This window comes from Mustelus asterias, chromosome 3 (assembly GCF_964213995.1).
Source record: "Mustelus asterias chromosome 3, sMusAst1.hap1.1, whole genome shotgun sequence".
NCBI lineage: Eukaryota > Metazoa > Chordata > Chondrichthyes > Carcharhiniformes > Triakidae > Mustelus > Mustelus asterias.
The window spans coordinates 154,297,327-154,413,152 of record NC_135803.1 but is presented as its reverse complement, the minus strand read 5'-3'; the positions used below and the strand labels follow the sequence as shown (position 1 = coordinate 154,413,152).

The 115,826-nt window shown below is 46.6% G+C and overlaps 2 protein-coding genes across 7 annotated transcripts in view; both read left to right on the top strand.

Moving 5' to 3' along the window:
* Positions 1-11,296: 11,296 nt before the first annotated feature.
* Positions 11,297-90,843, top strand: tpra1 (transmembrane protein, adipocyte asscociated 1). Of its 2 annotated transcripts, none has more exons than XM_078209970.1 (11): positions 11,297-11,466; positions 33,166-33,386; positions 49,732-49,864; positions 61,745-61,831; positions 63,540-63,612; positions 68,346-68,425; positions 70,757-70,867; positions 82,714-82,774; positions 84,991-85,093; positions 88,306-88,386; positions 90,373-90,843. In XM_078209970.1, exons 2-11 carry the CDS (start codon positions 33,178-33,180, stop codon positions 90,593-90,595), a joined length of 1,161 nt encoding a protein of 386 aa, XP_078066096.1. In that variant the 5' UTR covers positions 11,297-11,466; positions 33,166-33,177; the 3' UTR covers positions 90,596-90,843. The 2 variants fall into 2 exon arrangements, with proteins under 2 accessions (XP_078066096.1, XP_078066097.1); XM_078209971.1 differs by lacking the exon at positions 11,297-11,466 and adding an exon at positions 30,285-30,371.
* Positions 90,844-100,213: 9,370 nt separating this feature from the next.
* LOC144491738 (MICOS complex subunit mic25-like) overlaps positions 100,214-115,826 on the top strand; it is a 438,118-nt gene continuing 422,505 nt past the window's right edge. For 3 of the 5 annotated variants that reach the window (XR_013497493.1, XM_078209976.1, XM_078209979.1), the window contains exons 1-2: positions 100,271-100,443; positions 108,905-108,980. Coding sequence is in view for 4 of the 5 variants with exons in the window: in XM_078209976.1 (XP_078066102.1) it covers positions 100,363-100,443; positions 108,905-108,980 (157 nt within the window). In the remaining variant the exon portion in view is untranslated. Of the gene's footprint in view, positions 100,444-108,904; positions 108,981-115,826 lie in introns of all 5 variants that reach the window. The other 2 variants (XM_078209978.1, XM_078209977.1) reach the window with 2 other exon arrangements.

Sequence of the window (115,826 nt, the reverse complement as noted above, 5' to 3'; positions counted from 1 at the left end):
TCCTCTGTTTAGCACCCCCCCTTGATCAAACTAGTGGTCACGTCTGATATTGCCTTTGCCAAAATGTTGCCTTTTTGTCAGATTATGTCTTTGTGAAGGTTATTTTATTTTTTGTCTTTTACTAGATAAATGTAAATCATCAAGATGTTGCCAGACACTTTAAAGATAAATAATTCATTTTGAAAAGTAATTATTGTAAGCGTAGCTAGTTTATACTTGGAAGATCCTTCAACCAGTAATTAATGAATACCCATTATTTTTATGGGGATTGGCAAAAGAACTAAAAGCAATTTACGGATTTTTTTATTCATTGTGAGTTGTTGGGATCTGGAATGCACTCATCAGAGTGTGGTGGTGGCAGATTCGATGTGCTTTTAAAAGATAGTTAGATAAGCACATGAAGACCAAAAAAACTTGCAGGGCAAGGGTAAAGTGTGAGGAAGTGAGACAAGCTCTTGCAGTGAGCCAGCACATTGGATGGGCTGAATGGCACCATTCAGTGCTATAACCATTCTGTGACTTGGAGATGACAGTGGCATCAACTGATAGCTGAACAGCTGGACCAGAATTAATCACGAACTGATGTTTTAAGTTTAGCTGATGAACAACTAGGACCAAGAAGGGAGCTGGACCTTTTCTGTTTGCAATCTATTCATTCCACGGGTTGCACTTTCACCTCTGAGTCAGAAGGTTGTGAATTCAAGTCCCACTTCAGAGACTTGACAAAGGCTGGCACTCCCAGTGCAATGTTGAGGGAGTGCTGCACTGGTGGAGGTGCCATTCTCTGGGTGAGATTTTAAATTGAGACCCCTTCTGCCCTCAGGTCAATGTAAAAGATCCCATGGCACACTTCCAAACAGCCGAGTGATCCGGCCAATATTTATCCAACATCTCAAATGTATTATTTGATTATCTATTTGTAGACTCTTGCTGTAAGCGTCAATCTTAAAGGGATCTTGCAGTGCAACAAGCTGGCCAGCAGAGGTTAGAGGAAACACTGCCCAAGTATCTTTTTTAATGATACTTCTTCAGAGGAACCATTGGGGGGATGGGAGGGTCAGTCCTGGGGAACCTCAAGTGCTTGTCCATAGCTTTAGTCGTCTTACCTAAGGAAAGATATACTTGCCTTCAAGGAGTGCAACAGAGGTTAACTCGATTGATCTATAGAATGATGGGGCTGTCCTACCTAGACAAAGTGACAAGAATGGGCCCATGTTGTCTGGCATTTAGAAAAATTGAGGTAATCTGATTGAAATATGGAAAAATTCTTAGCTTCACAGTGCAGCTTGGCAGGACAACTGTTGAGAGGCAGGTTTCACCACACACCCTGGACATTCTCTCTTCCACCTTCCGTTGGGAAAAAGATACAAAAGTCTGAGGTCATGTACCAACTGACTTGAGAACAGCTTCTTCCCTGCTGCTGTCAGACTTTTGAATGGACTTACCTTGCATTAAGCTGATCTTTCTCTACACCCTAGCTATCTCTGTAACACTACATTCTGCACTCTCTCCTTTCCTTCTGTGTATAGCGTGCGAGAAATAATACTTTTCACTGTATGTTAATATATGTGACAATAAATCAAATCAAATTCCCTAGTTTGAGAGTTTGGAACTTGAGGTGACAGTCTCAGAACAAAAAGTTTACCATTTAGGACTGAGATGAGAAATTTCTTCACTCAGGTTCTGAATCTGAGGAAGTCTCTACCCCAAAGCCTGTGGATGTCAGCCATTGACCATATTGAAGATCAAGGATGACAGATTTTTACAGCAGGACTAGAACAAATTTGTGTGGGATAGAACGGGAAAAGTTGGATGACCAGCAATGCTCATAATGATGGCTGAGCAGACTCGATGGGCCAAATGGCTCAACTCCTGCTCCTATTTTCTATGTTTCTAAAATGGAGTTGATATAGAAGATCAGCCTGGTGAACAATCTCATGGACTCCTGTTTCGCACATTCTTACTGTACTTTCCTGAGTGACTGGTTGATGAGTTTCATCAGTGGAAGGTTGGAAACCGACCACAGCAAATATGTCAAAGGATGACTACAAGTGGAGAAAGAAAATTGAAGTTGACACCAAGTAAAGGGAAAATTTGAATGAATCTTCTATTGGACTAGATTCAATTTCATCATGTTTATAATTTTTGGACTATATACAAAATATATATATGATGTGGCTTCTTTCAAAAAATGATGTGGTTTTGTGAGCCAGTTTATTAGTTGATAGCAGTCAAGTGAGCTTTGTGTGGCTGTTTAGCAATATTGTTGGACATGTGAGGAATCTTGTGTTTCTTCTGAGCTTTCATTAAGATTGGAATTCAAGGCTGGAATTCTCCCATCCATCCTGCCCGCCACTGGAGTTTTAGCGGGTGGGTTGTGGAGAATGTGAAACACCATTAACGGTTGGATGGGAATTTCCAGCTTTTAGACCAGTGCAGCCGAAGATTTCCACCCCAAGTTGCAGACTTTGATACCTGCTTGATATAGGGATGATTAGCCAGAATTGAAGAAAAAGTCGCAGTATTAAAACGCACAAATTAATGGAAGAAATAAATTGGAATATACCTTATTCCCCTGTCTGCATCAATGGTGATGAAGTGGAAATGGTCGAGAACTTCAAGTTTCTAGGTGTCCAGATCACCGACAAACTGTCCTGGTCCCTCCACATCGACCCTATAGTTAAGAAAGCCCAATGCTGCTGCTTTCTCAGAAGACTAAGGGAATTCAGCATGTCCGCTATGACTCTCATCAATTTCTACAGATGCATCAGAGAAAGCATCCTTTCCGGATGTATCACAGCTTGGTATGGCTCCTGCTCTGACCAAAACCGCAAGAAACTACAAAGGTTTGTGAACGTAGCCCAGTCCATCACTCAAGCCAGCCTCCCATCCATTGACACTGTCTATACTTCCCGCTGCCTCAACAAAGCAGCATTAAGGACTCCACGCACCCTAGACATACTCTCTTCCACCTTCTTCATCGGGAAAAAGATACAAAAGTCTGAGGTCACGTACCAACTGACTCAAGAACAGCTTATTCCCTGCTGCCATCAGACTTTTGAATGGACTTACCATATATCAAGTTGATCTTTCTCTTCATCCTATCTGTACTGCCACACTATATTCTGCACCCTCTCTCTTCCTCCTCCCCTATGCGCTGTATGAACATTATGCTTTGCGCAAGAATAGCATGCAAGAATAAATACTTTTCACTGCATCCCAATACGTGACAATAATAAATCAAATCAATATTTATGCTTTAATGTAAGATGCTATATCTAACTTACTTTTGAGTCATCCTATATTAAGACAACTGACATAACATGAATCCAAAGGATATTTTGTTCAGCTGCATGAAGGCGAGAGAACCCCAACAGGGAAGTGATCATGATCTGATTGCATGGGAGAGAGAGAAATGCCTAAGGGGCTAAATGGCCTCCTCCACCTCCGACATAATGTTTAATGTTCATTGGAACCCACCAAATGTGCCGCTTACTTGTGATTAATAAATGAATGACCATGCAACATTTTACTCCCCTTGCAACCAGATTACAAGGTCTTGTAGCTTTCCTTACAGTGGAATATTTGTCTATTTTACAGAAGAGGGGTGGGGAAAATTGAAGAGGCTGATATATAAATGGGAAATTGTGAGAGCCGTACAGAGAGGGGGGAAAAAAAGAGAAACAAAGAACAGGAAATAATTAGAGGACAGAAGAGGAGAGGATTGATTGTGGATAGTATCATAACTGGAGAAGTGCTGGCCCTACACCTAACCATTCCCATTCTTTCTGCCCATACTGGGGCGGGGAAGGAAAATGTCGCAATGTGGTTTTCATTTGATAGAGAGCTGTAAAGGAAAGGGAGTCTGGCAAGTCTGAAACCTCTTTGATGACTTCAGGACATCCCAAAGTGATAATTCTACAGCCAATTAAGCACTTTTGAAGTGTAGTCGCTATTATAATGCAGCAAATGCCATGGCCAATTTTCGAACAACAATGTAATAATGACTAGATAATCCCTTTCAGTGATTTTGATTCTGGGATAAATATTTGCCAGGATAGCACCCTACTCCTTTTCAAAATGTTACGACGGTGATCTTTTACCAGAGTGAGCAAGTCCAACAAACTGGATAAAGGACAAACAGGTAAGGAAGGTTTATATTCCAAGTTAGTCAACACAGAATCACCTCCCGAGCAAAGGTTAACTAGCATGTGGTTTGGAAGTGAGGTGGGATTAACAGAAGGATTCACAGGGTGGTTGGTTACCTACAAATTCTGTGTTTAAAATCAATGATGTGGAGATGCCGGCGTTGGACTGGGGTAAGCACAGTAAGAAGTCTCACAACACCAGGTTAAAGTCCAACAGGTTTATTTGGTAGCACAATCTGGTTGCTACCAAATTAGCTTGTTGGACTTTAACCTGGTGTTGCGAGACTTCTTACTTTAAAATCAATCCCAGTGACTTACAGCAGTGCAGTCTCCAAGTGTGGCTGTCTGGAGCATTACCCAGTTTAAGTTTATTTATTAGTGTCACAAGAAGACTTATATTAACACTGCAATGAAGTTACTGTGAAAACCCCCTAGTTGCCACACTCCAGCGCCTGTTTGGGTACACTGAGGAAGAATTTAGCATAGCCAATGCACCTAACCAGCACATCTTTCGGACTGTGGGAGGAAACTGGAGCACCCGGAGGAAACCCACACAGACAGTGGCCTGGCCCAAGCCGGGAATCAAACCCGGGTCCCTGGTGCTGTGAAGCAGCAGTGCTAACCACTGTGCCACTCCAATCACCTCAATTGTGGCGAGTGTCACTGTATGCTGGACAGCTAGAGGATGGAGTGTTTGCTTTCAAATGTTGCCACAAGTCCTGCCCTGCCTCCAGCTCATCAAGACCATAAGAGATAGGACGAGAATTAGGCCATTTGACCCATCGAGTCTACTCTGCCAATCAATCATGGCTGATACGTTTCTCTACCCCATTCTCCTGCCTCTTCCCCGTAATCTTTGATCCCCTCACCAATCAAGAACCTATCTATCTTGGTCTTAAATACACTCAATGACCCGGCCTCCACAGCCTTCTGTGGCAATGAATTCCACAGATTCACCACCTTCTGGCTGAAGAAATTACTCCTCACCTCAGTTCTAAAGGGTGAGGCTGCGACCTCAGATCCTTATCTCTCCTACTAATGGAAGCTTCTTCCCCACGTCCACTCTATCAATGGCTCATATGATGGTGTCAATGGACATTTTGAAGATTTGACAGACTTCACAACCCAACTAATCCTTTGATGAGGATAAACTTTGAGACCAGCTGTCTTTTTCAATCAAAGCATGTAGCTTTTGTCCCCATCCCCTTCTGTGTGATAATACTTGGTATAACAATTATATCACCGTATAACCTAAACAGAAATACAATATCACCATTTTATTATCTGCCGTTGGATGAAGCCTAGCTTCAATCACAAAGAGTTTTTTGACTCTTGAAGACTTTTTTCCACGACAGATAGTACTTCAAGCAGGCGTGACGCATCTTTGGAATTTTCTAATCCAGCGAGGTGCAGAAACGCTTTCCGAGAATGGTTCCAGGGATTCCAGTTCAGATTGGAGAAGCTGGCGATGTTCTCCTTGGAGAAGAGAAGACAATTAATAGAAGTGCTGGAAATCATAAAGAGCTTAGATAGTCATACGTCAAAAGATGTGAAAATAAATTAAAACTATACACATCAAAACTTCATTTTCTCTTGCTTTCTGAATTGTCTGCTTCTGAAGGAAAAAGTGGGCGCTGCAGATCACACGACTCACAAGATTGGCCGTCTGTTCTGGAAGCTTCCAACAGAGATTACAAAAACAAAAGTGTTCCACTTTCATCCTTGTGGAATCTCGCACCCCATTCTAAGGCCACATTATACTCACAAAACTAGCAGGCTGACAGTGAAATTGGCCCCCCAGCCAGGGTGATAACGAAGACAGAGACATTGAAACTCATTATACCTGAAGAGGTGTCAACAGCCACAATTTCACTTCGAAAGGAAACAGTGGATTTTGGCCAGAAACACAGAAACTACTTGTGAAACTGCAATTATTTCATCAATGGGGCCACATCACGTGAGCCCTTGCTTCTCGCCACTTTGATAGTTTTAATGTTTCATTTCTATGAAGTGGAGATGCTGGCGTTGGACTGGGGTGGGCACATAAGAAGAACTTCTTACTGTCACATTTCTAGCCTCAGATCAGTCTGCTGATTACTTCCGACTCGAAAAGAATAACAAGACTCCTGGCTAGCCAAGCAGCTGCCCACCATCCCTCAACTCCTCAAAGCCTATTTTATTTTAAAAGCATTCTCATTCTTTTTCCAGGATTATTGTGCTGCTGTCTCCAACCAGAAACTCATCTGAGTTCAACTCGGCCACAAAAGAATCACCCTCAGAGCATTGACTTTCTGGAATCTGGAAATCTCAAGAACTAATATTAATTTCTGTGGTTCTTTTACTGTTGTTGTCCATAGTTATAAAAAAAATCATCCTCTTCTATCCCCTTATTGTATGTGTGTGCGTGTGTGTGCGCACAAGACATTGTGAATATTCCTCTCCCCTGCCCACAACCTCCCCTCAATTTGAATGTGAAATAAACTAACCTTCTGAGTTACTTGGCTGCGCGTCACTTATGAAATTGGACCACGCACTGAGAGTTTGGGAAAAATACACCAAAGCCTCCTTCAAAAATACCTCTGCTTACGGATGGTGAGAGGATAAAGAAGTTCAGTTTGTCTCTGTCCCGTCTGTAACAATGGAGTAGGTAGAGTTAAACCGTTCACATTGGCAGTCGGATCAAGAACCAGAGACGCGATTGAAGGCGAGTGACAAAAGAACCAAAAGTAACATGGGGAAAAAAATATTCTTGTAGCAAGTGGTTAGGATCTAGAATGTACTGTCTGAGAGTGTGGTGGAGACAGATTCACACAGCGAGTGGTTAGGATCTGGAATGCACTGTCTGAGAGTGTGGTGGAGACAGATTCACACAGCGAGTGGTTAGGATCTGGAATGCACTGTCTGAGAGTGTGGTGGAGACAGATTCACACAGCGAGTGGTTAGGATCTGGAATGCACTGTGTGAGAGTGTGGTGGAGACAGATTCAGTCATGGCTTTCAAAAGGGAATTGGATAAACACCCAAAGGAGAAAAAATTGCAAGACTATGGAATAAACTTGGGGGAGAAAGCTAGCTAAATTTCTCTTACATATATCTGGTATAAAATCCCTACTGTGCAGAACAAAGCCATTCAGCCCATCGAGCCGGCACCAACATCGAGCCTGCACCAACAACAATCCCACCCAAGCCCTATCCCCCGTAACCCCACATATTTACCCTGCTCGTTCGCCTGACTCTAATGTGGTGCTGCAACCAATTGGTTAGCATAACTCCTCCAAACCAGCTCATCCGTGGTCTGTACAGTGTAGGACAATTGCAGCCGATATCCACTTCTCCCCAGACGTGTAATTACTGGCTAGAAGGAACATCTCTTTCTGGAAAGTCCTCATCTTTGCGCTCTCTGCTCATCTATCCCTCTTAGTTCCACTCAACCATCTCTCAGATCTTCTCCGGCCACAGCAAGTCGAACATAGTTCTCAATTTTCGGTTGAACATCAACAAAGCCAGCGAGCACTGTGTTCATAGCATATCCCTACAGTGCAGGAGGCCATTCAGCCCATTGAGTCTGTACTGACTCTCCGGCAGAGCATCCCATCCAGACCCTTGCCCGGAATCCCATGTACTTACCCTCTTAATGCCCCTAACCTACACACCTTGGGACAATTTAGCATGGCCAATCAACCTAACTGCACATCTTTGGACTGTGGTAGGAAACCGGAGCACCCGGAGGAAACCCACGCAGACATGGGGAGAACGTGCAAACTCCACACAGACAGTGACCCAAGGCCGGAATTGAACCCAGGTCCCTGGTGCCTTGAGGCAGCAGTGCTAACCCCTGTGCCACCGTCCCGCACAGTGGACCAAGTGGCCTCCTACTGTGCTATAACAATTCTATGATTCTTTTAGATATATGGATGTGGAGGAAAAGTAGAGATGAGGTTCAAAATCGGTCATAATTTTAAAGAATGGGATAGCAGACTGGAAGGGCTGTACTGCTTACTCCAGTTCCTATATTTTATGCTTTTTTACATTGAAGGTATAAGGCTCCAAATGTATTATATCTCCAGTCTGAGAAACATTAGCAGTTTAACACTAATGATCCCCAAGCTAACATTGATGGAAGATCATATGCAATGCTTTACCTTTTAATACTTTTCACACAGTTGTAATTTTGAACTTTCGGGATGTTAGCAAACACAAAATAGACAAGGAAAAAAATAACTATTATGTTTTTATTTCCCCAAATCCGAATGAGTGGATTTAAATGGCTAAATATGTTGGCAGGTGTGGCTATCATCCTCCTCACAGTTACAAATTAAATTGTATTTTACCCCAGAAGAAACACTGGTCATAAACAAAATAGATGGAGACAAGGCCACAAGTGAATCAATATTAATTTTGTTGATTTGCACTTTTGAATATTAAAACAATGCATTCTCGTGCCAGCCTGTGACCTCACAGTTATATCTGCTTCACTTCCCTTTCTAAACTGCTATTTTAAAAATCTATTTCCATTTACACTTGCCCATGAGTCGCACAAATTTAATCAAACTCAGCTACAAATCATTAATGTATTCTGATTTTCGGAGTATTGACTAAACTGCAATGATTAACCCTTAGATTGCTGATAGTGACCTAAGGCTGGGATTGAACCCAGGTCCCTGGCGCTGTGAGGCAACAGGGCTAACCTCTGTGCCACCGTGCTGCTCAGTGGACCAAGTGGCCTCCCATTGTGCTGTAACAATTCTATGATTCTTTTGGATATATGGATGCGGAGGAAAAGTAGAGATGAGGTAAAAAAATCAGTCATAACTTTAAAGAATGCAGAAGGAGGCCATTCAGCCCATCGAGTCTGCACCCACAGTCCGACAGACCATCCCGCCCAGGTGATAACCCCGTAACCCCATATATTTACCGCACTAATCCCCCCCTAACCTACACATCTTGGGACAATAAGAGGCAATCTAGCATAGCCAATCCACCTAACTTGCACATCTTTGGACTGTGGGAGGAAACCAGAGCACCCGGAGGTAATCCACGCAGACACGGGGAGAATGTGCAAACTCCACACAGACAGTGACTCAAGCCAGGAATTGAATCCAAGTCCCTGGAGCTGTGAGGCAGCAGTGCTAATCACTGTGCCACCGTGCGTGCATCTATATATAAAAATAGGCCATTCGGCCCAGTTAGTTTGTACTTGTCTTTCTGTTCCAATGAGCCTCCTCCCACTATCCTTCATCCAGCCGAGGAGTGGTCTGGAATCTCCAGGAATTGAAAATCAATTCCAGGACACTGCTGTGTGCAACCTTGGACAACAGTCATCGGGCCATTCAAAGAGTTTTGTTTTGTCACTTTCTTTGAACATTTCTCTTTACCAGATATAACAGTATTGAAAACAAAGTAAAGTTTATTTATGAGTCACAAGTAGGTTTACATTCACATTGTAATGAAGTCACTGTGAAAATCCCCTGGTTGCCACACTCCGGTGCCTGTTCGGGTACACTGAGGGAGAATTTAGCATAGCCAATGCACCCTAACCAGCATGTCTTTCGGACTGTGGGAGGAAATCGGAGCACCCGGAGGAAACCCACGCAGACACAGGGAGAACGTGCAAACTCCACACAGACAGTGACCCGAGACCGGGAATTGAACCCAGGTCCCTGGCGCTGTGAGGCAGCAGTGCTAACCACTGTGCCACCCAAAGGGGTGGAATGTTGACAGTCAAACATTATCCAATTGAGTAATGAGACTTTGGGCTTTCAATTAGTATGGGAAGGCAGAGCATCACAAGAATGTCTGTGTTGGCTGACTAATGGCTGGAGTGTGCAGACAAATCATGTGATGAAACCTCCAGAGTTGGCACCCCTAATCCCGCCCTTTCTTTCTGTTCATTTCACCCCTGTGTACTTATCTAACTTCTCCTTAAATACATCGGCACTATTTGCTTCAATTGTTCCCGATCGCAGCAAGTTTCACATTCTCACCACTGGGTCATTTGGGTGAGGTGTTAAATTGAGGTAATAATAGAAAATGCCAGAAAAACTCAACAGTTTTGGCGGAAAGACAATAGAATCATAGAATCCCTACAGAGCAGAAAGAGACCATTTGGCCCATTGAGTCTTCACCAACAACAATCCCACCCAGCCCCTATCCCTGTAACCCCACATATTTATCCTACTAATCTCCCTGACACTAAGGGGAAATTTAGCCAATCCACCCAACCTGCCCATATTTGGACTGTGGGAGGAAACTGGAGCACCCGGAGGAAACCCACGCAGACACGAGGAGAACGTGCAGACTCCACACAGACAGTGACCCGAGGCCGGAATCGAACCCGGGTCCCTGGCGCTGTGAGTCCACAGTGCTAACCCTATTGGATTAAAAAAGTTGACTCCGTTTCTCTCTCCACCGTAGCTGCCAGACCTGCTGAGTTTTCCCAGCACTTTCTCCAATATTCAGACCCCCAGCATCTGCACTATTTTTAAAATCTTATTTTAATGTTAAACCGAGGCCCTGTCTGCCCTCACAGGTGGGCCAAAGAGACCCCGTGATGCTATTTTGGAGAACAGGGGAATTGTCCCAGCTATCCTGGGCCAATATTTATCCCTCACCAAGACATCACTTGTCTGGTAATTATAACATTTGTGGAAGGTCGGCTGTGTGCAAATTGGTTGTTGTGTTTCCTGCATCAGAACAATTACTACAAACAAAATGATTTAATTTACTGTCAAGTGCCTCGAGATATCATGAGGGAGTGAAAGGTGCTATGTGTGGGTTAGGGTGAATCGTGGGGTAAATACGTGGGGTATTCCACAAAGGTGGGTCGGTGCAGGTGCGATGGGTCGAATAGCCTCCTTCTGCACTGCAAGGATTCTATGAACGTTAATGTAAGAATTGTTTGTCTATTTTGAAGACTGTGTGTGTGTGTGTGTTAATGGCAGGAGTGGGACTAATTGCATTGCTCTTCCGACGAGCTGGTATATGCACGATGGGCCGAAGGGATTCCTTCAGTGCTGCACGATTCAACGAGTCACCTCCCCCCCCCCCCCCCGTTTCGTCGGGGATGTGGCTGTGTAGTTTAGAGACAGTGCCCGAAATTTGGATGGGGGTGGGAGGAGAAGGAGGAAGGGCCCAACCAGCAGGAAACCGCTCTTGTGCCGAGTCGATGTGGAAGGAGCCTGTAGTCAGGTGATTTGCTGACCCTGTGCAAGTCCATAAAGCAGCCCCAGAGAGTGGAGCGAGATGGAAAAGGCAGAGATATGTTTGTCCTGAGGTGTGGGAACGACCTGCTAATTCCATTCTAATCCCCCTGGAAAGCTGTAAGTAGCGATCAGTTTCTGTGCTGATTGTATCACGTTGAAATTGACACATTGTTTAGTTGCTACAGTCTGTTTCTGCTACATTGTATCCATTCTGACTGGGATTCCCCCCCATTTACACAGAGAGCTATTAGATTAAGTGCATCTTATTTTGACTGTGGGAGTGAAGATTGCGCTTGTCTCCCTTCCAGCTCTGGAAAGCGAAGGTTTTTGTTTTGTTTTAAAAAAGGGGAAGTATCGACCTTTTGGGAGATTTTTGGCCTAGACGCGAAATTGAAAGCAAAACAGAAACGGACGCATCAAATCGCATGGTTGTGGGAGGAAGGTTAGTGTTAGATTGCCAGGGGAGGGAGGCACTTGTGTTGCTGCTTTTGCCTTCAACCTCCGTTCAGTTGAAGGTGGATCAACCAAGGCGAGTAATGTGAGCCTGCAACCCAATGTTACTGATACTTTGTGATCATTAAAGATTGATGGGTTAGGGTGTATTATTATAAGACAATGCTGTATTTTGGTGTTTGTTTTTTGGTGATCAGAACACCGATTTGTGCTTTACGCAAATGTAAGTGAGGATTTCAGCTTGTGGAGGTTCTAAAATTGATGTGTGAGTGTATGTATGAGGGGGTGGCATGGTGACACAGCGGCTAGCACTGCTGCCTAACAGTGTCAGGAACCTGGGTTCCTTGCTTGAGATCACTGTCTGTGTGGAGTTTGCACATTCTCCCCGTGTCTGTGTGGGTTTCCTCCGGGTGCTCCGGTTTCCTCCCACAGTCCAAAGATTTTAAAGTTTATTTATTAGTCACAAGTAAGGCTTACATCAACTCTGCAATGAAGTTACTGTGAAATTTCCCTAGTCGTCACACCCCGCCACCTGTTCAGGTCAATGCACCTAACTAGCACGTCTTTCGGACTGTGGGAGGAAACCGGAGCACCCGGAGGAAACCCACGCAGCCAACGTGTAAACTCCACACAGACAGTGGCCCCAGCTGGGAATCGAACCTGGGACCCTGGCACTGTGAGGCAGCAGTGCTAACCACTGTGCCACCGTGCTGCCCAAGATGTGCAGGTTAGGTGGATTGGCCATGTTCAAAATTGCCCTTTAGTGTCAGAGGGATTAGCTGGGTTAAATGCATGGGGATAGGGCCTGGATGGGATTGTGTTGGGTGCAGGTTCAATGGGCCAAGTAGCCTCCTTCTGCACTGTAGGATTCTCTATGTATATGTTTGTAATGTGTCGGCACATTTAGACATAATTCCTATTTATATGATGCTCATTACGTCGAAAAATATCTTGGGTTACTTCACACTCTCTCAAGGAATCATGTCCTGCGTTGGTGACCATGGACCATTGGTATTGGTCCATGGTTATGCTTGGCAAGGTGCTGCAGTGGTTCGCTATTGCCTTCTGCACAGAGGTCACAGCCTCAGTGAAGGAACGCTCCTTTAAAACTGAGATGAGGAGGAATTTCTTCAGCCAGAGAGTGGTGAATCTACGGAACTCATTGTCACAGAGGGCTGTGGAGGCCAGGTCATTGAGTGTCTTCAAGACAGAGATAGATAGGTTCTTGATCAATAAGGGGATCAAGGGTTATGGTGAGAAGGCAGGAGAATGGGGATGAGAATCATATCAGCCATGATTGAATGGTGGAGCAGACGCGGTGGGTTGAATGGCCTAATTCTGCTCCTCTATCTTACAGGTTGTTAATCAACCTGTGTCCACATTATGAACACTCCTTCTGTGGCCATCAAGTTCTGGGGTGAGACTTGACCCCAGAGCTTCTGGCTCAGAGGCAGAGACACTTACTCACTGATCCCATGTCTATTAATGTCATGGGTGGATATGTCGATGAATAGGGGGAATTCCAGTGGGAACAACTTGGGAGCAAGGAGAAAATCCACTGCCTGCTCCGTTGTGGTTATTGACCAATAAGTCAAGCCTATCCCAATATGTTGGCCAGCGGAGGAGAGTTGTTGGAAAGGAATGGTGTGGACAATCCCATTAAAGGCTGTAGAGAATGATAATGTGCCATTATCACACGGGATGTTACTTGTGACTTTTTATCTGGCTGATTTAGTGATTGTGTCGGCATGAAATACTAAGTCAGGAGTTGCAAACACAAATTGCAAGAAAGATGAATGTAGATTTGGGAGATGTCACGTGTTTAAGGACTTTGGAGGAGGGAATTTTCATAGAATCCCGACAGTGCAGAAGGAGGCTATTTGGCCCATCGAGTCTGCACCCACCGCAATCCCACCCAGGCCCTAGTCCCGTAACCCCACATATTTACCCCACTTATCCCCTGACACTAAGAAGCAATTTAGCATGGCCAATCAATCTAACCCGCACATCTTTGGGCTGTGGGAGGAAACCGAAGCACCCGGAGGAAACCCACGCAGACACGAGGAGAACATGCAAACTCCACACAGACAGTAACCCAAGCCGGGAATTGAACCCGGGTCCCTGGCGCTGTGAGGCAGCAGTGCTAACCACTGTGCTACCGTGCTGCTCCTCCCTTTTGAAAGGGAAGGGGACAATACCTGGGAGAAATCTGACGGGGGCTTAGAATGGAAGTTGGGTGGTCCATTCTTCCACCCAATGGCATCAAGGGAAACAGGGGTGTGTCTCGTGGACAGATTAGTTGGGAGAGGGTAGGAGGGAAATGAGAATTCAGGGCTTGAGCGCGAAGAGCCTGGGATGGGGGAGGTTTGGTTTGCTGGGACGGGGATCAGCAGTAGAGGCAGTTGATGGATGGTCTCCATCTCAATGACAAAATAATCAATGCGCTCCTCTAGCTGGTTGGTGAGGACAAAGAGGGCTGATGAGAGCCATTTAAGAAGTTAGTTGGTAATATAAATATAATATAAATATATAAATATAAAGAGGGATTAACTTGTCTCTCCAGGCCACTGTACTTGTGGAATGCTGGGCAAGTGAGATATTGGGCAAGTGAGGTCCGTAGTCTCTGAATCGACTGAACAGATTGTGGTGATGAATAACTGAGCCAGATGCGCTGAGGTTAGTGCTTCTTGGATTGGAGTGAGCAAAGATGGTTGGACAAAGGAAAGTGGAAATGAGCTAAGGCTTTTCTGTGGGCAAGGCCATCATAGATAGAGGCGCGGGAGTGATTGAGCAAATCAACAACTGTAGAAGTATTGTGGCAAAAGGTGAGCCCAAGACTTGGTAGTTTAAAATAGGAAAGCATGGTTGTAAGTGACTTGGTATAGCTTTCCTGAAGTGGAATAGAAGGATGTGAGTGATGAGGGCTACAAGGAAGTGGTCTAAGATGGCATGACGGGCAGAGAGGCCACAGAAGACAGTCAGGTGAAAGGGATGGCAGTTAGAGTCATAGAGGTTTACAGTATGGAAACAGGCCCTTCGGCCCAACTTGTTCATGCTGCCCTTTTAACCACTAAGCTGGTCCCAATTGCCTGCGTTTTGCCCATATTCCTCCATACCCATCTTACCCATGTAATTATAATAATATGGCTTTGAGCGATAGAATGTGTGCAGGGGGAGCTGAGATTGAAGTTGAAATCCCCGAGGATGGCCTGACACTCACTGTGGAGAATAAGAGATATTTTGGAAAGTAGCTTGGGGGTGAAGGTTAAGGATCAGCAAGCAATCCAGATTTTCCAGGAGCGACAAGAGGGGTTGAACTTTAGTCCGTGCTCAAAGGAAGAGAAAGCGCCCAGGCAGAGAGATCAGGGAATCTGAAACCAGAAGAGAAAATGCTGGAAAATCTCAGCAGGTCTGGCAGCACCTGTAAGGAGAGAAAAGAGCTGGCGTTTCGAGTCCAGATGACCCTTTGTCAAAGCTAAAAGGCATAGGAAATGGGAGATATTTATACATGATGTGGAGATGCCGGCGTTGGACTGGCGTGAACACAGGAAGAAGTCTCACAACACCAGGTTAAAGTCCAACAGGCTTATTTGGTAGCAAATGGTATATGGTATTTGCTACCAAATAAACCTGTTGGACTTTAACCTGGTGTTGTGAGACTTCTTCCTTCAGATATTTATACTGCAGGGGGAGGGAATGAAAGATCAGGAAATGTGGTGGTGATAACCATACCACCACTGTATGGTTCCAACATTGCCTAAGCAGCTGGGGAAACTTTGCAAAGTGGTCCAATGTGGCCATGCAAGTCAAATGGCTAACTGGATGGACCAGGCAGAGACACGGTGGATGTCCAGTTCCAGTGTCTGACGAAGAAGTCTCACTCCTGCTGAGACTGTGATGACTCCTCTGGCGTACATGAATACACAAACACTGGGTGCAGGAAGAATGGGAGCACAGCTGTGATGGTCTCCACAGCTGGATAGCCCAGTGACACTCATTTCATTGCCTCACCTGTCATAAGTGACCAGTCGTGGAGTGATTCTGGGAAATGTACTGCAGAATTGGTGCTTGCCTTGGAGGGAGGTGGTCTACAAGCGACAGCAGAGAATGTTTGGGTGTGTGATGAATTAACAGTGACATTTTTGTTTGTTTATATTTGGCATCAGAGTAGATTGCAGATGTCTGCAATTGTCTTTAATCAATTAATGGAAAATCACGTCAGCATCATAATTTGACAGCAACAGACCAATAACCAGGTTCAGGTTAATGTCCTGTGTCTCTGTTCAATGTTACAGTTTCACTGCCTTAGCTTCTTCCAGTTCATAATCCTTTGACCATCACCGATTTTAATCGCTCCACTATTAATGGCTGTTCCTTCAGTTGTCATAGAACTATAGAACCGTACAATGCAGAAGGAGGACATTCGTACTGTCAAGATTGCCCAGACTCTCTGAAAGAGCATTGCACCCAGGCCCATCCCTCCCCGCTTCCCCTAATCGTATGCATTTACCATGGCCAATCCACCTAACCTACACATCTTTGGACACTAAGGGGCAATTTAACATGGCCGATCAACCTAATCCGTACATCTCTGGAGTATGGGAGTAAACCGGAGCACCCGGAGGAAACCTACGCAGATACGGGGCGAATGTGCAAACTCCACGCAGACAGTGACCCGAGGCTGGAGTTGAACCCGGGTCGCTGGCACTGTGAGGCAACAGTGCTAACCACTGTGACATCGTGTATACACCAGTTGCCTAGGTCCCAAGCTCTTGGATTTCTACCTCTCTACCTCGCTTTCCCCTTTAAGACATTCTTTGACCAAGCTTTTGGTCATCCAACATAATATCTCCTTCTGGCTTGGCATCATATTTGGTCTTATAATGCTCATGTGAAGCACCTTGCAATGCTTTATTACATCATAAAGTGCTATATAAATAGAAGTTGTTGATATAATGCAGTAATTTTCAGTATTGCTATCTCACAGCCAAATCGGGTTCTGCTGATTGTGGGGAAGACCAGAGTGAGGGACCATGACTATAGGGTCGTCACTTATAAATCTAATAGAGAATTCAGAGGGCACACACTTATCCAATGAGTGGTTAGAATGTGGAACCTGTTACCTTGAGGTATATTTGCATTGAATAGTATTATTGCATTTAAGTGAAAGCTCAATAAGCACACAAGGGCAAAATGAAGAATCACAGAATTCTACAGTGCAGAAGGAGGCTGTTTGGCCCATTGAGTCTGCACCAACCACAATCCCACCCAGGTCCTATCCCCATAACCCCATGCATTTACCCTAGCTAATCCCCCTGACATAAGGTGCAATTTTAGCGTGGCCAATGCACCTAACCAGCAGGTCTTTCGGACTATGGGAGGAAACCCGCACCGACACGGGGAGAACATGCAGACTTGCACAGACAGTGACCCAAGCCGGGAATCGAACCTGGGTCTCTGGCGCTGTGAGGCAGCAGTGCTAACCACAGTGCCACCATGCCGCACCCCCCTCCCCAACCCCACTTCAGAGAATCATAGGATCCCTACAGTGCAGAAGGAGGCCATTCGGCCCATCGAGTCTGCACCGGCCACAATGCCACCCAGGTCCTATTCCTGTAACCCCACATATTTACCCTGCTAATCCCCCTGACACGAGGGTCAATTTAGCATGGCCAATCAATCTAACCCGCACATCTTTGGAGTGCGGGAGGAAACCGGAGCACCCGGAGGAAACCCACCCAATTCATGATCATCTGATCCTTCAAAGTTTTGGGTAAATGGGTTATATTTATCCTCTCATTTCTTGTTCACTGATTTGTTTTGATTATTATTGTCTCCTGTATTGGTTCTGGTTCGTCCTGTTTGAATTTTATAACCCTGGGAAGTTAAGAAAGTGCAACAAAACCAAATATGGTGGATAAACCCTGAAAGAACAAACTTCAGCTTATATCGCACCTTTCGTGGCCTACGATGCACCAGAGAATGGGCTTTACAGCCAATTAAATACAGTGGAGCCCCGTTTTAACGTGATGGTTGGGGTCCATAAAATGTGATCGCGAATGTTATCGGGGTCGCGCTAATTCGCTAAACCGGAAACAGTAAAAAAAAAAGGGTCTGTCGCGCGATCGCATAATATCCGATTTCGCGCTAAATCGGGGCGCGTAAAATCGGGGCTCCACTGTATTTCCAAAGTGTAGCCAGGCTGTAATGTTGCGAAGAGCAGCAACCAATCAGCGCACAGCAAGTTCCCAAAAATAACAATATGATAATGACCAGATAATCTGTTTCTTTGAAGTGAAAGTTCAAAGAAACAGAGGCAAGGTACTAACATGGATTGACGATTGGCTGTCAGACAGAAGGCAGAGAGTTGGGATAAAAGGTTCTTTCTCAGAATGGCAACCGGTGACAAGTGGTGTCCCGCAGGGTTCAGTGTTGGGGCCACAGCTGTTCTCTTTATATATTAACGATCTAGATGACGGGACGGGGGGCATTCTGGCCAAGTTTGCCGATGATACAAAGATAGGTGGAGGGGCAGGTAGTATTGAGGAGGTGGGGAGGCTGCAGAAAGATTTAGACAGTTTAGGAGAGTGGTCCAAGAAGTGGCTGATGAAATTCAACGTGGGCAAGTGCGAGGTCTTGCACTTTGGAAAAAAGAATAGAGGCATGGACTATTTTCTAAACGGTGACAAAATTCATAATGCTAAAGTGCAAAGGGATTTGGGAGTCCTAGTCCAGGATTCTCTAAAGGTAAACTTGCAGGTTGAGTCCGTAATTAAGAAAGCAAATGTAATGTTGTCATTTATCTCAAGAGGCTTGGAATACAAAAGCAGGGATGTACTTCTGAGGCTTTATAAAGCACTGGTTAGGCCCCATTTGGAGTACTGTGAGCAATTTTGGGCCCCACACCTCAGGAAGGACATACTGGCACTGGAGCGGGTCCAGCGGAGATTCACACGGATGATTCCAGGAATGGTAGGCCTGACATACGATGAACGTCTGAGGATCGTGGGATTATATTCATTGGAGTTTAGGAGGTTGAGGGGAGATCTAATAGAAACTTACAAGATAATGAACGGCTTAGATAGGATGGACGTAGGGAAGTTGTTTCCATTAGCAGGGGAGACTAGGACGCGGGGGCACAGCCTTAGAATAAAAGGGAGTCACTTTAGAACAGAGATGAGGAGAAATTTCTTCAGCCAGAGAGTGGTAGGTCTGTGGAATTCATTGCCACAGAGGGCTGTGGAGGCCGAGACGTTGAACGTCTTCAAGACAGAAATTGATAAATTCTTGATTTCTCGAGGAATTAAGGGCTATGGGGAGAGAGCGGGTAAATGGAGTTGAAATCAACCATGATTGAATGGTGGAGTGGACTCGATGGGCCGAATGGCCTTACTTCCGCTCCTATGTCCTATGTCCTATGTCTTATGGTCTTAATCCATCACGCAAACCAGCCTCCCATCCATTGACTCTGTCTACACTTCCCGCTGCCTCGGCAAAGCAGCCAGTGTAATTTAGGACCCCACGCACCCCAGATACAAAAGTCTGAGGTCACGTACCAACCAACTCAAGAACAGCTTCTTCCCTGCTGCTGTCAGACTTTTGAATGGACTTACCTTGCATTAACTTGATCTTTCTCTACACCCTAGCTATGACTGTAACACTACATTCTGCACTCTCTCCTTTCCTTCTCTATAAACAGTATGTTTTGTCTCTATAGCGCTCAAGAACAATACTTTTCACTGTATGATAATATATGTGACAAATCAAAAGTTGGTCGAGGACTAAATCTTGGCTGAGTCACCAGGAATCCCTTTCCTGCTCCTCCAAGTTTCTAGGTGTCCAGATCACCAACAACCTGTCCTGATCCCTCCAAACTGACACTATATAGTTAAGAAAACCCACCAATGCCTCTACTTTCTCAGGAGGCTAAGGAAATTTGGCATGTCCCCTACGACTCTCACCAATTTTTACAGATGCACCATAGAAAACTTTCATTCTGGATGTATCACAGCTAGGCATGGCTCCTGCTCTGACTAAGGTTGCAAGAAACTACAAAGGGTTGTGAACTTGGCACCTTCCTTCATGTAAACCAGCCTCCCGTCCGTTCACTTTGTCTACACTTCTTGCTGCCTCGGAAAAGCAGCCAGCATAAGCAAGGACCCCACGCACCCTGGACATTCTCTCTTCCACCTTCTTCCATTGGAAAAAAGATACAAAAGTCTGAGGTCACATACCAATTAACGCAAGGACAGCTTCTTCCCTGCTGCCATCAGACTTTTAAATGGACCTACCGTATATTAAGCTGATCTTTCACTATGCCCTAGCTACGACTGTAACACTATATTCTGCTCCCTCTCCTTTCCTTCTCCCCTATGTACCCTACAAACAGTATGTTTTGTCTGTATAGCGCGCAAGAAACTATACATTTCACTGTATCCCAATATATGTGGCAACAATAAATCAAATCAAAATCCTCTTCAACATTGTGCTATAGAACATTTGCATTCATCTTGAGAGATAGACAGGGCCTCAGTCTAACATCTTAGTCAAAAAGGAAGGGTCTGTTCGAATACTGAGATCTGTTTGAATCAGAATCCTGAGATGCAAGCCAAACATTATTCTTACTTTTCAACCATGACTAAATTTCAATAATACTCTTCTTTGGCAAGGAAATACATTGTGAGGTCACGAAAGGCCATGTGTAAATATAAGTTCTTTCTTCGAACTTAGTGATTTCTAGTAAGGTTGGGGGCTTGTCGAAAGTTATTCACTAATTACATGGGCAGTAACACTGACTGAAAGCAAGTGGGGTGGTTAGCCGTGGAGCATTGATGTTCTAAAACTGCAGCTAATGTTTGGAGCGATGCGCTGAAGGAGTCTATTTCTGTTTGCTTAGACAGTTTGTGATGAGTTATTGAGGCAATGCTGCAATAACTGTTGTGGTGGGTGACACACCTGACCTATACTTAAGCTCCAAGTACCCTTCAAGACTAACAACAATCCTTTGATGTTTTCTGTGTAAATAATGGCTTGGAATTTTTGATTTTTTTTTTATAACACCAGCAAAAGATTCACGTGACCTTAACCAGGAGAGCAGGGACTTTCTCCTGAAGCCTTGCTGTGCAAGTTTTAGCGTTGATGCTGAGCGTTCAGTATAGTGTGACAGTAGGTGTGTAAAGCGTTTGCACTGTGTGTACATCAGCGACCAGTAAAAGCATCCAGCCTTACGAATACAGATTTGTAACCAGATTCGGTATCTCGGGTTGCGGCCGTCACTGCTCCCAGGCATGCGGTCACTTGCATTTCACCATAACTCATGCTGCACACAATTCCATCTCAAAACACAATTCTAATCTGGAATCGCACTGCTGTCTAGGTTTCAACATCCAACTGAGTGCGTATAACGTATCTGTTTAATTTCATCTATGCGCTCTTTGGGTGTCCAACTTCTCCATTGTAATTTGCCTTGGCCACTTCTGGAATGGAAATTGCCAATGTAAATTTGGTGTACGGTGCTGTAGTTCTGCTCTGCAATCAGTGGTACACTGTAGCACCACAGCTTTGCATTTCTGGACTCCTCTAAAGAAACAAATAATTCTAATGAACTTTACTTTATTGCTCTCCAAGATGCAATTTTTGGCAAATTAAAATATAAATATTTTTAAAAGGACACATTGTGCAGCTTTAAAATAGGAAATGAATTATATCTGCATATCCTGCGCCATACAGTCATGAAGGTTTACGGCATGGAAACGGGCCCTTTGGCCTAACCTGTCCGTGCCGCCCTTTTTTTTTTAAACCACTAAGCTAGTCCCAGTTGCCCGCATTTGGCCCATAATCCTCTGTACTCATCTTACCAACTATCTTCACCCTCTTATCCTTTATCTGAAGACCACTCTTGGTTTTCCCTCAAAGTCATGAGCAATTGACTCGTACATTAGTTAAGAGTCAGGACTCGTTGAGCGTGGATGGTGTTCAAAGGGCAGATAATTAATCCGGGAATCCTTCTACTACCTCCCTACTATCGCCCAAAGGGAAAATAGTGCGTGTCAAGATGCACTTTTTTTAAAAAAAGGTGCATTGTTCCTTTCTCCATATCTTTGTTTTGTATCAACATTGATCATTATAATTTGTTGTGTCAACATTTTCCCATTCAGTGTTGTTATGGCAACTGCCACAATTTAGTTAGGAGACTCTGCTCACTGGATAGTTGCATGGAGCAAGTTTCCAAAATCTGTGTCTCGTCATTTTGTGTATTTAATTCAAAATTTCTATCGCGACTGACCATTGATGATGCCATGAGCAATGTACTCGTATCAAAATTTTTAAATCTTGCATTTACATGCTACTCAAACTTTAATATAATTTGTGTTGGTTTTATTAAAAGTTAAGAGCACCGTGAGCAATTGAACTTGTTAGTGGTTGATTTGATTTATTATTGTCACATGTATTAACGTACAGTGAAAAGTATTGTTTCTTGCGCACTATACAAACAAAGCATACTGTTCATAGAGAAGGTAACGAGAGAGTGCAGAATGTAGTGTTACAGTCATAGCTAGGGTGTAGAGAAAGAGTAAAGCATTGTTAGATAGTTTAAAAGAGTTAACGTTTTAGAAGCATAGAATTGGAAGGTATGCTGGGCACAGCTTGCAGGAAGTCACCTTGCTCCAGTGCCATCAGCCTGCCTGTGTGATGTGAATTGACTATTGCACTTTTTCTGATGCAATGACCAACTTTGCATGGGCTGCATAACCTGGGATTGACACTCTGGTCTGCTACACTGGCAGAAAATGATTCTTTAAGTTAATATCTCCCCCAGCGCTTTGTAATCCTTCCCTGGATCTTAGTAGCTCCTTCCCTCCCTTCCTGATCTTTTAGGCAGTACTTTCAGACACTCCCAATCTCTAGTAGTTTCTACACAGCATCCTGCCCCAAGCACTACTGAGATATTCTTCTATATGAAAGGAACATGTATTATTTATACAGAGCCTCATCCTGCCTCTTAAGGGCCTCAAAGTGCTTCATTTGCCATGAATTGCAAATGCAGCAAGATCTTGTAAGTAGCATTGCGTTGTTTTCCTCGTGATGTTTTGAGGGAAACATGTCAGCTGGATCTCAAGAATTCACTACTCTTCAGACGAGTCATCCATTCTTCATATCATAGAATCCCTACAGTGAAGAAGAGGCCATTCAGCCCGTATCTTACTTTAGGGACAGTCAGAATAGGTCAAAGGATGGGACCTCTGATGATGTAGCTCACTGTTTTCATTGGAGTGCGCCCCTAATTTATGTGCTCCTGGCATGGGTCTCATCCTTTGATTCCGAGACAAGAGTATGATCGAATGAGCCAAGCTGCTGTAGGGGTGCTTTCACAAATTCAATTTTGATTAAACATTGGGCAATACATTTACCAGAGGAAAGGTTGGCTGGAAGAAAAACCCAAGGTCCATTTATTTTGATAAAAGTTTTTGATTGACCATCGCAATCGAACTTTATCAGTGAGTCTACAACTGAGATCCAGACATGAGGTGTCAAAGTCCCCAGTGTGGTGAGCTTTGGGAACAATAGGTGCAAAGTTCCCTATTTCTCCCAAGAATGCTGCACTTCTCATATGCTCGTGATTCAACTTGCATACCGTATGTACTCCAATACTGGGTGGAGCTACAGTACTCTCTTTAAGCTCTCTGTTGCATTCGTGTTGGATGCCATCTTTGCTGTTGTTGGTATCTTAATCATAGAATCCCTACAGTGCAGAAGGAGGCCATTCGGTCCATCAAGTCTGCGACTACAATCCCACTCATGCCCTATTCCTGTAACCTCACATATTTACCCTGCTAATCCCCCTGACACTAGGGTCAATTTAGCATGGCCAATCAAACTAACTCGCACATCCTTGGACATCTTGGGCCTAATTGAATATAAACATCCTTTCATAATCAGCTGATGAATGTTTATTCCTATGCTGTTCACTGCTGTTGGAGAGAAAATCCCAGTAGGTTAGAGAAATTTTAAAATAATTAGGGATCTAAGACACGAATCAAACCACAGACGTTAAGTGAAATGGCCTCAAATCAGACTAACAGTTTAACAGGGAACCTGCCTGCATAAAGGCACAGAAGAATGAGATTTGAACAAGTATTTTGGTATTTTAAATGTATTAACTGTATTTTATAAAAGCACTTTGGCCAAGAGCAGGCTGCTGTGAGGGATGATGGGATGAAGTCCAAGCAGACAGAACCACATTCTTTGGAAACAATGAAACCTCAATGTGCAAGTTCTTAACAGCGAAAGTTGCTAGCAGTGAGGTTCTCAGGGCTATTTATGAATAGAGTTTTCCACACTATCTAGATAAGACAGGTCCCTTCTCAGACGTGAGAATGTACATCTGTCTCGCTTGGCCAGTGATGTAGCAGGAGTTGGTGGGAACCTTAACTTTTGTAGCTAAGCTCAGGGGTTACTAGGGTAACAGAGAAAGAGGCATCAGCAATAGAGGGAGGAAGCTTCCAGATTCTATGGACAATGGAATCACATGATATCAGAGGCAGAATGCAATTGGCTAAAGTACATGACAAGTGTTGTTGATGATTGATTTTGATCACAACTAATGAAAGGCAGGAGAATTTGATATGAAAAATGTATCGAACCATGCATTGTAACCTCAGTGGTATTGGAATGCTCAAACCCTTTTGTCATGAGGCATTAAACTTCCCAATGCTCATCCTCCCTTCGATTGTTGGTTAATAAAGATACGTCTTTAAACCGGGACTCTGGCTTTTGTGAGTCTTTGTATTGGCTGAAGTTTTTGCGATACCTAGCCTCCAGAGAACCCTGCAACAACTGCGTTGGGTGCTCACAAACTCTGGGAAATCATGTCATGTGTAGGACACCTAGAATGCTCCTCGACTCAAATACTTGTGGAGAGCATACCCTCTTATGGGGTGAGGTTCCCAGAAGCCACCAGGTTTGTGACCCCTCCTCTCCCCACCCCCAGCCCTACACCACCCCAGATCAGGGCTAAGTGGGCCATTGATTGCCTCTCCGGATATGCTAACAATTGGAAATGGCAAATTGAACCGCACAATCTTCTGATATGCATGATTCGCCAATTCCACTAAATGCCTTGATCCACAAGACCAAACATTTGAGGTTGGAGGGCCACGATTCCTGTGTGTGTGTGTGTTCCCATTTTGTTTTCACAGGAGTCCTTGAACTCTGTCCGAAAGATGATGGAATTTTGTTTTGTTGACTATGATATTGAAGGGGACGGTCCAATAGTTTTCCCTCTCAATTGCCAATCACTTGCTGTTTACCCTGTTGTTTACCTACGTAAGCTATTGGAAGTCATGCCAATGTGATTTATTTACATCAGCGATTGCAACACAAAAGCGATGACTGAGGGGGACACAGAGTACCTGGAAATGAATTTTATTTATATTTACAGAAAAGGAGATGGATTTGTCCTTATACAGTTCACGTAAGCACTTTATCCTTATTCTTTAGGATGTGGGTGTGGCTGACAAGGCCATCTAGTTGAGAAGATGGTGGTGTGCCACTTTCTTGAATGGCTGTCGTCTGCACAGTGAAGTTGCTCCCACACCTCCCAGCCGGAAATTATTTTCAGTATTGTTAATCTCCTGTCAGCAAATTTGACAATTGCAGCAGCACGATCCCGCAAACTATAAATGAATGTGTTTTTTTTTAAGACACGGAGAGAACATTGAATTGTACCACTGGATCTTCTTGCAGCCGCCTGAACAGATTGACAACCTCAGATTTAATGTGACTCTTCCAACAGAGCAACGCTTCCTCAGTTTTGTCTTAACCTAGATTAGATGTTCATGTCTCAAGAATGAGGCTTAAACCCACTTTATGCCGTTGGGATGTATAATCCGAGGGGAAAAGAAAATAAACTTAAGACCATAAGACATGGGAGCGGAAGTAAGGCCATTCGGCCCATCGAGTCCACTCCACCATTCAATCATGGTTGATTTCAACTTGCTGCACCTTGATTCGCCAATTCCACTAAATGCCTTGATCCACAAGACCAAACATTTACAAATGTTATTTTTATCCTGTGATAAACGTACGCTGGAAGGAATCCTAATTTTCTTCATTCTTGCTCACTTGGAGTGGGCGTGGAGATCTTCTTAAATGTTTTACATAACATGTACCATGCAGGAACAGACCAGGTCTATATCAGTGTTTACGTTCAACACATACCTCCTTCATCTCAGCCTTTCAGCCTGTCCTTGCATTCTTGTCTCCCTCATTAGCTTTTAGTGCACTTTGCCATTCATCTCAACTACTCCATGTGGTAGGAAATTCCACATTGCAACCATTCTCTGGGCAAACAAGATTTGGCCCCTTGTTCTGGTTTATCCTTAAATGGAACCCATATCTCTGTGTTGACCCGATCAAATCCTTTCATGACCGTGATCAGGCAACCCAGCAGTCTCGTATAAAAGCAAACTACTGCGGATGTTGGGATCTGAAACAAAACTAGAAAATACTGGAAAATCTCAGCAGGTCTGACAGCATCTGTGGAGAGAGAATAGAGTGGACGTTTTGAGTCTGGATGATACTTTGTCAGAGCTCTGATGAAGGTCATCGACAACACGGAGTGCTCTGACAAAGGGTCATCCAGACTCAAAACATTAGCTCTGTTCTCTCTCCATAAATGCTGCTGAGATTTTCCAGCATTTTCTGTTTTTGAACCCAAAAGTCTTCTCTGCTTCTCTATCTAAGAAAAATGAAATGACTAAAATTTTTAATATTTCATATCTGCAGTGCAATCCAGCACCTTTTCTTCCAATCCCTGTCCTTTTTTAAGGAGGTTTTCAGTCGGGGAAAATGAAAGGTGCAGAATGAACTCTGTGGCCATCCTCTCAGTTCCTCCATTCCTGCCGATTTTATAAAATTTGGCTTCCTGGTCCATCTCCTCCTGCAGCTGTCATGTGAGTCTGAATGTTTAGGCTAACTCGAGTCCTTTGTCTGTCAGGGAGTGGTTCTTGTTGTGTTTACAAGAATTGGCTTCCTCCTTCACGGATGCCAGCCATTGTGAAATCGATCTTTGGTACATGCTACGTGTTATTTTCCCCTTTTCTATGAATTAAAGTGGGACCATGAAGAAATGAATGTCAACAGTGTCTACATAGAAAGAAAGGCAAAACTTGTCCCTAAAGAGTATCCTCTTGTTCCTCGGTAACATCCAAAAAAGTGCTATTTGTCCATTAACATGGTCAGTGGTTATTGTGAAGCAAACGCAGCAACTATTTTATGCACTGCAAGAACGCACAAATAACAATAAGAAAAATGACTGGCGAGCATGCCATTGGTTTAGGGAGGAATGTTGGCCAAAGTCCCATGGGATCTTTACCATTTATTTGCATCTCTGGCACAGATGGGGGAGATGGTGGGCTAGTGGGCGGGTTGTGTTACAAGAAAAGGTTGGATAGGCTAGGCTGGTATCTGCTGGAGTTAGGAAGAGTAAGCGGTGACTTGAATGAAACATATAAGATCCTGGGAGGCCTTGATAGGATGGGTGTGAAAAGGATGTTTCTATTTGTGGGAGAATCAAGAACTCGGGGTCACTATTTTAAAAATAAGAGGTCACCCACTTAAGAATAATTTCACAATATCTATCGAATCTTAAACCGCAATCAAACCACAATATTTCACATTGCGAGTCATTAGTCTTTGGAACGCTTCCTCGAAAGGTAGTTGTAATGATTTTAATCAGGCCATTGAGTGGGCCGATTAGAATATGAACTTCCTGATTAAGGGCCAAATTGATGGGCCAATCAAGGAGCCTCTTGCTTAACCAAGAGCGTCGGTTCCTCTGGAACTCTGAGTGTAGACTGCTAACTAAAAGCACTCTGTGTGCTGTTGTCAGACTTGTAAATAAAGGGATTTCGGTGAAGGGACTTCTGCCTCCGAGGACTTATTACAGTATTGGAAGCAGAATCTTTAAATATTTTGATTTGATAAGCAGGGGGTGTGAAAGCTTGTAGGTGGGAATGTGAAGTTTCATTTAGATCTGCCATTCTGGAAGATCATGGGTGAGCAGGCTCGAAGGGCTGAGTGGTCTACTCCTGCTCCTAATTCATACGTGGTTCAGGGGCCTAGGCTCATGCCCTGAGGACACGAGTTTAAATCCCACCACGGCAGCTGGTGGAATCTAAATTCAATTCATAAAATCTGGAATATGAAACTAGCCTCGGTAACGGGGACCATGAAACTATTATCGATTGCACTTCTTAAAAAATAAAAAAAATCTTGTTCACTAATGTCCTTTTGGGGAAGGAATTTTGCCATACCCAAGTCTGGCCTACATGTGTCTCTAAACCCACAACAACGTGGTTGATTCTTAACTGTCCTCTGAAATGGCCCATCAAGCCATTCCGTTCAAGGGATGGGCATCAAATGCTGGTCTTTGCCAGTGACACCCGCATCTCCGGAAAGAATAAATATAAAAAAACAAGGCAAAATGTAATGACTTCAAGAGGCACGTGAAGTTTGCCTCTTGGATTACGACCTTCCTGATTGAGGTCAAAATTGTCTGCCCGCCCAATTAGGGAGGCTTGCCTCTATTAACAATGGGAGTGTCAGGTCTTCTGGCACTCCAGATTCTAACTGTGTACCAGGAGCACTCCAGGAGTGCTTATTCAGTACACTAGTTTTATCAATGGACCTTGAGACCAAAGAAATTTGAGCTCTGTTCATTGCAACCTTTAAAAGCATTGCTAGCATTGCATGTAAAGCATCCTCATAATCGGGCAACTTTTTTTTGGGAATACAGTAAGGTAGATGCAGTAACAGCTTCAGTTCCTGTTGAGCTGCATTCGCATCATGTGTTAGTGTTTCTGGATCATGCATCGATTCGAGAGACTGAAGAGCTTTCTAGAACTTTGTAAATAAAGGGACACCGGCCTCTTTTAAAGTTTTTTAAAAAAGTTTATTTATTAGTCACAAGTAGGCTTACATTAACACTGCAGTGACTGTGAAAATCCCCTAGTCGCCACACTTCGGCACCTGTTCGGGTACACTGAGGGAGAATTTAGCACATCTAACCAGCACATTATTCAGATTGTGGGAGGAAACCGGAGGAAACCCATGCAGACCCGGGGAGCAGGTGCAAACGCCACACAGACAGTGACCCAAGCTGGGAATCGAATCCGGGTCCCTGGCGCTGTGAGGCAGCAGTGCTAACCACTGTGCTCTGAGGAGTCACAAAACAAGCATGAACATCTCATCTGCGATGTGGCGCCCCGTTTAGTACCAAAGTGTGATTTTTAACCCAGGGCTTCTGATAGGAGGTGACCGGATGGTTACTGGGACAAACTAATGCCAGCTGGACTGTCAACCTGGAGTATACGGGAACAGATAAACATAACATCTGCAAAAATAAACTGCTCAGTCTGTTTCAATTTCCAAATGATCCTTTTGAACCTGAGCTACTCCTTCCCGGTGTCTTGTAACCTATGTCAAACCATAGTCAATGATATCCAGGAATCTTGCATGATCCTGGGCTTGATTTATGTGAGGTTACGTTAACTTGGATGTATTCCTTGATCATAGAAGATTGAGGGTGATTTGATTGAGGTGTTTAAGATTCGACAGATATTGTGAAACTATTCTGTTTGGTCATTAAAAATCTGACTCTGAGACCATTTAGGAGTGAAATGGGGAAACACTTTTCATGCAAATGGGAGTTGCAACCTGGATCTACAACCCTCAAATTATATGGGTCCTGGGGAGTCAGTTGAACTGAGATGGATTATGTTTGTTAGGTGAGGGTAAGGGGGTGGCACGGTGGTTAACGCTGCTGCCTCACAGCGCCAGAGACCCGGGTTCAAATCTGGCCTCGGATCACTCTCTGTATGGAGTTCTCCCCGTGTCTGCGTGGGTTTCCTCCGGGTGCTCCGGTTTCCTCCCACAGTCCAAAGATGTGCGGGTTAGGTTGATTGGCCAGGCTAAATTGACCCTAGTGTCAGGGGGTTAGCAGGGTAAATATGTGGGGTTACGGGAATAGGGCCTGAGTGGGAGTGTGGTTGGTGCAGACTCGATGGGCCGAATGGCCTCCTTCTGCACTATTAGGATTCTATGATTCTATGAATGAATATCCATTGGATATTGTCTTGTTGGAATAGGCTCAGGGCTGAATCACCTGCTCCTGTCTGAAGCATGTTTTCAATTTCTTGAATTTAATAAATCAAATCTTGTCGCGCAAAGAAAAGGTTAAAAGAGCGTGTCTTGTGTTATTTTATGTCTGGTTAGCTGGATAGGAGTGTCAGCCCCCAGAAGGTCTCGATTCGCTTTGTGCTGAATTTGCTGTTTAACAGATCAGCATTCTGCTGCCAGTGCGTTTCTGCAGTCTGGCCTGCCACTTAAACGGCTGATGGGCAGTCGTGACCTGGAGATGGTTCAAACACTTCATTGCGTAATTAATTGAGTCTTTGGCACTTGGCCCAGTTTCTGGTGGGTGGAAAGTTGAAGCTAGAGAGAGGAAGCTATGCTGTCTGTCGAACTGTATGGATTGAAACCAGATCGCGGTTGAGTCTGGATGTAGTGTATGTCCCAATTGTATTTAGTGTATTTTTGTTTTGTAGACTTGTATTTTGCGCTCGCGCTCTCTCTCTCTCTGCCTATATTTGTTCTCTGAAGCTGCTAGCTCCAAACTCAGAAACAATTCCACAGGAACTGGGTGGCAGCAACAACAACTTGCATTTATGCAGCACCTTGAGCATGGTAAAACAGCTGCAGTCACTTCATGGGAACATTATCAGACTTGTGACTGATCCATGAAAAGAGATATTTGATAGGTGACCAAAAGCTTGGACCAAGAGGCAGGCTTTAAGGAATGTTTAACAGGAGGAGAGAGAGAAACCAAGACCTTGTGGAAGGAATTGCCAGATATTGGGGCTTAGACAATGGAAAGTACGGCTGCCAGTTGTGGAGTGAAGGAAATTGGGAATACTTAGACCCAGGATGTTGATTGTGGGGGATTGAGCGATGGTAATGCCTTTGAATGTCAAGGGGAGATGGTTGGATCCTCTTTGTTGGAGATGGTCATTACCTAGCACTGCGTGGCATGAATGTTACTTGCCACTTGTATGCCCAAGCCTGGATATTGTCCAGGTCTTGCTGCATTTAGACAGGGGCTGCTTTAGTATCTGAGGGTTGCTGGATCAGGAGCCAATACAGGACCGCGAGCACAGGAATGATGGAATTGAAACATTTCCTCAGCACCCCTCGAATTATTTCTAAGTGAGCTTTTGCAGTGTTCATCAGTCTTAATCACGGGTCTTAGCTATGAGGAGAGATTGGGTAAACTGGGGTTGTTCTCCCTGGAAAGACGGAGAATGAGGGGAGATCTAATAGAGGTGTACAAGATTATGAAGGGGATAGATAGGGTGAACGGTGGGAAGCTTTTTCCCAGATCAGAAGTGACATTCACGAGGGGTCACGGGCTCAAGGTGAGAGGGGCGAAGTATAACTCAGATATTAGAGGGATGTTTTTTACACAGAGGGTGGTGGGGGCCTGGAATGCGCTGCCAAGTAGGGTGGTGGAGGCAGGCACGCTGACATCGTTTAAGACTTACCTAGATAGTCACATGAGCAGCCTGGGAATGGAGGGATACAAACGATTGGTCTAGTTGGACCAAGGAGCGGCACAGGCTTGGAGGGCCGAAGGGCCTGTTTCCTGTGCTGTACTGTTCTTTGTTCTTTGTCTCCTTCATAGACATGTGCATTTTCCACAGGAGAATCCTTGAATGTATCAGCACTGGGATGCCTTGTACTCCCCAGGTGAGTGCTGAAAACACTTGTTGTTAGAAGCATAGAAAAACTACAGCACAAACAGGCCCTTCGGCCCACAAGTTGTGCCGAACACATCCCTACCTTCTAGACCTACCTATAACCCTCCATCCTATTAAGCTCCATGTACTCATCCAGGAGTCTCTTAAAAGACCCTATTGAGTTTGCCTCCACCACCACTGACGGCAGCCGATTCCACTCGCCCACCATCCTCTGTGTGAAAAACTTACCCCAAACATCTCCCCTGTACCTACACCCCAGCACCCTAAACCTGTGTCTCAGCGCTCAGCCGAGATCAGGGACTAAAGGCAAGACTCTGGTGAGCTACATTCCAATGTATTCGATTACTTAGACTGATAAGATAATATAACTTAGATCACAATATGAGGCCATTTGGCTCATTAGTTTTGTGCCAGCTCTTTCAAAGTGTGACAGCCCATGCACCTGCTTTTTGCCCCCCATATCTCTACAATATTTTCCCCTTCAAGTACTTTCCATCCAATTCATAGAATCCCTACAGTACAGAAAGAGGCCATTCGGCCCATCGTGTCTGCACCGACCACAATCCCACCCAGGCATATCCCTACATATTTACCCACTAATCCCTCTAACCTACGCATCTCAGGACACTAAGGGCAATTTTAGCATGGCCAATCAACCTAACCCGCACATCTTTGGACTGTGGGAGGAAACCCACGCAGACACGAGGAGAATATGCAGACTCCGCACAGACAGTGACCCAAGCCGGGAATCGAACCCAGGTCCCTGGAGCTGTGAAGCAGCACTGCTCACCACTGTGCTACCGTGCCACAGCTTTCAAAATTCCATTTTGAAAGCTGTGATTGAACCAGTGCATACTACCCCATTAGACAATGCCTTGCAAGCCTTAACTACTCATCGTGTAAAGATGTTTCCGAACCATTGGAAACTCTTTCTCTTTATTTAGTCTTATCTAAACCCTTCATGAAATCTCCTGAGTCTTTGCTTCTTTGAGGAGAACAATCCTAGTTTATCTGTGTAACCATAATCCCTCCTCCCTGGAACCGTTTTGGCAAATCTCTTCCATACTCTCTCTCAAGCCTTTGGACCCTTCAGGAAGTGTGGTTCTCAGACTTGGACACAATACCCCAGCTTGGAGCAAACTAATGTTTTATATAGCACAATTTCCTGTCTTTCGTACTCCATGCAGGAGCCAAGGATCTCATATGGTTTATTGTCTGGCCGTTTTCACATATTTATGCACCAAAGGTCCCAGGTCCCTGTTTATGCGCACCTTTTAAAGTTGTTCCATTTAGTTTACATCTTCTCTCCCTATTCTTCTGAGAAAAATTGCTTCGAGCTCCACTGCACTGAATTTCAATTTCTCAAGTGTTTGCCTGTCACTATCTTCTTGATGTCTGCTGCCATTATTTACAGCACTTCCCAGTTCTGCTCTATTCTCTGTGCTTTGAAAAGGATTATTTTTACCAAAGAGAGACTTTGACCGGGGTGACCTGCTAATTGTTGACCTTTGTTGAAAAACCTGTTTCCCCTTTTTGTTTCTGACAGGATCAAGTCGCGATGAAGGGGTCTGTTTCGTCCGTGGTACGATTTGCAGATTACAGTAACTCGAGCACGACTGTGCATGAGAACTCGACCATGTCCATGGGCACCAGCACCACAGCCCCGGTGCCATGGTGGACCACCACAACAACTGCTGGCACAGCAACCAACATTACCCAACCACACCAATGCCTCTTAGTGCTGTACGAAGACATCGGTGAATCTCGGTAAAGTCTTTATTCTTTTTGTTGCCAGTCTTCCCTTTTTTTTTATTGTTTACTGGGCGATGGCTCAGGATGGAGAGGTCATGGCATGGTGCTAATGTCACTGGGCTTGAAATTCAGAGGCTCAGGTCAATGTTCTGGGGACAAGGGTTCCAATCCCACCATGGCAGCTGCTGCAAAGCTAGTCTCAGTAATGGTGACAATGAAACTATTGTCAATTGTTGTTTTAAAAACCCATCTGGTTCACTAATGTCCTTTTAGGGAAGGAAATCTGCCGTCCTTACCGGGTCTGGCCTACATGTGACTCTATATAGAAGTTTACAGCATGGAAACAGGCCCTTTGGCCAAACTTGTCCATGCACTCAGTTTTTACCACTAAGCTAGTCCTAATTGCCTGCATTTGGCCCATATCCCTGTAACTGTCTAAATGCTTTTTAAAAGACAACATTGTACCCGCCTCTACTACTACCTCTGGCAGCTCGTTCCAGACACTCACCACCCTCTGTGTGAAAAAATTGCCCCTCTGGACACTTTTGTATCTCTCCCCTCTCACCTTAAACCTATACCCTCGTTTTAAACTCCCCTACCTTTGGGAAAAGATGTTGACTATCTGTCTTACCTATGTCCCTCATTATTTTAGAGACCTCTATCAGATCACCCCTAAGCCTCCTATGCTCCAGGGAAAAAGTCCAGTCTATCCAGCCTCTCCTTATAACTCAAACCATCAAGTCTCGGTAGCATCCAAGTAAATCTTTTCTGCACTCTTTCTAGTTTAATAATATCCATTCTATAATAGTGACCAGAACTGTACTCGGTATTCCAAGTGTGGCCCTACTAATGTCTTGTACAACTTCAAGATGTCCCAACTCCTGTATTCAATGTTCTGACCAATGAAACCAAGCATGCCGAATGCCTTCTTCACCACCCTGTCCACTTGTGACTCCACTTTCAAGGAGCTATGAATCTGGACCCCTAGATCTTTGTTCTATCACTCTCCCCAACGCCCTACCATTAACTGAGTAGTCCTGCCCCGATTTGATCTACCAAAATGCATCACTTCATATTTATCTAAGTTAAACTCCATCTGCTATTCATTGGCCCACTGGCCCAATTGATCAAGATCCTGTTGCAATCCTAGATAACCTTCTTCACTGTCCATTACGCTACCAATCTTGGTATCACCTGCAAACCTACTAACCACGCCTCCTAAATTCTCATCCAAATCATTAATGTAAACGACAATGGACCCAGTACCAATCCCTGAGGCACGCTGCTAATCATGGGCCTCCAATTTGAAAAACAATCCTCTACAACCACTGTGTCTTCGGTCATCATGCCAATTTTGTATCCAGTTTTGTAGTACCTAGGCTTTTCCCTGCAGCTCTTCTTGAACAAAGGCACAACATTTGCTACCCTCCAATCTTCAGGCACCTCACCTGTGGCTGTTGATGATTCAAATATCTCTGTTACGGGGATGCGCACTTTCCTCCCCAGCCTCCCACAACGTCCTGGGATACATTTCATCAGGTCCCGGGGATTTATCCACCTTGATGCGCTTTAAGACTTCATCATGATGTGACTCCAGACTCTTAAATGGCTGAGTAAGCCACTCTGTTCAAGGGCAATTTTGGATGGGCAATAAATCTGACCGAGCCAGTGTCCTGTGAACGAATAGAAAAAAAAGCCACGTATAGCCAATTACCACATTCTCAGCAAAGTTAGTTTAAGGAAGGGCGGCACAGTGGTTAGCACTGCTACCTTAACCAGGGACCTGGGTTCGATTCTGGCCTCGGGTGACTGTGTGGAGTTTGCAAGCTCTCTCTGTGTCTGCATGGGTTTCCTTTGGGTGCTCTAGTTTCCTCCCACAGTCCAAACATTTGCAGGTTAGGTGGATTGGCCATGCTAAATTGCCCCTTAGGGGGATTAGCAGGGTTAATACGTGGGGTTACAGGGGTAGGGCCTGGGTGGGATCGTTGTTGATGCAGACTCGATGGTGGAATGGCCTCCTTCTGCACTGTAGGGATTCTATGAATCCATCGTAATTTGACTGAGTGAGCTAGGTTTCCAAACTGAGCAGTTTTATTATTCTGTGACTTTGAAAGTTAATATCCATGGTGGTATTGTGTTACTATTTCCCTTTCATGTGAGCAATAGCAACTGTAATTTTTTGTTTTGAAGAGTTGAACTTTGCAGGAGTAAGGAAAATCCTACCCACAGCAAGTTAGCATTGACTTGTGTTGCCGTTGGATATTTATTGCACGTTTATGAGCAGTGCATTACTGAGGAGATTTCTCGGTGGTTGGTAAAGAATCTAAAGAGATGAGGGGTTAAAGGATACAGAGAATCAGAGCGAGTACACGAGCATGGGGAACATCCAGAGTGTTGTACACCTAAAAAAGACAATAGTGGAACTGTGAACTGAATGATAGTTAATGGCTTAACCACCGAACAAGCTGACACTGCTATGTTTTGGAAACTTTGTACTGTCTGACCCTGGACTAATAGTGGGGAGAAGCCTGAATGTGTTCTGTGCTTGTGAGTGGCTGACCTTCATCCCACAGGCACTGCATGCACTGTATTAGTGTGGACGCTCAGTCATTGAATATATTCAAGTTAAAAGATATGTAAATTTTGGATACTAAGGGAATAGAGGGCAATAGGGATAGATTAGGAAAATGTATATAAGATTGACAATGGTCTTCACCTGCTCCTATTTCTTATGTTAAGTTTTTATTGATCAAACATCTGTATATTCCCTTGTCCTTGAACTGCATTGGGGTGAAGAATAGTCAGCAATCTAAAAACCATTGCATTGTGATGCCCTTCCAGATATTTAGATGACGTACTCGGGGTTAGGTGGGAAGGGGAATATTGCTCTTTTTTTTAAGAAGGAGGCCATTCAGCCCATTGGGTCTTCCCTGGCTCTCCTAAACAGCACCTCACCAAGGCCTACCCACCCCACCCTAACCTGTGCATTTACCATGGCCCCTCCACCAAACCTGCACATCTTTGAACTGTGGGAGGAAACTGAAGCACTCGGAGGAAACCCAGGCAGACACGGGGAGAATGTACAAACTCTACACAGACAGTCGCCCAAGGCCAGAATCGAACCTGCGTCCCTGGTGCTGTGAGGCAGCAGTTCCAACACTCTGCCACCGTACCACCTTGTGGTCAAGTGATAACATGTTAGGAGAAAGGGTGGTATGGTGGCACAGTGGTTAGCACTGCTGCCTCACAGCGCCAAGGACCCAGCTTCGATTCTTGGCTTGGGTCACTGTCTGTGTGAAGTTTGCACTTTCTCCCCATGTCTGCGTGAGTTTCCTCCCACAGTCCGAAGATGTGTGGGTTAGTTGGATTGGCCATGTTAAATTGCCCCTTAGTGTCAGGGGACTAGCTAGGATAAATGATTGGGGTTATGGGGATAGGGTGTGGGTGGGACTGTGGTCGATGCAGACTCAATGGGCCAAATGGCCTCCTTCTGCACTATAGGATTCTATTATTTGGTTACCATGATGTGGAGATGCTGGCATTGGACTGGGCTGGGCACAGTAAGAAGTCTCACAACACCGAGTTGAAGTCCAACAGATTTATTTGGAATCACGAGCTTTCAGAGTGCTGCCCCTTCATCAGGTGAGTGGAGAGTTGGGTTCGCAAACAGGGCAGAAAGAGACACAGACTCAATTACAAGATAATGGATGGAATGTGAGTCTTAACAGGTAATCAAGTCTTTACAGGTGCAGACAATGCGAGTGGAGAGAGGGTCAAGTACAGGTTAAAGAGGTCTAAATTGTCTCAAGCCAGGACAGTTAGTAAAACCGCACTGACCTCCTCAGAAGACAAACACGGGACACGGTGGACAGAGTACCCTTCGTCGTCCAGTACTTCCCCGGAGTGGAGAAGCTACGGCATTTTCTTCGGCGCCTTCAACATGTCATTGATGAAGACGAATATCTCGCCAAGGCCATCCCCACCCCCCCACTTCTTGCCTTCAAACAACCGCACAACCTCAAACAGACCATTGTACACAGCAAACTACCCAGCCTTCAGGAGAACAGTGACCACAACACCACACAACCCTGCCACAGCAACCTCTGCAAGACGTGCCGGATCATCGACACGGATGCTGCATCTCATGTGAGAACATCATTCACCAGGTACACGGTACCTACTCTTGCGACTCGGCCAATGTTGTCTACCTGATATGCTGCAGAAAAGAGTGTCCTGAGGCGAGACCACGCAGACGCTACGACAACGGATGAATGAACACCGCTTGACAATCACCAGGCAGGAGTGTTCCCTTCCTGTCGGGGAACACTTCAGTAGTCACGGGCATTCAGCCTCTGATCTTCGGGTAAACGTTCTCCAAGGCAGCCTTCAAGACACACGACGGCGCAGAATCGCTGAGCAGAAACTGATAGCCAAGTTCCGCACACATGAGGACAGCCTCAACCGGGATCTTGGGTTCATGTCACACTATCTGTAACCCCCACGACTTGCCTGGGCTTGCAAAATCCTACTAACTGCCCTGGCTTGGGACAATTCACACCCCTTTAACCTGTGCTTAACCCTCTCTCCACTCACATTGTCTGCGCCTGTAAAGACGTGATTACCTGTTAAGACTTGCATTCCAACCATTGTCTTGTAATTGAGTCTGTATCTATATATGCCCTGTTTGTGAACCCAACTCTCCACTCGCCTGATGAAGGAGCAGCGCTCCGAAAGCTCGTGCTACCAAATAAACCTGTTGGACTTCAACCTGGTGCTGTGAGACTTCTTTCCATGATTTGGTTACGCAATGAAGACTGAACGAAGGACCTGGGGCTGTTACAAAACAGAAAACATTTGCTCTCTCGACAACTTGATAGGGTAGTTGCTGAGAGGCTGTTCGCTCTGCCAGGTCTAGAATCAGGAAACATTAGTCTCAGGATAAAGGGTCAGCCACTTGGAGCGTAAATGAAGAAAAATGTCTTCATCCAAAGGGTCGTGATGATTTGGAATTCTCTACCCGAGAGCTGCGGATCCTCAGTCCTTCTGTATCTTCAAGACAGAGATTGATTGATTTGAGGACAGTAAAGTAGATTTGATAGAAACATTCAGCCATTATCTTATCGAATGGCCGTGGAACCATATATCCCATTCGGGGCCCCTATAATGTTCTTCCACCAATATGTTAACTCACTGAAAGTTTGATTTGATTTATTATTGTCACACTCAAGTGGATAGAGCTGCGAAGAAGGCCTATAATGTGTTAGCTTTTATTAACAGGGGGTTGGAGTTTAAGAGCCGTGGGGTTATGCTGCAACTGTACAGGACCTTGGTGAGACCACATTTGGAATATTGTGTGCAGTTCTGGTCACCTCACTATAAGAAGGATGTGGAAGCGCTGGAAAGAGTGCAGAGGAGATTTACCAGGATGCTGCCTGGTTTGGAGGGAAGGTCTTATGAGGAAAGGTTGTGGGAGCTAGGGCTGTTCTCTCTGGAGCGGAGGAGGCTGAGGGGAGACTTAATAGAGGTTTATAAAATGATGAAGGGGATAGATAGAGTGAACGTTCAAAGACTATTTCCTCGGGTGGATGGAGCTATTACAAGGGGGCATAACTATAGGGTTCGTGGTGGGAGATATAGGAAGGATATCAGAGGTAGGTTCTTTACGCAGAGAGTGGTTGGGGTGTGGAATGGACTGCCTGCAGTGATAGTGGAGTCAGACACTTTAGGAACATTAAGCGGTTATTGGATAGGCACATGGAGCACACCAGGATGATAGGGAGTGGGATAGGTTGATCTTGGTTTCAGATAAAGCTCGGCACAACATCGTGGGCCGAAGGGCCTGTTCTGTGCTGTACTGTTCTATGTTCTATGTATTAGTTTGCAGTGAAAAGTATTGTTTCTTGCGCGCTATACAGACAAAGCATACCATTCATAGAGAAGGAAAGCAGAATGTAGTGTTACAGTCAGAGCTAGGGTATAGAGAAAGATTAACTTGAGAAAGTCATTGAAACAGTTAGTTTAATGTTCAGCAACTCCTCTTGTTTACAAACCCCAATTTTAATCATGGGGTATCACCTAATGTTGATTTGGGCATTTGAAGCCAATTGTACCATCCTGAGTGCTACCCTCTCGTGGCCTTTAGAACTCAGTACCATGCCTTGATCACACATTTCCCTAGCTGTGCTATTCTGAGTGGGGGAATGGCGATGGGTTTATCTTGGTGAGCAGATGTTTAATAAACCAGCCCACGTGCTAATTGAATCAAATTGCCCTCAACATGATTCTTTCTCCAAACGCAACTTCCTTTAATGAATATTTGAATTAATTTGTGTTGTAATATCCCAGGAGGCCACGGAAAACCATGCTGAATTGCAAAGCTCAAACACTAGAACATAGAACATAGAACATAGAACATTACAGCGCAGAACAGGCCCTTCGGCCCACGATGTTGCACCGACCAGTTAAAAAAAAAACTGTGACCCTCCAACCTAAACCAATTTCTTTTCGTCCATGAACCTATCTACGGATCTCTTAAACGCCCCCAAACTAGGCGCATTTACTACTGATGCTGGCAGGGCATTCCAATCCCTCACCACCCTCTGGGTAAAGAACCTACCCCTGACATCGGTTCTATAACTACCCCCCCTCAATTTAAAGCCATGCCCCCTCGTGCTGGATTTCTCCATCAGAGGAAAAAGGCTATCACTATCCACCCTATCTAAACCTCTAATCATCTTATATGTTTCAATAAGATCCCCTCTTAGCCGCCGCCTTTCCAGCGAAAACAATCCCAAATCCCTCAGCCTCTCCTCATAGGATCTCCCCTCCATACCAGGCAACATCCTGGTAAACCTCCTCTGCACCCTCTCCAAAGCCTCCACATCCTTCCTGTAATGTGGGGACCAGAACTGCACACAGTACTCCAAGTGCAGCCGCACCAGAGTTGTGTACAGTTGCAACATAACGCTACGACTCCTAAATTCAATCCCCCTACCAATAAACGCCAAGACACCATATGCCTTCTTAACAACCTTATCTACTTGATTCCCAACTTTCAGGGATCTATGCACACATACACCTAGATCCCTCTGCTCCTCCACACTATTCAAAGTCCTCCCGTTAGCCCTATACTCAACACATCTGTTATTCCTACCAAAGTGAATTACCTCACACTTCTCCGCATTAAACTCCATCCGCCACCTCTCGGCCCAACTTTGCAACCTGTCTAAGTCTTCCTGCAAACTACGACACCCTTCCTCACTGTCTACCACACCACCGACTTTGGTGTCATCAGCAAATTTGCTAATCCACCCAACTATACCCTCATCCAGATCATTAATAAATATTACAAACAGCAGTGGCCCCAAAACAGATCCCTGAGGTACACCACTTGTAACCGCACTCCATGATGAATATTTACTATCAACCACCACCCTCTGTTTCCTATCCGCTAGCCAATTCCTGATCCAATTTCCTAGATCACCCCCAATCCCATACATCTGCATTTTCTGCAGAAGCCTACCATGGTGAACCTTATCAAACGCCTTACTAAAATCCATATATACCACGTCCACTGCCTTGCCCCCATCCACCTCCTTGGTCACTTTCTCAAAAAACTCAATAAGGTTAGTAAGGCACGACCTACCTGCCACAAAACCATGCTGACTATCACCTATCAATTCATTACTCTCCAAATAACTATAAATCCTATCCCTTATAATTTTTTCCAACATCTTGCCGACAACAGAAGTGAGACTCACCGGTCTATAATTCCCGGGGAAGTCTCTGTTCCCCTTCTTAAACAATGGGACAACATTCGCTAACCTCCAATCTTCTGGTACTATACCAGAGGCCAATGACGACCTGAAGATCAGAGCCAGAGGCTCTGCAATCACTTCTCTTGCCTCCCAGAGAATCCTTGGATAAATCCCATCCGGACCAGGGGATTTATCTATTTTCAGACCCTCCAGAATATCCTGCACATCCTCCTTATCAACTGTAATACTGTCTATTCTACTCCCTAAAGACTACTGTCTATTGCCTTTATGGTTCGCTTCTTAGAAACTGAACCTAGAATCTCAATGTTTATCAATGCAGGAAAAAGCAGTTATTTTCTGATGAATGCACATTTGATTTGGAGACTTGGTTTTAACTCTTGGTCTGCATTGCTTTAGATCATGCATTCCACTTGTTACCCTGCCACTTCTCTTAAAGACTCTAATTTATGGTGATTTCTCAGTTGCTAGCATCCCCGCTCTCAATCGTCACACAACAGACCAAACAGTGAGATTTAACTAGCTGCTCAGCAAAAGCAGGATGTCGTATTCCTGTCCCTGTCTTGACATTCGGACTCTCTTGACCATATGTGTGATGTACACTTATCAGCAACAAATCCCAGGCTGATCACGACTCTTTGTGAGTGGCATGGTGGCACAGTGGTTAGCACTGCAGCCTCACAGCACCAGGAAGCTGGATTCAATTCCCGGCTTGGGTGACTGTCTGTGCGGAGTCTGCACATTCTCCCCGTGTCTGCGTGGGTTTCCTCCCACAGTCCGAAAGACGTGCTGGTTAGGTGCATTGGCCATGCTAAATTCTCCCTCAGTGTACCCGAACAGGTGCCGGAGTATGGCAACTGGGGGATTTTCACAGTAACTTCATTGCAGTGTTAATGTAAGCCTACTTGTGACACTAATAAATATACTTTTTTTTTTGGGAGGGAACATTGAGACCCATAAGTCAGATTAGGGAACAAACCTGTTACCATTGCGTGTGAGTGCCTGCGTGTTAGTTGTAGTACCAAAGGGGCCTAGTTTTTACATTGTAAAAGATTCTGCCTTCCCAACCAAAGGGTACAATGACCACAAAAATACAGGCTAACTCTCCCAGTGCAGTACTGAGGAAGTTCTGCACTGTTGAAGGAGCCATCTTTTGGATGAGGTGCTAAACTGAGACCCCCCTCTCGGGTGGATGTAAGATATCCCCACACCACTAATTCAAAGAGCAGATGAATTTTCCCCAGAGTCCTGAGAGTATTTATCACTCTATCAATATTTTTTGAAAAGCTGCTTGTGGGAGCTTGTGTGTAGATTGGGTCTTGTGTTTCCTATGTCATATTCAGTGACTAAACTCCGCATTTAATTGGCTGTGAGGGGCTTAGGAACATCATGATGTTCTGAAAGGTGCTATTTGAACGTAAAACTTTTTTTCTTCAACATGGTGGATTTTGGTAAGGAATTGCTACAACAATGGAAGAACCACAGGATGATATTTTGATTTATTATTGTCACATAAAGAACAAAGAACAGTACAGCACAGGAAACAGGCCCTTCGGCCCTCCAAGCCTGTGCCGCTCCTTGGTCCAACTAGACCAATCGTTTGTATCCCTCCATTCCCAGGCTGCTCATGTGACTATCCAGGTAAGTCTTAAACGATGTCAGCGTGCCTGCCTCCACCACCCTACTTGGCAGCGCATTCCAGGCCCCCACCACCCTCTGTGTAAAAAACGTCCCTCTGATGTCTGAGTTATACTTTGCCCCTCTCAGCTTGAGCCCGTGACCCCTCGTGATCGTCACCTCCGACCTGGGAAAAAGCTTCCCACTGTTCACCCTATCTATACCCTTCATAATCTTGTATACCTCTATTAGATCTCCCCTCATTCTCCGTCTTTCCAAGGAGAACAACCCCAGTCTACCCAATCGCTCCTCATAGCTAAGACCCTCCATACCAGGCAACATCCTGGTAAACCTTCTCTGCACTCTCTCCAATGCCTCCACGTCCTTCTGGTAGTGCGGCGACCAGAACTGGACGCAGTACTCCAAATGTGGCCTAACCAGCGTTCTATACAGCTGCATCATCAGACTCCAGCTTTTATACTCTATACCCCGTCCTATAAAGGCAAGCATACCATATGCCTTCTTCACCACCTTCTCCACCTGTGTTGCCACCTTCAAGGATTTGTGGACTTGCACACCTAGGTCCCTCTGTGTTTCTATACTCCTGATGACTCTGCCATTTATTGTATAACTCCTCCCGACATTATTTCTTCCAAAATGCATCACTTCGCATTTATCCGGATTAAATTCCATCTGCCACCTCTCCGCCCAATTTTCCAGCCTATCTATATCCTGCTGTATTGCCCGACAATGCTCTTCGCTATCCGCAATTCCAGCCATCTTCGTGTCATCCGCAAACTTGCTGATTACACCAGTTACACCTTCTTCCAAATCATTTATATATATCACAAATAGCAGAGGTCCCAGTACAGAGCCCTGCGGAACACCACTGGTCACAGACCTCCAGCCGGAAAAAGACCCTTCGACCACTACCCTCTGTCTCCTATGGCCAAGCCAGTTCTCCACCCATCTAGCCACTTCTCCTTGTATCCCATGAGCCTTAACCTTCTTAACCAACCTGCCATGTGGGACTTTGTCAAATGCCTTACTGAAATCCATATAGACGACATCCACGGCCCTTCCTTCATCAACCGTTTTTGTCATGTATCAGTATACAGTGAAAAATATTGTTTCTTGCGCGCTATTCAGACAAAGCATACTGTTCATAGAAAAAGAAAGGAGAGAGTGTAGAATGTAGTGTTCGTAGAGTCAGAGGTTTACAGCATGGAAACAGGCCCTTCGGCCCAACTTGTCCATGCCGCCCTTTTTTTTAAAAACCCCTAAGCTAATCTCAATTGCCCGCATTTGGCCCATATCCCTCTATACCCATCGTACCCATGTAACTATCTAAGTGCTTTTTAAAAGACAAAATTGTACCCGCCTCTATCACTAGTTCTGGCAGCTTGTTCCAGACACTCGCCACCCTGTGTGTGAAATAATTGCCCCTCTGGACCCTTTTCTATCTCTCCCCTCTCACCTTAAACCTATGCCCTCTAGTTTTAGACTCCCCTATCTTTGGGAAAAGATATTGACTATCTAGCTGATCTGTGCCCCTCATTATTTTATAGACCTTTATAAGATCACCCCTCAGCCTCCTACGCTCCAGAGAAGAAAGTCCCAGTCCATCCAGCCTCTCCTTATAACTCAATCCATCAAGTCCTGGTAGCATCCGAGTAAATCTTTTCTGCACTCTTTCTAGCTTAATAATATCCTTTCTATAATAAGGTGACCAGAATTGCACACAGTATTCCAAGTGTGGCCTTACCAATGTCTTGTACAACTTCAACAAGTCCTGTATTCAATGTTCTGACTGACGAAACCAAGCATTCCGAATGCCTTTTTCACCACTCTGTCCACCCGTGACTCCACTTTCAAGGAGCTATAAATATGTACCCCTAGATCTTTGTTCTGTAACTCTCCCTAATGCCCTACCATTAACTGAATAAGTCCTGCCCTGGTTCAATCTACCAAAATGCATAGCTAGGGTGTAGATAAAGATCAACTTAATGCGAGGTTGGTCCATTCAAAAGTCTTGACAGCAACAGGGAAGAAGCTGTTCCTGAGTCGGTTGGTACGTGATCTCAGACTTTTGTATCTTTTTCCCGACGGAAGAAGGTGGAAGAGAGGATGCTCGGGGTGCGTGAGGTCCTTAATTATGCCGGCTGCTTTGAGGCATCAGGAAGCATAGACAGAGTCAATGGATGGGAGGCTGGTTTGCGTGATGGATTGGGCTACATTCACGATCCTTTGTAGTTCCTTGCGGTCTTGGGCAGAGCAGGAGCCATACCAAGCTGTGATACAACCAGAAAGAATGCTTTCTATGGTGCATCTGTAAAAGTTGGTGAGAGTCATGGCTGACATGCCAAATTTCCTTAGTCTTCTGAGAAAGTAGAGGCGTTACAGAAGGTGACCCTTTGGCCTCGTGTTCATATTAACACTCAGGAAGAGTGACTCCTCTCGTTCCATTATCCACCAGCCTTTTGAAAGCCAGGATTGAATTTTTCTCCACTGCCCCCAGGCAATCTATTGGAGATCACTGCGTGAAAACAAAAATGTTGTTCCTCATGTTGTCTTTGGTTCTTGTGCCATTCACGCTCTGCAAAAGGAGCAGTCTCTCTCTCTCTCTCTACTTTGTTTTGACACCACATGATTTTGAACACTTGTATCAAATCTCCTCTCAACACTCTCCTCCAAGGAGAACAGCCCCAGCTTCTTCAGTATGTTCACGCCACCCAAGTTCCTCATCCCTGTCTTGTGTGATGTTAGTGTACCTTTAAGAGTTTTTAAAATTCATGCTCACAGCCTTGGGTGATGTCATTGTTGGGAAGGAGAAACAAATTGTGGGCAGGTCAGGTGACAGGGGTTTCTGTTTGGAGCTGCAGGTTTGAGTTTTTAGCTTTAGAAGGAACAACAAGGTTTTAAAAAAAGTGTTTTCTCCCTCTCCCTGTTGTTTTGAAAATTCTGTTGGTTAGCTGAAAACCAGATCTCCTTTTCCTGAAGGGTGAAAACCTGCTGTTGTTGGGGGCTGCACCAGAGTATCTCTGGGGCTTTGGAAAGCTGTCTTGTCTTCAAACTGTTCTGAGCCTCAAGAGCATTTGACTGCAGAATTTAACTAACGGCCTCGATCCTAGTATCACATGAGCATTAGTCTGTGCTGTGTTAGACCTGTGAAAAGGGTCTTTTGTCTATGGGATTGTTTTGATTGGAACATTGTAGAGATCTTTGTTAAGGGTTATACATTATCATGATTGTTTGTAATTGATAAAAGTTCTTGCTAATTTTCTTAATATGCATCTTAACCACATTCTTAAATAAACTTTGTTTGATAAAAGCTCCCGAGTGCGTCACTTGAATCATACCTGAAGTGAACCAACTCATGCTTATCCCAGCCAAATGCAAAACTTATGATCCATAAAACACTTTGGAGTTTCTAACGCAAATCATAACACTTATAAATCTTTAGCATTCACATATTCCCAAATTGCAGCACCCATACGGTACTCCTGTTAAGGCTGGACAGTGCTCTATAAAATGTTGACCATTACTACCTTGCCTCTGTATTCAGTGCCTTCATTTGAAAAGCTCAGGACCCTCTTTGCTTTTTCTAAGCACTTTCTCAACTTGCTCTCCCACTTTGACTGATTTGTGCACATATACACCCAGGTCCCTGGTTAGGGTTATTCCCTTTGTTTTACATTTGTCTTTATTCATTCTTCTTACCAAAATATATCATTTTGCTCTTCTCCCATTTAAACTCGTTTTCCCACTACTGACCTGTCAGCTTGACATCAATAGTGGGAAAACTGATAATACGGGACAAGATAACTATTTAAAACTAGACAGTCAACATGGCTTTGCCAAGGGCAGGTCAATTTAACTGAGTTCTTTGACGAGGTGACACAGGCAGTGGATGAGGGTAGTGCTGTGGATGTCGTGTCCTTGGACTTTCAGAAAGCATTTGATACGGTGCCACATGGCAGGTTGATTAGCAAATTAGAAATGTTTGGGATTGATGGGTCCTTGGCAGCATGGATTAGAAGTTGGCAAAGAGATAAGAAACAGAGGGTATAGATGGGCATTTCTCAAACTGGAGATTGTTTGATTTATTGTCACATGTATTGGTATATAGTAAAAAGTATTTTTTCTTGCGCACTATACAGACAAAGCATACCATTCAGAGAGAAGGAAGGGAGTGGATACAGATTACAGTCATAGCTAGGGGTGGAGAGAAAGATCAACTTAATGTGAGGTAGGTCCATTCAAAAGTCTGACAGCAGCAGGGAAGAAGCTGTTCTTGAGTTGGTTGGTACGTGACCTCAGACTTTTGTATCTTTTTCCCAACAGAAGAAGGTGGAAGAGAGTATGTCCAGGGTGCGTGGGGTCCTTGATTATGCTGGCTGCTTTTCCGAGTCAGCAGGAAGTGTAGACCGTGTCAGTGGGTGGGAGGCCGGTTTGAGTGATGGACTGGGCTTCGTTCACGATCTTTTGTAGTTCCTTGCGGTCTTGGGCAGAGCAGGAGCCATACCAAGCTGTGATGCATCCAGAAAGAATGCTTTCTAACTGTAAAAGTTGGTGAGAGTCATGGTGGACATAGCAAAGATGAATTGAAAGTCGTGTTCCTTTGGGACCAGCGTTGGGACCCTTACCTTTTCTGATTTATATAAACAATTTAGAGATGGGTGTTGAGGGTAAAATTTCGAAATTTGCAGAGAATAGTGAATTGTGAGGACGATGCTGAGCGACTTCAGAGGGGCATTGACAAGTTGGCCAAATGGGCAGAAACCTGGCAGATGAATTTCAATACATTGAAATGTGAGCTGATGAATTTTTGTGGAAGAAACATGGGGTGACAATCCAGGCTCAATGGTACAACTTGGAGAGGAGTACAAGAGCAGAGGGACCTCTGGGTTCAGGTGCGTTATTCTCTGAAGGTAGCCAGACAAGTTGAAACAGTTGTTAAGAAGGTTGATAGGATCCTTAGGTTTAGAAATAGAGGCTTGGAGTATAAAAGCAAGGAAGTGATGCTACACCTCCTACAAATCATTGGTCAGACCACATTTGGAGCATTGTATTCAGTTCTGGGCACCTTATTTCAGGAAGGATGTTCAAGCCCTGGAGAGAGTGCAAAGGAGATTTACGAGAATTATGCCAGGAATGAAGAATTTTAGATACAAGGAAAGATTAGAGAAATTGGGCTTGTTCTCCTTGGAGCAGAGAAGATTAAGAAGTGACCTTATTGAGGTGTCCTGAATGATGAATGATTTTGACAGGGTAAAGGAGATATTGTATTTCCACTCGTTGGTCTATCAGTGACTCGGGATCACCATTTCAAGATGGCCAGCAAGAGAACTAGGGGGAGAAATTTCTTGGTTGTTGGGATTTGGAATGGCTGCCTAGGAGGGTGGTGGAGGCAGATTCCATAGAGAGCTGGATACATATTTGAAAGTGATGAATTGAGAGGGCTACAGAGTTACAGGGCTGGAGAATGGGACTGGCTCGGTAGCTGTTTTGGGATCTGGTGCAGATGTGATGGGCTGAATGGCCTCCTGTACTGTAAAATTCTATCATTCTAATTACACCTGCTATGTGTCTGCTCAATGCATCAGCTTGTCCATGTCCCCTTGAAGTCTCTTTATTGTCCTCCTCACTGTTCACAATACTTTCAAGTTTGGTCCACAGCTGTGCGAGTTAGGTTGATTGGCCATGCTAAATTGCCCCATAGTGTCGGGGGGACTAGCAAGGTAAAAATGTGGGGTCAAGGTGGTAGGGCCTGGGTGGGATTGTTGTTGGTGCAGACTCGATGGGCCGAATGGCCTACTTCTGCACTGTAGGATTCTATGACAGCAGCAAATTTTGACTTTGTGCCCTGTGCACTCAGATCTGCGTCATTATTGATCAAGATTAGCTGTGGTGTTAGTAGTGGGCCTGGGGGGGTGTTAGAATGTAACCAATGATAACATTGGATCTGTTGTCATGTGTCCGATGATAACGTGCTGTAAGGGTCAGCTGACCCAGTAAACTATGTAACCAATGACAAAATAGTCAGTTGACTCAGTATAAATAAGAAGCTGCTGGGGTTTATGGGAGCTTGGAATGGCCCAGGTTGAGGTCTCCAGTGTTGCAGTAATGAAGTTTCTTTATTAAAACCTTTTTCTTTGATTTATAAATTGGAGTAAGTCTTGTTTTATTTTATTGCCTATTACTGAAGAGTTCCTTCTGGGAGATCTACAGGGGGAGCCTCGCTGTATACCTCCTTACACTCCCATAAACAACTGTTCGCCACTATTCTGCTTCCTATCACTCCGCCAATTTGGTATCCGTGCTGCCACTGTTCCTTTCATTCCATGTGCTTCAACCTTGCTGAGAAGCCTGTTATGTGGCACTTTATCAAATGCCTTTTGCAAGCCCATGAGCATTACATCAATCTTGACAGGGGTCAGGGTAGTAATGAGAAGTACTGGATGTTCCTTCAAGAGAGTAGGCTGTTCGGCCCCTCGAGTCCACTCTGCCGCTCAATGCTGCTATAATATTTTAATTTTATTTTTAAGTCTGACAGAAATAAAGAAGTCCGTATTTAATCCTTCCACAGTTTCGCCCCTCCAATTGCCTCCAGCCCTACAACGCTCTGCAACGTCTGTACTCCCCCAATTTTGTTCTCTGCATATCCCCACTTTCCTTTGCCCCACCGCTGTTGCCCCCACATTGACTTGGCGGAGCCTTGAGTTCTGGAGTTCCCTCCTTAAACCTCTCGCGCTCTCAAGATGCTTCTTAAACCCTATCTCTTTGATCAAATTGTCTGAATATCTTCAGATGTAGCTCCGTGTCAACCTTAATTTGCTAATGCTCCAGCGCTGCACCTTGGGATGTTTTGCTCTGCAAGTACAAGTTGTTGTTGGAAAGTCACTTGTGTGCCAGTGTTTCACATCTTTTCTAATGAGTTTTCTTCTCACCTCCCATTTCCAAAACAGAGTTCGATTCTGGGATGTCTTCCTGCTCATCCCCAATGTGCTTTTCTTTGGGTTTCTGCTCTGGAAGCTTCCATCAGCGAGAGCAAAGATTCGGGCTACATCTAGTCCCATCTTCACTACATTCTATATACTGGTAAGTTTTCGAGCAGTGATTACAAAATAACCACAAGATATTCTGGCAATCGGAATCCATTCAGAAACATTTGAGCTGCTGCATAGATTGCTTCAGGTTCATAAGATATAGGAGCAGAATTAGGCCATTCGGTCCTTTTGAGTCCGCTCTGCCATTCGATCATGGCTGATATGCCCCTTATCTCCATTTTCCTGCCTTCTCCCCATAACCCTTCAACCCATTCCCAATTAAAAATCTGTCTAACTCCTCAAATTTACTCACTGTCCCAGCATCCACCGCACTTTGGGGCAGCGAATTGCACAGATTCACAACCCTTTGGGAGAAGTAGTTTCTCCTCAACTCTGTTTTAAATTTGCTAACCCTTATCCTCAGACTATGACCTCTCGTCCCAGAATGCCCCACAAGAGGAAGCATCCGCTCCACGTCTACTTTCTCCATAAAGGTAATCTCTTCTTTCTACTTTCCACGTTTCTCAGCCACCCTACCCACCCCCCTCCCACCTTTTAACTCCGCTGCATTGGCAACATTGGTACTGCGTTCCTCTGATAATGACCTCTTGTGTGTCTCCCCCTCCCCGCTGGTTGCCGGCTATGCCTTCAGCTGCTTTGACGATTACCTCCAAAAATCCACTTCAATGGTTTAAGCATGTTATCTAGGCTTCTGAGTGTGACTCTGTCATATTTGCTGAGTTCTGGATGAGGTATGGAAAGGATATCCAGTCTGCCCACTGAAGATGGGCAGATCCTATGGTGTTATTCCATTGTGGGCGGCACGGTAGCACAGTGGTTAGCACTGCTGCTTCACAGCTCCAGGGACCTGGGTTCGATTCCCGGCTTGGGTCACTGTCTGTGTGGAGTTTGCACATTCGCCCCGTGTCTGCGGGGGTTTGCTCCCACAGTCCAAAGATGTGCGGGTTAGGTTGATTGGCCATGCTAAAAATTTCCCCTTAGAGTCCGGGGATGCCTATGTTAGAGGGATTAGCAGGGTAAAACATGTAGGGATGTGGGGATAGGGCCTGGGTGGGATTGTGGTCGGTGCAGACTCGATGGGCCAAATGGCCTCTTTCTGCACTGTAGGGTTTCTATGATTCTAAGGGTAGGGGAGTTCTCCTGGTGAATGTTTCTGATGAAGCTGTATTAGATTTGAAATGTTAACTCTGCTTCTCTCTGCACCGATGTTGCCAGACTTGTTTAGTTTTTTTCAACATTTTCTCTTTTTATTTGCATTCTTATGATATCCTGGTCAACATATATTCCTTAACCATCATCATTAAAATAGATTGGTCACTTTTTTGATTTGATTTATTATTGTCGCATGTATTAATATTCAGTGAAAAGTATTGTTTCTTGCGCGCTATACAGACAAAGCATATCGTTCATTGAGAAGGAAAGGACAGAGTGCAGAATGTAGTGTTACAGTCATAACTAGGATGTAGAGAAAGATCAACTTAGTGTGAGGTAGGTCCATTCAAAATTCTGATGGCAGCAGGGAAGAAGCTGTTCTTGAGTCGGTTGGTTCGTGACCTCAGACTTTTGTATCTTTTTCCTGACAGAAGAAGGTGGAAGAGAGAATGTCCGGGGTGTGTGGGGTCGTTAATTATACTGGTCGCTTGTCCAAGGCAGCGGGAAGTATAGACAGAGTCAATGGATGGGAGGCTGGTTTGTGTGTTATTTTCTTGCTGTTTATAGGAGCTTGCTGTGGACAGATTGACTGTCCCATCTCCTACGTTATAACCAGTGGCAGATTAACCATTAGGCTGAGTAGGCTTGAGCCTAGGGGCCCGGAAGGGAGGGGGGCCCGAGAGAAAAAAAAATCACTAACTGTTCAGGTGAGCGTTCATTTTTGGCACTGAAGAGGATCAAAATCTATTTGCGCTCAACAATGAGCGATGAGAAACTTGGTCACCTGGCACTCACGCACATTGAATCAGACATGCTTCGATCTGTTGATTTACATGCTGTTATCGACATTTTTGTAAACCAAAAAACACGGAAGCTTTTTAAAGTACAAATGTAAAGAAAATGAAAAATAAATGAATAAAAGGGCTGTGATTGATTCATATAACTTTATATTATACGTGTAGTACATTATACATAGTACAATGATATAAGTTATCTAACGTCACTTTATTCTATTCAATGAAGGGTGGGGCAGGGGGCAAGGTCAGGGGGCCTTACTAAAGCTCAGCCTAGGGGTCCGGGTGGTAGTTAATCCACCACTGATTACAACAGTGACTACACTTGAAAAGCACTTCATTGGTGATAAAGCACTTTGGTGCATCTACTGGAGAGGTCAGATAGGGCTTTGGTTTAATAACTTGTCCAGAAGACGACACTCCTGACTGCAGTATTGCACTGGGAGCATCAGTCTGGATTATGGGCCCCAGTCTCTAGAGAGGTACTTAATGTCACTGCCTTCTGAGCTGCGAGTGCTACCCAGTGAGACACTGGCAACATCATTAAAGATTTGAGTTGACCTCTCTAAAATTCCAGAATGGTGCTCCAAATTGTTGACTGTGATGGAGAACCTGACACAGATCAAGAAAGAGAGATGGGGAGTCAAAGGTTGAGAAAGAGAGAGCGAGAGGAAGTCAAACTCCTCACACCCGCTGTTTTACCTTACTAAAAGCAAAACACTGCAGATACTGGAAATCTGAAATAAAAACTGAAAATACTCCGTGGAGAAAGAAACAGTTAATGCTTCAGCTCTAGTGACGTTTCGTCAGAAACCCCCCTTCCCTTTCTGGTTTACCAAGGGCAAAACAAGTTGTTTTTTCAAAAAAGTGTCTTGATAACATACAGTTTTGGTCTTCTTACTTGAGAAAGGATGTACTGGCACTGGAGGAAATGCAGAGGAGATTCACTAGGTTGATTCTGGAGTTGAGAGTGTTGGCTTATGAGGAGAGACTGAGTAGACTGGGGCTGTACTCATTGGAATTCAGAAGAATGAGGGGAGATCTTATAGAAACATATAAGATTATGAAGGGAATAGATAAGATAGAAGCAGGGAAGTTGTTTCCACTGGCAGGTGAAACTAGAGCTAGGTAGGGGACATAGCCTCAAAATATAGGGCAGCAGATTTAGGACTGAGTTGAGGAGGAACTTCTTCACCCAAAGGGTTGTGAATCTGTGGAATTCCCTGCCCAGTGAAGCAGTTGAGGCTACCTCATTGAATGTTTTTAAGGCAAGGATAGATACATTTTTGAACAGTAAGGAATTAAGGGTTATGGTGAGTGGGTGGGTAAGTGGAGCTGAGTCCACAGAAAGATCAGCCATGATCTTACTGAATGGCGGAGCAGGCTCGAGGGGCCAGATGGCCTACTCCTGCTCCTAGCTCTTATGTTCTTTAGTTTTTATACCACCCTTTTCTGTGTGTGGTTATTTCCTGAGACGCCTCTCTTGCCTTGACGATAGCCTCGAAGAGGATTGTTTGGGCCATTGCTTCACGATGCCTGGCTCCAGCATGCTTGTTGGTTCCAATGTAAACCTTCTCCGTCTCAAACTGGCCACCAGGGAGGCCATTGTGGCTGACGGCACAAGTAGCCTTCAGAACTCAATAGAAAAGCAGCTGTAAAGTCAGGGACATCTGCTGAAATGATAAAAAATGCCCGAGTCTGTGAACTAAAGCAAAATACTACAGAGGCTGAAAATCCTGAAATGGAAACGGTAAGTGTCTGTGGAGAGTGAAACCAGGAATAACATTTCAGTCAATGCCTTTCATCAGAACCGGAAGCAATTAGCGATCTAACGTTTATAAGCAAGGACAGAGACGGGGAGAGGAAAGTGGAGAGTATTCCACAAGTCCGGAATGTGATGGAATACTTTACACTTGCTTGGATGAGGGCGGGTCCAACAACATTCAAGAAGCTGAACACCATCCAAGACAAAGCAGCCCTCTTGGTCGGCACCCGATCCGCCATCTTCACTGACGCAGCATTGTGGCTGCAGTGTATAACATCGAAAAGATGCCCTGCAGCAACTCACCAAGTCTCCACTGACAGCACCTTCTAAACCCTAGAAGGACGAGGGCAGCAGATACCTGGGAACATCACCAGCTACAAGTTCCGGGACTTGCAGCAGGACAGGTAGATATCTATTTTTGCATGGGATGAGGGGGTCGCTGGTTAGACTTTTAATTCCAGATCTTTATTCGATTTAAGATTTCACCATCCGCCACGGTGGGATTTGAACCTGGGTCCCCAGAGACTACCCTGGGTCTCTGGATTACTGGACCAGTATCAATAACACTACATCACCGTCTCCCCTAAAGGTAGTTAAGAAAGCATATGGGATCCTTGCCTTTATTAGCTGAGGTACACAATATAAGTCATGATGTGGAGATGCCGGCGTTGGACTGGGGTAAACACAGTAAGAAGTTTAACAACACCAGGTTAAAGTCCAACAGGTTTATTTGGTAGCAAAAGCCACACAAGCTTTCGGAGCTCCAAGCCCCTTCTTCAGCTGAGTGGGAATTCTGTTCACAAACAGGGCATATAAAGACACAGACTCAATTTACATGAATAATGGTTGGAATGCGAATATTTACAGCTAATCAAGTCTTTAAGATACAAACAACGTGAGTGGAGAGAGCATCAAGACAGGCTAAAAAGATGTGTATTGTCTCCAGACAAGACAGCCAGTGAAACTTTGCAGGTCCAGGCAAGCTGTGGGGGTTACAAATAGTGTGACATGAACCCAATATCCCGGTTGAGGCCGTCCTCGTGTGTGCGGAACCTGGCTATCAGTTTCTGCTCAGCGACTCTGCGCCGTCGTGTGTCGTGAAGGCCGCCTTGGAGAACGCTTACCCGAATATCAGAGGCCGAATGCCCGTGACCGCTGAAGTGCTCCCCAACAGGAAGAGAACAGTCTTGCCTGGTGATTGTCGAGCGGTGTTCATTCATCCGTTGTCGCAGCGTCTGCATAGTTTCCCCAATGTACCATGCCTCGGGACACCCCTTCCCGCAGCGCACCAGGTAGAAAATGCTGGCTGAGCTGCAAGAGCATGCACCGTGCACCTGGTGGACGGTGCCCTCACGTGAGATGACGGCACCCGCGCAGGGAGGTTATGATGGAGCTGTATAAAATGCTGGTTAGGCCACAGCTAGAGCACTGTGTGCGGTTCTGGTCGCCACATTATAGGAAGGATGTGATTGCACTGGAGGGGGTGCAGAGGAGATTCACCAGGATGTTGCCTGGACTGGAGCGTTTCAGCTATGAAGAGAGGCTGGATAGAGCAGAGACGTCGGAGGGGGGGCCTGATTTGAGGTATACAAAATTATGGGGGACATAGGTTAGATAGGAAGAAACCTTACCCTTGAGTAGACGGATATTAACAGGGCGGCTTAGATTTAAGGTCAGGGGCAGAAGATTGAGGGGATTTGAGGAAAAACTTTTTCACCCAGAGGGTGGTGGGAATCTGGAACTCGCTGCCCGAAAGGGTGGTAGAGGCGGGAACCCTCACAACATTTAAGAAGCATTTAGAGGAGCACTTGAAACGCCACAGCGTACAATGCTGTTGATGAAGTGCAGGAAAATGGGATGAGAATAGGTAGGTGTTTTGCCAGCTGATGTGATGGGCTGAAGGGTCTCTTTCTGTGCTGTAAAACTCTGACTCTGTGACTGACTCTCCAAACCATCCCGACTCGGAAATGCATCGACCGTTCCTTCACTGAGTCGAAAACCTGGTACTCCCTCTCCAACAGCACTTTTTGGGTGTACCTACATCACATGGACTGCAGCGGGTTCAAGAAGGCGACTCACCCACCACCTTCTCGAGGACCACTCGGGATGTTGGCCTTGCTGGTGATGCCCACACCCAATAAAAGTGAAATGAATGTTTGTGATTCATTGACAGGGGCCGTTAAATGGGATAATAAGAAAGAGATGGATGTGCCCAGAGGATGTGTAAATGGTAACAGCAGAGATTGTGGACTACAATAATGGAACAGCAGTTTGATTTACGGTGGTTGGGAACTGAAGACTGTCAAATTTAAAATCAAAAAGAAGTGGTGTTTATGATGCATTGCAACTGTGTGGGGGGCCAAAAAGAGAGCGGTTAGATCTGGATGTGGAAATGAAGTGGCAAGTAGCTGGAAGCTTGTGGGAACAGATGGTTCTGAGAGTGCCTTGGAGCACACACTTCACAAGAGAGCCGTATAAATAGGACACTGACTGCCGCAGCTGCAGTGCAGTATAATTATTATTGAGTAAAATGGGTCTATAATCTTCGGTGTTTAGAAGAATGATGTGGGATCTCAGTGAAATGTATGAGATTCGGAGAGGGCTCGATTGGGGAGGAGGTACTGAGAAGCTGCTCCCTCTGGTCGCAGAGTCTGGAACTAGGCTCAGAGTCTCAGGATAAAGGACTGAGCTCAGGGGAAATTTCTGCACTCAGGGCTGTGAATATTTGGAATTCTGTATCCCAGAGAGCCTTCTATTCAATCAAGGCTGACGTTAATAAATTGCTAGGCATTAAGAGAATTCAGGCGTATGGTGAGTGATGAGGGAAAGGCGACACGGTGATTTGCACTGCTGCCTCACAGCACCAGGGACCCAGGTTCGATTCCCGGCTTGGGTCACCGTCTGTGTGGAGTTTGCACGTTCTCCCCGTGTCTGCGTGGGTTTCCTCCCACAATCTGAAAGATGTGCTGGTTAGGTGGATTGGCCATGCTAAATTCTCCCTCAGTGTGCCCGAACAGGCGCCAGAGTGTGGCGACTAGGGGATTTTCACAGTAACTTCATTGCAGTGTTAATGACATTAGTAAATAAACTTAAATACTGTGGCTACTAGGATAAGTCACAGGCTAGGAATTCTACATTGAGTAACTCATCCCCTGACTCTCCAAAGCCTATCCAGTGTCTAAAAGGCACAAGTAAGGAGTGTGAGGAAATTCACTCCACTTGTCTGGGTAAGCGCAGCTCCAGCAACACACAAAGCTTGACACCATCCAGGACAAAGCAGCCCTTGACAACACATTCACCACCTTCCATATCCGCTCCCTCCATTACCGACGCACAGAGTGCCACAAGATGCACTGCAGTAACTCACCAAGGTTCGTTCTACAGCACCTTCCAAACCCGTGACATCAGCCACCTCAAAAGAGAAGAGTAGAAGACACATGGGAACACCACCACCTGAAGTTCTCCTCCAGGTCACACACCATCCTGACTTGGAAATATACTGCTGTTCCTTCACTGTCACTGGGTCAAAATCCTGGAACTCCCTCTCTAACAGCACGGTGGCACAGTGGTTGGCACTGCTGCATCACAGCGCCAGGGACCCTGGTTCAATTCCGGCCTCGAGTCTGTGTGGAGGTTGCACATTCTCCCTGCGTCTGCGTGGTTTCCTCTGGGTGCTCCAGTTTCCTCCCACAGTCCAAAAGACATGCTAGTTAGGTTGATTGGCCATGCTAACTTGACCCTAGTGTCGGGGGATTAGCGGGGTAAATATGTGGGGTTGCAGGAATAGGGCCTGGATGGGATTGTGGTCGGTGCAGACTCTATATCCGAATGGCCTCCTTCTGCACTTTAGGGATTTGATTCTATGGGTGTACCTACCACAGGGACTGCAGTGGTTCAGAAGGCATCTCACCACCACTATCTAAATGGCAATTAGGGATGGACAATAAGTACTGGCCTACACAACCAAACCTGCCACCAAATGAATCAGCAGATTGTTTTAAGAAGTCACTCTGTGCACGTGAAAGAGTTAACTGAGCATTCTGCGAGGAAATTCCATATGCCTGTCTGGAATTTTCTATTGTTGTCAATTTGATTAGGTAAGGAGTGAGACATTTCCCACCAACGGGAGAATAAACAATGTTGGGAAGTGAAGCAGTTCATGAAGGAACAGGTGCTAGGCCCACCCTCTGGACAAAAGTTCCCCAGCGTCAGATATTTGTGATTTGAATGGGTGGCTTTTTTAATGATAAGGGACTTGTATCTATGGTAGCATCTTGCTGTCTCTGCATCAACTTGAGGCCTAGTCACCAGGCTCTTGCAAACCCACAATCTCCAACGCCCTGAAGGGAAAGTGTAGGAAATATATAAAACACATATGACCATTCCTTCAACTTAGCGCAAACCCCATCAGCACTGTTAACCTAGGATGGCACAGTGGTTAGCACTGCTGCCGCACAGTGCCAGAGACCTGGGTTCGATTTCCGGCTTGGGTCACTGTCTGTGTGGAGTTTGCACATTCTCCTCGTGTCTGTGTGGGTTTCCTTCGGGTGCTCCGGTTTCCTCCCACAGTCCGAAAGTCGTGCTGGTTAGGGTGGATTGGCCGTGCTAAATTCTCCCTCAGTGCACCCGAACAGGCGCTGGAATGTGGCGATGGGGGGATTTTCACAGTAACTTCATTGCAGTGTTGATGTAAGTCTACTTATGACACTAATAAATAAACTTTAAAAAAAATTAAAAACCTTCACTGTACAGAGGTTCAAAAAGACACCTCACCACCACCACCACTCAGTGAACAACTTCGAAATACATTCGCTATTGTTATTCAGGTGGATGTGACAGGGCAGCCATTTTATTTTTCAATATAAGATTCAACATGCAGCAATATGAAAAATGACCAGTTAACCTGTTAACGTGAGTGTGGTTAATGAGAGAGGAGTGAAGAACAAACTCCCCTTCTATTCTTCGATCAGAACCATAGAATTTTCAAGGTCCACCTGAACAAACCATCAAGTCTGCACTGACTCTCTGACAGAGCATCTTACCCAGGCCCTCTTCCCCCACCCTATCCCTGTAACACCACACATTTACCATGGCTAATCCATCTAATCTACATGATCATGGGACACGAAGGGTCAATTTAGCCTGGCCAATCCACCCAACCTGCACATCTTTGGACTAGGGGAGGAAACCGGAGCACCCGGAGGAAGCCCACGCAAACATGGGGAGAACGTGCAAACTCCACAAAGACAGTCACCCAAGATGAACCCGGGTCCTTGGCGCCGTGCTAACTGTGCCACCGTGCCACTCAAAAGCCCCTTGGCTTATTGTCTTTCCTGGCACCTTCAGCATTGCAGTACACGCTCCATACTGGGAGGGTCAGCTGGAATTATGAGCTCAAATTGAGCAGTTGAAGAGAGTTTTTGTGTTGTCTCACTGACGGTAGGAGATTGGCAGTTCAGATTACCTCATGGTGCTGTTTGCTATTAGGAACTAGCCAGCCAGCAGAACGGGAAAATTGACAGTATTTTCACATCTCGAACATCCATTGTCGCCAAAAGTTTTCAGGAGCAGGTTTGATTGCAAGTGACCTTCTAGTGCCAGGAGAGATGAACGCTTTGTAATGTAAAAACACCTGAAGTATTCATGAAAGTTATCGCTACGTGGAAGCATTTTCCAGAGGATTGGAGACCATCTGTGCAAATTTTTCATTCATCAAATTCTTTGCCCAAATTTTTCTGTCACACAAAGATAGGGGAGACTAAAACTAGGTTTAAGGTGAGAGATACAAAAGTGTCCAGAAGGGCAATTTTTTCACACAGAGGATGGTGAGTGTCTGGAACAAGCTGCCAGAGGTAGTAGAGACGGGTACAATTTTGTCTTTTAAAAAGCATTTAGATTGTTACATGAGTATAGAGGGATATGGGCCAAACGCGAGCAATTGGGACTAGCTTAGTGGTTAAAAATAAAGGAGTGGCATGGACAAGTTGGGCTGAAGGGCTTGTTTCCATGCTGTAAACCTCTATGACTCTCCTTTTCCACAAGTATGATCTCCATTGACGACTCAGTGATGGAGTATATAGAGATGTGGGGGAATGGTGGGGTCCAAAACCATGCATGTAGTTCATAGCGGGGAGATGACTGGACTACAAATCCTTGGCTACAGTCTTGGTGGGATTGTTGTCAGTGCAGGCTCGATAGGCTGAATGGCGTCTTTGTGCACTGTGGAACCAAGCAGGGAAACGGAGAATCCCAAAATAAAAAAGTTCACCATAAGTTCATCCAAAGATGTGCAGGTTAGGTCGATTGGCCATGCTAAATTGCCCCTTAGTGTCCCAAGGTGTGTAGGTTAGTGGGGTAAATATATGGGGTTACGGCAAGCATTGGTGTAGACCCAATGGGCCGAATGGCCTCCTTCTGCACTGTAGGGTTTCTATGATTCTGTGTTGACTTCATATCGTAATCATAGAATCCCTACAGTGCAGAAGGAGGCCATTGGGTCTGCACCAATGCTTGTCGTAACCCCACATATTTACCCCACTAACTTACACACCTTGGGACACTAAGGGGCAATTTAGCATGGCCAATCAACCTAACCTGCACATCTTTGGATGAACTTATGGTGAACTTTTTTATTTTGGGATTCTCAGTTTCCCTGCTTGGTTCCATTCCTTTAATACCCTTTGTCTGACAGAAATCTGCCAATCTCAGTTTTTGAAATGATCAGTTGGCTCCCAGCCTCACCAGCTTTTTATGGCAGAGTGTTCCAGATTTCCACTGCTAAAGACATGGTTCCCGACATCACTCTCTGAACTGCTTAGCTCGAATTTTTAAAGTGATTCCCCCACCATATCACTTTCCTTAATCATCTTAAATACCTCAATCAGAACACCCCTTAATCTTTGGTACTCGGGGGAGTGCAAACCTGGTCTTTAAGAACTGGACCCAAAAAGTCATTTTGTGTGCAAACGCATGGGGATGTCGCTTCCTGCAAGTTCCCCTCCGAGCTACACACCAGCCTGACTTACCCAGGCCCTATTCCCGTAACCCCACACATCTTGGGACACTAAGGGGCAACTTACCATGGCCAATCCACCTAACCAGCAAGCACATTTTTGGACTCACCTGGGTTCCTTAGACAGCACCTTCCAAACCCACGACCACTACCATGGACAAGGGCAGCAGATACCTGGGAACACCACCACCTGATTTGATTTTTCTGAATTTTGATTTGATTTATTATTTTCACATGTATTAGCATACAGTGAAAAGTATTGTTTCTTGCGTGCTATACAGACAAAGCATGCTGTTCATAGAGAAGGAAGCGAGAAGTGCAGAATGTAGCGAGGTGTAGAGAAAGATCAACTTAATGCAAGGTAGGTCCATTCAAAAGTCTGACAGCAGCAGGGAAGAAGCTGTTCATGAGTCGGTTGGTACGTGACCTCAGACTTTTGTGACGGAAGAAGGTGGAAGAGAGAATGTCTGGGGTGCGTGGGGTCCTTAATTATGCTGGCTGCTTTGCCAAGGCAGCGGGAAGTGTAGACAGTCAATGGATGGGAGGCTGGTTTGCGTGATGGATTGGGCTACATTCACAATCTTTTGTAGTTCCTTGCGGTCTTGGGCAGAGCAGGAGCCATACCAAGCTGTGATACAACCAGAAAGAATGCTTTCTATGGTGCATCTGTAAAAGTTGGTGAGAGTCGTAGCTGACATGCCTAATTTCCTGGAGGTTCCCCTCCAAGTCACGCATCATCCTGACTTGGAAATATATCGGCCGTTCCTTTACTGTTGCTGAGTCACAATCCTGGAACTCCCTCCCTAACACCACTGTGTGTGTACCTACACCACATGGACTGCAGCGGTTCAAGAAGGCAGCTCACCACCACCTTGTCTAGGGTCGTCACAGTAAGAAGTCTCACAACACCAGGTTGAAGTCCAACAGGTTTATTTGGAATCACGAACTTTCGGAGTCATTCACTGATGAAGGGGCAGTTCTCCGAAAGCTCGTGATTCCAAGTAAAGCTGTTGGACTTTAACCTGGTGCTGTGAGACTTCTTACTGTGTCCACCCCAGTCCAACGCCAGCATCTCCACATCTCCTCTAGGGTAATTGGAGATGGGCAATAAATGCCGGCCTAGCCAGCGACGCCCACATCCCGTGAAAGAATTATAGAGAGGTTAATTGGGTGATTTTTCTTTTGCAGGTCTTTGTCGTGGCGACTGTGGGCATCACTCGTGCTGTGGTTTCCATGACAGTCAGTGCATCCACAGTAGCCATAGTAACGGACAAGGTAGGTGGGGGAGAAGCTTTTCTATTGCTTTCAAGTCCTTTGTTAGATTTATATGTATAAAAGAAACTTAAAAGCATTTTCGGGGCACCTTGTTGACTTGGGTCCTACAATCATCATAGAAATCATAGAAATCATAGAAACCCTACAGTGCAGAAGGAGGCCATTCGGCCCATCGAGTCTGCACCAACCACAATCCCACCCAGGCCCTACCCCCACACATTTACCCGCTAATCCCTCTAACCTACGCATCTCAGGACTCTAAGGGACAATTTTTAACCTGGCCAATCAACCTAACCTGGCACGCTGCTCCCAGGCCAGGAATCCTACTTTACCTGCTCAACATCCGGGGAACGTTAGCTCTGTTTGGCCTGTCCATCTATGGTCAGGAAATTGGGATTTACTCTTCAGTCTGGAGAACTGAGTACCGAGGAGATATTTCTTTATTTAAATTGATTTGCTTTTGGTGCAGCATTGAAAAAGATTTACTTACATTTTTGAGAGACGACTTCTCTGCGATATTTCTCCCCTCTTTCTCTGGAGACACTGAGGTCTTCATTAGGGTGTTGTCAAACAGGTGGCACTTGCCCCCCGGACCACCCCCAATTGTCCTTTTACTCGTACCTGCAGTGATGGGGAATGCTAGTCGGCTGTCTGGCCGTGGAAGGCATCACAGCAGATCCTGTTTTTCCACCCACGTACTGGCACTTTACTGGGAGACATCTCTGCCTGGCATTCGGAGCAGATGCCCTGGTCATAGAAACTTGGTGTGCGCTGGGATTGGGGTAGCAGAGTTTTGGAAGAGCTTTCAGAAGAGCTTGGAACTAGTCCAGAGGTACCAAAGGCAGGGGCGAAAGTTGAGGCGGAGGTAGAAGTCGGCAGCCTTGGTGATAGAGTGGATACAGTGTCACCAACAGAGCTTAAATTGGTGATGCTCTGGTGCATTCTCAGACACAGACCAGGGAGATGGACGGAGATGATGGCCAATGAACAAGTTTGTGGCAAATTTGGAAGCCGTAACACGGACTACAATTTACCTCCATAGAATCCCTACAGTGCAGAAGGAGGCCATTCGGCCCATTTGAGTCTGCACCGACCACAATCCCACCTGGGCCCCATTCCTGCGACCCCCTCAAATTTCCCCTGCTAAGCCCTCTGACAGTAGGGTCAATTTAGCATGGCCATTCAACCTAACCTGCACATCTTTGGAGTATGGGAGGAAACTGGAGCACCCGGAGGAAACCCACGCAGACGCGGGGAGAATGTGCAATCTCCAAATGACAGTCACCCGAGGCCAGAATTGAACTCGGATCCCTGGTGCTATGAGGCAGCTGTGCTTGCCACTGTGCCGCCTCTTCCTTGCTTAAGCTACCATGTCCCTCCTCTTCTGTCCTACACTTGAGGTCCTGGGTTGCAAAGTCATTTGATTTATTATTGTCACATGTATTAACATACAGTGAAAAGTATTGTTTCTTGCGCGCTATACAGACAAAGCATACCGTTCATAGAGAAGGAAACGAGAGAGTGCAGAATGTTACTGCTCTCTTCACCCAAGTAATAGTGCTTTGTGCATGAGTCTCAGTAAATAAGATCTGGAAATACTGAAGCCTCCACAGCTTAGCTCACCATTGAAAATGGGGAGTAAAATATTGTGAGCAGTTTGCACAGTGAATGCCATCAGCGATTGATACATTTACTATTTCTCTTTTAGATTCTTTGGGAGATCTCGCGATTCTTTCTGTTGGCGACTGAGCTGAGTGTAATCATATTAGGCTTGGCCTTTGGTAAGTTGTTGAGTTTATCCGTGTTTGATGCTGTTGGCTCCCAATTGAGCAACACCTCAATTTTTAAATACCCATCCTTGTTTTTACATCCCTCGAGGGCCTCGCCCCTCCCTACCTCTGTACCATCCTCACAACCCTCCAAGATTGCTCTGGTTCTCTAGTTCCAAACTCTTGTCCAAGCCGGATTTTAATCACTCCAGCATTCTGCCTTGAATGAATTTAATGAGCCAGCCTCCGCTACTTTCTGGGGAAGCGGATTCCACACCCCAACGATGCTGTGAAAGAAAAAAAAATCTCCTAACCTCTGTCTTGAACTATGTCGCCTTGTTTTCGTCTTCCCCACAAGTGGAAACGTCCTCTGAGAACCCAACTTATCAAGGGTACCCTTGGGGCGGCACGGTGGCACAGTGGTTAGCGCTACTGTCTCACAGCGTCAGGGTTTGATTCCTGGCTTGGATCACTGTCTGCGTGGAGTTTGCACATTCTCCCCGTGTCTGTGTGGGTTTCCTCCAGGTACTCCGGTTTCCTCCCACAGTCCAAAGATGTGCGGGTTAGGTGAATTGGTCATGCTAAATTGCTACTTAGTGTCAGGGGGACTAGCTAGGCTAAATGCATAGGGTTATCGGGATGGGGCCTGGGTGGGATTGTGGTTGGTGCAGACTCGATGGGCTTGAATAACCTCCATCTGCACTGTAGGATTCTATGAAGACCCCTCAGGATCATATGTTTCAATAAGATCACTTCTCATTCTTCTAAACTCCAGAAGGTTCAGGTTCAACCTTTCTTCACCTGATAGGCCCTTCACCCTCGGGATAAACCTTCTCTGAACTACTTCTCAAGCAGCTGTGCAATTTTTTTCAAATTAGGAGACCAAAATTGTGCTTTGCGTTACATAAGAACATAAGAACATAAGAAATAGGAGCAGGAGTAGGCCATCTAGCCCCTCGAGCCTGCCCCGCCATTCAATAAGATCATGGCTGATCTGACGTGGATCAGTACCACTTACCCGCCTGATCCCCATAACCCTTAATTCCCTTACCGATCAGGAATCCATCCATCCGCGCTTTAAACATATTCAGCGAGGTAGCCTCCACCACCTCAGTGGGCAGAGAATTCCAGAGATTCACCACCCTCTGGGAGAAGAAGTTCCTCCTCAACTCTGTCTTAAACCGACCCCCCTTTATTTTGAGGCTGTGTCCTCTAGTTTTAACTTCCTTACTAAGTGGAAAGAATCTCTCCGCCTCCACCCTATCCAGCCCCCGCATTATCTTATAAGTCTCCATAAGATCCCCCCTCATCCTTCTAAACTCCAACGAGTACAAACCCAATCTCCTCAGCCTCTCCTCATAATCCAAACCCCTCATCTCCGGTATCAACCTGGTGAACCTTCTCTGCACTCCCTCCAATGCCAATATATCCTTCCTCATATAAGGGGACCAATACTGCACACAGTATTCCAGCTGCGGCCTCACCAATGCCCTGTACAGGTGCATCAAGACATCCCTGCTTTTATATTCTATCCCCTTCGCAATATAGGCCAACATCCCATTTGCCTTCTTGATCACCTGTTGTACCTGCAGACTGGGCTTTTGCGTCTCATGCACAAGGACCCCCAGGTCCCTTTGCACGGTAGCATGTTTTAATTTGTTTCCATTGAGATAGTAATCCCATTTGTTATTATTTCCTCCAAAGTGTATAACCTCGCATTTATCAACGTTATACTCCATTTGCCATATCCTCGCCCACTCACTCAGCCTGTCCAAATCTCTCTGTAGATCTTCTCCGTCCTCCACACGATTCACTTTTCCACTTATCTTTGTGTCGTCTGCAAACTTCGTTACCCTACACTCCGTCCCCTCCTCCAGATCATCTATATAAATGGTAAATAGTTGCGGCCCGAGTACCGATCCCTGCGGCACGCCACTAGTTACCTTCCTCCAACCGGAAAAACACCCATTTATTCCGACTCTTTGCTTCCTGTCGGATAGCCAGTCCCCAATCCACTTTAACACACTACCCCCAACTCCGTGTGCCCTAATCTTCTTCAGTAGCCTTTTATGGGGCACCTTATCAAACGCCTTTTGGAAATCCAAAAACACCGCATCCACCGGTTCTCCTCCATCAACCGCCCTAGTCACATCTTCATAAAAATCCAACATGTTCGTCAAGCACGACTTTCCCCTCATGAATCCATGCTGCGTCTGATTGATCGAACCATTTCTATCCAGATGCCCTGCTATCTCCTCTTTAATAATGGATTCCAGCATTTTCCCTACTACAGACGTTAAGCTGACCGGCCTATAGTTACCCGCCTTTTGTCTCCTTCCTTTTTTAAACAGCGGCGTAACATTAGCCGTTTTCCAATCAACCGGCACTACCCCAGAATGCAACGAGTTTTGATAAATAATCACTAACGCATCCACTATTACCTCTGACATTTCTTTCAATACCCTGGGATGCATTCCATCCGGACCCGGGGACTTGTCCACCTTCAGTCCCATTAGTCTACCCAGCACTGCCTCTCTGGTTACATTAATTGTATTAAGTATTTCTCCTGCTGCCAACCCTCTATCGTTAATATTTGGCAAACTATTTGTGTCCTCCACCGTGAAGACCGACACAAAAAACTTATTTAAAGACTCAGCCATATCCTCATTTCCCACTATTAACTCCCCCCTCTCGTCCTCCAAGGGTCCAACATTCACTCTAGCCACTCTATTCCTTTTTATATATTTATAAAAACTTTTACTATCATTTTTTATATTAATTGCTAGCCTAGCTTCATAGTCTATCCTTCCTTTCTTTATCGCTTTCTTAGTCTCTCTTTGTTGTTTCTTAAATTTTTCCCAATCACTTGTTTCTCCACTATTTTTGGCCACTCTGTACGCAGCTGTTTTTATTTTAATACTCTCCTTTATTTCCTTCGTTATCCACGGCTGGTTCTCCCTTTTCTTACAATCCTTGTTTTTTGCTGGAATATATTTTTGCTGAGAACTGAAAAGGATCTCCTTAAAAATCCTCCACTGTTCCTCAGCTATCCTACCTGCCAGCCTGCCTTAGCCAATTCATCCCTCATCCTATCATATTTCCCTCTGTTCAAACAGAGGACACTGGTTTGGGACCAAACTTTCTCCTCTTCCATCTGAATCAGAAATTCGACCATATTGTGGTCACTAGACCCAAGAGGGTCCTTCACAATAAGATCCTTAATTCTACCTACCTCGTTACACAATACCAGATCCAAAATAGCTCGTTCCCTCGTCGGTTCCGTAACATGCTGTTCAAGGAAACTATCCCGACAGCATTCTAAGAACTCTTCCTCCATTCCACCCTTACCGACTTGAGTCTGCCAGTCAATGTGCATGTTGAAGTCCCCCATGATTATTGCCGTTCCGTTTTTACACGCATCCCTTATCTGCTTGTTTATAGCCCTCCCCACCTCAACATTATTATTTGGGGGCCTATATACCACACCTACTAGTGTCTTTCTCCCTCTACTATTCCTCATCTCTACCCATAACGATTCCACGTTTTGTTCCTCAGAGCCTATGTCATCCTTCTGTACTACCCTGATATTATCTCTTATTACGGATGTGATCTCACCAAGGCCCTGCAGTAAAACTTCCCACTTTTATATTCCATTCCCCTTGCAATAAACACCAACATTCCATTTGTTTTCCTAATCATTCACTGTATCTGCATGCTAACTTTATGATTTATTTACCGGGGCACCCAGATCCCTCTGTACTACCACAATTCTGCAATATTTTTCCATTTGAATAGTACACTGCCTGTCTAGTTATCCTGCCAAAACGGGCAACTTCACATTTACCCACATTGGGCTCCATCTGTTGAATTTCTGTCCATTCACTGAACCTCCCCATACCTCTTTACAGCTTCTCTACCTCCTCTTTAACAACTTACTTTCCCCTCTAACTTGATGTCATTGGGAAATTTAGCTGCCGTACACTCGGTCCCTTCGTCCAAGTCATTGGTGTAGATTTAAGGCTGAAATAACGAGGAGCTCCTTCTTTGAGGTACATTAGTGTTTGGAATTCTCTGCCACAGGGAGCAGTGGAAGTTGGGTCATAGAGTATGTTCAGGGCTGAGTTGGGCAGATTTTTAATTGACAAGGGAGTCGAGGATTATGGCAGGAAGAAGATGGTGATAAGACCCTATTAGCACATTCATAACCTTAATGGCAGACCAAGCCAAGTGGGCTGAATGGCCTACTTTTGCTCCCAGTTCCTGTGGGCTTTTAAAAAATTCATTGGTGGGACATGGGCGTCGCTGGCTGGGCCAGCATTTATTGCCCATCCCTAGTTGCCCTTGAGAAGGTGGTGGTGAGCTGCCTTCTTGAATCGCTGCAGTCCGCGTGCTGTGGGTTGACCCACAATGCCCTTAGGGAGGGAATTCCAGGATTTTGACCCAACAACTGCGAAGGAACGGCGATATATTTCCAAGTCCGGACGGTGAGTGGCTTGGAGGGGAACTTGCAGGTGGTGGTGTTCCCATTTATCTGCTGCCCTTGTCCTTCTAGATGGAAGTGGTCGTGGGTTTGGAAGGTGCTGTCTAAGGATCTTTGGTGAATTGCTGCAGTGCATCTTGGAGATAGTACACACTGCTGCTACTGAGCGTCGGTTCTGGAGGCATTGAATGTTTGTATTTCCTGTGTAATAAATACACATTTTACACTGATTTTGTACATTTTTTCTCATTATTCCTGGGTTTAGGACACCTTGAAAGTAACTCTAGCATCAAACGCGTATTGACCATAACTACAGTACTTGCTCTGGCCTACTCGATAACACAGGTTTGTCTGAATGCCCTTTTTTTTTTCAAAAGCAATCCCTTATTCTTGCATTTTATCAGTCAATAACCCTCTTGCCTCTGAGGCAGGAGGTCACTGGTTCAGGCCCCACTGCAGAGCTTTGAGCACACAATCCAGGCTGACTCTCCCGGTGCAGCGCTGAGGGAGCGCTGCACTCTGAGTCATCATCCCCTGGATCAAATGCTAAAAATAAACAGCCTGCCCTCTCGAGTTCCCACAGCCTTTGGAACATGAGCTTGGGAGTTCTAGCTAACCTTTATCTCTCAACCAACATCACATTGAACAAAAAAAAGAGATTGGGTGGCACAGTGGTTAGCACTGCTGCCTCATGGCGCCAGTGCTCCAGGTTCGATTCCCGGCTTGGGTGACTCTGTGTGGAGTCTGCACGTTCTCCCCGTCTCTGCGGGGCGGCACAGTAGCACACTGGTTAGCACTGCTGCTTCACAGCTCCAGGGACCTGGGTTCGATTCCCGGCTTGGGTCTGTGTGGAGTTTGCACATTCTCCTCGTGTCTGCGTGGGTTTCCTCCGGGTGCTCCGGTTTCCTCCCACAGTCCAAAGATGTGCGGGTTAGGTTGATTGGCCATGCTAAAATTGCCCCTTAGTGTCCTGAGATGCTTAGGTTAGAGGGATTAGTGGGTAAAATGTATGGGGGTGGAGCCTGGGTGAGATTGTGGTCGGTGCAGACTCGATGGGCCGAATGGCCTCTTTCTGTACTGTAGGGTTTCTATGATTCTCTGCGTGGGTTTCCTCCCACAGTCCAAAGATGTGCCGGGTAGGTGGATTGGCCATGTTAAATTACCCCTTGGTATCCCAAGGCGTGTAGATTAGGTGGATTGACTATGCTAAATTGCCCCTTCGTGTCTAAAGATGTGTGGTTGGAGGATTAGTGGGGTAAAAATGTGAGGTTAGGGAGATAGGTTGGCTATTTTGCATAAGATGCTCTGTCAGAGAGTCGGTGCAGACTTGATGGGCCAAGTGGCCTCCTTGTGCATTGTAGGGATTCTATGAAATCTGGTCATTATCATATTCCTATTTTTGAGACCTTGGTTGCTGTATCTCTGACATTGTGACCGTGACGACACATAAAATACTTGATTGGCTTTGGATGTCCTGAAATGTGCTATATAAATGCAAGCTCTTTATTTATTATCCGGTGAGGGATCTAATGAGGCTGAAAAATAATCCAGTCCGCCTCTTTAGGCTGAATCTAATTTTCTTGGATGATCTGCTTTCAGTAACTGTTAATTGTGGATGTGTCTCTTCAAATCGCAATTTAATTGGATGTTAATGTGCCTGCACATCTCACTTGCCTTTCATACTCTCCCTCACTGCACATGTCTTGTTCCTACATTACCACAATGACTGCACTTCCAAATGCACCACTCTTTTGAAATGGTGGTTGTGCATTCTCTCATTTCCCCTTCACTGTTTGTACAGTAACTCTTGCATCTTCAGGACGTCCCCAAAGTATTTCAAATGCAGCGGAATACTTCAGAAATGGAGTTGCTGTTTGTTGAGTAGGGGAGAGAGTGGCGTAGTGGTATTGTCACTGGATCAGTAATCCAGAGACCCCGTGCAATGCCCTGGGGACCTGGGTTCGAATCCCACCACATCACATGGTGTAATTTGATTTCATTAAAACTTTGGAATTTAACAAAAATCTAATGAAACCAAGTCAATTGTCATTAAAAAAAAAAACCCTATCTGATTCACTAATGTCCTTACCCGGTCTGGCCTACAGGTAACTCCAGACCCACAGCAGTGTGGTCTTAAATGCCATCTGAAATGGCCTAGCGAGGCACTCGGTTCAAGGGCAGTTAGGGATGGGCAACAAATGTTGGCCCAGCCGGTGATACCCGCGTCCCGTGAACAAATAAAATATTCATAGTAAGATTCCATTAAGAGCAATGAGATGAAAAGTACAGAATGAGGGATAAACATTGGGCAGGAGACCTGTGTAAGCATCCCTCTGTCTCTACAAGCAGGCAAACCTTCTTCCGATGCAGAGCTTGCACTGCAGCAATCCCCGCCACCTCCCCATGCTCTCCCCACACTCTTTCCCTCAGGCTAGCTAATGCTTGGAGGCATTTCACATCAGGTTGGCAAGGTGTAGACCTGGCATCATTGAAAGTTGCAAATTCAGTCCAATACTCTTGAGGCATGTCAACCTTGGGTGTGATTGGTGACGACTTTTCCACACTTGTGTAATAAAATGCTTTTCAGTGCATTGTGTGGGTACAGAGTGGGATGGGGAGACGCAGAGGAAACTCTTTAGCGTGTTTGATTCACACTTCTGATGCCTCTCTTTCTAGGGGACCTTGGAGATCTTGTACCCTGATGCACATCTGTCTCCCGAGGACTTCAATGTTTATGGACATGGGGGCCGCCATTTCTGGCTTGTCAGCTCTTGTTTCTTCTTTGTGGTAAGAAAAGCCAAAACTCCTCATTTTTAATATTTGCTGCACTCTTTCTCCCTTCCAATAGCTAAGTACAAATTGTATCCTCTCCAACTCCAATGTGCTCTTTCCCACAACCTCACATCCTGTGGAAACTTCTTCACCTCTGCCAACCTCCACTGGCTCAAAGGGCCGAATGGCCTACTCCTGCTTCTCGATAAAACTATTACAAGCCAGTAGAGTCAAGGGGAAGGGGAGTTCTGAAGTTTTACAGGTCCCATCACCGGAGACAACTCTGTTTTAAAAGCATTAACACTGGATAAAACCTGGTTCTGGTCCCCAAATCACTCCGAGATTGGTCATGTTGATGGCAGCTTTTGCTGTGAAGTAGAAAGCCATTTTTGCTTTTTTTTTGCAATGTCCAATCTTGTGGAGAAAAAGAATGGAAGAAATCAATTCTCCAGGGAAAGAAAAGTTTGTCCCCTTTTTCACCCAGTGTGGAATATATTTTTGGCTTTTAATTAACTGCCCCTCAATACTTAAATGGCCCATTATGCTGGTGTGAAGCCCAAAGTAGCACTTTGATTGCTCAGAACAGCTCGGCATGGCTGCTTTCCAGGAATCTCTCCCGCATTGGGGGGTGTTGGAAGGATTTGCAAGTTGACACTCAGCCTGTTTGGCCGCGTTATGACTTCGCCTTCCTTGACCATCAAGAATGGAACTTGAACTTGAAACATCTGGCTCAGTGACAGGGATGCTACCCAGGGCATCACAAGGTCCTCCTATACCTGTATTAAAAAAAAATCTATTAATATTACATCAATGTCAGAAATACTCCATACAATCTAATCAAATGCACGTTAAATAACAAAAACAGGAAATGCTGGAAAATCTCAGCAGGTCTGACAGCATCTGTGGAGAGAGAATAAGAGTCAACATTTTGAGTCTGGATGACCCTTCATCAGAACTGAAGACATAGAAAAGAAGACCAGATTTATACTGTGACGGGGGGGAAAAGAAATACAAAATGCTGGGAAATCTCAGCAGGTCTGACAGCATCTGTGAGGAGAGAATAGAACCAACGTTTTGAGTCTGGATTGAATCATCCAAATGCGAATGGGGCGGCACGGTAGCACAGTGGTTAGCACTGCTGTTTCACAGCTCCAGGGACCTGGGTTTGATTCCCGGCTTGGGTCACTGTCTGTGTGGAGTTTGCACATTCTCCTCGTGTCTGCGTGGGTTTCCTCCGGCTGCTCCTGTTTCCTCCCACAGTCCAAAGATGTGCGGGTTAGGTTGATTGGCCATGCTAAAAATTGCCCCTTAGTGTCTTGAGATGGGTAGGCCAGAGGGATTAGCGGGTAAAATATGGAGGGATATGGGGGTAGGGCCTGGGTGGGATTGTGTTTGGTGTAGACTTGATGGGCCGAATGGCCTCTTTCTACACTGTCGGGTTTCTATGATTCTATGATCTATGAAACATTTGCTTTGTTCTCTCTGCACAGATGCTGTCAGACTTACTGAGATTTTCCAGCATTTTCTGTTTGTGTTTCAGATTCCAGCATCCGCAATATTTTGCTTTTATTTATACTGAGGGAGAGGGGGGGGTGGGGGGAGTGGGGTGAGGTGTGGGGGGAGTGAGGTGAGGTGTGGGGGGGAGGTGAGGTGTGGGGGGGAGGTGAGGTGTGGGGGGGAGGTGAGGTGTGGGGGGGAGGTGAGGTGTGGGGGGGAGGTGAGGTGTGGGGGGGAGGTGAGGTGAGGTGTGGGGGGGAGGTGAGGTGAGGTGTGGGGGGGAGGTGAGGTGAGGTGTGGGGGGGAGGTGAGGTGAGGTGTGGGGGGGAGGTGAGGTGAGGTGTGGGGGGGAGGTGAGGTGAGGTGTGGGGGGGAGGTGAGGTGAGGTGTGGGGGGGAGGTGAGGTGAGGTGTGGGGGGGAGGTGAGGTGAGGTGTGGGGGGGAGGTGAGGTGAGGTGTGGGGGGGAGGTGAGGTGAGGTGTGGGGGGGAGGTGAGGTGAGGTGTGGGGGGGAGGTGAGGTGAGGTGTGGGGGGGAGGTGAGGTGAGGTGTGGGGGGGAGGTGAGGTGAGGTGTGGGGGGGAGGTGAGGTGAGGTGTGGGGGGAGGTGAGGTGAGGTGTGGGGGGGAGGTGAGGTGAGGTGTGGGGGGGAGGTGAGGTGAGGTGTGGGGGGGAGGTGAGGTGAGGTGTGGGGGGGAGGTGAGGTGAGGGTGGGGGGGAGGTGAGGTGAGGTGTGGGGGGGGAGGTGAGGTGAGGTGTGGGGGGGAGGTGAGGTGAGGTGTGGGGGGGGAGGTGAGGTGAGGTGTGGGGGGGTGAGGTGAGGTGTGGGGGGAGGTGAGGTGAGGTGTGGGGGGGAGGTGAGGTGAGGTGTGGGGGGGAGGTGAGGTGAGGTGTGGGGGGAGGTGAGGTGAGGTGTGGGGGGGGGTGAGGTGAGGCTGTGGGGGGAGTGAGGTGAGGTGTGGGGGGGAGGTGAGGTGAGGTGTGGGGGGGAGGTGAGGTGGGTGTGGGGGGAGGTGAGGTGAGGTGTGGGGGGGAGGTGAGGTGAGGTGTGGGGGGGAGGTGGTGAGGTGTGGGGGGGAGGTGAGGTGAGGTGTGGGGGGGAGGTGAGGTGAGGTGTGGGGGGGAGGTGAGGTGAGGTGTGGGGGGGAGGTGAGGTGAGGTGTGGGGGGGAGGTGAGGTGAGGTGTGGGGGGGAGGTGAGGTGAGGTGTGGGGGGAGGTGAGGTGTGGGGCGGAGGTGAGGGTGTGGGGGGAGGTGAGGTGAGGTGTGGGGGGGAGGTGAGGTGAGGTGTGGGGGGAGGTGAGGTGAGGTGTGGGGGGGAGGTGAGGTGAGGTGTGGGGGGGGAGGTGAGGTGAGGTGTGGGGGGGGAGGTGAGGTGAGGTGTGGGGGGGAGGTGGGTGAGGTGTGGGGGGGGTGAGGTGAGGTGGGGGGAGGTGAGGTGAGGTGGGGGGGAGGTGAGGTGAGGTGTGGGGGGGGAGGTGAGGTGAGGTGTGGGGGGGAGGTGAGGTGAGGTGTGGGGGGGAGGTGAGGTGAGGTGTGGGGGGGAGGTGAGGTGAGGTGTGGGGGGAGGTGAGGTGAGGTGTGGGGGGGAGGTGAGGTGAGGTGTGGGGGGGAGGTGAGGTGAGGTGGTGGGGGGGAGGTGAGGTGAGGTGTGGGGGGGAGGTGAGGTGAGGTGTGGGGGGAGGTGAGGTGAGGTGTGGGGGGGAGGTGAGGTGAGGTGTGGGGGGAGGTGAGGTGAGGTGTGGGGGGGAGGGGAGGTGAGGTGTGGGGGGGGAGGTGAGGTGAGGTGTGGGGGGGAGGTGAGGTGTGGGGGGGAGATGAGGTGAGTGTGGGGGGGAGGTGAGGTGAGGTGGAGGTGAGGTGAGGTGTGGGGGTGAGGTGAGGTGTGGGGGGAGGTGAGGTGAGGTGTGGGGGTGAGGTGAGGTGGGGGGGAGGTGAGGTGAGGTGTGGGGGGGAGGTGAGGTGAGGTGAGGGGGGGAGGTGAGGTGAGGTGTGGGTGGGAGGTGAGGTGAGGGTGGGGGGGAGGTGAGGTGAGGTGTGGGGGGGGAGGTGAGGTGAGGTGTGGGGGGGGGAGGTGAGGTGAGGTGTGGGGGGGGAGGTGAGGTGAGGTGTGGGGGGGGAGGTGAGGTGAGGTGTGGGGGGGGGGTGAGGTGAGGTGTGGGGGGGGAGGTGAGGTGAGGTGTGGGGGGGGAGGTGAGGTGAGGTGTGGGGGGGAGGTGAGGTGAGGTGTGGGGGGGGAGGTGAGGTGAGGTGTGGGGGGGGAGGTGAGGTGAGGTGTGGGGGGGGAGGTGAGGTGAGGTGTGGGGGGGGAGGTGAGGTGAGGTGTGGGGGGGGAGGTGAGGTGAGGTGTGGGGGGGGGAGGTGAGGTGTGGGGGGGGTGAGGTGTGGGGGGGGAGGTGAGGTTGGGGGAGGTGAGGTGGGGGGGGGAGGTGAGGTGTGGGGGGGGAGGTGAAGTGTGGGGGGGGAGGTGAGGTGTGGGGGGGGAGGTGAGGTGTGGGGGGGAGGTGAGGTGTGGGGGGGGAGGTGAGGTGTGGGGGGGGGAGGTGAGGTGGGGGGGGGAGGTGAGGTGGGGGAGGGGGGAAGGAAGAGGTGAGGTGGGGGGGGAGGGGTGAGGTGGGGGAGGGGGGGAGGAAGAGGTGGGGGGGGGAGGGGTGAGGTGGGGGAGGGGGGAGGAAGAGGTGAGGTGGGGGGGGAGGGTGAGGTGGGGGGGAGGGGTGAGGTGGGGGGGTGTGAGGTGGGGGAGGGGGGAGGAGAGGTGGGGGGGGAGGAGGTGAGGTGAGGTGGGGGAGGGGGGGAGGAAGAGGTGAGGTGGGGGGGGGAGGAGGTGAGGGGGGGGGGGAGGGTGAGGTGGGGGGGAAGAGGAGGTGAGGTGGGGGGTGAGGGAGTGGTGAGGTGGGGGGGGAGGAGGGAGAGGTGAGGTGGGGGGAGGGAGAGGTGAGGTGGGGGGGGAGGGAGAGGTGAGGTGGGGGGGAGGGAGAGGTGAGGTGGGGGGGAGGGAGAGGTGAGGTGGGGGGGGAGGGAGAGGTGAGGTGGGGGGGAGGGAGAGGTGAGGTGGGGGGTTAGGGAGAGAGGGTGGGGGGGGAGAGGTGAGGTGAGGTGGGGGGGGGGGGGGGAGAGGTGAGGTGGGGGGGGGGGAGGGAAGAAGGTGAGGTGGGGGGGGGGGAGAGGTGGGGGGTGGGGGGGGGGAGAGGTGAGGTGGGGGGGGGGGGGAGAGGTGAGGTTGGGGGGGGAGTTTGTATAATTGACCAAGATGTCAGCGGCCAAAAAGGACATGTAAATGGTGGTGACTGTGGTTAAGAAGGGTGCTACTAGGGGCCAGTAAGAGATTGGAAATGTGTAAGGTGCAGAGTGTCAAAGGACTACTTGAGGCACGTGGCGTATGGCCCTAGAGGGGTGGATGGAGGGGAGAGGGGAATAAGATGGAAAGCAAGATTGAGTTCAGCAACTTCAGAGCGTGCACTCTGTCCTCCAGCTCCACACCATTTATTCCATTTCATTTCTTTTTATCTTATTAATCCATTTTTATTACCTTATATTCTTATTATTTTTAATTTCTTTCATTGTTTCATTGGTCCATTTTAAATGGCCTCCTTCTGCACTGTAGGGATTCTATAACTTTTCAATAATATTCATTTCAGTTTAGAGATAATTTCTTGCCACCATTTCAGCTTTCTAACGTTCGTTTTTTTTTAAGCAACATCTTATTCGCAGCAACTAAAATACACCACTCAGTGGTACAGCATTGCACTAATCAACCATCCTTCAATATTTCACAGGAAGCTCCCTGACAAATTCACAGATCTAGAAATGTGATGCCCATTTATTGCCACTCTTCTCTGAGAAACTCCACAGGAGAACTGCCGCGGTGCATATTAAAAATATTTCATTTTCTTTTGTCCTGAATATGCAGGCGGCACAGTGTTTGGCACTGCTGCCTCACAGCGCCAGGGACCCGGGTTCAATTCCTGGTTTGGGTCGCAGTCCGTGCAGAGTTTGCATGTTCTCCCCGTGTCTGCGTGGGTTTCCTCCGGGTGCTCCGGTTTCCTCTCGCAGTCCAAAGACGTGCTGGTTAGGGTGCATTGGCCGTGCTAAATTCTCCCTCAGTGTACCCGAACAGGTGCCGGAGTGTGGCGACTAGGGGATTTTCACAGTAACTTCATTGCAGTGTTAATGTAAGCCTACTTGTGACTAACAAGTAAACTTTAATATTTGAAGTTTAAGATAATTGGCGAAAGGTCCATAGGAGGGTGACAGCGTTCAGTCCCTCCAGCCAATGCTGACTCTCTGCATGAGGAATTTAGCTAGTCTTACTCTCTGTCCCTTTCCCTTGACCTTGCAATAGTTTTCGATCCAGTTTCCTTTTGAAAGCCGTGATTGGACCTGCTTCCACCACAGAATCCCTACAGTGCAGGAGGAGGCCATTCGGCCCTTTGAGTCTGCACCGACTTAGCATTTTACCCAGGCCCACACACATCCGGCCTGCCCAATCCCCGTAACCCCTAATCCACCTTACCAACACAACTTGAGACACTAAAGGGCAATTCAGCATGGCCAATCTACCTAACCAGCACATCTTTCGCACTGTGGGAGGAAACCGGAGGAAACCCACGCAGACATGGGGAGAACGCACACAGATGCCGTCCATTCAGGCAGTGCAGTTCAGATCCTAACCACTCGCTGCGTTCTTTTAGAAAAACTGTCCCCATCTTTGCTTGGCAAAAGAACCATTGGCTTTAATTTGGGGTTCTCTGTTTTCTGAGCATTCCACCAATGGGAACAGTTTCTCTGGATGTCCGCTGTCTAGATCTCTTGTGATTCTGAACCAGATTTTGGTGGGGGGGGGGGATTATTTCCCCTTTGCAGGGGGTTATCATCTGGAGTGACTACAGATGCTGAGGTTGTTTCCCTTCTAACAGAGAAGGTTTAATCGGAGCGTTTACAGTTATGAAGCATTTTGATTTGAGTATATCGGACGAAAGAGGGTCGGTAATCAAAGGAACAGATTTACAGTAAATGGTGAAAGAATTAGAGGAAATTTTTGTTGTTGTGTTCTGGAATGTTCTGCCTGAAGGGCAGTGAAAGCAGATTCAGCGAGAACTTTCAGAATGTGATTATTCTATCAAACTGGCTTCATTTTGCCCACGTGCTTTGCTGTGTCTCTCACTCGCTGGAGTTCAGCTTGAACGCTAATTAAGCAGATCCCTCAAGACTCCATTTGAATTTCATGACCATTTGTGCAATATTAATCCCCCCCCCCCCCGGCCCCAACCTCCTCCAGCTCTTCCTTTTTCAGAAATTTTAAAAAGTGCAAATTGGCTTCCAGAAGTATTTTGGCAACCAATTTGCATAAATCATACAAAATTGACGCAGCTGTGCTCTGCCTCTTGTTTTAAATAAATTCCTTCACATGGTGTGTGAGAGTCGCTGGCTGGACCACCATTTGTTGTCCATTCCTAATTGCCCTTCTGAAGGTGCTGGCAAGCTGCTTTCTTGAACCGCTGCAGTCCATGTCCCAGAGGAGATGATATTGCAGCTTTAAACTCTCTCTCAGCAAGCATGGATAGATTTCCATCAGCCAACCCTGCGCCCATCCAAAGCTCCGCTGCCTGTACCTTAACTCTCACCAGCTCCTGTTCACCCATCACCCCCTGAGCTTCCTGATGTATATTGAACAAAGAAAATTACAGCACAGGAACAGGCCCTTCGGCCCTCCAAGCCTGCACTGACCATGCTGCCCGACTGAACTAAAACCCCCTACCCTTCTGGAGATCATATCCCTCTATTCCCATCCTATTCATGCACTTGTCAAGGAGCCCCTTAAAAGTCACTGTCTTATCTGCTTCCACTATCTCCCCCGGCAGCAAGTTCCAGGCACCCACCACCCTCTGGGTAAAAAAATAAAACTTGCCTCGTACATCTCCTTTAAACCTTGCACCTTAAACCTGTGCCCCCCTAGTAATTGAAACCCCTGGTCCAACAATTCATCTGCTTTAAAATTCTCATCTCCCTCATTTCCGCATCCTTCCATGGCCTTGAGCCTTCGCCATCTCTGTAACCTCCTCCAGCACGGGAAACAGCAGGTCGAATTGCGAGTCTGGCAAGCAGGCTTCAGTGAATCCCCAGTTTGGCTGCGGCTGAGCTGCCTTGCACCTGTAACTGGGAGATTTGTTGCGAGTGTTGATGCATTGGAAGTGACTCGAGTTTGTTGCTCATCTGCTGCCCTCTGTTGCTAACCTCCCAGTCACTGCTGCTTCCTGCCTGGGAACGGGCTGAAGCTCCCAGTGCAGAACGCAGCAGGGATTGAAAGGAGTTCGAGGAAAGCTGAAGTAAAATAATGGTTTGATGCTGCCTAACTCATTTGCCCGTCACATGCTGACTACATTGGTTCCGGATCAGCAACTCCTCAATTCTCATTTAAGTTTATGTTTATTTATTAGTGTCACAAGTAAGGCTTACATTAACCCTGCAATGGAGTTACTGTGAAAATCCCCCTAGTTGCCACACTCCGGCGCCTGTTCGGGTCAATTCATCTAACCAGCACGTCCTTCAGACTGTGGGAGGAAACCAGAGCACCGGGAGGAAACCCACGCAGACACTGGGAGAACGTGCAAACTCCGCACAGACAGTGACCCAAGCCGGGAATTGAACCCGGATCCCTGGTGCTGTGAGGCAGCAGTGCTAACCACCGTGCCACCGTACCGCCCATGTTGTGTATTCCTATCTTTCCACGATCTTGCACCCCCACCCCTGCCAAACCCTCCCACATTTCTGTAACCTCTTCAACCTTTCAATGTCTCTGCCTCTTGATCATCCCTAATTTTAATGACTCCATCGTTAGTGGCCGTACATTCTGATCCTAGGCTCTGGAATCCTTTCCCTAAACCTCTTTTACTCTCCACTTCGATACCTCTAATCCTTTAAGATGAGTCCTCATGCTTTTGGTCATCTGTAAAACTATCTCCCGTGCGACTCTGTGTGAAATTGTGTTTGATACCACTCCTGTGGAGCACCTTTACTATGCTAAAGGTGCTATGTAACTGCAGTTGTTGTAGGAATATTATTCAGACAAAGAGATGGCAGAATTAGGGAGTTGGTGTGGCACCAACAATCCTCTCTTCACCTGATTTTAAAAATTATTCATTCAAGGGAAGCATAGAAACTAGAAGCAGGAAGAGGCCATTTGGCCCTTCAAGCCTGTTCTGCCATTCATCTTGATCATGGCTGATCATCTTCAATATCCTGATTTTCCCCCCTTCCCTCCCCATATCTCTTGATCCCTTTAGCCCCAAAAGCTATATCCAATTTCTTCTTGAAATCACACAACGTTTTGGCCTCAACTACATTCTGTGGGAGTGAATTCCACACATTCACCACCCTCTGGGTGAAGAAATTTCTCCTCACCTCAGTCCTAAAAGGTTTACCCCTTGTCCTCAAACAATGACCTCTAGTTCTTTGGACTTCCACCAATGATGGGGGAGTCCAGATGTACAGGTTTGGTGGATTGGCTAGACTAAGTTGTCCCTCAGTGCCCCAAGATGTGTAGGCTAGAGAGATTAGCAGGGTAAATATGTGGGGTTATGGGGATGGGCGGGGGGGGGGGGGGGGGGGGGGGGGGCGGTGTGCTTGGGTAAGATGCTCCCTGAGAGTCGGTACAGACTCGATGGGCTGAATAGCCTTCTGCACTGGAGGGCTTCTGTGGATGTGAAGGTTGCTTGTGGGCCAACATTTTTGAGCTCACCCCTCTTTACCCTTGTCGGTGGTGGTGAACTACCTTCTTTAAGCACCGCAGTGGGGTGGCTGCACACGGTGATTTGTTTTTAACAGTGATTTGTTACAACTGTGTGTCTTACTCGGCCATTTCAGAGGGCAGTTAAGAATCAAAAATAACTACAGTTATGTAGAAGGATCCTTTGGATTAGAAACGTTAACTGTTTCTCTCTCCACAGACGCTGCCAGACCTGTTGAGTTTATCCAGCATTTCCAGTTTTTATTTTAGATTTCCAGCATCCGTTTACCTCAGGGATTGGTGCTGGATCCACTGTTATTTGTCATTTATATTAATGATTTGCATGAGAATTTAGGAGGCATGGTTAGTAAGTTTGCAGATGACACCAAGATTGGTGGCATAGTGGACAGTGAAGAAGGTTATCTAGGATTGCAACGGGATCTTGATCAATTGGGCCAGTGGGCTGATGAATGGCAGATGGAGTTTAATTTAGACAAATGCGAGGTGATGCATTTTGGTCGATTGAACCAGGGCAGGACTTACTCAGTTAATGGTAGGGCGTTGGGGAGAGTTACAGAACAAAGAGATCTAGGGGTACATGTTCATAGCTCCTTGAAAGTGGAGTTCACAGGTGGACAAAGTGGTGAAGAAGGCATTCGGCATGCTTGGTTTCATTGGTCAGAACTTTGAATACAGGAGTTGGGACGTCTTGTTGAAGTTATACAAGACATTGGTGAGGCCACACTTGGAATACTGTGTACAGTTCTGGTCACCCTATTATAGAAAGGATATTATTAAACTAGAAAGAGTGCAGAAAAGATTTACTAGGATGCTACTGGGACTTGGTGGTTTGAGTTATAAGGAGAGGCTGGATAGACTGGGACTTTTTCTCAGGAGCGTAGGAGGCTGAGGGGTGATCTTATAGAGGTCTATAAAATAATGAGGGGCATAGATCAGCTCGATAGTCAATATCTTTTCCCAAAGGTAGGGGAATCTAAAACTAGAGGGCGTAGGTTTAAGGTGAGAGGGGAGAGATACAAAAGGGTCCAGAGGGGCAATGTTTTCACAGAGGGTGGTGAGTGTCTGGAACAAGCTGCCAGAGGTAGTAGTAGAGGCGGGTACAATTTTGTCTTTTAAAAAGCATTTAGACAGTTACATGGGTAAGATGGATATAGAGGGATAGGCGCCAAATGCAGGCAATTGGGATTAGCTTAGGGATTTTTTTTTTAAAAAGGGGCGGCATGGACAAGTTGGGCTGAAGGGCCTGTTTCCATGCTGTAAACCTCTGAGTCTATGACATCTGAACGGTTTTGCTATTATTAGAATCAGTTGCTGTGGGTCTGTCGTCACCTCTATGCCAGAACAGGAAAGGGCGGCCATTAGTAAACCAGATGGGTCTTTGCAGCAATAGTTTCATGGTCATTATTACAGAGGCTAGTTTCTTTTAATTCCAGATTAATTAATTAATTAAATGTGAATTCTTTCGCGCTGCTGTAATGGGATTTGAACTCCTGTCTCCAAAGCTTCTGGATTTCCAGTCTGGAAACGCTCATGCCCCGTTGTATTTGCATGTTCTCTGGAGCCGGTCAGTAGATCGAGACTGGGGGCTGGGCAGTGAAGGAGTGGTGAGGGAGGAACCATCAGCCTGCGCTCTACCCCAGATTTCTGTATGTGGGCGGCACGGTGGCACAGTAGTTAGCACTGCTGCCTCACAGCGCCAGGGACCCGGGTTCAATTCCCGGCTTGGGTCACTGTCTGTGTGGAGCTTGCACGTTCTCCCCGTGTCTGTGTGGGTTTCCTCCGGGTGCTCCGGTTTCCTCCCACAGTCCAAAGATGTGTGGGTTCAGTTGATTGGCCATGCCAAACTGACCCTAGTTTCAGGGGATTAGCAGGGTAAATATGTGGGGTTACAGGGATAGGGTAGGATTGTTGTTAGTGCAGCCTCGATGGGCCGAATGGCCTCCTTCTGTACTGTAGGGATTCTGTGACCCCCAACTGTTAAGTGTAATTGTACATGGATGTTGCGTGAGAACGGATGATCACGAGTTTTTTTTATTATTTATTCATTTTACGGGATGTGGGCATCACTGGCTGGACCCAGCATTTATTGCCCATCCTTAAATGTCCTCCGTTTCAGAGGGCATTTGAGAGTCAACCACATTGCCGTGACTCTGGAGTCACATGTAGGCCAGACTGGGTAAGGACGGCAGATTTCCTTCTGGAAAGGACATTGGCGAACCAGATGGGTTTTTATGACAATCGACAATGGTTTCATGGTCACCATTAAACTTGTAATTCGAGATTTGTATGAAATTCAAACTTCACCTTCTGCCGTGGTGGGATTCGAACCTGGAGTTCGAATGTTCCCAGAGCATTACCCTGGTTATCTAGTGACAATAGTACAATGTCACCGCCTACCCTATTGAACAGTTCTGACATTCAGTGCTGAAGTTGATAGATTAACAACAGCCAAAGGTACAAGAGGATGCCTATACAGTGCCCAGGAAGAAGAGAGAATTGGGGGATGGTGGGGTTGGCTTTAGAGTAAGGATGAAAGTTTGACCACTTGCATGTGTCCATTAGTGTATATTTTACTGTTTTTGTTTTAAAGCCTTCTCATGATGTTCCATCTTTCCTCCAGGTTTACTCAATGATTGTCATTCTCCCAAAAACCCCTTTGCGGGAGAGAATATCTCTGCCATGTGAGTCATTTAATGTTCTCCTCTTCTGCTTTGCCAATCGGTATTCCTGGGCAGGTGAAGCGTCTCATTCCTGTGGCCTTCCATTTGCGCCTGATTCCACAGGGACACCTGCTGATGGATCCAGTTCCAAATGGGGTCTGCAAAACCCCACCGGCACGGTGGCACAGTGGTTAGCACTGCTGCCTCACAGCACCAGGATCCCAAGTTCAATTCCGGCCTTGGGTGACTGTCTATGCGGAGTTTGCACGTTTTCCCTGTGTCTGCCTGGGTTTCCTCCCACAGTCCAAAGATGTGTGGGTTAGGTTAATTGGCCATGCTAAATTGACCCTTAGTGTCAGGGGGATTAGCAGGGTAAATGTATGGGGTTACGGGATTAGGGCCTGGGTGGGATTGTGATTCGTTTAGACTTGATGGGCCGAATGGCCTCCTCCTGCACTGCAGGGATTCTGCGATCTAATGTTGCTCGAAGAGCTGCTCACCACAAATAAGCACAGATGGCCAATCTCTGAGTTGAACCATCTGAGCCCAGTTTGGCCACAGCGGCCCTGGCTTTTCCTTATTCTTTTTGTTAAACTGAGACTGTTGTCAGCCCTGCATCATTTGCTTGGAGAACAACACCAAGTGGAGGTGTGTGGACCCTGGAGTCTCTGCTCATCTTCCATTTGTCTCTGTATCTGGAACTGAGTCTGTGCCTTCTACACGGCCAGTTATGCGATGTGCCCAGAAAATAGAAAGAAGGGGGGAAAAGAACCTTCCATTTCCATGGCACCTTTTGCAACTTCAGGACATCCCAAAGCTCCTTGCGGGCAGTGAAGTAATTGTGAATTGTAGTCACTGTTGCAGGGAGCACCCGGAGGAAACCCACGCAGACACGGGGAGAATGTGCAGACTCCACACAGGCCGGAATTGAACCCGGGTCCCTGGCACTGTGAGGCAGCAGGGCTAACCACTGTTGCAGGGAAATGTGGCAGCCAATTTGTGCACAGCAAGATCCCACAGACTACACTGTAACCCAGCAGCTATAGACCAGTCGGTTCACCTTGGTGGTGTGGAAGTTTTTAAAGAGGTGACAATCCAGGACAAAATTAGCAGTCGCTTGGACAAGTGTGAATGAATTAATTGGGAAATCCAGCATAGATTTGTAAAAGATAAATCGTGTTTAACGAAGGTGATTTAAGGTTTTTGATGGGGTACAGTGAATGTAGTTGAGGCATGCATGGACTCCCCCCAAAAGGTATTTTATAAAGTGCCACATTATAGATTTGCTAACAAGGTTGAAGCCCCTGTTGACTGTCCGTGCGGAGACTGCACGTTCTCCCCGTGTCTGCATGGGGATGCTCTGGATGTTCAGGTTTCCTCCCACAGTCCAAAGATGTGCAGGTTGGGTGGATTGGCCATGCTAAATTGCCCCTTAGTGTCCAAAGATGTGCAGGTTATGGGGATTGGCAGGGTAAATATGTGGGGTTATAGGAATGGGGTGGGCATGGGTAAGGCAGCCCAGTGGTTAGCCCTGCTGCCCCACAGCTCCAGGGACCTGGGTTCGATTCCCGGCTTGGGTCACTGTCTGTGCGGAGTTTGCACATTCTCCCCGTGTCTGCGTGGGTTTCCTCCGGGTGCTCCGGTTTCCTCCCGCACTCCAAAGATGTGCGGTTTCGGTTGATTGGCTATGCTAAATCGCCCCTTAGTGTCCCGGGATGCGTAGGTTAGAGGGATTAGCAGGATAAATACGAGGGTTTGTGGGGATAGGGCCTGGGTGGGATTGTTGTCGGGGTAGATTTGGTGGGCCGAATGGCCTCCTTCCGCACTGTAGGGTTTCTATGATTCTATGCTCTAGTCTAGTGTCTGTAAGAGATTACCAACCCTTCAGTTTGCCCCAGAGTCTCCAGGAATTAAAGACCAGAATGGTTCTGTGTGCAAAAAAAAAGGTAGAGAAATAATCAAAGGGGGCATTTTTTTAAAAAAAGGGTATTTTTAATTTTTGTTGTAAAAGTATTTTTAAAAAGCTGTTGGGGTAGGTGTGAGTTGAGGGGTGGTTGGAGATGGAACATCCTATGATGTGACCTGCAATATCTGTCCAACAAGAGTTGGTGACCTGCAGGTCAGGTCCGGTCCTGAGAGACAAACCATGTGTTCGCAGAGTTAGTGCCCATTTAGCAACTCTGTGTGAAAGGAACCCAGATTTGTCCTGACTTGTTTTATTTTCCAAACCCTTGCAGCCAAGAAAAGTTTCTACATCTATGCTGCGATCTTATCGTCGTTGAACCTGATCCAAGGGATTGGCAGTGCATTGCTCTGTGCTAATGTTGCAGTGGGATTGTGGTAGGTATCGATTTACATTGCAACAGGACTGGGCTGGTGAAAGCTGTGTATAGGAGCTATTGGGGATTGTTTTGGATCCATTATAGGCTGTTTCCCCCTAGCTGAGAAGTGCTGAACTAGGAATGTAGTCTCAGAATAATGAGTGCAGCCTCAGAATAAGCCTGGGATGAGAAATTTCTTCACTGAAGATTGTTGCGAATCTTTGGAATTCTCCATACGAACAGGAGCAGTGGACCATTCAGCTCCTCGGACCAACTCTGCATTCAGTACAACATCCTCTACCTGAGCTATATTTTGCTGCTCACTTCATGTTCCTTCAAACGAGAGATTCTGGGTCCTCAATGTACTCGGTGATGGAGCATACACAACACTCTGGGGAAGACAATTCCAAAGATTCATAACCCTTTGAGTGAAGAAATTCCTCCTTCTCTCAGTCCTAAACCGTTTGGCCCCATATCCTGAGGCTGTATCGCTGTGTTCAAGATTCCCCAATCAGGGAAACAACATCTGTGTCTGCCCTGCCAATTCCCTTCAGATTCTTGTATGCCTCGATGAGATCTCATTCTTCTAACCTCCAGAGAACGTAGACCCAACTGACTCAGCCTCCCATCTGTCCCAGATGGTTGTGGGTGCTGAGTCATTGAATATAGTCAAGGCTGAGATTGAGAAGGTTTGGAATACCTCGGAAAACAAGAGGTCTAGGAATAGAGCAGGAAAGTGGAGCTGAGTAAGAAGGTCACTTACTGAATGACAGAGCAGATTTAAGGGGACAAATGGCCTATTTCTTAAGCTCTTATTTCGGAAACTTGAGGTTTGTGGGAGGGTGGTCAGAAGGGGATTTATCCCTCACTTAGAGCAATACACAGCTCCCTCGGTGTTGTCCTGGAACTGACGTTCAGATTAATACCTGTAATCGGAGTTGAACCCATGGGCTTCGGACTTGAGGTAAAAATGTCAGAATGAAGCTCAGCATTGAGGCTTCTAAGCAATTGGGGCGACACGGTGGCACAGTGGTTCGCGCTGCTGCCTCACAGCGCCAGGGACCCGGGTTTGATTCCTGGCGTGGGTCACTGTCTGTGTGGAGTTTACACATTCTCCCCGTGTCTGTGTGGGTTTCCTCCGGATGCTCCGGTTTCCTCCCACAGTCTGAACGATGTGCTGGTTAGGGTGCATTGGCCATGCTAAATTCTACCTCCGTGTTACCCGAACAGGCACCAGAGTGTGGCAACTAGGGGATTTTCACAGTAACTTCATTGCAGTGTTAATGTGAGCCTACTTGTGACACTAATAAATAAACATTAAACTTTAATAGCGTTCAAAAATAAATTAAAAGCTTCAGTTCTGTGTCAAGTCGTGTACACTCAGCATACCCACTGAAATTGTGGATCACAGCATCACACAACAGTGAAAACAGTTCCAGGGGAATCGGCGAAAGCAGTGGGTGAAGACACAGGATTTAGAGGACCCGTCCAAATTGAAAGAGAAGTACTTTATGCAGTAGTGAGTTTTATATTCTCAGGGCAAAAGAAGTTTCTCCCTGTTGGAGTGATTTAGTGATTATTTTATACTTACAGTCGCTAATTACAGGCTCCCCTCAAGTGGGGACAGAGGAGCGTGGGACAAGGAGTGGGCCATTCAGCCCTTCCAGTCTGCTTTGCCATCCCATCAAGTTGTGGCTCAATTCCACTTTCCTGATTGACCTCCGTAACTCTTGTCTGTCAGAAATCTAACTCGGCCTTGACTCAACTCGATGAGCCAGTCCCCACTGCTCCCTGCGGAAGAGAATTCCACAGATAAGTGACCCTCGGAGAGAATTTCTCCTCATCCCCACCCTTGGGTGGCACGGTAGCACAGTGGTTAGCACTGCTGCTTCACGGCTCCAGGGACCTGGGTTCGATTCCCGGCTTGGGTCGCTGTCTGTGTGGAGTTTGCACATTCTCCTCGTGTCTGCGTGGCTTTCCTCCGGGTGCTCCGGTTTCCTCTCACAGTCCAAAGATGTGCGGGTTTAGGTTGATTGGCCATTCTAAATTGCCCCTTGGTGTCCCGGGATGCATTGGTTAGAGGGGTTAGTGGGTAAATATGTAGGGATATGGGGATAGGGCCTGGGTGGGATTGTGGTTGGTGCAGACTCGATGGGTCAAATGGCCTCTTTCTGCACTGTAGGATTCTATGATTCTAAAGGGAAACCTCTTGTTGTTAAATTATGCCTCCTAGTTCTAGTCACCTCCACAAGTGGAACCATTCTCCAGACATCTACCCCATTCCAGTCTCCTCAGAACCTTGTATGTCTCCATAAGATCACTTCTCATTCTTCTAGACTCCAGTGGATACAGGCCCAACCTGCTCAACTCTTCTTCATAAGATAAACCCCTCATCCCAGGAAGGTGTTGAGTGAATCCTCTTGGAACTGCTTTCAACACAATTATATATATTTTTTCAAATAGGGAAGCCAAAATGTACACGGTATTCTAGATGTGAAACACCATCTTCATGTTTACCCCCTCGAACTTTAAAGATTTATCAGCTCACCTTGCTGCCTTCCCATTTCTGGAGAAATCGGTTCTGTATTTCCTGAAAGTTACAACCTCTCATTTCTGGTATCATCCTTTTAAATCTTTTTCGTAGTTTCTCCAGTGCCTCTATATCCGTTTTCTAATTATGGAGACCATGGCGCAGTGGTTAGCACCGCTGCCTCATGGCGCCAGGGACCCGGGTTCAATTCCCGGCTTGGGTCACTGTCTGTGTGGAGTCTGCACCTTCTCCCCGTGTCTGCGTGGGTTTCCTCCCACAGTCTGAAAGACGTGCTGGTTAGGGTGCATTGACCCAAACAGGCGCTGGAGTGTGGCGACTAGGGAAATTTTACAGTAACTTCATTGCAGTGTTAATGTAAGCTTTACTTGTGACTAATAAATAAACTTTAACTGAATGATGCAGTGCTCCAGGTCGATCAGTAAGGGAATCGAGGGTTACAAGGAAAGGGCAGGAAAGTGGAAGTGAGGAATATTTGATCGGCCGTGATCGTATTGAATGGCGCAGCAGGGTCGAGGGGCCGAATGGCCTACTCCTGTCCCTATTTTGTGTAGTCTTGGATATAATCTAACCAAGGCTTGATGCAAGTTTAACATAACTTCTCCTCACGGTGACCGTATTCTGCATAAAGTTACTGTTAGTTGGAATTTGTATAACACGCTTCCCCTTCTCTCCTGTTCTAGCTGTGTGGATGTCACCACGTTCCTCTATTTCAGCCTGTTTGCCCCGCTGATGTACGTTACATTCCTGAAGGGTTTCTTTGGGTAAGTTACCAGCGTTTGCACATTTATCTCGGTCAGCACAGTTTAATTTCGGGAGAGGGGGGTGATGGGGAAGGATTTGCGTTTCTATAGCACCTTCCACAACCTCAGGACATCCTGAAACATGTTCCCTCTGGAGGCGATGGCACAGTGGTATTATCGCGAGATTAATCCAGAAACTCAGCTAATGTTCTGAGGACCTGGGTTCGAATCCCACCCACGGCAAATGGTGGAATTTAAATTCAATTAACAAAAATGTTTGGAATTAAGAATCTACTGATGACCGTGAAACCATTGTTGACTGTCGGAAAAACCCATCTGGTTCACTATCATAGAAATTATAGAAACCCTACAGTGTAGAAAGAGGCCATTTGGCCCATCGAGTCTGTACCGACCACAATCCCACCCAGGCCCTACCCCCATATCACCACATATTTACCCACTAATCCCTCTAACCTACGCATCTCAGGACATTAAGGGGCAATTTTAGCATGGCCAATCAACCTAACCCGCACATCTTTGGACTGTGGGAGGAAACCAGAGCACCTGGAGGAAACCCACGCAGACACGAGGAGAATGTGCAGACTCCACACAGACAGTAACCCGAGCCGGGAATCGAACCCAGGTCCCTGGAGCTGTGAAGCAGCAGTGCTAACCACTGGGCTACCGTGCCGCCCACAAATGTCCTTTAGGGAAGGAAATCTGCCGTCCTTACCCGATCTGGCCTACATGTGACTCCAGAGCCACAGCAATGTGGTTGACTCTCAAACCCATGTCCTATTTCCTCAGCCCCATGCATTTACCCTGGCTAGTCTCCCTGACACGAAGGGTCAATTGAGCATGGCCAATCCACCTAACTTGCAGATCTTTAGATTGTGGGAGGAAACCGGAACATCTGGAGGAAACCCGGAAAGTTATGTTTGGGATGGGCAATAAATGCTGGCCAGCCAGCGACGCTCATGTCCCATGAATGAATAAAACAAAACAACCAATGAAGTGCTTCCTGTTAATGTAGGAAACAGGGCAGTCTATTTACACAACAAGACGCCATAAACAGCAACGAGATAATGACCAGGTGATCTGATTTCATACTTTATTGAGGGATGGATATTGCCAGGACAATCTTCATAATAGTACCGAGGGACTTTTAAAACCTTTATTCATGGGTTGTGAGTGTTGCTGCCATTTGTAGCCCATCTCCAATTGCTTAACTACTGCTGCCCCTGGGGTGTAGGTACACCCACAGTGTTGTTAAGGAGGGAGTTCTAGGATTTTGACTCCATGACAGTGAAGGAACGACAATATAGTTGCATGTCGGGATGATGTATAACTTGGAGGGGAACCTGCAGATAGATGGTGGTGTTCCCATGTATCTGCTGCCATTGCCCTTCTAAGCGGTGGAGGTCACTGGTTTGGAAGGTGCTGTCGAAGGAACCTTGGCAAATCGCAGTGCATCTCTTACACCCACTTCTGGTGGCAGCTGTGACTGTGCAGCACTCCCTCAGTATTGCACTGACAACATGGGCCTAAATATGACTTTTAACTCTAGAGAGTGAAGATTGACCTGTTGACCCTCTGCAGGGGAGGTGTTGAGAGAACTTCCCCAATAACAGCGTAGGTTGAGTCAGAGGTCTTCCTTCTCTAACCCAAGCCTCACTGTTTCAGGGCCAATGAACAAAGTAATGGCCACTGCTGTAATGTAGGGAAACATCTCGGCCAATTCTTTTTCGAATGTAGAATCTTCGAATCCTACAGTGCAGAAGGAGGCCATTCGGTCCATCGAATCTGCACTTACTACAATCTCACCCAGGCCCTATCCCCATAACCCCATGCATTTACCCGAGCTAGTCCCCCTGACACTAAGGGGCAACTTAGCATGGCCAATCCACCTAACCCACACATCTTTGGACTGTGGGAGGAAACCGGAGCACCCGGAGGAAACCCGGAAAGTTGTGTTTGGCGGTTTACGATGTCTGTTCGTTCCTGCAGGTCTGAGCCCAAGATCCTCTTCTCCTACAAGTCGCAGATTGACGAGCCGGATGACGCAGATGTGCACCTGCCCCAGACCCACTCTGTCGCAAAGAAGGAGGGACTGGAGCCTGGTCCCTACTCCAACACGCAGATCGATGGCTCAGCTGCTTACCTGGACGACCTGACCGTCGGAAGTATCAACAGTATTGACAGCGACCGGTGGAAAATGATGAACGCATGAGAGTTGTGGGGTGGGGAGGGGGGGGGAACAGTGGGAGTTGGGAGGGAAAAAGCTGCCACATCACTCCTTGCACTGCCTCATCCAACATCCTGAAATTTCAATATTGGAATGGACAGTTTATGGGATTTTATAAATCCTCCTGATTTTGAAAACACTTGCCAATCTGTGAACATAAGAGTTGTGCCCTCACTGCCCCCACCCCCCCCCTCACCGCCCCCACCCCCCCCCTCACCGCCCCCACCCCCCCTCACCGCCCCCACCCCCCCCCCCTCACTGCCCCCACACCCCCCTCACCGCCCCCACCCCCCCTCACTGCCCCCACACCCCCCTCACCCTCCCCACCCCTTCCCCCCCCCCCCCCCCCCCAAACACTTTTTTTGGGGCTTTCAATTTTAGTTTTTCTTCATGCCAGGATTCCCCGCCCCGCCCCCCCCCCACCCAATTCCCAACCTCTCTGCGCTTCCCAAACTTTGCAAACAAAAATTCCAGCCATTTCTCTCAGCCTCATTGGTGGGAAATTGTGTTTGTTTCTTTGTATGTGCTTCTTTTAAACATTATTGCCTCTCCAAACTTTAACAAGCTGGAGGCTAATTTATCCGCCCCCCAGCCGCGCGCCCCCCCCCTCCGCTCTCTTCCCCCCCCCCTCTCTCCTCCCCCCCCCCCCCCCCCCCCCCCCCCCCCTCCACGGCCACCCATTCCCTTCTGTTGATACTTTGGAACAAATGGAATTAGAAATTCAGAAGAATGCGGGGAGCGTTTGAAGCTGTGGCCATCCCTGTTCTCCCGCCGGATACTTGCTCTCTTACTCCACTTCCTTTTCCCATTTAAATTCTCTTACTGATTCTCTGAAGAGCAGGGGAGGTGGGGGCAGCGAGAGAGAGGGGAGGCGACGTCTGTCTACCACAGTATTAATTTAGCTGGTTCTCCTCATTATGAGTGGCTGCTGCTTGGTGGTGGCATAAATGGTTGGGGGATTTCACAGCCTTTTGTGTGACTGACCCTGCTGGACTCCCTGACCTTTAGGTGTAGGTTAATGTTGAGGACTCCACCCTCCAGGTGCTGTGAACTGAAGGATTGAGGGCGTTTAATAAAAAAATTTATTTTTAAATGTTTTTGCCTTTGCGTACTTTCGATTTGAGAATCATTGTATGTTTTCTTCTTTATATATAGTGTTCGAGTTTATTAATGTTGTGCAGGGAATGCAAACAAACTAGAGGGTGTAGGTTTAAGGGGAGAGATACAAAAGGGTCCAGAGGGGCAAGTTTTTCACACACAGGGTGGTGAGTGTCTGGATCGAGCTATCAGAGGCAGGTACAATTTTGTCTTTTTAAAAAGTGTTTAGACAGTTTTTTTTAATTCATTCGTGGGACATGGGTGTCGCTGGCTAGGCCAGCATTTATTGCCCATCCCTAGTTACCCTTGAGAAGGTGGTGGTGAGCTGCCTTCTTGAATCGCTGCAGTCCATGTTCTGTGAGTTGACCCACAATGCCGTTAGGGAGGGTATTCCAGGATTTTGACCCAGCGACTGCGAAAGAACGGCGATAAATTTCCAATATATTTGGCCAGTTTCTGATATATTCGGACAGTTACAGGGGTAAGATTTACAGTAAGAAGTCTCACAACACCAGGTTAAAATCCAACAGGTGTATTTGGAATCATGAGCTTTCGGAGCGCTGCTCCTTCATCAGGTGTTACATCAGAGGTACGATGGGTATGGAGGGATATGGGCCAAATGCGGGCAGTTGGGACTAGCTTAGTGATAAAAGCTGGGCGGCATGGACAAGTTGGGCCGAAGGGCCTGTTTCCATGCTGTAAACCTCTATGACTGTAAACTTGGGCCATTTGGCTGCCCGGGACACTTGTGTTCAAACTCCCGTCTGCGTGTCCTCCCTGAGGAATTAATTCTCGGTTTGGGCTGTGGGATCATAGAATCCCCACAGTACAGAAGCAGGCCATTCTGCCCATCGAGTCTGTACCGACCACAGTCCCACCCGGGCCCTATTCCCGTAACCCCATGTATTTACCCTGCTAATCTGACACCCTAAGGGTCAATTTAGCATACCTAATCCACCTAACCCGCACATCTTTGGACTGTGGGAGGAAACCGGAGCACCCGGAGGAAACCCACGCAGACACGGGGAAAATGTGCAAACTCCACACAGTGACGCAAGGCCCGAATTAAACCTGGGACCCTGGTGCTGTGAGGCAGCAGTGCTAACCATTGTGCCACCGTGCCGCCCATGGGACCTGAGAAGGTCAGATTTCAACTGGGTTTCAAAGTGTTGGGATAAAGAAAAGGGGCCCCATCCAACCCAACTATCTATTCCCCTGAACCACACTCGTGTGTCCACCTCCATAGAGGAGGCTGGACATTGACCGTGAGATAAAAGCAAATTACTGCGGATGCTGGAAACTGAAACGCAAACAGAAAATGCTAGAAAATCTCAGCAGGTCTGACAGCATCTATGGAGACAGAACAGAGCCAATGTTTCTCCCTGCCCCCTACTCTCCCAAATTCACAACAGGGGCTGTACGCCCTCTCTTGGGTAGATTCTGACAATGTGATTGGGCACCCATTTAAAAAAAATTTTAATTTTCGTTCATTGATTTTTAACAATCTGCATTTATAGCACTCCTTTCACAGAATCATAGAATCCTACAGTGCAGAAGGAGGCCATTCGGCCCGTCGAGTCTGCACCGACCACAATCCCACCCAGACCCTATCCCCATAACCCCACAAATTTACCCTGTTAATCCCCCTGACGCCCTAAGGGTCAATTTAACCTGGTCAATCGACCTAACCCGCACATCTTTGGACTGTGGGAGGAAACCGGAGCACCCGGAGGAAACCCACGCAGACACGGGGAGAATGTGCAAACTCCACACAGACAGTGGCCCAAGGCCGGAATCCAACCTGGGTCCCTGGCGCTGTAAGTCAGCAGTGCTAACCACTGTGCTACCGTGCTGCCCAAATAAAACACCCCAAGGCACTTTGTGGGAGGATTATCAAATAAAACTTCCCACTGAGCTGCCTGAGGACATGTCTGGACAAGTACTAAGGTTTTTTAATTTGATTTATTATTGTCACATGTATTGGTATACAGTGAAAAGTATTGTTTCTTGTGCGCTATACAGACAAAGCATACTGTTCACAGAAGGAGAGAGCGCATGTAGTGTTACAGTCATAGTTAGGGTGTATGGGGATCCTTAATTACGCTGGCTGCTTTGCCGAGGCAGCGGGAAGTGTAGACAGAGTCAATGGATGGGAGGCTGGTTTGTGTGATGGACTGGGCTTCATTTACGGTTGACTTTTAAAGAGGGGGCCGATGCCGTGAAGGCATTTGAAGGTGAGGATCAGAATTTTAAACTTTCGGCAACGTCAGAATGGCCATCAATGTTGGTCAGTGAGACCAGGGGCGACGGGTGAACAGAAGGTGGTGCAAGCTCGCCTGTGAAATTCAGATCAGCTCAAGTTTACGCCGGGTGCAATCTGTGTCTGAATCATTAACCTCGCTTTCGTCTTTTCGAATATGTTGAGTTTTTAAAAAAAACTTTCTGCAGAACCTGCAGTACCACCAAGCTCCAGTTGAGTGCGCTGATGAGAAATATCTGTTCCTGTGGAAAAGCTGCGCCACCAGAAGGAATTATGCAGTACAGCAACCTTTCAGAACCGGAGGGATAAATATATATATATCACACAGAATTGTTACAACACAGAAAAAGGCCATTCGATCCATTGTGTCTTCGCTAGCTCTCCAAAAGAATTTAGCACAGCGCATGCACCTAACCTAAAAGAGCAATTTACCCAGTGCCACTTCCCTGCCTTCTGCTCATCCATTTCAGATCACCTAAATTCCAGTGGTTAGCACTGCTGTCCCAGTGCCAGGGACCCGCGTTCGATTCCAGCTTTGGGTGACTGTGTGCAGTTTTCACTTTCTTCCTGTGTCTGTGACGCTTTCCTCCGGGTGCTCCGGTTTCCTCCCACGCTCTAAAGATGTGTAGGTTGGGTGGATTAGCCATGGTAAATGCACGGAGTTATGAAGATGGGGTGGTCCTGGGTAAGATGCTCTTTTGGAGAGTTGGTGAAGACTTGGGCAGAATAACTTCTTTATGCACTGTAGGAATTGCATGGTTCTATGGAATGTCTTCATTGGACCTGTCTCCACCACACTCTCAGACAGTGCATTCCAGATCCTAACCACTCGCTGTGTGAATCTGTCTCCACCACACTCTCAGGCAGTACATTCCAGATCCTAACCACTTGCTGCATGAAAAGGATGTTTTTGCTCGTTGCCATTGCTTCCTTTGCCAAAGACCTTAAATCAGTGCCCTCTGGTTCTCAATCTTGTGGTTAAAGCTAAACAATATATACACATCTGGAAATAGTGCACAGGGTTACGAACATAGCATGGTTCAAGTTTGTTATGGGCAAGGAGAAAGTGGGCGGCACAGTGGTTAGCACTGTTGCCTTACAGTGCCAGGGGCCCAGGTTCAATTCCAGCCTCGGGCGACTGTGTAGAATTTGCACGTTCTTCCCGTGTCTGCATAGGTTTCCTCCCACATTCCAAACATGTGCGATTTAGATTAATTGCCCCTTGAGTGTCAGGGGGATTTGCAGGGTAAATACCTGGAGTTATGAGGATACGGCTTGGGTGGGATTATTGTTGGTGCAGACTCAATGGGCCAAATGGCCTCCTTCTGCACTGTAGGGATTTTATGATTCTATTCCAACCAAATGCTGAATTGCGCTAGATACCATGTTCTAAGACTTTTACTGTAGCAAACAAACTACAAATAACATTGACTAAACATTACTTAATCGGCTACTAAATACATTAAATGAGAGAAAAGGTATTCCCCACTAAATTCTTAGTACACATGAAAACCTCACATCATGATGATACATTAAAGCACATTCTCAGCATAAATGTATAGTCTATTTAAAATTCTGCACACTTATGGCCCTCCACCAGGATGAACCTTCAAATATCCTTTTAAATAAAATCTCCTCACCTAATCCTCTGAATATTAAAGTAAAGCTTATTTATTAGTCACAAGTAAGGCTTACATTAACACTGCAATGAAGTTACTGTGAAATTCTCCTAGTCGCCACAGTCCGTGCCTGCTTGGGTCAACGCACCTAACCAGCACGTCTTTCAGACGGTTGGAGGAAACTGGAGCACCCGGAGGAAACCCGCACAGACACGGGGAGAATGTGCAGACTCCACACAGACAATGACCCAAGCCAGGAATCGAACCTATGTCCCTGGCGCTGTGAGGCAGCAGTGCTAACCACTGTGTCACTGTGCCGCCCCATATTACCAAATGGATTTCCAGTTAGTTTATAACATGCTACACAAGCTTTAGTTCTACAAATCGGGAATCCTTTCTCACCAACACTCTGGAGAGCTTGGGACTCGTCTCCTTGGAGAGCAGAAGGCGAAGAGGAAATTTGATAGCAAGCAATTAGGAAGGCAAATGGTATATTGGTTTTAGTTTCAAAAGGATTTGAGTTCAGAAGTCGAAATATCTTACTACAGTTATACAGGGCTTTGGTGAGAACACACCTGGAGTATTGTGTGTAGTTTTGGTCTCCCTAACTAAGAAAGGATGTACTTGCTATAGAAGGGGTGCAGCGGAGAGTCACTAGACTGATACCAGGGTTGGTAGCATTGCTAGCCACTGATTTGATTCAATTTAATTTATTATTGTCACATGTATTAGAATATAATGAAAAGTATTGTCTCTTGTGTGCTATACAGACAAAGCATACCGTTCATAGAGAAGGAAACGAGAGAGTGCAAAATGTACAGTTATAGTTGAGGTTTAGAGAAAGATCAACTTAATGCGAGGTAGATCCAATCAAAAGTCTGATGGCAGCAGGGAAGAAGCTGTTCTTGAGTCGGTTGGTGCATGACCTCAGACTTTTGTATCTTTTTCCTCTAAGGAAGAACATGGAAGAGAGTATATCGGGGTGCGTGGGGTCCTTAATTATGCTGGCTGCTTTGCCAAGACAGCGGGAAGTGTAGACAAAGTCAATGGATGGGAGGCTGGTTTGCATGATGGATTGGGCTACATTCATGACCCTTTGTGGTTTCTTGCGGTCTTGGGCACAGCAGGAGCTGTGATACAACCAGAAAGAATGCTTTCAATGGTGCATCTGTAAAACTTGATGAGAGTCGTAGCTGACATGCCAAATTTCCTTAGTCTTCTGAGAAAGTAGAGGCGTTAGTGAGCTTTCTTAACTATAATGTCGGCATGGGGGGACCAGGACAGGTTGTTGGTGATTTGGACACCTAAAAACCTGAAGCTCGCGACCATTTCTACTTCGTCCCTGTTGATGTAGACAGGGGCATGTTCTCCTCTACGCTTCCTGAAGCCGATGACAATCTCCTTCATTTTGTTGACATTGAGGGAGAGATTATTGTTGCCGCACCAGTTCACCAGATTCTCTATCTCATTCCTGTACTCTGTCTCGTCATTGTTTGAGATCCGACCCACTACAGTGGTTTCATCAGCAAATTTGAAAATCGAGTTGGAGGGGAATTTTGCCACACAGTCATAGACCATAAGACCATAATAAGGGGGTAGAAGATGAAATATGAGTGCAAGCTAGCTAGTAATATAAAAGAAGATAGAAAGAGTTTTTTTCAATGTATAAAAGGTAAGAGAGAGGCAAAAATAGACATTGGACCACTGGAAAATGAGACTGAAGAAGTAATAATAGGAAACAAAGAAATGGCAGAGGAACTGAATAGTTACTTTGCATCAGTCTTCACGGTGGAAGAGACCAGTGGGATGCCAGAGCTCCAGGAGAGTCAGGGGGCACAGGTGAGTGTAGTGGCCATCATTAAGGAGAACGTTCTGGGGAAACTGAAAGGTCTGAAGGTGGATAAGTCACCTGGACCGGATGGACTCACCCCAGGGTTCTAAAAGAGATTGCTGAGGAAGTTGAGGAGGCATTGGTGGTGATCTTTCAGGAATCACTGGAGGCAGTGAGGGTCCCAGAGATCTGGAAAGTAGCTAATGTAACACTGCTGTTTAAGAAGGGAGGGAAGCAACAGGCGGGAAATTATAGGCCGGTTAGCCTGACTTCGGTCATTGGCAAGATTTTAGAGTCCATTATTAAAGATGAGATTGCGAGTACTTGGAAGTGCAGGATAAAATAGGTCTGAGTCAGCATAGCTTGTCAAGGGGAGGCCATGTCTGATAAATCTGTTAGAGTTCTTTGAGAAGGTAACAAGGAAGTTAGATAAAGGAGAACCAGTGGGCGTGATTTATTTAGAGTTCCAAAAGACCTTTGACAAGGTGCCGCTAGGAGACTGTTAAATAAGTTAAGTGCCCACGGTGTTAAGGGTAAGATCCTGGCATGGATAGAGGATTGGCTGACTGGCAGAAGGCAGAGAGTGGGGATAAAGGGGTCTTTCTCACAATGGTAGCGGTGACGAGTGATGTGTCTCAGGGGTCAGTGCTGGGATCACAACCTTTCACAATATACATTAACGATTTGGAAGAAGGAAATGAAGGCATGATTGCTAAGTTTGCAGATGATACAAAGATATGTAGAGGGACAGGTAGTATTGAGGAAGCAGGGGGGCTGCAGAAGGACTTGGACAGGTTAGGAGAGTGGGCAAAGAGCTGGTAGATGGCATACAATGTGGGAAAGTGTGAGGTTACGCACTTTGGAAGGAGGAATGGAGGCATAGACTATTTTCTAAATGGGGAAATGCTTAGGAAATCAGAAGCACAAAGGAATTTGGGAGTCCTTGTTCAAGATTCTCTTAAGGTTAATATGCAGGTTCAGTCGGCAGTTAGGAAGGCAAATGCAATGTTAGCATTCATGTTGAGAGGGCTAGAATACAAGAGCAGGGATGTACTTCTGAGGCTGTATAAGGCCCCGTATCTAAAGAAGGATGTGCTGGCCTTGGAAAGGGTCCAGAGGAGGTTCACAAGAATGATCCCTGGAATGAAGAGCTTGTCGTATGAGAGACAGTTGAGGACTCTAGGTCTGTATTCGTTGGAGTTTAGAAGGATGAGGGGGGATCTTATTGAAATTTACAGGATATTGCGAGGCCTGGATAGAGTAGACGTGGAGAGGATGTTTCCTCTAGTAGGAAATACTTGAACCAGAGGGCACAACCTCAGACTAAAGGGACGATTCCTTAAAACAGAGATGAGGAGGAATTTCTTCAGTGGTGAATCCATGGAATTCTTTGCTGCAGAAGGCTGTGGAAGCCAGGTCATTGGGTGTCTTTAAGACAGAGATAGATAGGTTCTTGATGAAGAAGGGGTTCAGGGGTTATGGGGAAAAGGCAGAAGATTGGGGATGAGAAAAATAACAGCCATGATTGAATGGTGGAGCAGACCCGATGGGCCGAGTGGTCTAATTCTGCTACTATGTCCTTTGGTCTTATGGACTTATGCATACCTAAAATCTTGAAGCCTTCGACCATTTCTACTTCATCCCCATTGATATAGACAGGGGCATGTTCTCCTTTACGCTTCTTGAAGTCGATGACAATCTCCTTTGTTTTGTTGACATTGAGTGAGAGATTATTGTTGCCACACCAGTTCACCAGATTCTCTATCTCATTCCTGTACTCTGTCTGGCCATTGTTTGAAATCTGACCCACTACGGTGGTGTCGTCAGCAAACTTGAAAATTGAGTTGGAAGGGAATTTGGCCACACAGTCAAAGGTGTATAAGGAGTATAGTAGGGGGCTAAGAACACAGCCCTGGGGGGCACTGATGTTGAGGATGATCGTGGAGGAGGTGTTGTTGCCTATCCTTACTGATTGTGGTCTGTGGGTTAGGAAGTTCAGAATCCAGTCGCAGAGGGAGGGACCGAGGCCCAGGCCACGGAGTTTGGGGATGAGATTTGTAGGAATAATGGTATTGTGCTGCTGTGCTGCCCTACAATGGATGGGAGGCTGGTTTGTGTGATGAACTGGGCGACATTAACAACTCTTTGTAGTCTCTTGCGGTGTTCGTCAGAGAAGAAGCTGTGACAAGCTGTAATAGAACCAGAATGGACGCTTTCATAGAATCATAGAAACCCTACAGTGCGGAAGGAGGCCATTCGGCCCATCGAGTCTGCACCGACCACAATCCCACCCAAGCCCTACCCCCACATATTTACTTGCTAATCCCTCTAACCTACGCATCTCAGGACTCTAAGGGGCAATTTTTAACCTGGTCAATCAACCTAACCCGCACATCTTTGGACTGTGGGAGGAAACCGGAGAACCCGGAGGAAACCCACGCAGACACGAGGAGGATGTGCAAACTCCACACAGACAGTGACCCGAGCCGGGAATCGAACCCGGGACCCTGGAGCTGTGAAGCAGCAGTGCTATCCACTGTGCTACCGTTCTGTGGTGCATCTGTAAAAGTTGGTGGGAGTCTTGATGGCCGTGCCAAATTGCGATGTGCCGGGGTACATGTGCACCCAGTGTGGGTGCTCTGGGTGTGGAAGGCTCGGTCTGGGAGTGTGGGGTGGGCTTGGGGGGGGGGGGGCCAAGTCTCAGTGCAGCGCCACCTCTGGCCGGCCTGGGGAAGCGCACCCAGCGGAGAGAAACTACAACCCCCCAGAAACGCCCGCGCTGCGCATGCGCACAGCCCGCTCGCCGTCAACGGCCAATCCGATTGGGCGGCTGGGGTCCCGCCTCCCGGTCCAATCGCGTGCGAGGATACTGCAGCTGCTGGGGAGCCGGCTTTGGAATCAACATTAAATTTAAATCTTTCAATTCCCCCTCACCGAGCCCGGGATGGGGGCGAACGGCAGCACCAGGCGCGTCTCCTTCGGCAAAGACCATCAGGAGCGAGTGACAGTTTTACAGGGAATGAGGGTGAGTGAGCGGGACAGACAGGCAGGAGGGGGGGGGGTAAATGGGCAGAGGGGGGAAAGGGGGTTAAATAGGGAGGTCTTGGGGTTAAGGGGGTAAATTGGGAGTGAGGTAAAGGGGGTAACTGGGGAGAGTGGTAATGGGATAAATGGGGATGGGGTAAGGGGGGGGAGAGGGGTAAATGGGCAGAGGGGGTAAATTGGGAGAGGGATAAATGGGGTAACTAGGGAAAGTGGTAATGGGGTAAATAGGGAGGGGTAAATGGGGAAGGGGTAAATGGGCAGATGGGGTAAATGGGGTTAAATAGGGAGGTCTTGGGGTTAAGGAGGTAAATTGGGAGTGAGGTAAAGGGGGTAAATGGGGTAACTGGGGAGAGTGGTAATGGGATAAATGGGGATGGAATAAGGGGGGAGAGGGGAAAAGGGGATATGGGGAGAGGGGTAAATGGGCAGAGGGGGTAAATTGGGAGAGGGATAAATGGGGTAACTCGGGAAAGTGGTAATGGGGTAAATGGGGAGGGGTAAATGGGCAGAGGGGGTAAATGGGGTTAAATAGGGAGGTAATGGGGTTAAGGGGGTAAATTGGGAGTGAGGTAAAGGGGGTAAATGGGGTAACTGGGGAGAGTGGTAATAGGTTAAATAGGGAGGGGTAAATGGGCAGAGAAGGTAAATAGAGAGAGGGTACAGAGGAAAAATGGGGAGAAGGGTAAATGGGAGAGAGGTAAAGAGATACATTTGGAGACAGATAAAGGGGGTAACGGGAGAGTGGTAACAGGGTAAATGGGGAGGGATAAAGGGGGTAAATGGAGAAGTGGGTAAATGGGGAGATGGTTAAGGTAGTAAATGGGGATGGGGTAAATGGGGAGTGGGATAAAGGGGATAAGTGTGGGAGGTTGTAAAGCTGTAACTGGGAGAGGGGTAAAGAGGGTAAGACCATAAGAAATAGGAGTAGGCTGTTTGGCCCCTCAGGCCTGCTCTGCCATTCAACAAGATCAAGGCTCATCCAACACTCCTCAGGTCCACTTTCCTGCCCTTTCCCCGTAATCCTTGATTCCCTCACTGATCAAAAATCTATCCATCTCAGCTTTAAATACACACAAGGACTCTTCCCCCCCACAGCTGTGGCAAGGAGTTCCAAACACTTTCAACCCTCCGAGAGAAGAAATTCTTCCTCATCTCAGTCTTAAATTGGTGCCCCTTTATTCTGAGGCTCTGCCCTCTGGTCCTAGACTCTCCCATGAGGGGAAACACCCTCTCAGCATTTACCCCGTCAAACCCCTTACAAATCATATATGTTTCAATGGGATCAACACTCATTCTTCGAAATTCCAATGAGTAGAGTCCCAACTGTTTAACTTTTCCTCATGAGACAATCCCTCCACACCGGGATCATTCTAGTGAACCTTCTCTGAACTGTCTCCAGTGTAATAACATCTTTCCTTAAATAGGGGAACCAAAACTGCTCCACATGTGGTCACCAGTACCTTGTAAAGTTGCAGCCAGACTTCCCTCCTCTTGTAGTCCAGCTACTTTGAAATAAGATAAAAGCAAAATACTTTGGATGCTGGAATCTGAAACAAGAACAGAAAATGCTGGAAAATCTCCGCAGATCTGACAGCATCTGTGGAGAGAGAATAGAGCCAACATTTCAAATCTGGATGATTCAATCCAGACTTGGAAATGTTGGCTCTATTCTCTCTCCACAGGCGCTGTCAGACCTGCTGAGAGTTTCCGGCATTTTCTGTTTTTTCTTGCCCCGAGATACAAGGGCTGACATTCCATTAGCCTTCCTGATTACCTGCTGCACCTGTGTGCTAGCTTTCTGTGTCTCGTGCTCATGTAACCCAAGTCCCTTTGTGTTGCAGTTTTCTGCAAGTTTTTCTCCATTTAAATAATACTCCGTTCTTTTGTTCTCCCTTCCAAAAGGAACAACTTCACATTTTCCCACTTTATACTCCATTTGGCAACATTTTACTCACTCACTTAACCTATCAATATCTCTTTATAAACTGTTTCATAAAATCATTGAATCCCTACAGTGCAGAAGGAGGCCATTTGGCCCATCAAGTCTACACCAACAACAATCCCACCCAGGCCCGATCACCGTAACCCCACATATTTACCCACGAATCCCTCTAACCTACGCATCCTGGGACACTAAGGGGCAATTTAGCATGACCAATACACCTAACCTGCACTGGACTGTGGGAGGAATCCAGAGCACCCAGAGGAAACCCACGCAGACACGGGGAGAACATGCAAACTCCACACAGACAGTGATCCAAGCTGGGAATCGAACCCAGTTCCCTGGAGCTGTGAGGCAGCAGTGCTAACCCCTGTGGCACCGTGCCACTGTTTGTATCCCCCTCGCAACTTGCCTTTCCACCTATTTTTGTGTCTTCTGCAAATTTGGCTTTAGTATATTTGCTTCTTTCCTCCAAGTCATTTAAATATATTGTAAATAGTTGTGATCCCAGCATTGACCCTTGTGGAACCCCACTGGTTACAGGTTGCCAACCTGAAAGATAACTCCTTAATCCCACTTGCTGTGTCCTGCCCATTAGCCAATTCTCTATCCATGCCAGTATACTATCTGCAACACCGCAAGTCGAGATCCAACACATCTACTGGTTCCCCTCCATCCACTTTGGTTGAGACTTCCTCGAAAATCTCTAATAAATTCGTCAGATACAATTTCCCTTTCAGAAAGCCATGCTGAATCTGCTTGATTAGATTATGGTTTTCTAAATGTGTTGCTATTACTTCCTTAATAATTAACTCCAACATTTTTCCAACAATCGATGTTAGGCTAATTACCCTACACTTGCCTACCTTTGGCCTCCTCTCTTTTTGAACGGGTATCACATTGGCAGTTTTCCAATCCTCTGGTACTTCTCCAGAGGGGTGGGTGGATGGATGGTGAGTGGAGAAAGGAGTGGATGGGAGGGAGAGGGATGGGTAGGGGAGTTGGGTGGGGGAAGGAGTAGGGAGGAGATGTGGGTGAGGGGGGAGGGGTGAATGTGGGGGGCTGGTTGGAAGTTTGGCGGGGCTATGTGGAGGGAGTTGCAGGTGCGTGGGGTGGAGTGGACAGAGGAGTGGTGGGGTAGTGCGAGATTGATGGGTGGGGTGGAATGGGGAGGGGGGAGAAGATGTGGGATGGGGATGTTGGGGAAGCAGTGGGGGCTATGGGTTGCTGGAGTGGGGGTTGTCGAGATGGGGTTTTTGGGAGTGAGATTGGGTGTAGAAGATTAGGTGGAGTGTCGGGGAGAGGTTGGTGGAAGTGGCTGGGGGAGGGGTGTGGAGAGGGTGGTGTGTAGATGGGAGTCGATGCGGGTAGGGAGCGGAGAGATGTTGGACAGGTGAGGGAGGTATCAGTGGAGGGCGAGTGTGGGTGGATACCTTGGGGGATCTGGAGTTTAAGGATCGGGGTCTGATCCCCAGAGTTGGGGAATCAAGTCTTTGCAGTCCAGGTTTGTGGTCTATTGGGTAAACATTTGGAAAAAGAAGCAAGTGAATCATAATGTGTGGGATTGTGCACCTTCATGGTCATTTACCCACTGTCCAGCACAGAAGGTCAGCATTTTGAGCTTTAGTAGATGTATCCTTTATTTGGTATAATTATCACCCTCCCCACCCTGCCTCAAAACATTCCACCTTGTTATAACAAGGATAAACAGAGGAATTCCATATCCCTCACAATCCTTGCTTTGATAATGAGTGGACATAAGATTTAGCATAACTTTTACTAATTACAAGAATCAAACATGATACAGTATAAACCTTAACAGCTAGCTATCTATGATGTTCCAAGTCAAACAACACCCCACAAACATACACCCCTTTCGAGACTTGGGACAAAAAGCAAGTATGCTCACGTGATGCTGGATTTTGCAGCTTTTTAACAGCTGCTGTGAATTGGTCCTTTGAATGTTGGATTAAAATTCCTTCCAGTCTTGGAACTTTCCAAAAAGCCTCTGGAGAAAGAGAGAGACACACACTGCCTGCTTCCACCAGCTTCTAACAGCAACTCACAGACAGCAGAGTTTCCAACTCCAGAGAGAGGGGAAAACAAGAGACACTGCTTTCTGTCTCAAAGTCGAAGCAGCCTCTGAGAAAAATGAAACTAAAACTTTGGGCTTTTCTGTGGGGAAAAAACTGTCCCCAGGCATCATGTGACCTGTCAATCATGCCCCACCCAACAACTCCAAAAGGCTCATAATACTCCAGGACACTGCATTAGTCCAGATTAAAATTAAACCTGATGTCCATTATGTTACTTCAGTAACAATCAGAGGACACAGGCTGCAGACAAAATGTACCAAAAATAAAATGCTAGGAACTGGTTGAAAAACCTGCAAAGAAACATGATTAAAGTACATTTCGTAAAGGCACAGTATCGTCACAGTAGGTACACCCACAGTGCTGTTAGATAGGGAGTTCCAGGATTTTGACTTGGTCACAGTGAGGGAATGGTGATACATTTCCAAGTCAGGATGGTGAGGGGAATTTGCCCGCGATAGTGTTGATAGGAATGCTCTGGTAGAATGCTGCTGCGCCTCTATATTTGGAAAAATCTTGGTACCTAAGGGAGCATGAGTTGTGAATATAAATGTAACTTGCCGTTCCCCTTTTCAGTCCCAAACAGGTAATTAATTTCAGATTTTGTGTGGTAATTTTTAAAAAAAAATTCATTCGTGGAACATGGGCGTCGCTGGCTGGGCCAGCATTTATTGCCCATCCCTAGTTGCCCGAGGACAGTTGAGAGTCACATTGCTGTGGCTCTGGAGTCACATGTAGTAAGAAGTTTAACAACACCAGGTTAAAGTCCAACAGGTTTATTTGGTAGCAAAAGCCACACAAGCTTTCGAGGCTCTAAGCCCCTTCTTCAGGTGAGTGAGAAGAAGGGGCTTAGAGCCTCGAAAGCTTGTGTGGCTTTTGCTACCAAATAAACCTGTTGGACTTTAACCTGGTGTTGTTAAACTTCTTACTGTGTTTACCCCAGTCCAACGCCGGCATCTCCACGTCACATGTAGGCCAGACCAGGACAGGACGGCAGATTTCCTTCCCTAAAGGACATTAGTGAACCAGTTGGGTTTTTTACGACAACCGACAATGGTTTCATGGTCATCAGTAGATTCTTAATTCCAGATATTTTTTATTGAATTCGAATTCCACCATCCGCCGTGTGGGGGGGATTCGAACCCGGGTCCCCAGAACATTAGCTGAGTTTTTGGATTAATACTCTCGCGATAATACCACTAGGCCATCACCTCCCCAATTCCACTCTTTAGCCCCATTAATCATGTACCTTTGCTGATTCCTATCCAGTGGTACTCTGTTACGGTCTGTCAGGGCGTGGGCAGCTGTATAACCTGCGCCATTTCCCCTAACTTGCAAATCACTCAGTGCTCAGATGCACTGGGTTACACTGCAGCACGAGTTGCCATCTGCAGAAGACGAGAGAGGGGAATATGCTGCAGAAGAGAACTCTCAGGAGATATTCCCTGATAGAATCGTGCTGGCAGAGTAAAGAGTCATATACCCAACGTGCTGGCATTTTTTTGAATAACGAATGAGATATTCAATTATAGGTTCCATCAGAGATGTAGACTGTTTTATTACTTTCACAATCACTCTGATCTGATCATCCTGTGTGAGGTTAATGTTATTTAAAACTCATTGTTTTTGACAGTTGACAGGGAAAAATTGCACCACACTGCTCGTAGCGAAAATTAAATTAAACTGATCTGTCTTTTTAAAAACTCAAGGTGAGCTCTTTGAAATTTCGAGACATGTGAGTGATTGTCACTGTCTGAAAGTTGTGTGTTATTGTCACTTCTCGGTTTTCTTTCTCCCCTTCCAGTTTTCCCCTTGGTCTGTTCTCTCGTGAGCACGCTGAATTTGCTGAGCTCTCTTCCTGTGCTGGTCCCTGTCAGGTTCACTTGGCATCATTCTTGAACTGGGACACTGCCTCCCGTCTCCAGTCAATTGAATGTAGCCCCCGGAGAAGGGAGAACACTCCGCTTTTGATAAGCCTGGAGCAATTTGTAGCACCTGCACTCTGCTGATCCTTCTACATCCTCTAAACCCTCCCAGGCATTAAAGATGAAAGGAAAAGGAACTTGCATTTATATGGTACCTTTCACAACCTCAAGAGACTTTACAACAGTGACTGCACTTCATTGTCCAAAAATGTGCTGGTTAGGTGAATTGGTCATGCTAAATTCTCCCTCGGTGTACCCGAACAGGTGCCGGAGTGTGGTGATTAGGGGATTTTCACAGTAACTTCATTGCAGCGTACATGTAAGCCTACTTGTGACAAATAAATAAATAAAATTGTTTATAATGTAAGAAACATGGCAGCCAATTTGTACACAACAAGCACATAAGGTGATACATGACCAGATTTACCAGGCTGATTCCGGGGATGGCGGGACTGATGTATGAAGAGATATTGACTAGGTTTGGATTGTCTTCGCTGGAGTTCAGACGAATGAGGTGAGATCTCATAGAGACTTATAAAATTCTAACAGGACTAGACAGGGTAGATGCAGGGAGGATGTTCCCGATGGTGGGAGAGTCCAGAACCAGGGGTCACAGTCTGAGGATTCAGGGTAGACCATTTAGGACGGAGGTGAGGAGACATTTCTTCACCCAAAGAGTGGTGAGCCTGTGGAATTCATTACCACAGGAAGTAGTCGATGCCAAAACATTGAATGTATTCAAGAGGCGGCTGGATATAGCACTTGGGGTGAATGGGTGCAAAGGTCATGGGGAGAAAGCAGGATTAGGCTATTGAGTTGGACGATCAGCCATGATCGTAATGAATGGCGGAGCAGGCTCGAAGGGTCAAATGGCCTCCTCCTGTTCCTATCTTCTATGTTTCTATAGTCTCTCTTAGTGATATTGGTTAAGGGACAGATGTCAGCCACAACACTGGGGTGCAATTGCCACTGCCAATTATTTGCACGTACTGTAATTCAGATCTAAGTTTAAATCCAGAACCAGCCACATGGCAGCTCTAAGTTTTGTCCACTGTGTGCTGAACCAGCATTTGTACTCGCGGTCCAGGCTGGCAGGTAAAACACTTTGGGGAGATTCCAGAAGGCTGCCCGTGCCTGCGCTGTTGCTGCTTCCCCTCCACTCTGTATTACTGAAGGAGTGCTACAAGTGAAACATTAAATAGAAGCCTGACCTGATTGCTCTGGATTGCTTTGAAACAGGCAACGAGTTCTTCCTGCCTAATGTTCGTTCCTTGACCAACATCATCAAAACAGATCACCTGGTCATTCAACTCGTGGCTTTTTGTGAGATGTTCCTTTGCGCTTATTGAATGGTGTGTTTCCCTACATAACAACAGTAACTGCACTCGGGTAATTCACAGTCTGTGAATTGTTTTGGGAAACTACTAAGAGGTACCGTGGGTGGCACAGTGGTTAGCACTGCTGCCTCTCAGTGCCAGGGACCCGGGTTCAATTCTGGCTTTGGGAGACAATGTGAAGTTTGTGCATTCTCCCCGTGTCTGTGTGGGCTTCCTCCGGGTGCTCCAGTTGATTTGATTTGATTTATTATTGTCACATGTATTAACATACAGTGAAAAGTATCATTTCTTGCGCGCTATACAGACAAAACATACCGTTCATAGAGAAGGAAACGAGAGATTGCAGAATGTAGTGTTGCAGTCATAGCTAGGGTATAGAGGAACATCAGCTTAATGCGAGATAAGTCCATTCAAAAGTCTGACGGCAGCAGGGAAGAAGTTGTTCTTGAGTCGGTTGGTACATGACCTCAGACTTTTGTATCTTTTTCCCGAAGGAAGAAGTTGGAAGAGGGAATGCCCGGGGTGCGTGGGGTCCTTAATTATGCTGGCTGCTTTGTCGAGGCAGCAGAAAGTGTAGACAGAGTCAGTGAATGGGAGGCTGGTTCGCGTGATGGATTGGGCTACATTCACGACCTTTTATAGTTCCTTGCGGCCTTGGGCAGAGCAGGAGCCATACCAAGCTGTGATACAACCAGAAAGAGTGCTTTTTATGGTGCATCTGTAAAGGTTGCCTCCCACAGTCCAAAGATGTGCGGGTTAGATGGATTGGCCATGCTAAATTGCCCCTTTAGTGTCAGGGGGATTAGCAGGGTAAATGCGTGGGATAGGGCCTAGGTGGGATTGTGGTTGGTACCGACTCGATGGACTGAATGGCCTCCTTCTGTACTGTAGGAATCTTTGTTAGGATGCAACAGAAATACAAGTGCACCTCTTTCTGTAGTCAATAACCATTGAAGCCATTTCTCTCTCTCTCAGGCACACTGAGCCACTGGGGATTGGAACTGATTTTAATTTTGCAAAATTTTTAAATTTTAGATTCTCAGTCAAGGTACCCTCTTTCCTTGTCCCAATCGAAGTAGCTACGTTTGCGGTGAAATACTCGTGCAAAGAATTTCACATCCTTACTAAACGTATTTCTTCACAGCTGTCTGAAAACCTTGTCTCACGAATGAAGGATCTTCCTCAACCGTTGTCCAAGCCATCAAACTCTGTCCCTGCAGGTATGTGAACGGCCAGTAGAAGATGGTACTGATGTCAAACATTCTTTCTAAGAGTTAATAATGGGATTGCTGCCATTGCTTCAATGGAAAACTAAAGATCTTGTTGCACAATTTGAAAAGCAAAATAAATTCTACTGGCTCAAGGCCAACATCTTTCACTTAGCTAACACATTAATACCATCTCTCCCACCACCCTCGACCATGCTTTGCTAATTGGTCAGTTATGCCGTTGTGCCATTGTTACTATGGGATTTTGTGGTGGGGAGAATAGCTGCTATGTTTGTCTCAAAGGTTTCAGAGTAATTCAGTAGATAAAATGTGCTTTGATGCATAGAACAAAAACCTTGCATTGATATAGCACCTGTCATGACCTCAGGACATCTAAAAGGTTGGCGCAGCGGTTTGCAGTCTCGGATGGAGTTTGCATCTTCTCCCTGTGTCTGCGTGGGTTTCCTCCGGATGCTCTGGTTTCCTCCCACAGTCCAAAGATATGCAGGTTAGGTGGATTGGCCATGGTAAATTGCCCCTTTGTGTCCAAAGATGCGCAGGTTAGGAGGATTAACGGGGTAAATACATGGTGTTACGGCGGTAGGGTGGGCCTGGGTAAGATGCTGTGTTGGCGAGTTGGTGCAGACTCGATGGGCTGAATGGCCTCCTTCTGCTCTGTAGCCGCAATTACAACTGCAATGTAGGAAATGCTGCAGCCAATTTTTTGCACAGCAAGGTCCCAGTGACAGCAGAGGGGTAATGCCTAAATCATTTGTTTCAGTGATTTTCATAGAATCATAGAATTCCTAGAGTGCAGAAAGAGGCCATTCGGCCCATCGAGCCTGCACTGACAATAATCCCCCCAGGTCCTATCCCCATAATCTTCCTGACACTAAGGGGCAATTTAGCATGGCCAATCCACCTACCCGGAACATCTTTAACTCTCTTATCATTTAAGAAATACTCTACACATCTGTTCCTCCTTCCAAAGTGGATATCCTCTCAATTTTCCACAGTTGTTAGCACTGCTGCCTCACAGCGCCAGGGACCCGGGTTCGATTCCTGGCTTGGGTCACTGTGCGGAGTCTGCACGTTCTCCCCGTGCCTGCGTGGGTTTCCTCCAGGTGCTCCGGTTTCCTCCCACAGTCTGAAGGACGTGCTGGTTAGGTGCGTTGGTCATGCTAAATTCTCCCTCTGTACCCGAACAGGCACCGGAGTGTTACAACGAGGGGATTTTCACAGTAACTTCATTGCAGTGTTAATGCAAGCCGACTTGTGACACTAACAAATAAACTTATAGTCCATCATGGGGATGTGATGGCCCAGTGATATTATTGCTAGACTATTAATCCAGAAACTCAGCTAATGTTCTGGGGACCTGGGTTCGAATCCTGCCACGGCAGATGGTGGAATTTGAATTCAATAAAAAAAAATCTGGAATTAAGAATCTACTGATGACCATGAAACCATTGTCGATTGTTGGAAAAACCCATCTGGTTCACTAATGTCCTTTAGGGAAGGAAATCTGCTGTCATTACCCGGTCTGGCCTACATGTGACTCCAGAGCCACAGCAATGACTCTCAACTGTCCTCGGGCAATTAGGGATGGGCAATAAATGCTGGCCAGCCAGCGACACCCATGTCCCATGAATAAATTAAAAAAGAATCTTCCATGTTCTTGCTCAGACTCACTCAGTCTGTCCGAATCCTCTTGAAGTAACTTTGTATCTTCCTCCCAACTCCCATTCCCACCTAGCTTTGGGTCATTTTGGTTGAGGAAGTAGGACATCAGAGAGAACTCCCCAGCCCTTCGAATATTCTGACTTGAGAGGGCAGAGGGGGGCCTCGGGTAGTTTGAAAGGGACCTCTGATAATGCCGCACTCCTTCAGTCCTGCACTGTGGTGTCAGCCCAGGTTCTGTGATCGAGTGTCTGGAGTGGGACTTGAGCCCACTGCCTCCTGACCCAGAGGCGAGAGCGCCCAGCTGACACCTTTAGGCAAAGGGACGATATGAATGTTAAGTCTTTATCGCACAAGGTGCTGATTGCTACAGTATTACAAGTATTGAGGTCAGCAGTTGTGGGTCAGAAGATAGAGAAATCATAGGATAAAGCAGATCGGAAGCACGAACATGGATTTCTAGATGCACGTTATTACTTTTCTGAATAGAACGCTCTGCGTAAAGAAAAGCTTTCTGTGAACAGGAAATGAAACATTTCTCAGTAGGCTCCAAAATTAAATCTACCATCTCTTTCAGATCCTACATTATGAGTAAACCCATCAGATAGCAGACCGAGTGCATTTCATGCAGCTCCAGTAATATCGGGACACGGGAAAACATTTTTCCACACAGTGAATTGTGATGTGGAATGCATTATCTAAAAGAGCAATGGAAGCAGATTCAGCAATAACATTTAGTGGAGAATTAGATAAGTACATGAAGGGGGAAAAACATTCACAAGGCTTTGAGGACAGAGCAGGCTAGCTCTACCAAAGAGCTAGCACAGATGTGACAGGCTGAATGTTAGCATGCATCATTCTATAACTCTCTCCTGCTATCACTCGGGGTATTAGGATGTGGGCATGACAAATCATGGAGATTTAGAATAGAGTAGAATCCATATAGTGCAAAAGGAGGCCATTCGGCCCATCCAGCCTGCACCAACAACAATCCCACCCAGGCCCTATCCCCATAACCCCACATATTTTCCCTCCTAGTCCTCCTGACACTAAGGGGCAATTTAGCATGGCCAATCAACCCAACCCACACATCTTTGGACTGTGGGAAGAAACCGGAGCACCCGGAGGAAACCCACGCAGAGAAGGGGAGAATGTGCAAACTCCACACAGACTGTGACCCAAGGCTGGAATTGAACCCGGGTCCCTGGCACCATGAGGCAGCAGTGCTAACCACTGTGCCATGGTGTTGCCCCATAATTTATCTCGTATAGTTTGGAAATTTAAATTGAAAATAGAAGCTATACATTTGATTTGGTTTATTATTGTCACGTGTAGGTATACAATGAAAAGTATTGTTTCTTGCGCACTATACAAAGAGAAGGAAAGGAGAGAATGCAGAATGTAGTGTTACAGTCATAGCTAGGGCATAGAGAAAGATCAACTTAACGCGAGGTAGGTCCATTCAAAAGTGTGACAGCAGCAGGGAAGAAGCTGTTCTTGAGTCGGTTGGTACGTGACCTCAGACTTTTGTATCTTTTTCCCGATGGAAGAAAGTGCAAGAGAGAATGTCCGGGGTGCGTGGGGTCCTTAATTATGTTGGCTGCTTTTCCGAGGTAGTGGAAAGTGTAGTTTTGAAATGGAGGCCCACAGGCAAATTGTTTATGGGACCTGGCTGGATTTATTAATCTGGAGACGGGTATTGTTCGAGGCACTAATTAAACTGTATTTGATCAAGCACTATCTGGAGCTTGGAAACCAGACAACACAACCCCTCTTGTTCATCATCATTCGATGCAATAATTTGCACCATTGTGCCTGTTCAATCAGGAATGATTAACAGGTCTGAATTCAGCACAGTTTAGACTGGTTCAGTACTAGGGAATTCTGAATAGACTTACTTCTGGCAGCAAACCTGAACTTTGTGGAATAAACTGGGATTTGCCAAGGCCACATACTATTTCTCATTTGGAAGGTCTGCCAGGAGCCAAACCTCATGCGTTTGTTGAAAAATATTGTTGGTTTTGGATGCTTTAAGAAATATGTTCTCAACATTATATCTTAACCCCTTATGGCCTGATCTCAATTTAATTGCATTTCCATACTGTGCTTATTTAGCAAATTGTTGAAAATGTTTGAAAGACTAAAGCCATCATTGTTAGCAGCTGTCACAAGCTATGCACCTTATGTTACTGATTACATCTCGTTCCCCTTCCCAGCCACTGTCTAAGATTGAGCCAGATTGTTCACCACCTTGTAATCCCTGAGATGTGCTTCAGATTCCATAGGTAGTAATTAATCCAGGCGACAGGGATCTCACCTATTGGTTGGAGAGCCACCGAGAGCCTCATGTTGCCCCTTTTGGGGAAAGCCCACCGTATTATCTGCCAATCAGGCACAGTAGCGCAGTGGTTAGCACTGCTGCTTCACAGCTCCAGGGTCCCGGGTTCGATTCCCGGCTCGGGTCACTGTCTGTGTGGAGTTTGCACGTTCTCCTCGTGTCTGCTTGGGTTTCCTCCGGGTGCTCCGGTTTCCTCCCACAGTCCAAAGATGTGCAGGTTAGGTTGACTGGCCAGGTTAAAAATTGCCCCTTAGAATCCTAAAATGCGTAGGTTAGAGGGATTAGCGGGTAAATATGTGGGGGTAGGGCCTGGGTGGGATTGTGGTCGGTGCAGACTCGATGGGCCGAATGGCCTCCTTCTGCACTGTAGGATTTCTATGATTTCTATGATTAGGTGACCAGCAGTGGCTCTTCCCAATGATCAACGACCCCATGGACGAAGGTCCTGTGTGTCCTCCTTAGAGCTGCCGTCCGCTCAGAAACCAACAGCTTTCCATTGCAGGCAAAGCCAGCAGGAGTAGCAGCAGCTGCTTCTAATACGACCCCAGAGGAAAGGATCAGCAAGGGACCTAGGTTACAGGTGAGTGAGGGTAGGGTGGGGTCTCAAGGCTGGGAAGGGGGTTCAGCATCAAGGGCAAGGGCGTGGTTTACAGAGGTATCCTCCCTTTCTGATGCCAGTCCCTTGATCAAGCACTGAGTGTGCTTTTCGAGCTCTCCCGAGTGTCAACTCCCCAGCTTGCTGCTGCCCCAAAACAGTCTGGGGTGGGAAGGCTCATGACCAGCCTTCTTGTCCAACCACTCATGCTCTATTCGTGAGCCTTCCCAATCTGGACCTTATTGGAGCAAAGACTCCATCCAAAGGCATGCACTTGCTCAATCTAAAGTGATGCCCATGCCGGACAAGATAAGAATGGCAGATCTTCTCTAAAAGGCAGTAGTGAACCTGACGGGTTTTTGCAACAATCGATAACAGCTGTCATGGTAAGCACCACTGAATCCAGCTTTATATTCCAGATTTATTAATTGAATTTAAATTCCAGCAGCTGCCTTACAGGGATTTGAACCCATATCCCCAGAGCATCAGCCTGAGTCACCTGGATGGCACAGTGGTTAGCACTGTTGCCTTACAGCTCTAGGGACCTGGGTTCAATTCCAGCCTTGGGTTACTGTCTGTGTGGTGTTTGCATGTTCTCCCAGCGACTGTGTGGGTTTCCTCCGGGTGCTCCGCTTTCCTCCCATGGTCAAAAAATGTGCGGGTTAGGTGACTAGGCCATGCTAAATTGTCCCTTAATGTCAGGGGGATTGGTGGGGTTATGGGAGTAGGGCCTGGGTGGGATTGTTGTCGGTGCAGACTCAATGGGCTGAATGGCCTCCTTCTGCACTGTAGGCATTCTATGATTGATTACTAGTCCAGTAACATTTCCATCACACCACCTTCTCAGTTTCCTATGTCTGTAATTTCCTCCAGCTATATAGCCTTCCAGAAAGTCTATGCTGCAGCTGTGTACCTTATGTAGCACACATTCCAAAATTCTCCTTGTGTCTTCAACTATCTTTTCCATGAGCTCTGAGCGTTTCCATCTCACTCTCCTTTTAAGACTCATTTCAATCCACCCCTTTCATAAAACTTTTAATCATCTCCTTCTGATAACTATTGTCAGTATGCTCTTCTCACAGAATCCCTACAGTGCAGAAGCAGACCATTCGGCCCATCAAGCCTACACCGACTCTCCAAAAGGTCATCTAACCCAGGTCCTATCCCCACATCCCCACATATTTACCCCGCTAATCCCCCTAACCTTCACATCTTGGGACACTAAGGGGCAATTTAGCACGGCCAATCCACGTAACCTGCACATCTTTCGGACTGTGGGAGGAAACCGGAGCACCCGGAGGAAACCCACGCAGACACTGGGAGAATGTGCAAACTCCACAGATAGTCACCCAAGGCCAGAATCACACCTGGGTCCCTGGCGCTGTGAGGCAGCAGTGCTAACCATTGCGCCACCGTGCCACCATTTGGGATGCTTTTCTGCATTAAAGGTGCTACGTAAAAAAATGATTTTGAGGTAGCCAGACTTGACAGAAATTGTGTGGTCTGTAGCTTGAGGTTGCTGGGGGAAAGCACTTCTATTCCTCATGGCCCACATGCTGCACTGTAAATGCACGTATCTCCTGGATCCGGCCTCTCTTCCCTCTTTTTATTATGTGCCATGATTCCTGGGAAATAGGAAACTTGGACTCCATGGGTTAGAAATGGGATTAGTTCACCTAAGATGGGATTCTTTCACTCGTTACACTCGGAGAAAGGAAAGGGAAATTGAGATTATGAGCAAAAGAACAATTTAACACTTAAAAAAGACAAGTACAGTTGTATAGGACCTCTAATTTTTGTTTTTCCACCTGAAATTATCCATAGAATCCCTACAGTGCAGAAGGAGGCCATTCGGCCCATCGAGCCTGCACCTATCACAATCCCACCCAGGCCTTATCCCCACATCCCCATGCATTTACCCTAGCTAGTCCTCCTGACAGTAGAGGGCAATTCAGCCGGGTCAATCCACCTAATCCGCACATCTTTGGACTGTGGGAGGAAACCGGAGCACCCGGAGGAAACCCACACAGACACGGGGAGAACGTGCAAACTCCACACACAGTGACCCCAGCCAGGAATCGATCCCTGGTGCTGTGAGGCAGCAACGCTAACCACTGTGCCACCGCGCCGCTATACTAGTAGGAAGGAGAGGGGAAGTGAGATTATGAGTAAAAGAACAATTTAACACTTAAAAAAGACAAGTACCTACGTATAGTGCCTATAATGTTTGTTTTTCAACCTGAAA

Bases quoted from the DNA above. Each gene is read 5' to 3' on its own strand.
- tpra1 (XM_078209970.1), top strand. From the start codon at position 33,178: ATGAAGGGGTCTGTTTCGTCCGTGGTACGATTTGCAGATTACAGTAAC. The intron at 33,387-49,731 runs GTAAAGTCTTTA...TTTCCAAAACAG, and splicing joins GAAGACATCGGTGAATCTCG to AGTTCGATTCTGGGATGTCT. The intron at 63,613-68,345 runs GTAAGTTGTTGA...TCCTGGGTTTAG, and splicing joins CATATTAGGCTTGGCCTTTG to GACACCTTGAAAGTAACTCT.